Here is a 128,522-nt window from a genome sequence, read left to right on the forward strand (position 1 = left end):
CAGGAATTTACCTTCCACACACCCCATGAGCCTCCTACACTGCTTCCTGTCTGCTGTGCTGTCTTTCCAGCAGACACCTGACAAGGACAAAACTGAAAGTACTTTCCCAAATTAGAAATGGGCACGCTAAAAGGGTCCTTCTGTCAAAGCTGAGGGGAAAATTCATCTGACTTCCTTGAGATCTGCTTGCACTTCTGGGATGGCAAAGGGGCTTGTACTTTAGGATGGGAGATCTAATGCAGCCCCTCCTTGCTGATCCTTGATGTTGGGAAAACAGAAACCACTGACATAGACAAACCTGATCAAAAAACCCTAATGAAGTAGGTACTCAAAATCATGGGATGGAGTGGGGCTGTAGGAGAGGTGGGTGAGGAGGAGAAAAATGTATTCAAGTGCCTTAAGTAACACCAAAAAAAATATTTAGTTTTAGTGGCACAGTTTCAATTACAATTGTATGATGCCAGGCACAGATCTTGTATTAGTATGTTACAAAAAGTGTCAGTGCTTCTCTTCCTCTTATTTCTCCTGTCTTTCCAATCTGTTTCTGGTCAGGACACTGCAAATCCCACTCTTGTGGAGTCCATAGGGAAGGTGGACCTGTGTTTGTGTTGTTTGAAATGCAGTGAAAAAGGAATAGCTTCTTTTACCATCAGCTGTACTGTAAAATATTTCTCTTCTTTCTAGACTGTCTCCATTTTGTCAAGCTCTTGTCTGGCCTGGTTGGAGTTGTAGTCTCATGTTTTATCCCTAATTATGGGATAAACTCTTATCATGAAGTTACTTACTCATGCAAAAGTTGGGTTTTATTTTTTTACTCTGCTTTACTGCATAAGTAATTTGGTAAAAATGGTGCAGGAAGGGTGTTTGGGATTTTGTTCACAAGGTGGCACTAGTCACTAACCAGTGCTACCTTCCTTTAAGTCCCAGCACTGAATTGTCTCAGTCTTTAACAGCGTGGTAGGAAGAGCTGGAAATGATTAACTGCAGACCAGACAACTAAGGGTGTTTTCTTACAATCAGTCAAGTCCTCTTTTTTGTCTACTTAAATAGCACTTGGATATCAAAGAAATGGAATCCTTTTTAATTTTTTTTAAAGAAAAAATATTTGCATCTCAGAGATACTTATTATTTAGAGGGAATGTTCTTAGCATAATGTGAGGGAGGGTACAGTGAAATACTATTATTGTTAATGGCAGCTTGGATTCTAATTGTCTCTACCCATGAGGCAATAATTTGTTGCATTGACAGCTTGCTGTTTGTTTCTGTTTCATTTGTGTCCCACTATATTGATACCTTAAGAACTGCGGTGCTTTATACAGATTTCAAAATGCAGTGCCTTAATACAACATTTATTTAATTCCACCAAAATATTAGACAAATTTCTGTTTATATTAACTGCTCTCATTTTTTCCCATTTCTTCTGTTTTAGAGACAAGCTGCTCTCCAGCTGAGCAGCCATTCAAGCAGAGATGCATAGGATGCACATGACCAGAGAGGCAGTATCTCTCTCATTAATTACTGTGTGAAGTCAGCTGCAGTTTAGTTTGCCATTTTACAGTTTCTCCTACTTTAGTAATCCCCATTTTGTCTCTGGCAAGCCCTTCTCATTTCATGGGAAAGAGGAAGAATAGAATAAAATTACATTTACATATTGCTGGCTTTATATCTCACTTTAAGCATGGTGTGTTCAGTATAATCCATTACTGCTAATAAGCTACATGTAAAATTGCCTCAACTGCATTTTATGAACAGTAATTCTTCTTCAATTCTTCATTTTAAGAACAGTAATTCTTTTGGATATTAAATATTTGAAGTAGTGTAAATGCTAATTAGCTTCCAGAGCAGAAACTGATTTGTAACAACATAGCTCCTCTCTTTGCCTTTCTTACACCTTCCCTTCTCTTTATTTAGAGCTGGCTTCTCCTTGCCTTTTGCACAAGTGAGTGGGATCTGCCAACCCCAAAATAAGTGACTTCATGGAAAGGCTTCTATGAATGAAACCTATCACCAAGCAAAGTGCAGAGGCTGTATCCAAATGGCTCCTTCCCAGCAACTGGATGATAGGCAGAAACAGACTGAGAGCTGCTTTTTCCTGCTTCCCAAGGCAGCGGTGAGTGGCACTGGCAGGTATGTTCAGCCCAGGAGAAGTGCCACAAAGGACCTGCTTCCCACAGGCAGCCTCTTCAGGCACAGTTTTCTTTCCTGGCCCCTCTCCAGGACTCAGAGAGGACAGGCACTATGCCTCTACAAATGCATCTGGTGGGGTCTTTTGCTCAGAGCCCTCTTACTTGTTATCAAGGGCCTGATCTTACAAAATGCTGCATTGTGCCATCAGTTTCTACTGACTTTGGTGGGGGTACCACACCACACCACAGACTTAGGCCTTGAGACATTCCAAGGAAAGGCTACTTTGATTGGGAACTACAGTAGGGTTAACAAGTGAGTATTAATACTGTGGTATTAGACTCCTGGTACATTAAGTTATTCTTCCTTCCCTTTCCACCAGACTTGTTCTGATTTCCACCATGTAGAAGTAGCATCTGGCCTAAATACCCATCTCTAAATACCCAGTGATCAAAAAGAAAATGTGTCATTGGCATATCAAACATTCCTTTGTCTGTACAGGCTGAGAGAGCAGCAGACCCAGAGAGAGCAGCAGCTCAGATTGTGCAGGTGTATTTGGGCAGGACAAGAAGTCTTCCCTCCTTGGGTAACACAGGCTGATGGGGTGTCACAGCTGTGGGACTGTGAGGTTTCCCTAGTTTTGTCAGGATTGTGTTCAGCCTTGGCATCTTTTTTCACTGCACACTGGAACAGAGGTGGAGCAAGGGTGTTGAATGTTACTTTGTGGTGTTTCTCTTGGCAGGTTGGTCTCTGTCACTGCCTGTGGATTTGAGGAGCCGTGGCCAGCTCGCAGGGGAAAAGGATGAAACTGGATGCTTACACTCTACAGTGCTGGCACCAAGGTGTTCAGAGCCAATAACTGTACAACCTGAAAGGGAGATACTAAAACTGGCACCTGCCCTTTGTTCAACAGGTTAGATGGTCCTGGCTCACATTACTGAGGCTGCATCCAATACAAAGCTAGAGACAGCACTACAACCCCAGCCTTCCTGTTCCCCACCCCTCCAGCACTCTTTAGCACCAGTCAGGACAGCAGAATCACTTGGACAATTTGCATCCAGGATGTGCAGTGCCTTGCTTGGCTCCCAGTCTCACAGCCTCTTCCTGCCTGCCATGTTCCCAACGTGACACTGGGAACAAAGGGCATCTGGGGGCCTGCAGGGTGGCTGTTCCCTCCTGTGCTCCCAGCAGGTGCACGGAAGCACGGACGCAGTGTGTTGGAACGAATGGGTGGTCACAGCTGTCTGCCGGGCTGGGCTGCGTTGTGGTACCCCAGAGAAGCTGGAATGGGATGCTGTGCTGTGGGCAGGCTCATATTGTGCCAGGCTAAGCAATTAGGGCTCATCCACTGAATAAAGCAGACTGTGACCAGGCTTCTTGGCACTGTGTGGCTATTGTACGGCAGATGGTACACGGGGTATAATGGACTAAGAAAATATTCTGAGTGGGGAAAATGTCACAGCTAAAAATGGCACCACAGCTGACGTGGTGCTGGAGAAGCAGAGGCCAACTGAAAAAGCCTTTTATGCAGACAGTGGGTACCAGCAAAAGATGAAGACAGTCATAAGACTTCTTGTTTCCTCCCATTCTGAATCAGTTGATATGTCTCAGACTTTTGAATTGTGACCAAGTAAAGAGAGGAGGTGAAGAGTGCATTTTCTTGTTCTGTTTTTCATATGTGAATACAAATTGAAAATGCAAACTGAGACACCAGCTTTTTCCATCAAGGGAGTTCACATGGTCCCTGATGAATTGCCGTGCACAGAGTGGGGTCAGAGAACATTATTAACTAGACGACACAAAACTGACCAATTATATCGATTGATTATAATTTGCAAGGCAGAGGAAAGCCCCAGGCTGGTTTAGGAAATTTAAGAAGGTTGAACAACTGTCCAGTACTGTGGAGGCACTAGAAAATGAAATCTAAAAACTAGAAGAAATGCAGAAAGACATGTCAGAACTCAAAATGTGCTGATGTAGAGACTTTGGCAAACATTGTTAGCCAAGGCAATGCAGCATTTGAAAGAAGGATGCAAAATCACCCACGGGTTGTATTACTTGCTAGTGGAATGCAAAGAGTATAGGTTGGACTGGAGGATAGTGAGATTCAGGAAGAAAGAAAAAGTGAATACTGCTCCAGCTGAAGCAAATCTCTCTTAAACCACATAGTTGTGTTAGCAGAGTTAGCCAGTGGGTCACAAGCTGATATGATCCACAAATATAAAAATATCAACATACACACAGTGCTGATATGACTGAAGAGAGTCATAAAATACACACAGATAAAGCCTAAGTCGTGGTGGTAAGGGATGCAAATTGACAGTCTTGGTAAGTTGTGAGTGGGCTCTATTAGTTTGCTGGGTGCAGACATGGGGAGGATTCTAATTGTTATGGGAATCTGGGATTTACCTACTCGCTGACCTCCTAAGGTGAATGTGCCATTAGAGAGGAAGGAGGCCGAAAAAAAAGAAAAGAAAATTGAGAGTGTGTGCACAGATCAGCAGTATTTGTAACAGCCGCAAACAGAGACAGCCCCACTGTCCCATACCATTAGTACAGCTCTCCTTGCCCTGAGGCAGAAGTCTGGGGAGAGACGGGCAAATTGATTACACTGTGAATCACAAAATCAATAGGGGAGTTAACAGCATAGATACCCATTTGCTCATTGTTCTGAGAGAAGGCAGAAATCCAGAATTATCCACTTCATATATGAAACCAAAGAAAGGTAATAAGCATTTAGAAAGGGAGCATTTTTCCATGACCTGGAAGATAAGTGCTTGAAGAATTCAAACATTTTTTTTTAAGCTTGGTGCACCATCAAAGTCCTGAAAGCCTAAAAAGAGTGCATACATGCATTTAAACCTTGTGCATTGCTAGGGCACTGCTTTCTCAGATAAACTGTGGGACTTGGACTTGCAGCATGGCCCCCAAATGACTGAATGTTGGGATAGTCTTGTTTGTGCACCATTTCCCCTTCTCTCTCTTGAAGTCCTTGTTTTCATTAAAAAAGAGAATAGCTTTGCAGGCAGGGAGAAGGCCAGAAGGGTCTCCATGGGTACTCCCTTGTATTACGGAGTATACTCATCCTGATAGCTTTAAGATGCTACTTGGGATTTTTTGGCTCCTGAGAAATTTCACCAGAAAATGCAAAAAGCAGTAAATGGTAAGGAGAGCAAATGTTTCTACGGAGCATTGTTTTGGCAGCCTGGGTCACTGCCTGGGTCTCCTTCTCTCAGAGACAGTGGTGAGACAGATGCTCCACTGAGTGATGCAGGCTGGGGGTGATCAGGCCTGTGCAGTGTGTGGATGCTGAGGAGCACTGGCTGTGCTCCCTGGGAAGGGAGCAGTGCTGCACTTTTTGGGAGGCTCCTCTGCAGAGTCGCACATTGCACAGGGGTTCATGGTTGCAGCCAGCAGACTGCACAAGGCAGACCTCTGTGCCTGCTTGGCTCAGGGTGAGTTCTGAACCAGGAAATCAAGCCCACCAACCAGTCATCTCCTATCCAGCCCGTTTCCCCATTTTCCATAATGTCCTTCTTTATTATCCTCCTACCTTTAAGTATATTGACTTGCCTGGCTTCCTCCCTTCAGTGATGCAAGCTACCATGTGGCTTGTTATCTGTATGTGATAAACATTCCTTCCTTCTCTAGCTTATTGTCTTTAGACTGCAGATATTTGAGGGCAGGTTTGATTTTCTGTATGTTTACATGGTACTTACAACAGCAGAATCCAAATTTGGGCTGAAACTATCAGGATTTAGTCATCCTTATTCTTAATTATCATTTATAAAAGATAAGTTCCACAGGTAAACGCTCTGTAAAAAGCACTGCTTCCTCCACTGACCTTGGTTCCTGCTGTGCCTCATTTGCATTGAGGATGTGTTGGAGGAAATTGCTCTACACACAATATGGAGTTAATTGTACTTTATTATACCCTTATTCAACATCTCTCTTTTTTTTTCCTTTTAATTTCTCCTTTTTCTGTTAAGCTCTCAGAAAAATGTAGACAATTCACATTGTTTTTCTTATATGAGCAGCTTCACTGTCATCATGTTCTGCTGACTGGTGAGTTCAAAGAGTTTCACATCACTCTTCACATACAGCTCAGCGGAGTATGTCATCCAGCCTCTTCCCTTCAGCCATTTGCTCTCATCTCAGCAAGTTCTTAGTCTAAAAAAGATCCTAAATTTCATTAATTGGTCTGTGAGCCGACATATAATGCAGCCTGGTTTGTGAGGCTGCACAGAAAGAGGGGAAACCTCATTCACTGTAAACTAATGTTCTAATTTCTTTTAACCAAGTGGTTCTTACAGATATTTGTGCAAAGAAAGCACCTGTGCTCTGTAGATCCACTCCCAGTGTTTATTTTCCAATTTTAGGTCATGTTCCCTTCAGAAAATAGGTGTGAGAGGAAGAGCAGTCCATCTGAAGCAAAGAAGTGAGAGATTTGAGGAGAGGAGAATTATGTTTGAATTACAAATCCACTTCCCACACGTGGCATGTGTGAGAAAAAACACAGAGGTTGATGGACTTCTGCTTTGGTTCCAAAAAACAAAAAACCATGGAATCTTTAACCAGCAGAGAAGCACAGGTAGAGTAAATCATTGCTTAGACAGTTGATTTGCTTGAAGATCCTTACTATGACATGAATACAAAGGTCAAGTGGTGCACGACAGCACAAGTGCTTCTGCTGTCTGCTCTCCAAACACTTTGCTTTGTTCCTTAGAGTTACCTGGACAGTACAGGATTTTCATAAAGTTGGCTAGGAAATGCATGGTAGTGTCTTATACACAGAAAATCTGTTTGGAGAAACTTAAGCTGCAGGTCCCACCCTCAGTCTCTTGAGGCAGAGGAGGATTAAGCAGTAGAGAGTGATGGACAGGCTCACCAAGGGATTTGTATCACTGAGCTGAGATACTGAGAGTAGCTAGGGCTAAATGGCTGCAAGGGCATAGACAAAGAAGAAAATGCTGGGTTAAGCAGCTCTGGATGTGTTTTGGCCACTCTTGCAGTCTGTTTAGGATATGAAAAGAGGACCAGAGGGGGAGGTAGGCTCTGGTTTTTCTTGGTGCTGGAGTTTCTTGTCTGTGCTTGCTTGCTTTCAGCTCTGTTATCTCAGGCAGAGCGTAGAGGGAGACTGTGTGTGAGACCTGGCTGAGAGCTTCAGGCAGGCAGAGGTGACTCCCTTCTTGTTCTTCCCAAGCATCTCTATCTGACTCAGGGCTCTTGATACAACATACCATACAGTAGTGTGAGGCTCACACTCCTAATCAGTATAAATAGTAAGGTTTGCTCACTTTGCATGACTTGGCTTTAGCTCTCAAGAAAGCTTTCATTGTCTTGCTTCGAGTTCCTCAAGTGAACTTGAAAGGAAAAGTGCTTAGTTGGCCCTAAAGTAGGGAACAAATGCAGTAGAAGAAAGATAAAAACTCAATTTGGAAGAGAAGAGAAAGTAAGCAAGAAGTGTGGAAATAAGGCTTTGTGTGCAATGTCAAATCTCTATGCTGTCTTCCCAATATGCAGCCCACTTCCATTATTTTGTTTTTCTTCTTGGAGTTCTGGTTCAGACTGTTGTATTACAGACTCAGTTCCCATTATCAGAAATACAACCTCAGTTCCCAATACTCTGAATTGCAGAGCTTGAAACAATGGCATGATAGTAAGAACCCCCAAATGGAGAGTCTACTGTGAATCTATTTTAAGCCATTTTGGGAGGAGGAGGAGGATGATATTTGGTTATATTATGCAGAAGCTGCAGAATTCTCTTCCTTCTCTTCCCCAACTTACAGTTCTTGTAAATGAAGTGCAGAGAAATGTACCAGATTAACTGGAGTTGAAGTGGGAAATCTATCTAGGATTTCTTGATTTAAAAACTGGTGGACTTTTTGTATTGTGACAGAAATACTTTACAAAGCTCTGTTGTGTTTCATGTCTTGGAATTTTTAAAGATGTCCTAGATATAATACATAGTAGATAGATAAAATAGATATAAAATACATTTTGGATGCTGCAGACAAGAATTGCATGCATGTAATGACTGTTAGGATCTGCAGGATAGGAATCTAAGTCAATAGGTGTGTTAGAAATACTTAGAAGAGAGGTCTGCTCATCTGAGAAACCCCACAGAACTGCAGGCTCAAAAGCAAAATGTGTGGCAGATAAAAGCAACCAGTGTCTTTTGAACTTCTCAATGATTTTTTTATTGCTTCTACGTCTGTGTGCAAGATAGCTGTGAGACCATTTTAATGCATCTTTTGGAAGGAAGGTCAGTTTTAAACCGGAAGTTTTCTTTCTTGCTTGCATTTATTTTTTCCTTTCAGGGCATACAGATGTTCCTTTGCTGTCTCTGGACCTGTTCATATTGCAATCTTCCATGGCAGTGCTTGGGGCAGGGGTGGCAGCAGCAGCAGCAGCCTGGCTGTGGCTCAGGCTGTGGCAAGCCCACAAGGAGGAACCTGGCAGATCATAGACTTGCTCTCCTCCTCTGCTTTGAAACAGGCAGTGGCATGGCTCTAGCCAGCATCTCTTCAGTTAAACCACGTGGATTTGTGAAAATAGCAATTTAAAGTGCCTGGCTGAAAACCATAATTTAGTAGAGAAGTATTTCAGTGTTCTTATTGCGTTATGACAGTGTAAAGAATTCTGGCAGTTCTAATAATAACCTTCCTTTATATAGCTCAAAAAAACCCTCTAGTCTTTCTTTTCTACTTTTTTTTTTTTTTTTTTTTTTTTTTTTTTTTTTTTTTTTTTTTTTTTTTTTTTTTTTTTTTTTTTTTTTTTTTTTTTTCCCCAGGCAGTTCCTAGTTGTAAACTATGTTTTCAAGAGGAACTGTTTCTATTTTTCTACTGACTAGGAGAATAAATGTTCTTTATTGTGAGACCAGACTCTAAACATGTAACTCCTGAAAGCTTAAAGTTTACTTCTTACATGAAAAAATCTATTTAGATCAAGAGTCCAAATTTCAAAGCTTTCTTTATCCTAAGTTTTAAAGATAGGATTGTGGAGAAGTAGGAGGATATGAACTAACAACAGAGCTGTTAGAGTTGTTTCAGAGGAGACTTTTGAACTCTGAATTAGGCATTCATTGCCACTGTCCAAATTCCTAAAGTTTTCCTTATTTTAAACTATTTATTTATTTATTCACTAGTTGGATTATCATAACATTAGGAAACACATTAGCCACACATCTGCTATCAGAGTGGTTCTATCAAAGTCTGATTAGAGTAATTTTTAAAATCAGAGCTTGTAAGTGAAGTCTGTAGTATCTGTTTTCATCTGGATAAAAAGCAGCACTCTTTTTTGAAGAGAAATTGATCTGACTGCACACTTGGATACCAATTAGGAAGAAATTCTCACTGCAAAAGCACAAGAAAGAGTGGGCGGAAGGTTTTACATCTCTTTAAAAAGAAACTGTAATGATACCCTTTTTACAGTCACGTTAATCTTGCCATTTGAATCAGGGAATAAATGAAGAGAGATGTCTGAACACAGGCTTTTGGGTGTGGGGAAGGTGCACCAGAAAACAAGCCTAAATTGATGAAAGGGTGCTCTGCTCTGCTCTAGTAGTGAGATACTGTTAAATGTTAATGCAATACATTTGTTACAGGTGAGGGTGTGATATGCAGAGGTTTTGTACTCATTTATGTATTTTTGATAGAGAGCCTGTTTCCTTCTGAAAGAGCTGCAGCTACTGTAACCCTGTGTAAAAGGTATCATTAGCTTAAACGGAACTTAGAATGATGCTGCTGCTTCCTCTGTGTGCATAAAATCAGATCCATCTTACACATCCTGCATGAGACTGAGGTATTTGAGTCTCAGGCGTGCTCTGCTGTGCTGCCTTCATCTCCAGCCTTGTGTGTGACTGCAGTGGAGGAGAGCTCACAGTGTTATGGTGCATCAGTGTTAGGTTTTGGAGCCAAGGGATCTCTTGATAGAAAGTGATTTTCTCTCATTAACTTCATACCATGACCTTTCCTCCCTTCTGCACTTGGGAGTCAACTTTGTGCCTTGCCATGTGGTGCAACTGGTGAAGTCTCATGTGCTGGACTGAAAGAAGATAGGAAAGGTGTCCGTGGGCTCAGACAGACCAGCTTTAATGTGTGGGTGGGTGGGTTTTTTTTTTTTTTTTTTTTTTTTTTTTTTTTTTTTGGGTTTTTTTTTTTTTTTTTTGTTTTTTTTTTTTTTTTGTACAAAGAGAATTGTACTACATTACATCATGATTTTTGCATGTATGCAAGTCATGACTAAACCCCTTGCTTCTGTATCACAAACTTGTCCTTTGCTGCTGACAAGGCAATGGGCAAGTCTTCTTTGCCAGAAGTGACCTGAAGGAGGTTGCTCTGCACTCTCACTCTTGGGGGCTCTGGGGCTCTTCCAGCTTCGGTTTCCCCAGCTCTGGGATGTTGGACTGGCTCTTTGGCTAGGAATGGGTTACAGCTCCCTTGAACTCAGGGGAGCTCTACTAACCTGTGCCAATGGCAGATATGATCCATTATTGTTAGTGTTCCCAGATGGTGAAATGTCCAGATGCTGTGACTGTAGGCAAGGAAGAAGCCACAGTTGTGTCCTTAATCTGTATCTTTGTCATGCTATGGAGGGGGAAAAGGTGAAGAAGCATTTTGCCTCCTCTCACTTCTGCTAGTATTTACTCATGGATGTGACAAGCTGTCATTTTCTAGTTTGTGTGAAAAGTGACACTTATTTCCCTTCCCCCTTTGCAACCATGCCAATGTATTTGCTGCATGCAGATATAGATTTGTGTTCATTTCCCTAGCAGATGTCACAGTGATTCAGAGCAAAATCTGCTTGGGGACATGATGATAATTGAACTGTCCTCCAGGAAGGGGAGATGAATGTGTGGGCATTTTCTGCTTCCGTTACAATAGTAGAGCTTTATATTTCAGATTCTCGATTCAGAGCTTTAATTTTCCATTTTTCCCAAGCAGGCTGGGTGAGATGTAGTGACATCCAAAATGATGTTTGAATTGTGCACTACCTAAACTGTTTAAGAACTGACTTTATATGCAATGCCATTGTGAAGTGACAGTTGTTTGATATTTAGATGCAAGAAAGCATCTATTAGTGGAATGTAAATACTACTGTTATTTAAAGTAAAGTTTAAATAAGTGCTGGCTCCTGATACTCAAAATTTACTGAGAAAGCTTATCCTGTTTTTCACTTCTGCATCCAATTTACATGTAAAAATCATTCACTGCCAAGGTAGTGGCTCAAGAAGGTTTGGTGTTCTTGTTATGACAACCCAGGGCCACCACTTCCCTCTTCAGAGTTCAAGTTGATTATATAGCTGCAGCAAAATAATACAGGAGCCAAATTAAAAAAGAATAAAAAGCAGTAACTACCTGCTCATATTGCTGCTGCTATGCAATTGTTTGATAGCTGTATAATTCATGTGTGTGGCTGTGATATGCAGTCTCCAGTTTGTGTGCATGCTTGGTGCCTGTATATCCTTCCAGGAATTCCTGACTGCCTGCTATTTTCTGTTGTTAGGAGTAGATGTTTACATGCAGTGCATCTCCAGCTGGCTCTTGACCAAGCCTTCTCAGAGCTCATGGAAATACCCCTATTTTAATAAAGTTAATGTCAGTGGAGATTGCCATCTTCAACCATTTTGATATCCTTGGCACAAAGGAAATGCTGCTTCCTCCCTCTGGAGGATTAGACAGCATTAAAGCTGCTCCATCTGTGAAGATTAACACACTGCTGGGTGGCTGCTTTTTCTCCCCTTCCCCTCTTGAAAGAGTTACTGCTCCAAAGGGGTGCCTGCAAGAGGAGAGCTGTACTGCAGACCGCCTGACATCTGCTTTGTTCCTTTTGCTCTGTCTGCAGAATGCCTGACCTGAAAATCACTTTCATCTCCTGCTGTTTGGAGAGGGTGTTCCAGTGCTGGTATCCCACTGCTCATCCCAGCACTGTGCAGTGGCAGTGGGAATGCTGAGTCTGCCCTGCTGGGCTGCCCTCCCACTCCTGTTTGCTGGGACTGGGGAGCAGTGTGGATGCCAGACTGCATTCGAGCAGCTTTTGTCCCTGTGTGTCAGCATTTCATTTGCATTATTGACAATTTTCCCAGTTTGTCTGGGAACTCTGACAGATGCCTTCTGGGTCCCCAGGGTGTTGAGAGCACCAAACCTTCTTGTGACCAAGGAGGCAGATCCCTCTCCTTTCTGGTAGGTTGGCTGTTGAGAGATTGATATGCCAAACATCTTCTCAGCTTATTTTGCAATGTGTGTATTCTTCTCCAAACAAGGGCTGGATGATCATCACACACCCATCAAATGCAAATCCCTTCAACTACCTTCCTCCACGTTGATTTCCTAAGTCCATTTGCTGAAATGGTCCTGACAGCAAATCACCTAGGCAGCTTTTTCTTTTCAAGACCTGAACACCTTTCCCACAAAAAGTAATATGAAAAACTCAGAGAAATGAAGGTACTATTTTTTTTTTGGACATACGAAATAATATTTTTGACACATAAAATCCCACTGTCCTACTCAGAATCTCCCCCAGGTATTCAGCATACCTACCACTTCCAGGGAATTCAGATGCTTTGCATCACAGGAGATTTGTTTGTGCCTTGGTGACTCGACAGAGGTGTGGGTGCAGGGGTGTATGTGTGGCTTCTGGTGTGAACAGCTCACTGGAAAGGAGTTACCCTGTGGGAGAGTAGGAAAAAAAGGCATGGGAGGAAATTGGAGGAAAGGCCAAGGAGCTAAAAAGGAGGCTCAGGGGTCACATTTTTGATCAGAAGAACACAGTCCTCAGTGTGGAGTGATTTGTGTTAATCTGCATTTTAATAAAGGACAGTTTGTCAGGCTCAACACGATCCTTTTGGGCAGGATTTTCCAATGAGCTGATGTGTGTTCCCTTATCTCTTCCTGCTGCTGTGGAACTTGCTCCTGAGATACGTAGTGGCTGTTACATCTAGGTACTATACCTGCAGATTGAGGAGGAAAAGTGCTGTTCTGATATATGTTGTGATACGGCACAAAATGATGACACAGACACTGCTGCTCTCGAGGGGAACAAAAAGGAAGAAGAAGAAAAACTTTATTTTCTGACTCCAACATTTATAGTTTTCCAAAAGTGACAGTGGATTGGAGGGTGACAGTGCCACCTCTCCAATGCCACTGGACAGACCAAGGGTCCATCAATTCTCTCCACCTCCATGAAAGAATGCAAAACATAAGTTATTTACAGAACTGTGTGTGAGAAAGTTTGTTGAAAGAATGCAAACATCAGAAGGCTTAACAAAGTCTTACAAAATCAAGGCGACAGATATAGTCACTAGAAGAGAATAAAGGAATTGTCATCTTACCTTCTTGTGTCAACAGAACAAGGAAAACCAAAGAATGAATGCCCTTTTGGACAAAAGGGAGTACTTTTTAATCCAGTTATCTGCACAAAGTGAATCCCACTCTGGAGGTCGACAGGGCATCTAAAAAAAATTTCTAAGCGCTGGGGGAGTTGCAGGGACTTTCAAAGTAAAATGTTTCATTTCTGTCCATATGACCTCTTATTCACTGGAATTGCAAAATTCCCCTCATCTTGGAGAGACTTCAGTGGAGAGGAATTTGCAGCTAGGGTTGAATATGTTTCCTGTGGCAAAAGAGACTGCTCTGCTCTGCTCTGGGGGAGATCAGCATATTCAAAATGGTACTGTAAAAGTTTTTCAGTCTCTGCAACAGATGAGCAAACCTAGCCCCAAAGTGGGAGGTGAAATGATGAAGCTGCATCATTTTGACAAATGGTGGTGTTGAACCATTAGCATTGCTAATGGCAATTGCTATGAAAGAGTTCATACATGAAAGAAGGGGAAAAGAGAAATGAAGGATAAAGACAAATTGAAGAAGGAAGGAAACAATGGGTTAAATGATACTTGCAGTGGTAGAAATAAGGGGAAGATATTGAGACTGGGAATAAACAGGGCTGAGCTGGATGATGAGGGAGAAGTAGAGATGACAGACTTGAGGAGTGGGGAGCAGAGGTAAGATCTCCATTGCAATCCAAAGCATTCATTAAGCTCTAGGAGACATGAGGCATTTGGTCAGGTACTGCTGCAGCATGGTTGTGCCAGGGAGGCTTCAAAACCTGCCCTGTGTGATTGACTTTGGTTTCACAGCCTTGGTGCTGCTGCTGCTGCAGGCTGCTCTTGGGCACCAAGATGGAAATGCAGGGATGTGGCTCTGCAGCAGCATGCTCCTGCAGGTTATGGCATGGGAGAAGGCAGGAGAGGGATCACAGTTAATCACTACTTCTCCTGACATACAAAGTTGGATGCTAAAACAGACTCTGCTTCACTCCTACACACAATGTGCTCAATCATTCCATTTTTAATGCAACAGGAAGCACTGAAATGTCTGACTCTGCCAGAGCAGAAAATCTAGCTATTAATGCTGGGAGAGGGAAAAAAGGGGTTTTGTACGCAGGAAGCATTTCACTGGTACAAATCTAAGACAGATATTTTTAATTCAAGCATTTTAAAGGTTTGAATTTCATATATATATAGGTATATGGAAGGGCACACTTGAAGTGTAGACACTTAGGATTTTGCAGACATCAAACTGACAAATTTTTCTGTATCTAGATATTTTAGATATTTCATAAGCTTCTTATTTTCTGGCAACAAGGTAAAATAGGGCATAACCAGCCTGGAAAGGAAACTGTAGAGGAGGGTATAAAAACATTTCGTATTTTTCCTGTCACTGCTTATAGGCAGTCAAATGTGGTTAGGAAGCAAATAGACAGTGCAAAGACCTTTCTTAATATCTTGCTAATGAGACTTGGCTGTGGAAGGGCCTGTCCCTATCTCTGGGCTTCCCAGCTGTCTCCCTCTTGGCTGGCAGTCTGCCTTCACAACTCACAGGCAGGAGTTACCCTTTGGTTGCCCATCCCTATATATTTTTTTTTTCCTCTAGATATAGACCATGATTCTGCCTTTTCTTTTTGCACTTGAGCTGTTCATGATGATAATGAGATCCCAAATCTTCCTGTAGCTACCTGGTCTACTCAGGAAGCTAGTTTTGAATAGGTATTTGTTTCCATCATCCTCTGGGCCATGCTTTTACTTGAAATGTCTATGCTGTTTCCCTCTATTAATCAATTGGCACTTACAAGAAACAGGATTTGTTTTGCTGGAAACCAAAGGGAAAGGTTCTCTGGATAGCTGATGCTTGAAGGAATGCTCTGAGATCTCTGACAGAAGCTCAAGATTTTGATGTTGTGTATTCAGCAGCTTAAAATAGGATATGAGTGAATTTCCTGCCTGATAACAAGATTAGTAGGAAGCAAAGTCTGTGGTCAGAGAGCCTTCAGCAGTCACCTGGCTGCCTTTGCACAGAGCCGTGCTCCAGCCCGCACACGCCAGGTACCTTTGCTGCGTCGGAGATGGCTCACGGCAGAGAGCGGGTGTCACAAGGCATCTGTCAGGGGCATTGCCTGGGACCAGGAGGCACATGGAGACCCTTCCCTGGTGAGATGGACTGTGCCAAGCATGTGGAGTAGCCATGCTGTATGAGGGAAGGGCTGTGGAAATTGCCAGCTTTAAGCAGCCCTTCCTGGCTCTCTCACAGAAAGTGCACCAGACACACGAGTACCCTGAAACAGACCCACAGGAGCTTCACCGCTTGAAGTTTTTAATTTGTCCTTACATTTTCATAGGAGCTCCTGCCTTCTTCTGTCAGTGTTGCATTCGGTATCAGGAGCAGCATGGGCTGATGGCAAGAAACCTGTGAATGGATTTTATCCTTTAATTTATCAGTGAGAAATCTACTGATACAGTTAAATAGCCACAAATATGGAACTGGTCTGAACATTAAGAACACTACTGAAAAAATGAGATGTATCCTTGCACGTGGCTGACGTCATTTGAGCAACAGAGGTGGTTCTTTAAATAAATGCTTTAGATGTGGTTTGCATAGATGTCTAAGTATAAAGAATAAAAGAGGAGGGTGGGTGTTTTTGTACTGAATAGCAATGATGTATCCACACCGCTGCAAAGCCTTAGTGAACTGCCAGGCTGGGTAGAGGAGAATGGTACTTGAATTTCATTTTGGCTCTCACAAGCCAATACCTCTTGTCTAAGGCCTCATTTTGAGTACAGACTAACACCTTTGCATTTGATCCTGCTTCCATTGAAACTGATGTGAGGCAGCTTATCAAGGAAAGCAGACAGCAGGATTGGGTACCTAGGTGAATATATTTGACTTAAAAGGGTGCAGTATAGGGTTTTTCCCTGTTCAAGTATGAAGCATTGTGAAAGGGATCTTCCTTATCATTCAGCAGCAGATCTGAGGAAGAGGCTCCTGTTACTCTGTTATTTTCTAAATCTGCAAGAGCAGCACACTCTGCATTGTGGCCAGAGGAGCAGCAGGACGGCTGCAAGTGTACTGTCATTGCACGCATGGTTTTTTCCAGTGGGAAATTCCACCACCACCAGCCTTGCCAAAAGACAGCTTGGAGGAGGAGAAAATTTCCTGTGATGATGGTGGTTCTTTCCCAATGAAATAAGAACAAGCAGGGAAATCCATCTAGCTGTTAGTCACGCATTTTTTACACATGTATATATAGCATAGTGCATGTGAGTGTGTCTATGTGTGTGTATAAAAAACTATACTGCACTCACACTCTCTATATGAAGCATCATCAATTTCAGTCTTCAAAATAATAAGAAGAGTAGCTCATGATATGGTGGGAGATAAATGTATATACAATAGAAAATGGCCCAGCAGATAATTTTGCTAAAAATCTTTGTATTTAGTTTTTATGGAAGATACTAAGATTAGTGTGGCTTGAAAATAGATTGTACCTCTTTAAAATGAGCCTCCTTTCTTTGTAGCCCTGCGAAGCCTGGAGGTTATTTTTAATTTTAAATGGTGCTTGTTAAAGAGAAGTGAAATCAAAGGATATTTTGGAATGTAGCCTTTTCTTTAAATACATTCCTTGTAGGTGGGGAAATCTACAAGTTTTTTTGTACCACAGATGCTCAAGCGCCATTAATATTTCTTTGTGTGCAAGTTCATAAGGCGATACCATCTTACAAACTGGTGTAGGAGAGAGAATTGATTTTTACTGCTTTCTAAAATGCAGAGCACAAACATGCCACAACCACTGTGAGTATGGAAGCGTGAAAATTTGCTTGAGAAATAAGCTGGGGGAAGTTTTGATTCTGACCACTTTGTGTTTAATACCCTGCATATGCATCCAAGAAATTTAAAATCTTCAATAAATGCGGTGCATATCTTCCATAAAAATTCTGTACTTAGCCTCCTATCAAAGATTAAGTGATAGAGGCCCAGATCTTCAAATGTACTATAACTGTGGGTGAGATCCCACTTAATGTTTAAAAATACTTCCAACACGTGCAGTAGACTTCTGAAAACCAGGGAAGTATATGGGATTTGAACACTGGCAGAGCAATGTCTTTGCTGCAGCTTGGAAGACAGAGGTGGTGGCTCTGTGTTTAAATGAGACATTCCCTGGGTTAAACTAATTTCTGGTGTAACATTACAAAAGTCAGTGCAGTAAACTGGTCTTCAGGGTTAATTCAGCTAAGAACCTACATGGTAGATTTTATGCTCATAAATGTATTTTGGGGACTGTGTTTGTTACTCTAGACTGTTTTTACTTCTGTGTTCGTTTCTTGGTAAATTATTTAAAACCAAATTGCAACAGCACTTCAACATTTGAAGCCAATTGAAAGTTAGCTTCTAGCACCATCATCAAGGGAAGCAGAAGAATTTTTCAGAGCAGAACTGTCTCTCCAGTCCCTGTGAGGAGAGGGGCAGTATTCTGTAAGCAGGGTTCCGTCTCTTAGGCTGTTTTCTCCTTGAACATTTCCATGAGCTGAAATGTGTCTTCAGTAATCAAATGTGTATTAATTAGTCCTGAACTCTGCTTAGTTTGCTATCAATGTTCAGAAAGAGAAGATACGTGTTTATGAGGAAGGAAATGCAACTTTTGATTTGTGTTTTAGGCTCTTGCCTCTAGTGCTGGGGCAGAAGCAGGCTTTGAGAGCAAGTATGAGCAGAAATTTGAATGTAAGATGAGATTTGGGAAAAAAATATTCCTTAAAAATCCATTCAGAATCAACCATTATCAAATATATGTAAAATTACACTATCCATTCCCTTTGAATTTTATCCCTAAATTAACTATAGTCATTAGGATGTTTCCTCAGGCAATTCTTTACTGATGCATACTTCTTCCCAGCTGATTTTATTTAAAATGCAACTTCTAGTTCCCCAATGGCTATTCAGCAATGTAATACCGAATCTACAAACCATCCTCCAGAATGAGGAAGAGAATTATTCTCTGTATTCCTTCCTCAAAGCACAGACATTTCAATCTTTCCCTTGCCAAATCTTTCCCTTGCCTGTACACTGAGGATTTCTGTGGGACCAGATAATGTGGTTATGTAGCAACTTCCCCCAAAAGTAGAGCTGTAGCTGTACCCTCAGCCAGAACATCACCCTTGCCTAGGGATTTCTGTGCTCCAGGGCATGCTGTTAACGATAAAGCATGCACCCTAAATGCCTGCTGTAATGCCACAAGGCAGAGGTGTTGCCTGATACACTGCTGAAGCAGCTTGGATGGTGGCTTTTCCTGCACCAGAACCTCTCTTTGTGCTTTTTAGTTGAGCTGTACCCTCTTCAGCACGGCTCATGTTAAGTTGCAGCCCAGCCTGACAAGTCTGGACTAATTCTCTGCTGTGGCCACTCTGGAATCCCATTAGTGAAAGAGCAAGCGGTTTCCTCCTGCCTTGACTTCAGAGTGCTTTGTTCAAATATTGAATACTTGGGACTGGGGTTTTGAAATATTGATACAGGAGGAAGTACAGACAGTCTCGGTCAGGCCTCGTGCAAGCTTTGCTCAGACGCCTTGGCGCATGTAGGGCCTGTGGGGGAAGGAAAAGGTCAGCATGACTGCATTTCTGGGGCTGGGGTGGGGCTGGGGAGCAGTCTGGCCTTTAACAGATCATGTAGGAGGGATTTGCTGGGATGAGATCACTCATGGTTTGGCAAAAGTAACACCCAAATGCCATCTACCGCACTTCTTGCACAGGATTGACCTAAGCAGAGCACAGAACCATAGAATGGTTTGGGCAGGAAGGGACCTGAAAGATATCTAGCTCCATCCCCCTGCCATGGGCAACCATGGCTTCCAATAGACCAGGTTGCTCAAAGCCCCATCCAACTTGGCCTTGAACTCTGCCAGGGATGGGGCATCCATAACTTCTCTGGGCAACCTGTGCCAGTGCCTCACTAGCCCCGCAGCAAAGAACATCTGCTACGCCGTTCCAGGTGGGCTCTCACCAGAGTGGGTCAGAGCGGGGAATCACCTCCCTCGCCTGCTGCTCGTGCTTCTCTTGATGCAGCCCGGGATGTGGTTGGCTTTTTAGGCTGCAAGCACACATTCCTCAGTCATGTTGAGCTTCTTGTCAACCAACACTCTCATGTCCTTCTCTTCAGGGCTGCTCTCAGTACATTCTCCACCCAGCCTGTATTTTTGCTTGGGATGCCCCAACCCAGGTGCTGCAGCTTGCACTTGGCCTTGTTGAACTCCAAGAGGTTGGCCCAGACCCACCTCTCACACCTGTCAAGGTCCCTCTAGATGATGTTCCTTCCCTCCAAGCTGTCAATCTCACCACACAGCTTGATGTCACCAACAAACCTGTGGAGAGCGTGCCCGTGTGTGAGGCCTGCCTATGTTATGCACAGGTTTGTTCCTTGGCTATTTCTTGGGTCCTGCTGCCCTTTGCATGGGACAGCAGTTTCAGCAAAAGCCATTCCATGGCGAAGAGAAGAAAATGAACATGTAAATAATAGTCTTGAGTCTTTTATTGATCTTTATTGTACTGAATAGTCTCCCTTTCCCTGTTCTGTCAAATCTTTTCCTTCAGGCCACTTTACTGTTAATGCCTCAGTGATGTCTGCAATAATGACAGATGTGCATTCTTCACTGATTTTATTATATCCAGATCTTCCCACTGTATTGGTTTGATATAAAATTATGTTGATGGCCTCAGGGCTCTATGAGAGATTTCAGATCCATGGGAAAAGGGGCTTGTGTATCCATTCCATCTCTTGCACAGTGCTAAGCTCTGAAGGCAGCTCTCCGAACTTTCTGAATCTAAAGAGAGAGACAGCTCGCCCTGCCTTGATGATAGTAGATTGAAGAGTTTGGCTGGAGGTTTTCAAGCTGCAACAATCACGGGGATTGTCACAGTGGTAATGGAAGAAGAGGGTCCTTTGTGCAAACATAGCAAATCTCTTTGGGAGAGCATGTGTGTGCAGGAGCACTTCTGTACCCCAAGCAGTGGGCAGTGCCTTTTGTGACATGACCATGGGTCAGCCTGCGCAGGTTCGGAGGAACAGGGCATAGCTGCAGTGAATCTTTCATTTAGAAATCGAAGTGATACCAGCAGGACTGTCCACGTTAAGTCTTCCATGTGCAGCTTTGTGTTTTCTGTGCTGTTTTAGGATGATGGGAGTGTTGAATATTCTACAGTCTTGGCATGAGACACAGCACATCAGGGAAGAGAAACGCCAAGGCCCTGGGAACCTCTGGCTGTGTGTACACATTGGAATCCTTAACAGACACCAGTAAGAGTAAACACTTGGCTTTGGCTAATTTGGTTTTTGGTTTGTTTTTATTCCCCCCCCCCCCATTTTTTTTTTTTCCCCCCCCCCCCCCCCCCCGCCCCTTAACATGATTTTTCCTGCTGTGAGCAGTGAAGATGTTGCAAACAACCCATCTGCGTTTTTGCAACACCTCCTCTGTTCCTTGATTATTTTAGTTTGTTGGTGTCACTTTGCATGTTTATACTATTTTCAAATGTTTATGTCACTCTCTTCCCATATTTTGTTTTTTTCCTCCTGGTTGCTTTATAGCATTTGGAAGAGCTCGACTGTTTTTCTTTTGCCTCCTTTTTTACCTTAGTTACCTTAGCAATGTTAATTTTTATCTTCTTATTTTACCTCCCTCTTATTTTTATCTTATAAAGAGATATGAGATTCTTTTTCACCTCCAGTCTCACAAAGGATGCTCCTTTCTTCACCACATCTAAACCTTCCATTTTTTTACTATCTTTTGAGGATTTGTCAAACAAAAAAAATGGGGCTAAATTAACAGTGATACTTTATAGGTTGGAAATATATTCCTCATCTGTTCAAAATTACTTGTCATCCACCCTTGTGATTAGGGAGGCATTAATCTGAAGTGCTCTGCTACACATGGGCCATGTATGGACATGCTTCTTGTACGAAGTTCCTTTTTACTGACAGCAAAAGGATGTGTCTTCAGTATGTCTTTTTCTGCTGTACGCAGTAGGTAAAATAGTTGCCTGCTTAGCTGCCACACAATAGAAATCTGGGTTTCATTTGAATTCTCAAGGTTGTAGAAAGTGACTTTAGTATTTTTCTCTTCTATCTTCCTTTTTATTTTTTTTTTCTCTCCATGGGGATGTCAGCCTCCAGCAGAGCTTTTAAAAGAGGAAAGAAGAAAAGAAGGGGGGGGGGGGGTTTGAAATAAATTTAAAAAGCCAGCAAGGTGTCCGCGTTTCCCCGCACCTGGAACTACTCATCCCGGTTTCACGCAGCGCCGTTGCGGGGGGGACCCAGGAATTAGCACGCCAGAAATACGGGGCGTGAGGGAGGGTTAAAAAAAAAAAAAAAAAAAAAAAAAAAAAGAAAAAGGGGGGGAAAAAAAAAAGGAAACCCCGCAATTTCGCGCTGCTCTCCTCCCTGCGCTGCGAAGGCACAAAGAGACGGGGGCGCTGTGGGCAGGGAGGGGTTCCCCCGGAGGCGGGGCCGGGCCGCGGAGCCGCGCCGGGAGCGGCGGAGCGGGAGGCAGCGGCAGCGGAGCCGCCATGGAGCCGGGGGGCCGGCGGGGCCGCCCCGCCGAGGAACCGCCGCGGCCCGAGGACGAGGAGGTGGACCCCCGCATCCAGGTGAGGGCCTGCCTTCCGAGGGCCGGCTGCGCTTTATAGAGTTCGTTTGAGTATGTATGCTGTGGCTGTACGGAGTAATGTATGTAATAATGGTTGCCTTTTATTTCATTGCTTCTGCTGCGTATGTGCATACATACATATATATATGTACACATACATATATATATGTACACATACATATACACGCGTATACCTGTATACATACACATATATGTGTGTATATATATCTATCTATCTCTATCTCTATATATTTTTTTTTTAATTTTTTTTTTTTTTTCCCCGGAGCAGCCCCGGGTGTCTCGGCGCCCGCCGGGAGCTGGGAAGCGCCCCCGGAGCGCCCCAGCCCTTTGTTACCCCGGGCATCGCTCCGCGCCCGGCTCCGTTGGGCGTCCCTCCTTCTCCTCCTCCTTCTGCTGAAATCCCCCCCTTTCCTTTTTAGTTTTGACCATGACAGCGTGACCTTGCTCCTGGAGCGGGGCTGGTGCTTAGAAATGCATAAATGCGGGAAAACGTAGGTTTTAAATTTTTATTTCATTATTTTTGTCTTTTTTTTTTTTTTTTTTTTTTGTTTCTTGTAAAAAGGAGCTTTAGTGGAATATGGTGCTTCCTCTCAGTGAATGCCTTCTGCAATGCTTTTTATTCTTGCATGGTTTCTAAACGAAGCTTTTCTCCAGCTTTTCTCCCCAAAATCATGTCTCGACCAATAGCACGGTGCAAACTTGAAGCACGCTGTGGTCCCCAAAATGAGATGTATTTTTAGGTCTCTGCAGATTTATGGCTTTTGCCTCCAGCATTACTGGTACTGTTTGTCATGAATGAATATAACACGTGTGTACATAGCTGAGAGGATCCTTGGCGTAGGTCCCTGCTCGCTGTAATTGTCATTCTTTTCTCCATCATGAGCATTTTGTTTTCCAGGGCTGTGCAGAGCCATTGCAAAATTCTCAAAGCATGGTTACACAGAGCGAGGCCCTCAGCCAAAAGCTAGCCTGCTACTGCCCTGATTTTACGAGGCTGAGCTTGGTTGGTGTCTATTGATCTAATTTTGTCCTTAGGTTCTTCAGCTTGCAACACGTTTCCACATATACGATTTGTGAATTGTTGGCAAAACAATTGGTTTTGTTCAGTTTTCTGTTTGGTTTGAAAAACAGGCTGCTGTGTCTGCTTCCGCAAGAGCCGTGAGGTTTTGAGCCTTACAGTAAGAGACAATTAGGTAATTTTTGGATAAGTGTTTGTTTCAGACAACATGGATACCCAAATAGGTGTTTTCCAAGTCCTAGGAGGAGGAAACGAAATCTGACCGCTGAGGATAAGAGAGCTAAACTGTTGTAATGAATTCCTTTCTGGTTGTAACCAGAGTCGTTCTTGTAGTCTAGTGGGAAACTGCTCAAGTGACAATCAATTTACAGCGTTTGGTTTGTACAGCAAAACATTTCCAGGTGTGTTCTGTTACACGGGTTGACAATTAAATAACGTTTAAATTGGAGAACATTCCTGTTAAAAATCTTATAATCTTGTTGCCCAGATAAAGAAAGCTATCAGATCTCCTCCTCGGGGTTGCTTTTCGAGGTAAGAAAGTCAGTAAGAATGAGCTTTATTTTTACAGTAACTTCATTCATGCCAACACCACTTCTACTGCATATTTATTCAAGGGATTTAACACCTTTGTTTCTGCTGTTAAGGGATCAAAATGTTGGCAGGAAGGCAAATTATGTAAACATAATTGTATGTCACATGGACTGGTTGGGTTAAGAAATGGTTTGCCAAAATCCAAAATAAAATGCCTCTCGTGAGGCAAGATGTGTTTCTTATCAGTTCTGTCCTTTCACTGCGTGTCTCCTGTGATAGTACAAACTTTGCTAATCTTCTGGGGTGGGTGTGTCTGTCTCCCCAGGACCTCACTGATATTGACTATTTTGATTAGTGAGACAGAGCTTGTGTTTATTTGTAATAGTGAAGAAGTAGCCAGAATAGGAAATGTGTTGCCTTAACATAAAACTATGGAGCTTCTCTGATTGTTTTTTAAGTAGCAAAGTGGAAGACCAGTGGCAAAGTTAAGCTGAACATCTCAAGGCTTCCTCTTTTCACTGAATTCATTAGCTGCAGCCCTTGTGAGCTTTCAGTGGGGATGCTGAATGAGCCTTCTCAGACATGTTTTTTTTCCTGATTTCTTACTATGCATCTGACTTTCTTTCCTTCTAGGGGGAGCTAGAAAAACTGAATCAATCTACAGATGTTATCAATCGCAGAGAGACGGAGCTGGAGGTACAGAATTTGTCCTTGCATTTTCCTTTTGTGCATGTTGGATTTTTGTGAACAAAAGGACAGTGTTTTTGAGTAGGTTGCCGCCTCAATTTGTGCATCCTGAATGGTAATTTTGCAGCAAGAGCCTGGTGATAATGTTTTTAAAGGTATGAATTGACCTAACAGCTGAAAATAAAGGGAAAAGGTAGAGATATGCTGACAGTGTAAAAACCCTGTGTGGAGAACCTCACACACAACCACTGCCAGAACTTATTTTTAGGTTTTGACACTAAGCTTAGACAAGTTTTATTTTTACAAGTCACTGTTTTGTGTATGTGATTATGGACAGGGAAAGTTATTTGGTTAAGGGGTTTTTGCCATACAACGGTCTGCCAAGATCTTCTCTTTGGTGTCTGTTTGGGGTTTTTTTAGATTGTTATCTTTGCCTTTTTTCTCATCACTTCCTGCAAGAAAGGTGATGAAGGAAAGTTGGAATAAAAGACTTCCTGGTTATACAGAGAGGTTTTTGGGGATACTTAAAAATCTAAAGCAAGTTCTGAAGAAATTGTTTCTAAATCTCCAAACTTGAGCTTCATCTACTTGGTAGTTATTCTGGAAGGCTCAGCATTATTGATCTAATAGTGAGGCAAAACAAACTATCCTATGTGTGTGTCTGAATTTTCTTTTGTTTGCAAAACAAAGAAGATGAATACAGTGGAAGTATATGATAAATATGCTGCTTAAGAAAAACTGGCATAAAATATGACTTTACATCCTAAATAATTTTGATATCATTACAAAGTCTTGAATACTGTATTAAAACATTCTGAGATTGCATTGAGGAACAAACATGCTATAAAAGTACATCTGTAGATTTCTGTCTGTACCTTCAAAATATCGAAGTATGGTTTGTCCATTTTAAAATTTTTTTTCCTCTTGTGTGTCTTTTCATGAGATGGATACCCCAAGCATGGGGAGATTCTTGGTAGAATTTTTAAATACTGGAATATCCACTAAAAGCACTGAACAGAAAATGGGGTTATGATCTTTGGACAGGCCTTGCAGCTTTTTTCTTATCCCCACTTCTTTGCAAATTCTGTCATGTGTGGCATGTAGATCATTAATTTATTGGTTAATAAACTTAGTTAAATGGGGCACTCTTTGCTATGCATAACGAAACAGTATTTTTGCTGTGAGAACTGCTCAGTGTCACTAGCATGATTAAAATGTTGAGTGAACTTTAAAAATCAGTATTCTAGTCTGCACCAGTAGCAATTAAATGGACTTCAGGAATCTTTATATAGATATATTGAAAAAAATCATTATATGTATCTTTTCAGTCTCCTTATTTCATGCTGAGGTACTGAAATTGAAAGATGGTGTTATGGATAGTTGCCTGGATTTCATTAATTTTGTCATAACCTTGCACTGAGGACATATTATGAAGCAGATGGAATAGTAATAATAATAATGCAAAGACATTCTCATGAAATAAATCCCAGTGACTTTAAGATGGGATTTTGCTGCTTGATTAAAATTATTCATGTGATCAAGTGTTTGTAGAGCCTGCAGATTTGTAGCTACTGTGTGTGTGGCACATGCTGAGCTGTAGAGGCTGAAAGGCTCCTGGAAATATAACTGTAAATAAAAGAGCAGAATTTCCACATTATCTTGGTCTTACATTGTTGCTTACTCAGCCTGGTAAATACCAGGTGTTAGGTAGAAAATCATATCATCATTCTCTGCACTTTGCCATTAAGTGTTCACTGCAGATCTGTCTGTAATACTTACTGTAAGCAGCTTTTGATGGAATTAAGGTGAAATACCACCAAGAGTATGCTTTCTTGAATATTTCCTCTTCACTTTTCATCCAAAAATCTTGTTAATGGATGGAAGCTAGTTTGTGGTATCATGCAACTGCATAGTTTTTAATCTGTGAAGATTTTCATTGCATTTGATCTGCTTAAATATTGAGGACAAATGCAGTTGGATGATGTAAGCAAGGCTTGATTTATATACAGGTTGATAAATGCATTTTAAATGGACTTAAACCCTTTCTAGGGGAAAGGAATAAAAAAAAAAATCCCACAACACCCAACACTTGTGGTTAGCAGTGTTGAATCTCTGCATTCATACTCTGCACAAGAAAAGAAAGATTTGCCAAGCAGCCTTACAGGAAAATTTGGAAGGAGGAGTTTGGAATTGGGATCATTCTGCTTCAGAGGTTTCCAGAATCCATGAATGCTGTTTTAAACGTGGGCTTCTGGGAGAGCCGTGCTGAGTTTCCCTTTGAAGATTTGCACTTTTGGCTCTTATTAGCAGCTTTGGGTCCCTCTTGCTACCCCTTCCTAGTTTGTGATGTTCCTGCTATATTTCATTGGAAGAAAGATGTGTGTGAGTGTTTTCTAACCAGACAATGGAGTTATATTTATCCTCTTTTGCTAGTATAATTTTCTTCATCTTTTCCATATCTTTAATGGGAACATAGATGTATCATGACATTATTTAGAGCACAAGTTGCTGACTACCAGCTTCCTGTAATATTACTTTGTGGTCCATAGACTCCCATTGTTGATTTTTTCCCCAGAATAATCTGGAAAATCAATAGGAGTGTTTGAGTAGAAGGTATATTTCTCTGTAGGAAGTTCAGAAAAAGGCACCCATGTTTTTGTGGCTTGATGTACTCTCTGATAAGCAGGAAGGGTAACCTTGTGGCATCTGAATTCTGCAAGACTGTTCTGGACTTCCTGTATGTAGCTTTGTGTGAGTTGCTCTAAGTGAGAATGCTGGCTGTCTCCAGTTCCCATTAACTGGAAAAAAAAAGCTGTTAAATCCTTCTAAACCCATGCTTCTGTTCTTGCTGTGCCTCAGGTCTGCATCTGCAGAATGGAAGTAATGATGCTGCTTTACCCAGTGGAAACTGTTATGGGGCTGAATTCAGTAGAGGCTTCTAGGATTTTGAGACTGCACTGGCTTGGTGTAGCCACAGGAGTGTCAGTGTTTGAGCAGTGTAGAAAATACTGGTGTCTGCTGCTTACAGAGGTGATAAAATGGGGAATTCTGATTTAAGTTGACCATCCTGCCACTTCTTTAAGTTCTGCTCTGAAACTGCCATATGATCTGTCTTTAAGTCGAACAGCATGGGTTTTTTAATCTTTTGAAATAAGTTGTGCACCCATACTGCCTGTGAGAGCGCTGGAGATATGTGCGTGGCATGACTTGAACAGATATGTTGAAGCTGGATGCATATATTCTTTTACTTTGAAGAATTACTCATTTTTTGCTCTTTTGACCTATCCTGTTAAGCCCTGAAGAAACATCCTGACCTGCTGACACTTGCTGCCTGTTCAGGAGCTGCAGAGCTGCTGAAGGGCACTGAGTGGCTTGTAGTTATAAGTTGCGTTAATGTATTGCCTGTTAATGAATCTTTGATTAGACTTGATTTAAAATCCATAATGCTGCTCATCCTAAGTGCAACACTGAGCATTACTGACACAGCAGAAGGATGATAAGGGTTCTCTGAGGGATTTAACACTTGGCTTCACTAATGTCCCTGTTTATGTTTGAAGTGTCTGTGAAGGGCCAGGGGAAATGTCTTGCAGGGGAGATAGAAGTGTGTTTTGGCCAAATGCAGGAGGTTTTTTCCTGTTTATTGGAAGTGCATCTCCATCTGAACTCACTCCAGGAGCTGTGAATGTCCTTAACAAATGTGCAGGATTTGCCTGTCCAGCCAGCTCACACAGGACTTGGAGTGGCTCTGAAAGTACAGCTCAGATGTAACAAATTAACCCGGGGACCCTCTGGCAGCATTGCGGGGAGGGGAAATGCAGCACATACCATTAAAGTTACCACTGGAATCCCAGCTATCCCAAATGTGGTTTTTGTTAGAGAGAGTTTTTTGTGTTGCTGCAACTACAAGCTCGCCAATGTTTGTTCATGGGAGATACTGCACAGGAAAACTGGAGCTGAACAGTGCTGCTTTCAGCCATGCTCCTTATCAGAGGGCCTGGTTGGGATCCTTCTTGTGTGCTTGCCTAGGTCCTCTAGTCCTGATCCGCAAGACTTTGTGTTACTTTTAGTCCTGGATTTATCATAAAGGTCACCCTGGGTTGTTGTTGGATATAAAGAAAGGGGTTTATTAGCTGTGGTGCTCTTTCGCTGGTGAGCCTTGTCAGCATTTGAACCTCTCTCAGAAGGGGAAGGACTTTCTGTCGTGGTTTAACCCCAGCTGGCTGCTAAGCATGACACAGCCCCTTGCTCCCTCCCTGTCAGTGGGACTGGAGGGAGAACCAGAAGAGTAGAAGTGAGAAAACCCATGGGTTGAGATAAAGGCAGTTAAGTAAAGCAAAAGCTGCACACACAAGCAAAGCAAAACAAGGAATTAATTCTCTGCTTCCCACTGGCAGGCAGATATTCACCAGTTATTTTAGAATTGCTTCTTACTTCTTCACTAAAATACTTGGTTTTGGGAAAAAGACTTGAGCTGTTGACCCTGTCACACATAAAGCATGTAAGTACATTAAAAAAAGAAAAACCCTCTGGCTTTCAGTTTTTAGAAAAATGACCTTTCAGCGTCTGGAATCTCATTCTGAGCATGCCTCCTTGGCTTGAGGAAACATCTATCTGTGGAAACATCCGCCACCTTATCAGTATCCCCATGCAGCATTTTCCAGTGTCTGCAAAAGAATGCAGAGATAAGGGCAAAGCAGCTCACTGGTTGGTGTTCCTGCTGGCTTTTGGGGGCGGATGTACATGTGTGATGGATTCATCCAGCACTATCAGGACAAATCTTTCCACATTTCTTTATGATCTACTTGCTTCCATAGGAAATGGCTTCTGTGTGTGAATTCCTTGTTGTTTTTGCCTTCTGCTTTCATCCAAGGATGAGTAAGGGAAGGCTTCTTCCTCTGCTGTGGCTCTGGAAATATTTTGTCAACCAAGTGAGTCAAAGGGCTTTACTTGATTCATGCTCTTGACGTAAAGATGGGTTTCCAGCCTCAGAAAGGAAGGGTTAGGTGGAGAAATCTTGCTTTGGAAGGAGCACCCCGCACCCTCCCATGTCTGCTTTCTTCTCTTTTCTTCTGAGAGAATTAAAAACATTTGTAGTAAAAAGTATTGATAGTCTCAGTTTGTATATGTCTGCAATCAGGAGGTTAGAGCAACTTTCAGGTACTGATTTTTCAATTTTTGTTAGATGGCAAATTAGTAGAAAAAAAACCCAAACAAATGGAAGGCTTTCCTTATCCCTTAAATATTGAGGTACTACTTTTCTCCTTCCTTGCACTTTGTTTTTAAGATTTGGTTGCCAGTCTGGCTTACTTTAACTGCTCAGGTACCAAAGAGACATTAAAAGTGTCTTTAGCTGGTTTGATGCTTGAAGGTCGATTTCTGAGCACACCTTGTGCATCTGTTTGGTGTGGATGTATGATACTGATGCTGGCTTAGCTTGGAGATGAGCTTTTGCAGCTGGTAGGTCTTTGTAGCAGAGAAGATGGGTATGGATCCTGTCAGCCTCTTGGAAATAGATGAAGCCTGTCTCAGCCAGCAATTCCATTTCCATGCACCTGCCATGCTTGCCAGACGTTCTGCACACCAGACTGGCAGAACGGTCACGAGACAACCTTTGTAAATGAAATTTAGATGTGCTTGGTACTAAGATGATTCAGACATGGTTGATATGTAAAGTTCATTTTAAAAATAAAATTGTTTGAAAATACATGTTTCATTTGATGGGCAGAAATAGTTATTTACTTGTCATCTGGCATCTAACACTAGCTCATCACCATCACTCATGAGTGAGGAAAACAGGCATGCTTTTTTCCTCTGACAGATGCAGTATAGATTGAAAATTGTATTTTAGTTTTTCCCCCACATTTGAGAATGGATCTTCAAATGCTGCTGTAAGGATGATGTGTCCTTAAGTGTGGTCCCTCTTTCTGGTGCAGTATCAAAAAGCTGCCCAGCAGCAAGTCCCTGGAAACAAAGTCTGCTTTTAATAATGAACTGTTGCAGCAAAACCATATAAAGTGCTAAGGATTTTCCGGAAGAAAGCTGATGAGTGTGGAGCTCTTGCAGCCGTAGAACAAGATGTTGAAACATAAACTGCAGCTGTCCACGTGCTACACGGAGTGCTCTGCCTGCTAGAGTGTGTGTATGACAAACACCTAGCTAGAGAGAGCCTACTTGTTAAGGCTGTAATTTAAGTGAGAACCTTCTCCTGCTACCTTTTTTTTTTTTTTTACCTTGTGCACACATTGAGGATAAATGGATAAATGCCTTAATCGGCTTTTGTCCAACTTGGGAAAGGTTTATCATCATCTCATTTGAACAAATAGGAGGGGAAAAAAACATTGAAAGCTGACTGGCTAACATCTTCAATGTCACCTTTCTATTTCCAAAATCAGAAACAAGGTGTTCTTGAAAATGATCACAAAAGATTAGGAGTGAGCAGAGTGGAAAACACGCTTTAAAAATGTCAGGGTGTTTGAGATGTTTCATGTCAGTTGCATTGCTTCTGTTAGAGTTCAGTGCAGTGGTGAGAAAAACAAAAAGTGTTTTTAAAAACCAAAAAAACCAAAACATAAGAACTCACCCAGAAATGGTGTGACTCACATGTTACCTAAGGCTGCTGTTATCAATGAATACCATTTCTGCTGGAATAAGTTCTCTTTCAAGAAACTGAAATACAGAAACCAGAGCTTGAGGACTGTGCTAGAAAATTTCTGTGGCATATGCTGCACTGTCTTGGTTTTGCTCACGACAGCAAGTTGCAGGAATTGACATATTTTCCATTCTCTGTTATCCGTGTGTGCAACATGAAGGTCTAAATGAAGCAGGAGTTTGGCAGTTAAATAGTAGCACTTTTGTGTGGAGGGGCAAGTCACACCAGAATATTTGATAAGTAGCCTGAAAATGTTGTGGTTATCTTTCTAGCATGGATGTAGGACTTACCCTGTGCTGGGCACCACGAGTGAGCTGCAGTGTTGTGCTGTTCTGAGCCTCTACGATTTTGATATGAGCATCCTTACAGAAAACAGCCTTAGGAGGATTTATAGCTTTGACCCACTTCACATGCGGGTTGAAGTGTCTCACTGACAGTAACATGGGAAGCCAGACATAAAAAGTAGTGAATTAAATCAGCTTCTAAGTTGAGCATATGCCCATTCATTTCCCTGAGCAGCAGATGTGTTTCTTATGTCCCATAAGGAGTAAGCGCACCAAGCCAGTCCTACTGACTGGTGCAATTGCCTTGGTGCTTCTGACCTCCCCGTTTCCACACAAAGTGTAAAAATAGCTGCTGCACCTGAAGTTCTTACTCAGACTTCCCCAGGCTTACCTGCCAGGGGAGATTTGTGCTGTCCCAAGGGTGATGTCTTTTGCAGGTGCTCTGCCAGCCCGTGGCAGGGCGCACAGCCTGGACCCAGGAGCGTGGCTGGGTATGTGCAGGAGGGAGCTGCGACCCCGCTCTCAGGAGGGCTTGCCATAGCTCCAGGTCAGAGGCATGGCCGGGAGAGCTGGGTCAGCTCGGGTGGAGGAGGCTGGGTGGTGTGAAGGCACTGGGATCCCACAGAAGCACACACACAGTGTGGGATCATTCCCTTTTGGCGTGTAGTTGGGGCTGGTGGAGAGTTCAAGTGGTGTGTGTAGGGCTGCAGAAGGCGTGGGTTTGGCATCCCACCTCCGAGACCACGGCATCCTGCTGCTGGGTCTGAAGGGAATGGCTGGAAACCTTTGGTAGGGGGACTAAACCCAGCAGAGAATTGAGCATCTGCTTGCTCTGTCATGCAGAAGGTGTTGCAGCCTGCAGGCTTGTGTTCCTGACAGTCAGGAGCCTGAGAATAAATGTCACTTAAAATAAGTTGTGATCGATGATACAAAATTCCAGGGTGTTTTGGTTTTCGTTATTGCTCTTTGCTGCAAGAATGAAGGTGGTCAGGCCTAAATTAAGCCTTAAAGGAAGAACCAGTCATCTTTGGAGGAAAATGATAAACTGGGATTTCACACCAGTGTGTTCTTCAGCTGAAGCTTCCTATTCTGTGTAACTAACTACTTTGTGGAGTGGAGTTTGCTCTTGGGCAAATGTCTGTTTCACCATTTGTAAGACCTGTGCTTCAGGCACCAGTTAGAGGAGCACTTGGAGTTCAGTAATTTGTATCTGTTTCAGAGTTAAAGGGAGATGAATGCGTACAGAAGTTGCTGTTAATTTGACTGCTTTGTTCTTAGTGTCCTTTGTTTTCTTTTGTTTTGTTTTTCTAAACTCCACGTGGGGACTAGTCATCTTTTTCCTATGGGATAAGACTGTATATAATTGCTACATGAGTAAATTTGGGGTAGGTCTCCAAGTACAGATTTGTAGTGATGATTTCTTTGTTCCAAGTGATCTTACAAATGTGGGAACTGAACTTTTGGATGAATCACTGCGTAGGGATTTTTTTACTTAAACTATTTATTTGCCTAACTAATATCCTTAAATGCAGCTTTCACAAAGAGAGTGAAAAGAAATCTTCCGGCTCATTCATTTAGAAATGAGCTTTTAATTCCGTTCCTACACCTGCAAAGAATTTTTCTCTTTGTTAAATATACTTCAGTACTTAATATTTTTCTTGCAATATAGTCATCATGCTTGGAGTCTTTTTTCAGTTACTTATGAAACTCATTTTGAGCAGTGAACCATGTATGGTCCAGTAATTTAATTGGAAATATTCAAATTCTTCTCACTGAGAAAATCGTTGACTCGATAAATATTGTTTAAATGATACATTTCAGGCTTTCACTGAGAAATGAGATTATTGACTGGATTTGAGTTAATGAAATAATAAGTTAATGTCCATTTAATTCTTCATTTTTGACCTTGTTACCCATTTGAATAATTCCTTAGAATAAATTGGAGTACCTTAAGAATCCAAAGCTATTTGGCCTGGACTAAGATAATGCTGATGCTGGTTCAGGTTTTACATGACACTAAAAAGGAAGCAAAGAAGCTTTTACAGAAGTATGTTGCTTTTTCTGTAAAAACTGAGGTATTGTTGCATTTTTTTTTTCACTTCTGAGAGCATAGTGGCAGCTTGCAATGTATTTTAAATCTTCCAGTGAATAAGCAGTTTTGCATTCTAGAAATCATCAACAATAATGACAAAACCCTCCTGAATCGGGGCACTTCTTGAAGCCAGCTGCTTCCTGATTATTAACATGTCACTCCAGCAGTCTGCATAAATGTTGCACTCTAATTAGACTTACAAACCTTGTTGAGAGCTCACATGGCTTTTCCTCTTTATCTCCTTGAATCCTGGGCCTGAATTTGCATCAGTCTGCAATAATTTCATATATTTAGAGTCTGTGGTGGATTCTGAGATTGAAATCAGAATCATTTTGCTTACATGTGTGGAAATTTCAGTGGAGCAGAGAAATATTTTAATTGCTTTAGCTAATCATGTAAGGAACACAATTCATCCTGTTTGGAAGTAGCTAGGTTTTTTAAATACAGAAAATATTAACAGAGAAGTGGAATGTAGGTGCCCTTCTCCATTGATAGAAACCACAGCTGAAAAAATGGGCTTTCTGTGACAATTCCCGCTGATTTTCCAGCCTGCTGTGGGAGTTTGGCTTGCCTGCTAGCACCATTCTAGCATTATGTATGTGAGATGGCTTTGCCATTGAAGTCCCTCTCAGAGCTTGTTACACTGCTGTTTGCCTCCTCACCGAGTGAGTAATTTACAAACAGTTCCTCTCTGAGAAACCCTGCCAGAGGTAACATCTAGAACAGGCTGTTGTAGGCTTTATATAAAAGCTGTCACTGAAAGACAAAGATTTGGTGTCCAGGATGCCGGGCTTTAGGATTTGGCTCTGGGTTCCAGGGTTCCTCTGCTGAAAAATTCTTAGTCCAAATGCCAGTAACTCTTTTGAATGTGTCAGCTCCTGTGTAAATCTAAAGAGGAACCTGGAGTAGGAGCAAACAGGTAGAAATAATTTTTGAAGATCTAATCTGCCTTTTGTCCTTTCTTTCCTTCCTGCCACGTTTTGAAGGACGCACGCCAGAAGTTCCGCTCTGTGCTGGTCGAGGCGACAGTAAAACTGGATGAGCTGGTCAAGAAGATTGGAAAAGCTGTAGAAGACTCTAAACCTTACTGGGAAGCTCGGAGGGTGGCCAGGCAGGTAAGAGCTTTCTGCCTTGTAAACTTGTGGTGGTAGCTGGAGGGCACACACCGATGGTGTTGCTTCCCTGCTATTAATAACATCCTCAGCATGTGCACTTGGCTGACACTGGGCTGTGTCTTAAGTTGCATGTCAGCCATGGGAATTGATGGCAGAATGGATTTCTTCACAGCCACAGCTGCACATGCCCTTCAAACCCAGAACAGCTACAGCAGACACAATAGCAAAAGACTAGCTCTCTTCTCTCATTATAAATGGCCTTTCAGAGCTGTCTCCTATCAGGAGTTGTAGTTGTTTGAAAATACAGTGTAGACTTTGTGTGCGTGGTTTTGCTTCTTAAAGCAAAATGCTCAGCAGCTAAATGGCTGCAGCTGGAAGCTGCAGGGAAAAAGGCTAGAGTGGGGCAGGGTTTGGTGCTGATTGGGTTGTGCTGAAGTAGGAATGTGCTAAACGTGTCTCTGAAGTGTTTTGGTTTGGGGACAAGCTGAGCTCGGCTTTCTCTGTCATCAGGGTCTTACTTCCCATGCCCCAACTACTGCGTGGTTACTGATAGGCCTGCGTAGCTCAGGGAGGGATGAGGTGTGGAGGGAAGAGTGTGACCTGCTGGATGAAGAGAAAGCCAGAAAGCTTGTGACATGTCAGGCAGCATCTCATTTTAGGGAAGAAGCTGCTGAGAGTTGAGTGTGTGGTGGCTTAGACAGTGCTTCTGCTGGGTGTTTGTGGTGGTGGGGCTTGCTGGTGAGTGAGGCTTTTTGTTTTTTTCCCCAAGGACAGCATGTTCCTGGTTGCTATTTCTGTTTTCTCTTGAGGCAGGAAGAGTCAGGAAGAACTGCCTAGAGTTGCTTCTGTGCTTGGCTGGAAGGATGTGTGGGGTGCTATCTGTGGCTGGGCAGCTGGGATGTGATTGTGTTCAAGAGGAAGAATGAGAGATAGGGGTGGCATGTGTGAAATATGTGAAAACTGCAGAAGGATTTCGTTCATAAAAGTAGGTAGAGGGATGAGAAAAGTAGAGTAGGTGTGTGCCAGGAGGCAGGGAGTAAACTCTCAGGGGAAGGGAAGGGGAGGGAAGAGAATGTGTCCTCAGAACAGCACACAGGAAAGGTAGGAATGAACAAGCTTCATTCCCTTGAAAGCTGGTGAAGCAGGAACTGGGTTGATGGGATGTGGCATACAAGATAACATGTGACTATGCTGATGCTTTAAATTGCAGAGCATTGTTTTGGAGGCATTGTCTCAGGTGATGGGGATGAGGTGTAGGGACTATTAGGCTTAATTCTGCAGACTTGGAGCAGTGTGACAAACAGGTAAACTCTGCCCTGCTTGCTGTGCTTTGAAGTGTCTGCCTCTCATCTCTAAGTGCTGTGAAACCCTGTTCTTGAGGTCTATGGTGTGTGCTGGAGATAAAGCAGTGATGAGCTACAGAAATTAGTAATTGTGTGAACTAGTATGTGCAATCTGGAAAAACAATCCCTGCGATGCTGCCTTGAGCATGATCTTATACTTCTGTTACTATAAATATCTGGGTAAGGCACAGCATGCATAGGGCTTCAAGAGTTACACTTGGAAGAGTTAATGGTGGAAGCACACACTTTGCAGTACGAAAAAACCCCCAAAACCATCAGAAGATCAATTGACTTTGAGGTTTGTAACATCACAAACTCACAGCAGCGAACTTTGGCCTCTGTCCCGAAGCTGGCAGCAGTTTATGTTCTGGAAATGGAATTTTATATTGTTATGTCTCTGTTACCCCTCAAATCCATTCAGTCATTCTGGTTCAAAGGTACTTTGGAAGACCACTAAGAAACCCAAGCTCCTGAAGGTCCTTAAATTAGTAGAATCACTGCTCCAGCAGTAGGCTTGTTAGAGGGAGCAGTATTTTTTTTTCCCCAATCCATTCTGTCACTAGCTAGATTTAAATGCTGTTTATCCCAGATCTGTTTATTTGCTTCACATTAATTTGTGTTTTAATTCCTTGATAGCATTTTATTTTAAAGCAGGGGTTGCCCTTCTAACCACTCATTTCACTTTTTTTTTGTTTTGTTTAATGAATCTGGTCATGAAACAGAGTTCCGTCTTTGTATCTGTTTGGCAGACAGACATAGAAGATGGTCTCTGGTTTCCCTTTTGCCCTTTGTCTAATAACGTCTTAAAATGGAAAATGTGAGGGCCAAAAGGAATGCAAGCTTTGAATCTGATGAATGATTCACAATGGTGAATCTGTCTGGAAGGTGGGAGATTGGAAAGATTGGTGCCAATCATCAGTAAAGCATCTGCCTAAAGAGTTTTTCTAGTTTTAATTTAATCTAGAAAAGTTCCACTTAACTGGGAGCAAATCCACTATGATAAAGCATGGAGGAGGGGTAAGTAGGTAGGGGAATACGAAACTGGAGGAATGTACCAGAGTACTAACATGGTTAGGTGCCAGTTTGCATTTCTCTTTTTACTTTGATTTGCAAAACTGTAGAGAAATCATGGGAAGAGCTTGTTATTCTTATTTTTTTTAAAATATAAATTAATAATAACATCTAGCCTTCGAAGAATTGTCTTCCTCCTCCTTTCTTTACACTTATTTTAGAGCCATTAGGCTGCCTCCAAAAATATAGGAACAAGGTTCTTGAGGGCTGAAACAGCTTTAATTAAACAATAAGGGAAAAATGAGTGACTCTACTGGTAAGAGAAAGGGAAGTGTAAATTCCTGTTTGTTGTTCTCACTAAAGGGAAGTAAAACTATGACCTTGTAAATTTTAAGCCTTTTGGAAATACAGAATTGCATAATTAATGACTCTTAGTTTGGCAGAAATGCAGTTGTCCAGAGTTACTTGGGTTTAAGATGTCAGCTGCAGGGTAAGTTACCTAATGCAAGCTGTAGTAAGTCACATTCAGGAATTTGCTTTCACATGGCACCAGCACGAGTCTCTTTTGGAAATACGTGTTTCATCTATTAAAATAAAACCCACTAAAAAGGCATGAGGGGAGTGATATGGGGTCACCAAAAACCAGGTTACCAACTGAAGTATAACACTGGAGAAGCTTTAGGATCTTGAGCCCTTTTGTCTACTCACCCTTATCCCCATCTTGTGCAATCCTGTGTTGGCAGAAGATGGGGAATTCAAAGCAAATTAACACTCCTATGCAAAAGTCCTGTAGGATCTTGTTTGTGGAATGTTTGCCAAGAGAGCCATGGCTTGGCAGGGTGAAACTTTGCTTCACCAGAACATTGGCCCCTTAGTGTTAGGATCTGAGTACTTTGCCCTCTGAAATGGCAGCACAGGGAGTCAGGATGTTGTCTGTTGGTACCAAAGCAGTACAATTTGGCTTTTGCTGAGACTCAAGTGAGTTCTAGGTAATACTCTTGTTCAAGGAGATTTAATGTTGCTTCTGCCAAGACAGAACTGTTCTGATTCCTCCTGTGGTACAGCAGTGGGCCTTTTGTGTTGATTGCAGACAGCACCTTACTGTTTTGGAGCATTTTGATTCCAATTTGTTGTTTAGTCAAATTTTGAAGTACTTGTGCTGTGAGAACACTTTTTTTGTTTGGCATATTGTCTTTTCATGTTGGTCTTTAACTTATGCAGTAATGCCCATGTTCAGTGGAAGAACCTTGGCATGTAGAGGATTGTGCATGTGCACAAGCAATGGCCACATTGCAGCAATATGAAATTCCTGTAATCCAGAAGCTGGCCCAGGTTCTAAATGTTCAGAAAATCAAATTTCCCATGTTTGTTTGGTTTGGGTGGTGGTTTATTCTTTTATTCACACCCCGCCCCCTCCCCCTCTCCCTAGTTGTCTAATCAAAGAATGAGACTTTTCTTGCCCAAAGTTAATGGGGAAGAAGGGTGAAGTTGCCAGGAAACACTGATAATGTAAACAGAAGTCCTGAGCCTCCTGAGGTAAGGAGTGTCTTAAGCCACTGTTGACTTCACTTCCAGGGCTGGGGCTGGAAAGTGCCTATGCAATGGCGCTCACAGTAGTGCCTGAGCACTACTGTGACAGGGCTGGGAAGTGTGTTACCTCCCTGGTGACAGGATGCTGTGCAAAAGCAAGTGTGGTCTGATGCATAAATCACTGTGCTGGCAGGAGCTGATTTTGTGCTGCTGCATGGCACAGATGAATGACTTCATGTCTCTCCCAGTTCCCATGTAAAACGAAGCTGTCAAGCTGCTCTGGAGCTGAGTTCATTAAGGGAAGTAAAAGCACTTTGGGGTCATGGGGTGAGAGGTGCCTTTAAAACACTGCTATCCATACATCATCACTTGTGAACCCATAGACAAATTGAACAGGAGATGTGCCTTTCTGCTTTGCTGCTGCTGGAAAAAGAATCTGATAAAAGTGCATTCCCACCCCCACAAATAAAACAATCCATGTATTTTTAGTGACCCTAACCTGACAAAAAACCCTGGGAGTATTGATTTTAATTAAGTTTCAGCATTGCTTTGGTTCTGGTTCTTTTTTGTTGGTTGGTTTTTGTTTGGTGATGGGCTGGTTTAGTTTGGTTTTGTGGCAGGGTGAGGGGTTACATTTTATTGGCTCAGATTGGGAGTGAGGATGCTTTGCTGAACTTTAGTGCTCAGCCTATTTGGGAGAGACATGGTTTTGCTTTGTGATATTCCCCTCACCCCTCTGCCCCCCTGCCTCATTTAGCTTTTACAAAAAAGTGTCAGAAAACTTGCTTCAGGCAAAAATAGGTGAAAGATCTATGCTGGGTTATACCTGTCAGTACATCTCAGTAAAGGACCCACCTGTACCATGTGTTCATACAGCAGTATGTCGGAGGATATGCATGTTCTGCTTCTTCTTGGGTCAGATTTCCTAGGTTTTACAACTATTTCTCTTTTTCATGTTGTTGATATACTTAAGCAGCACTTTTTTATCTGAAAAGGCTTGGAAAAACCTGCTGGAATGAGTATTTACAGTGGTTCTTCTCCAATGAGGTCAGGCATACCTGTGAGGAAATGCAGTTGATAGACAAGTAGGGACAGCTGTCCCATCCTGTTCCCTGCAACTTTTTATGTTGTAGAGCTCCTTTCTCTCACCTCACTAATAACCTTTCAGTCATGTAATATTTTATAACTGCATTGCCACATCTGTGTGAAGAAATCAGCTGAGAGAATAAAGAATTATTAGAGGTGAGCTTTCAGATATTCAGATCCTGCACCTCCATTCTGTTTGTCTTCACAAAACTTAGGGGAGCCCAGTTACCACTGGGAAATTATTTCTTCTCTCAAATGTGAGTTTTCATGTGATTCAATGAATTTTTTATTCAAAGTGAATCAGGATGAGAAGTAGCTGCTGTAATCTTGCAGAACAGGAATGGAGGAGGAACTGAGCCATTTTGTGGTGAAGGTGGGAGGGGTGTAAGCAGATAAGAGCACACCTACCCAGCTGGAAGAGTCTTCCTCAGCAGGTGAGACTGATACCCTTCTTTGTAGAGATCAAGCCAGTAAATGAACAAAACTTTCCAAGGTGGCGATTGCGTCTCAGCTTCTAAGTGTACAGCTTGAGATGTCTGGAAGTAGTGTGGCAAGTGGGGAAAGTTGCAGATGGTAACTGCCTTCGCTCGAGAAACAAAAGCTTTTAAAATTCTTGTAACTTGGAGGTTCAAAACTGCCGAACATCCTTAAAGAGTAATTAGAAACTGGAAACTGTGGTCTTGCCAGTGTCAATTCACTCAGCACCTGAGTTTTGTATCCAAATTCGCTCAGTGAGTGAGAGCTAACGGGATCACAGCACCAGCTGGCTCTGCTGGGAGAAGGAGGGCAGCATTGGGTGTGGATTACAGCTCCTGGGTGCAGTTCCAACAGTGGTAGATATCTAGGTCTTTCCCTCTGGTTCCTAGACACTAAATGTGTTATCCGTCAGTATATTGACTTCCCATGTCATAAGGAATCTCCTTCTCCATCCTACTTTTAGGAGCTGAAGTCCTGATGCTCATGTTCAGGACAACAAGGAGTTAAGACTGATTTGTCTAATCTGGTAAGCTTATCTTGGCAAAAAAAAAAAAAAAGGTGGAGGGAGAAGGAACTTGAGAAGCAAAAATTAAATGTCAGCAGAACTGTGACAGACTTGCATTCCTGTTTGGAGACTTGCCATGGAGCTAGTAAAAATCGAAATTATTGGCACAGTTACAGTGGAACAACCAGCTGACCTTTCCTGGCTGAAGGAGTGTTTCTGGTTAACTGTTCGTAAACCAAATAACTATTGTGTGGATTCACATTTTGAAAGGAAGAAGTACAGAAACTTGAAAATAAACCTTGGTAAACCTTCTGCAAATTCTCCCAACTGTTTCAGGAAAAAAACAAATGCCCAGAGTGCTTGACTGCTTTCTGTGGCTATAGTTCAGGGCTGTTATTGTTGTTAAGTAATCATACAGTCATAAAATGGTTTGGGTTAGAAGGGACCTTAAATATCAACAAGTTCCAGCCCACCTGCCATGGGCATAGGTGCCACCCACTAGACCAGCTTGCTCAATGCCCAAGCCATCCTGTCCTTGCATACTTCCAGGGATGGGGCATCCACAGCTGCTCTGGGCAATCTGTTACAGTGCCTCAATACTCTCTGAGTAAATAATTTCTTCCTAGTCTAAATCTCTCCCCTTTTAGTTTAAAACTGCTTCCCTTGTCTGATCACTAGGGCTTTTTTTTTTTTTTTCATTTTTTATTATTTGTATTTTGGATGGATATTGCTTCTCTGGCCTTTTGCAATAACCAGTCTAGGCTGGCAGTGTAGGTTGTGTTGTTTGTGCCCTGCCTGTGCTGTTTGCCCTTTTAGCTGATGGTGCTGTGTTGCAGCTGCCCTGGTGGGTCTTGGGGAGCCTCTTGGCAGTGGGAGATGGGAGGGAATGATGCCTGGATTGGGAAGGTGGGGTGAATGGGGTGAGAAATGACTCACTCCCTGGGTCTGTAAATCAACCATGTGGAAATAGCTGTGATTTTTAGATTACTTGGTGGGGAGGCAGGGGAGCAGCTCCCTTCCTGAGCTGGGGCTTTGTGCTTGAGGAACATGTGTGTGGGATGGAGGCTGATGTGATGGCTTCAGCTGGCGCTGCGGCAGGCCAGGCACGGGAGGGAGGCAGGCAGCACAGGCCTTGCCTGGGAACGGATGACTGGTGTGCTCTGAAGGGAAAAGAGACATGGAACTTGCTGGGTGAGCAGTCAGGAAGCTCAGTGCTGTGAAGAAATGGTAAGGGAAGGAAACACAGGTGAGCTGTGCAAGAAGTGCCTGAAAGTATGAAGCATTGAGGCTGTGTGTTGTACCTGTTTGCCTGTGAAGTTTTGTGCATCCTTTTTACCTTTTTGCTCCCTATGGGCCTGCTCTGGGTCTGAACCCCTTCTTCCCACCAATGTTTTTTGGTTTTTTTATTACAAAACACATCATTAAATCTCGGGGAAACCGTGTCGATGTGACGTCAGTCCTGTGGTGAAATGTGGAGTTCCCACTGCTGTGATCCCAAAGGGCATTCTTACTACAATAATCTCCCTTCCCACACAAAGCATGGCTGGAGAGGGCATAAGCCAAGCAAGCGAATCTGTAACTTTATTATTGAGGGTGAGGAGTCACTTCCTGGACTTTCTACCAGGGAATCCACTGAATTTTGTAAACTTTTTCTAAAGCAGGATGTACTTTGAATTCAGTCAAGCAAATGTTTTGCCATGCTCAAAGTTAGGTGGAGTGTCTCCTGTCATGTTTGCACAGTTGGGATGTGAAACCCTGTGAGCAGCGTGTGGGGAGGCACTGCCCTGCCATCAGCGCTCAGTGTCTCACTGCTGCTGCACAGAGCCTGTGCTTGGTGTGCTCTCTTTGTTCCTCCTGAATGCTTAGAACTTGAAAACTGTATTTTAAGTCTTGAATCACGGTTCTGTTGCATTTTCCTTCGGGCCAAAGTAGCAACAAAGCCTAGGAAGCAGAGAACTCAGGGTCACTTACCTGGGTCAACAAGCTAGGTTTTGCCTGGCTGATTTATTAACCTTACTTATTTACGTAAAGCCTGACTTAATGTGGCTTTTGTGTTCTGGTTCTGTCACCTGGTTGAACAGTGTGATATTGCACTGTGTCAGACTGGGTGTCCTTAAACTGTCAAAAAGATGACAGATGTTGCCTGGTTGGCTTGGGAAAGTTATGCCAAGGATCTGAAGGAAAGCTCCTTAATGTGTTTGTCTTCCCATCAACCTTACTAATAGGACAGTAGGTCAGTATGGCTGGTAGGTTTTTACCATCTTAATCTGTCCCATGTTTGGGAGCGCTGACAACTGCTTCTTCTCAGAGGAACGGAAAAAAAATCCTTACCTGATTCAAATGTACTGCTCTGTTGCTTTTATTTCCTGCAGAAGAGGTGGCACCTATAACAATGTCATCTGCAAGTACAATCTTCCTGGCACATTTGGGTAGTGGGAACTAATTTTAACCACTTGCTTGTTGAAATAGCTGTGTCAGTAAGTTCTGTGTGTGTGCATGTCCCTCTCTAAACGTCAGATCACCTGTATCTCTCTGAGCTGCTGTGCCTCAGTGAATGAGTCTGGTTGTTCTGGGTTGGTATTCATACACCCTGCATTTCTGGTTTGTGTGAGCACTATCCTGTTGAAGGATAGTTGTATGAGCTATTGATACAAAAACTGTTTTCCTATGGTTATTTGCTGACGTGCTTTGGAGGCCTTCATCGTGTAAATTTGTTGACTGTGCTCTGTAAATTAGATGTTCTTCCCTCTTCTGCTTTTCTTTGCAGAAGTAGAAGAAAATACAGTTTAATCTGTTTTGAAGAATTTATCTAGGAGAGATGAAAAAAATTACTCTTTTGGTGTCTCTCCCACTTTCTCCAACCCTACAAAGCCTCCATCAATTCTCAGCCATAGTGGATGGCAGTAGCTCAAAGCCAGATATTCAACCTCCTCTCCATTAGTTGTTGGGAATCAAATGACCTACTTACTTTTTCTACCTTCAAGAATGTTGTTTTGTTTTTTTTTTTGTTTCTGTTGTGAAATACTTGAAGTATTGTGCAAGTAGATCTGAAGTAATGGAATACTGTGTTAAGTTGGTGTGGAAATACCCTCAGTTCTTTGGAGTAACAAGGTGAGGGCTGGTACAGAAAAAAAAATGTTTTTTTTTGATAGATGTCAGCTGATTTAGGCAGAAAGAAGTTATATAGGTGGTCTGGCTATTACGTTTAGCCACAGATACAATAACAGATGTTGGAACTGGCAGGAAGGTATAAGCAGCTCTCAAAGGGTGCTGGAACATGCAAATAGAACAGAATCCCTTTTTTCCTCTGCTGTTGTATGAAGATTTGAGTGACATCATTTTGCATCCTCTTCAGTTTGGAAAAATCTGAGAGATTAGGTTGTGCATTCCTTTGTGTGACTGTAGCACTTCCACAGCTATTGCCAGAACACCAATCTACAGGAAAAAAGCCCAAAACAATTTAAAGGAAAGGTTTGCTTTGCTTTGTTGTCTGTCACCATTTTCTCCCCTGATTTTTTTTTTTTTTGGTCTGGAATCTAGTAAAGTCTATTTCAAGAGATTGTAAACCACAGACAGGATAATCTGTTAAAAATAGTAGTTGGCATTTGAGCCTGGGTGGCTTGAGGTCAGGGTGATATCCTGTCTACCTGTTTTGTGTGATAATTGTTCAGGGATGACTGCTGAAGGCAGCACAAGTCTTGCAACTTTGGGGAATTTTTTCAGCCAACCAAGTGTTTATTGTGTACAGTGGTCTAAATAGGTGGGAGTTTATTTTGGAGTGATAAATGCTTATGCTTAGGTATGCTGCCAAAAGAGATGTGATATGGATTTTGGTTACTGGATGTGCTTTGTTATGACTTCTAGTAAAACAGAACGAATTGTGGAGCTTTTGTCCTTGCTAGAAAAGATTATCTGAAGACTTTAATTTCTGTATTAGGAAATTAGCGTGTGGGAATGGCTCTGCATTGACTTAGTTTCTGTAAGAAATACATCTCAATTGTAGCAAACAAAAAGTTGTACTGTTCAACAAGAAACTTTGCTGCCAGGATGTGGAAGAAATGTTCACCTCTTTTAGCTGTGTCTGCTTCTGGTGGTTGTTTGGTTTTTGTTTCCTTGCTGTAGTTTGGTTTGTCTTGGTAGGTTCTTTTAATTTGGTGAAGTGTGCTAATGGCTTGTTCTCAAAGGAGGATTTTATTGCTGTGAAGTGGGACTGACATATTCCCTATTCCTGCTGCTACCTAGACTATTTCCTTTGAGGAATGGACTTAGCCCTTCATTAGTCTAGGACACCACCTGCAACTTCTTTGGTTAAGTGAAGCAAGCCTGTTATTCACCTGTGCTATGGAGTTGTGTAATTTGACTAGAAAAAATGTTGAAGGGTCAATAGTTATCTTCAACATGTCCCTTAGGAGGATGACTGTCTAAAAATTATCTGTGAGCATGCAAAGGTGGACAAGGTCAGCACAGAACTTTCTTCCAGAGTGTATTCCTGGTATTGAGGACAGGCTGGTGGGTGTGGAGCTTTCTGGGAACTGGGAGAACATGTCCAGAACAGCCCATCAGCCAGGTGAAACTCCTACCCACATGCCTGGTCTTTGCTTATGCCAGTATGAATGCACAAGATGTGCTTTCAGAACCAGGCTGCCAATCCCTTACCAGCACTGTAGAAACTTCTATTTAAAAAACATTTGCTGCTTTGGTGGTGATTACATGAGACAAGGGTCCAGTGTTTCTCCTGAACATACCTGTTGCATCTGTATGTGCTGAATGTTGATTATCTTGGATGATTAAAAAAAGCCACTGATGCAGGCGGTGTACCTCTTCCTGGGTGTATTCATGGGAGTTGTTCCTTGCTGCTATATTTAATTCCAGCAAAGCAGGCTGCTGCCAGGTGCAGATGAGCATGTAGAGCCTCTGTAAACCTGGAAACCAGCTGTAAGCCCTAGACTCGCTGACTCACTGCCTAAGCTCTCAGAATGCAGGTGCATAGAGCAGGGAGGATTATCTTGGTGTTTTTCTCTCTTAATAAGATCTTTCACCTTTGAGATCAAAACCTGGATGTATTCTATCGGCCCCTCTTCCAGAAAGCAACAGCTTAATAATTTTGGCCACAAACAATTGCACAACTAACAAGCAGATGGCAGTGAATGCCCAAGAAGGCTGTGCCTGGATGGTATTAGACAGCCATGTGTCATGCTCTGGTGCCACAGACTTGTTAATTAGTGTGAGTAACTCCAAGGCACACCAGCATCTCTCAACAACCACATGAAAAACAAAGGAGGGGCAAAAGGCTTGGGGTAGTGTCTCCCATGCAATCTCTGCACCCAAGTGAGCATCACCTCCCTGTTCCTGTAAGGCAAGAAGCTACATTGATTAAAACCGGCGAGGAGACCAGCAGGTTTCAGATGACTGCACATGGCAGTGATCAGCTCAGAGGGGATATCCTTGCCCTGTTTCACAAGATCCTGGTTACAGCCTGGATGGGAGCTGCCAGAGAACAGAGAAGGGCTGGCAGCTGATTGTTCAGTCCAGTTCAGGACTGGTCTTAACAGTGTTTAAGGGAACTGTGTGTTCAGATGTTTTCTTTCTCATTTCCTTCCACAGCTCCCAAAGAAGGGAGGTGGGATTCTGCCTTTGAGGAGTCCAGATGTCTGCATGCTGGCAAAAGAAGCAGCTAATGAATGAGCTCTTGGTTGTGCCCTGAACCTTCTGGGTCTTTGAACACACTCGTGATCCTGTCTTAAAGGAGTTACACATACCACCTAACTTTAGCACAGAGCTAGATGTCTCTTGAAGCATGCTCTGTAGGTCTGCTCTTATTTCCTGAGCCTTTTTATAGACTACATAGGAATGTAACACACAACCAGGAGTCAGGTCAGTTCTGCAACAATTTGGCTGTTAGAAGAGAAGGGGTGGATGCACTTAGGGGACCAAAAGCCCAGAACAAGAATAAGACACCTAATCAAAAGCAGAGACTAAGGGACACATGGTTTTAGTGTTCCACAGGCATTTCTCTAGTTATGCAGCAGGGAGGAAATGGTTTGTATTTCACAAAACTCCAGCAAGGTTTGTTTTCACCTTTTCCTCCCCTCTGCCTTCTCCATCCAGTTAAAAATCTTTCAATCTGCTTTTGAAAAAACAAATTCTAACCCATGCTCAATTATATAGCTTTATAATAAACTGCTTAAAAAGTATTTCAGACTCTTGAGAGACTGTATTTTTTTATGCAGTCATCATGGATCATATAGCTCAGGCCTCGTAGATGTGTCAAAATGAGGTCACTCCCAAGGTCTTGGATTTTAGAAGTTGTTTAGAAAAGTACAGCTAGAAGGGGTTTCTGGAGTGTTTTTACTATTTTTCAGTTCTGGTTTGGATCAGTTTTTAGGCTGTTGGGAGAGGGGAAAGAAAGGTCATGGTCCTTAAAAATAGCAAACAGAATCCTTACACCCCCCTCCCCCCGAATTGCACCACTAGTCTGTTTATTCAGGAAAATAAATGCATCTGAGTATCTAGGAGAATATTCAGCATCACTGCAAAGTTTTTGCAGAAATGTTCTTCAGATTTTGAGAAACTAGGAAAAATATGATGGTATTTGATAGAAACACTGGTTGTTCAGGAGGACCTTTGGAGGTCATCAGATCCCAACTTTCTGCTCAAAGCAGAACTGTCACATTGCTGGATTGCATCAGCAATGGCTTTGCCAGGTCTTGAAGACTGCCAGAGATGGGATTTGAAACCTCTCTGTGTAACCTGTCTGCAGGATTGGCCAGCCATGGCCCTCTTAGTTTAGCCTAGGACATGGTTTGCATTGCTCCCAGTGAGACTGCACCTTCTCAGCTTTCTCAGCCTGACACCTGTTGTAATGTGCAGGTCCTTTTCGACAGGGCTGACCGTGGGATTGTTCCACCCCAAGTGCAGGACTCCACAGGTCTCCTTGTAAAGTGTCTCTTGGCCCAGTCAGGTTTCCCGAGCTCCATCTAGGCTGAAGTTCTGCCTTTTCAACCACCTCCTCTGACGCAGTGTCACTTGCAGATTTGCCGTGGATGGAGCTGCGCCAGTGCCAAGGTTGTTGTTATTTGTTTGGATGTTGAGCATGATGAGCCCTTGTGCTGACATCTGGGCTGCTGCTCTTGTTCCTGCCTGCCAGCTGAATTAAAACAGCTTGAGGAAAACTGAAGCTGAAATAGCAGCACTCAGTGGCTGGTTGCTGTGAGCAGTGCAAGGAGCACTCAAGTGCCTTCACCTTGGGGGCTTCTGAATCACTGAATCTGCTGCAGGGCTGGGTAAGGTGGGGATGCTCTGGTCAATGAGTGGTGATCCTGCTGTCCCCATTCCTGCCAGAAGCTTGTGCAGAGTGCCCTGGTGCAGTCCCTGCAGTCAGAGGGATCCCTGAAGACAGGCAGTGCTGCAGCAGCTCTGGTGGGCGATTGATGGAGTAAAGTTCCTGTTGCAAAACATGCTCCCTGTTGTACTTTGCACAGCAAATTAACGTGGGATGTTGATACAAGAAGGAAAGGGGGCCAGAATGAAAACATCTGAAACTTGAGTCCTTCTGAAGAGTGGGACTGGAACACAGTTAATCATTATCTATTTGCTAGTAAGCAAGTACATGTTTGCTGGTGGCAATTAAACTATTGTTTTAAAGATTAATGGGTGGGAGAGACAGTGGTTTCACAGTAACAAACAAGTGCTTTCTAGAGCAAAGGCCTCAGGCCAGCACGTGGTGTGCTGGTGCCTTGTTCTGACCAGCAGCTGTGTGTTCCATTCACGTTCCAGCTTATGGTGATTTCATAAACAGAAATTGTTCATGTCTTTCATTGGCAATAACTCAGAGATGCTGAAATAAAATGGATGTCAAGGCCTTGGCAGTGCAGGACGGGATAGATTCACTTGGATAAATGAGAAGCCAATTTTGAAAATATCTGATCTTTGCTGACTGATGTTTCTAATGGGAAAATTTCTGTTTGTGTTGTGATGTCCTTTTCATTAAATACCAATACTTGGGGTCTGGTCCTCTGGTGGGGCTGGCCAAGGGGAGAAGTTCTGCCTAGGCTTGTCTACACAAAATGAGCCCTCTGCATCTGTTTGGGGAAGCCTGGCTGGTCTGTGAGCTGTGTGCAGGTGTGTTCACATGTCAGAGGATGAGCAGTGCCTACCAGGGTACATTAGATGTTGGCTAACCTCACAGGAATGCTATAGCTGTGTTGTACCACATTTCAGTGTCATTGATACTGTGCAGAAACAAAAACAAAAATCAGAGATGAGATGAAATATGAGATGAGATATGTCATAGGTTCAAGATATATATAGGAAGGTGGGGAAAAATCCTCTATTAGCAGCTGGGCAAGAGCTTGACTACAAAGAGGGTTTGGGTCAATAGAAGCTAATGTGGACTAATCAAAAAATTGTATTTCATAATTAAAGAATACACAGTTTTCTGCTCTGAATGTGGACAAGCAGATGTCTGTATGGTGCTGCCAGTTCCAGGAGGACTAAAATTAAAAAGTGCCTGGTTTTGTTATCTGTTAGCTTGCCGTGGCCTAGTGCTTTTTTAATTTCTAGCTGACAGCATAATCTGTCTGTTGTGCTTGGTTCCCTTCTGTGCAAGGCCCTGTGTAGGCTAAGCAGAGGACTGCTCATGGTGGTGCAGCTTTTATCCCCCAAAAGGGATTTGTCAGGACTGAGCATCTTTCAGCAATATATTAATAGCTTGCAGTTATTAATCCTGCCAGTACCCCTTTAATTTTACATAATTTATTTTCTAAGCTGACACTTTTGATACCACAGTGTATGATTTGCTTCTGTGAGTGCTGCATGTCACTTCTGAGTCTGTGGGAGCTGCCTGGGAAGTTCAGGGCTGTGCCCGTCAGAGCCAGGGAGATTAGGGAGGTGGATGAGCCTGGTGAGAGGAGGTCACACGTGCAGAACAGCACAGGGTGGACAGCGGTGCAAAGAGAGCTCTTGGCCATGAGGAAGGGGCTGAGTGGGCAGAGCAGGACTTCTGGATATGCTGCTGGTTGTATGGAAGGGACTTACTCTTATGGGAGATGTGTTTGTAGCTGGTTGCTTGTAGAAGACTGAGTTTCAGAGGAGGGACAAACAGAATGGCAGGAAGAGTTGATGCTGTGTGTGGACAGCATGTGACAGATGTGCTGTGACACTGGGATTCTCCTCAGCTTCATTCTCTGTGGCTGCCTAATTGTGTTTCTTTAGGACTCCTGTTTTATATTTTACACTGATGCAGGAAGAGTCTGCACTGGTGAAGACACTCAGTTGAGTTTCCTGGCAGAAAGCACTGATCATGAACCGCAATGAACGCTGTCATCCTGGCAGTGGGAGCTGGAGCACAGGTCCCCCAGTTCCCATGGTGTCAGGACTTCCTCATTTTCAAAAAGAGGCTTCACTGGACTGTCTCTTGTGACCATAATGAAAGAAATCCTCACTTCTGTGTTGGGTAAGCTCACTCCATCAAGCACCAGCGATAAGGATGACAGGCAGAAAGTTGACATCCTACTTGCCTCCAACCGCCCTCGGCAATTTATGTCCTCATCCCTAATACATTTTCTCTCATTCTACCCCAAGGCTAAACCCCTCTCAACTCAAACATGAGTTTGTGATGAAAGACAGCCTAGTTTTCAGTCATTCATTTGAATTTTGGATTTTAGTCTTGAGAGAAACAGCCACTGTCTGAACTGGTAAAGTTTACGTGCAATATAAGGAGGCTGGATGGAGAGGTGAGCTCCTGCTGATTTCTCTGTGGTTTTAAAAGCACATGAAGAACATGGATGCTCTGTTTTCTATCAAATGGAGTGACCTGTAGGCTTAGGACTGAGAGCAGGCTGTTCGTGATGGTGCAGAACAGCTTGTACATGCTGGAGGGAGTTTTAAATGAAGGCTAATTATTGGGTAACTGTACTAAAACACAAAAGAAAGTGTTTGAGTATTATTCTTCACATTGGCAAAGCCACAAACCTGTTGATGTTTTCCTAATGACAAATGTATCAGTCTTTACCCTAGCTTATGTTTTTTCTTTCTCAGACTTTTCAGTAAGCTGCTTAAAGTACAGACTGTAGACTGACTTCAGATAAATGTTGGAGCTAAATTTCTATTTGGACTATGTTGCTCAGAAACAAAGCAGTGTTTCCAAATTGTCACTGTAGACAGTATTCAACAAATGCAGCTGGGAGGGAGTGTTTAGGTATGGTTTTGTTTCAGTTTTCCATTTACCTACACAGTTAGAGGGCATGAATCTGAATGGATTATGGGCCTAGAGTTGTGGGCCTGCCTGTTAACAGCTCCAGCTGTCACTGTCCTACAGGTCCAGGTGCAAGCAGAAATCTAACTGAATTGTAAATTTGGCTTCTGGTTTTTTTTATCATAAAGAAATGTTCCTTTTTTAGAGTTGATTGGTCATTAAGGCCTTCATCAGAAGGGCTACTAGTACTGCAAACTACCACTAAATGTTGTTTTCCGTGGGGATCTCAGCTCCTGATGCTCTGCAGGCTTTTTGCTGGCTTAGATGTCTTGATCCCTGACCCAGGTACGTGTGCCAACAGAAACTTTCAAGTGCTGATGCATTATGGTGAGAAAACTGTACTTCTGTTCTTGCAGTGCCCCTGGGATCTGTTTGTACTGAATTTGGAAACCAGTTGCTTGCTGAGGAGGTTTTGGCCGTGCTAGGAATGGGTCTGCTGTCTGGTTTTGTGTGTTTTTAACTCATTTCTCACGTGGGCAGGCCTGCTCATGCAGCAGGGCAGCCAAGGAGCTGAAGCTGCCTTCACAACCTTATTGCTGGACCTGGTTCCCTCTTGTAGAGTCTTCCATGAAAGTTGGTCTTGCTCTTCCTTCAGGCATCCTCAGCATTGTTCTGCAGTACTTGGTGCAGGCTCTTACTGGAGTCTTGCATTTTATTTGCATCCCATCTTAAAATCCCATCTCAAACTACTTTTATGGGAACGTTTGGCCTTAATTTCTATTTGATTCCTCTACTAGCATAGGTCAAACTTACTGGACAGAAAAAACCAAAAAAAGTTGTGAGTTTTTAGAAAATTTAGTTGATATATAGGGACTAGATTGAGGCTTTTTGCTGTATTCAGGCTTTTTGATGTATTCTTTGTTGGAAGCCCAGGTTGAGCCTTGTTTAAAGACCCTCAGATGGCTTTTTTGTGTTGGTGAATTTTTGTGCTTGCTGGGTGTCATAGTTTAGGTTAGTTAGTGGCTAAATAAAAATATTCCGTAGTCAGGCTTATTCTGAATTTCTAAAATGTATTAATATATTTGAAGCAGGCAGCTGGTGACTGGGGTGATGAGGAGATGTAACATGTGGGGGTATTTTTCAGAGAGGAGATCATGTTGGCATTGAACTTGAACCAGGATGCTGTGCATCCAGTAACTTTGGCCCAAAGGATCTGTGCTGCCTTGGAATGTGCAGTTCTGCATGGAAATTAACACTTGAGTGCCCTGGCTCTTCACAAAGGCTGTAGGCAGGGTGATCTGGTGTGAACTGCCTGAAAACAACAAAGGGCATGGTTAGGTGAACTTCTCTGTGGAAAACGTCGCCAGCCGCTTCAGAAGGAAATGCATCAGGGACCTTGGTTGGAAGGAAATTACTGCTCTGATTGTGATGACTTTGATTTCCCTCTTTAGCTAGTAAGTGAAGGACCTCTGACACATAATTCCTATTTTTGCATGGTTACCTTGGGGTGAAGTACCTCCATGTGAGAGAGGAAAGGAAGTAAGAAGAGCTTGCTGCTATTTCAGGACACGGAGAGGGAAACTTTGTGCACTTTATTTCCTTTTGAGACTTGTGTTTAAATTAGGAGTCCATCTCTCCCCTGCTATGGGGCAGGGAGGGAGGGTTTTTTCCATTACCTTTACAAATAACTGTGGTGTCTCAAGTGTGGAGGTATTTGCAGCTGGTGTTGAGGGGGTGTAGCCAGCTGTTTGCTGAAGAATGCACTGCTGTTCCACCTTTATATCAGGAATTTTTAGCCACTTTCCAAATGGCCACCATTTCTTTATGTTAAAACCTCTTCCTTTGTTCATAAGACTTTATCTTCCTCAGTGTGTATTCTGTATGTCAGAGTCCTTTCTCATGTTTGATTCTCAGACTCCTTCTGTGTATATCATGATACGTGAAGTTTTACTCATTATTTTGTTCTGACAAATGTCTGGTCAAAGACATTTTCCATAGGTATGGACTAGGTAATTCCAGTTTATTTTTGAAAAATCATTGAAGTGTAAATGAAAACTCTTCACAGTGCTGGATGTTCAATTAATTGAAGATGAGGCTTACATTGAAAGGGTTGTATTTCTGAGCAAAACAGCTCAAAAATACTCCTTTAAATAAAAATCTGTGAAATATACAATGTAGAAAAATTCAGGTAAAGATTTTTTTTTAAAATTCCCTTGGTTATTCTTGTGTCTCTGTGCTGGGGACTTACTGTACCAGTTGTGTACCAGTGATAGCAAAATAAAAAAACACTCAAAGAATTAAGGGGTCACCATCTCAGAGAACTTGTTTATTCTTTATAGCAAGGTAATAATTCCAAAATTTTTCCTCATTGTGATTAATGGTGTATCAGATAAAAATCCACCCTGACTAAACTCAGGGAGTGCCATTCTCAGTGTATTCTTGACATGCCACTAGTTTGCTATTTCACTTTCTTCTGGTTTGTTCATCAGTGATTAAACCTGCATCATTTGGTATTATCTCTCAGCCAGCTTATTTGTAGGCCATCAGCTACAAATTCAACTTCTTGGCCAATGACCTCTCTGGGTGGGAACTGCTGCTTTGGCAGGACTTTCTGCAGTGAAAAATACGTCATTTCAAGTAAAAGTTTGGGAAACAGTGATGCCAGTGTGGCTCTTTGTAAAAGTCTTGGGATTAGTGTCATAAATCTTCTAAATGTGACTGTGAGGGTTCCTTTGTCTCTAATCCCAGCGGGTTTTTTTCCCCCTTTAGGCGCAGCTGGAGGCTCAGAGGGCGACTCAGGACTTCCAGAGGGCCACGGAAGTGCTGCGTGCTGCAAAGGAGACCATTTCTCTTGCAGAGCAGAGGCTGCTGGAAGATGACAAGCGCCAGTTTGACTCTGCCTGGCAGGAGATGCTCAACCACGCTACTCAGAGGGTAATACAAACTGCCCCAGCATCTGCCTTTTCCATATTTTGTGTTCCCCTATGGTGTATGAGGCCCAGTTTCTGAAAGACCAGATTTTCCTTTTGGTCCAGATACATGACATGTAGGAAGTGAAGCTATGGAAATGGTGAAGCGTAAGGTTGAATGGTCTGGGTCTTGGCTGCTTCTGGGACAACTCTAGTCGTGCTACAGTAGTGCAGTAGCTCTCTACAGGAAAAAAAAGTTATTACCATTTCTTTTACAGGGATAAACAATGTCATAAGGCATGTCTGCATTTGGAATTGTGCCAGAATAATTGCATGGGGATGCCTGTTCCTGAGTGTGTGTGTTATGGGTGTGTTTACCCTGGCAAAAGAGGGACATGTTCCAGTTTTAATATAACCTGTCCTTAGTGTGGACTAAATTGAACAGGTCACTTTGCTTCAGAAATGTGTGTTTGAATGTGGAATTACTCAAAATCGTGTGTTGCATTTTAAGCTTGCATGCTGCTTTACCCTGAATTCACTTTGGAATTTAGACAAGGTCCTACCTCCTTTGTAAAGTCTTTTTAAACCTACAGATGCACTAACAAAGAAAGACAGGATTCTTTCTAGCAGATGTCAGGAAGAATTTTCCTGTCATTTGTCTTCTCTCTGTTAAAATAAACCTTTCTGCCTTTTTTTAACATAAAAGAACCAAAAACCCAAGTTAAAAACTTTTGTTCTGTCATATGCCAGTGAAGCTGAGCTTACTATTCCAAACATGCTATCATGCCATACAATGCTCATATTGTCTTGCAGTCCTCAGTGCAACCGTTGCTCCGTTCTATTGCAGAAGCTTCTCAGTTATAAGAAAGCCTCTATTTCAGAGTGAATTTTAAAATCCAGCTGCCTAATGAAGAAACAGGCAACAGAAAGGATGTTTGCTGTGTGTAGGGGAGAGATAGAAAACCTGGTATACATTAATGAGAAAATGAACTCCAGGGTACTGTTTGTGTTATTGTCTCTATTACAATTTGGTATTTGCAGACGTGGTGACCTCTGTGTTTATGAGGGGAGCCCCACCTTTGCTCTGTGTGTGTGTGTGCCAGCTGTCATTTTTCCTAGCTGTAATCCCTGCTCAATATGAATGAAGTCCAGAAATAGATAATTTTGGATTCTCAGAATTGATAGATGAGAAAACCAGAAGTGTCTAAGGACTTGCTTAGAGCTCCTGACTGCTAAACTGCTGAGTTTTGGTGGACAGTGACAGCAATCACATCTACCACCTACCTTTCTCTAGCTGGCAGAACAAAAACTTGTCTTGGGCTGGGTGACGAAAGAAGTGAGAGGTGTGCGAACCTGAGATGAGCCAACCCAGTGATTCAGAGCAGCAGCTGGCTGGCTGCTGGCAGTGTTTGGTGGGGTCATGCTGGTGGTGTCAATAGGTGCTGTCAGTGATTGCAGGACAGCTGCTTGTTGGGGGGCTGGTTCAAGCCCTAATGTCGCTGATTTGTTACAGCTGAACAGTAAATGGGGTGCTTAGGTGTACCCACCGCAGCTATAAAATCTCCTAGGCACAGACTGGACTGTATAGAGCAGCTGAGGGCTCCATGAATGGAAAACTTGTTGTCCAACAACTCCCAGAGCTTAAAATAGTTTGGGTGAACTCAGTTCCTAGGAAGCCCATCTGCACCTTTCCATGGTGCAGCAGGTTTTGGGAGAGTTCCATGGAAGTTTGTCTTGTGATTTTCATTGGCTGTGGTGGAGGTCTTAAGGCTAAGGCCAGAGCCAAGGAGGGTGAAAATGCTGTTGGAAGTCCTGACTGATCACACCCAGCATTAGTTTGTTTGGAGTGCTTGACTGAGTTTTGTGTCTTCTCTAAGAGTGGGGTGAAAGCTTCACTTGGCTTCAGTGCATGCAGTTAATGAAGTGCTCAGTGTTCAGTGAGGCAAACAGAATGATTGGGATCTCAGGGAGGAAGAAACATTGGCATTGCCTACCAAGCAATGGATGAAAAGAGGTTAGGGGATGGGATCTTTTAGAACAAAAGTTCTCCTTCACTGCCACAGTGTTGCTGACAACTCAGATCATTAACTATGAATTACATTAGAAATCACTGGTGGGAAAAAAACTGTTTCTGTGGGTGAAGGCTGAGGGTTAAGAAATAGACATCTTCTACTGGCACATATGAAATTGCTCTTGGAGAAAGCTTTTACACTCTGTTTATTTGAATTTTATAGCTTTTTTTTTCCTGCATTTATAGACAGTTGTAGTGGGCAGAGAATAATCTTGCACCAGACCTTTTACAGCAAGGACTCAAGTGCAGAAAAGCACCTCTGAGCTAAATGTTAGAAGTGGGCTACTGATTCATGTTTCTCTTCTGATAGAAATGTCAGGCCAGAATCAAGTGTTTTTTATTTGCTGTTCTTAGGCAGAGGGAGCAAGCTTTACTGAATGAATCTGAAACTTGGAACCAAACCTGAGCCCTGTAGCTTGGTAGCTGACAAACACTGTGAACTGGAAAAAGAAAGCATAAAGAAAAAGTGTTGGTGAGAGAACAAACTAGAAACTGATGTTTTATGCAGCTGTGTGGAAATGCTGCCAGGTTACTTTTGCACTTGACCTGATGGATATAGGCAAGGACTTGGGTTCCAGGGTACCAAACAGGAAATGCAGTTTCCAGACGCTCATTGGGAGGAAATAGAGATAAGGGTTGTATGTTGTAATTGCTTTTTGATGTCTTGATAGTCTGAAAAGCTATTAACACTATTTTTAATGTGACGAGCTATTGTGCTTCTGCAAACAAGACTTTTGTAGCCACTGATCTAGAAAATCATACAATTCAATTGATGCAAAATGGGACAGTTACTGAAATTTTGTTTTTCCTGGGTGAGCTGGGAGCATAATGTGTGGAACATCTTTCTATTCATGGCACAGACAGAACCAGCATGAACATGTACATGGAGTATAGGCTAGCACTCAGAAATTTCTTTGCACCTTGCAGTTTGAGCTGTGATTCCAAAGGAGGCTGGGAGCATAAATCGGAGCTGGATTCCTGCCTACCTGCTTGTGAAGATGCAACTAATGCCTGCAAATGTCTGTGCTTGAGCTAAGTGTTCACAACAGAGAAGCACTGGACTGTGGTGCAATCCTGGAAGTCAGGCAGCTGCTTTGCCCACTTCTACTCTTAACTTGATGTGTGTTTTGGGGTAAAGTCCTGTGGTTTTTTTTCTAAATGTCCATTTTTCCACAGATCTGAGAAGTGTAATGACACTTAGATTGGAATTTAGCTCATGGTGTCATGTCTAGAACCTGACTGTGTATCACCATTACTTGCCAAAGTTCCATTATGATGAAAGGCGATCTGATCAGTAAGTGGTGTCTGGAGAGCAATTCATGTGGCCAGAGGGGCAAGTTCATTGTAAGATAAATTCTCTGTTGATTATAATGGAAATGTAGACAGGCTTGATGAGCTCTTAAGCAGCCTGGAGAGGAAGAGTACTGTTTGCTCTTAGCTATTGGCTTACCAGGATTTTGGTAACTGTCTCTTTAAAATTTGGAGGTTGTTTTTGCTAGTGAGTACCAGCTTGTTCATACCTTGAATTGTAATGCTGCAGTTTGGGGTGCAGAGAGCAGGGCTGTGAAAGACAGTCCAGTGAAAGGACCACAGGATATTGAATTTTGGAGGGATGGAGGAAAAAGATCTTCACATTTATGCTCCTATTGAAAATAATTCATAAAGATGTATAAAAGGAAAGTATTGACAGATGTGTTACATTTAGTTTGACACAAGCTGGAGCAGAAAGGAAGACGCTTCATGAATTTCAAGAGAAATTGCTAATTTCTAATTGCTGATGCAATCTGCAGTCTTAAAAAGGTTCTGCTTTTACAGTCTTTCCTGAGATATGTTGAGTTCATAAATTCTGGCAGGGAGAAGAAATGTTTTGGCTCTTGATCATGAGACATTTTAAAAAGGAGAGGATGAGGGGAGAGTAACGAGGGAGGAGGCATGCTCCCTCTTGGATTAATTTGGCTTGTGAAGCTCCCTTTGATATTACACAGTGAAGTACCATCTGTCAGTGTAAAATGTGTGGGTGCTTTCATGATGTAGAGAGGAGAGATACTTCCTGCAGCTAGAAAAACTTAGAGGAAAAACGGGGAGAAGCAAATTCTGTGAAAGAAGCAACGAACTACATCTTGCCTTGTCCTGATCCCTCTGTCACTTTATCCTGGAAATGCAGTGATTTTTTTTTTTTTTGTGATTCCTCGTATTGTTGATTCTCTCCTCCTGGTTTTTTTCTTTCCTGTCTTATTTTTATTCTTCCCCTAGAAGAATAATCAATTTAATGTTTTGTGAAAGAAACAGTCTTTCAGAGTAATTCTCTGGCTTAGATGGTCAGCTTTTCTCAACTCCTGATAAAATTGTTGATATTGTCCTTTCGATAAAATTGTTGTTTTGCATCTATTTTTATTACTGAAATTTTGCCTGTAATCCATTTTTACTTCTGATTATGGAAACATTTTGGGTGGAATAAAGCTACTGGTACAGACTTGTTGATGGTAAATATATGCTCTACACTGACCTTCCTTTTCCAGACAAGTGGGTAGGAAATAGAAGGTAAGGGAAGAGAGAAGAGGAATTGATCAATCCCTGTGTTGAGGGTTTTTGCCTGCTTTGTTTCCCATTACTTCTATCTTACAGCCTGTGCTACCTGGGAGAGTGATTTCTGCCTGGGGTAGGTGATCCAGTAGTTAGGGACAGGCAAGGGCTACAGGAATGTCTGGTGGTTGTGTGGGTGTCGTGGAAGTTCATCCATCCTGCTGTTTTTGTCCAAGACGATGTCCCCTGCTCACCCCAAGGGTGAGCTGAAAGGCAGGTACAATGTCAGGAGGTGAGATGTGTCTTGAGCAGCCTTTGTTTGAAGAGGTGTCATCCTCACTTCTTTTTCTGCCTTTTTCTAAGTGATGCTGCTGCATCTGTGATGGCTTAGGAGCATTTCCAAGGCAAGGTGGGTGGTAGAAGCACTTGGGTTAGACAAACCAGCTTATTTGGGAACTGTGACCAAGAGCTTGTTTACAAGTCCATATGACACTGCAATTTTTTCACCAAATGTATTATTAGCTCTAATAAAAAGTACTTCTTTCGTATACAAGCCTGTCTGTCTTTCTGAGCCTTCCTTAGAAGGTGAGGAGTTAGGCTGGCTGGTCTCACATTGAACTTCCCAGCTGCAGAGGTGGCAGCATCATTTGCAATTTGTTTCTGTCTGCCAGCCCTGATGGACAGCTTCCCCATTTAAAGGCTGTTTGACTTTTGTGGAGGAGTGGATGATCTCTTGTTTCTTCTTGTTTGAATGAAGTGCTTAAATGCATTTTGGCAGGTGATGGACCTCGGCAGAGGTACCTTACAATCCCCCAGGTAATATCCTCAGCCTTGGGCAGGCACCTTGAGCTGCTGTCCTAGGAAAAGGGGACAGGCTGTCTCTGCAGACTTGCATGGATAACGTGGGCATGAACACAGAATTCCCACAGGAAAACAAGACTGTAGGGGGAGAGAGAGATTTTCTTACATCACTGATTCCTCAAAAGGATGAAGTATGTAGCCCTTTTACCCCTTTCTTTCTGGACAAGGTAATGAGCGTGGGTATATATGGCTGGTAGCAAATTCCACATTTTGTCAGATATTTTGAGGTGTTTGCAATGTGTCATCCTCAAATCCCAGTTCTGCAGGGTTCAGCATTTCTGTTATGTTTGATATGAGACATTGGAAAAAATCAGCACAGTACTGGACACCTAACCTGCTTTATGAGCCTGGTGTTGGTCATACTTATCATGTGATCTATCCCAGATATCAAAGTTTGTGCTAATTTTGCCCTAAGAATGGATGTGAGGGACTGACATGTAACTGAACATTGGCAGATTCCTGTTGCTCCATTATTTTGTAGCTTACGGTGTTTTTAAATTGCAGTTTCCTTGCCACACTAGAAAGAAGATGAGCCACCTTCTGTGCAGTCTTTGGAGACTGCAGTTTGATTTAAGAGACTTGCTTGTTAAAACCAGCCTTGTCTGACATGTTTCACTAAGGCAAGTTGTTGCACCAACTGACTTTAAAGCAGTTGTTTGAGATAAGAGGCTCCAGTTTATTTTTCAGGATGCAGGAGAGAATATGTTATGAGCCTGATAGATTTTTTTTTTTTTTTTACTTTTCCCTTTCTTTGAAAATGGATGCCTTATATATATGAGAAAGTTGAAGGGTGTTGGGGTTGAGTGTATTTTTTTTATATCTGATCAGAAGATCTTTTGAAAATCTTTGTTTCTCATAGTTTAAAGTTCTCTAGCAATTCCTTTCTTTAATAATGAGTGGTGTGTGCAGAGGAGCGAAAAGTGGCCTCCAGTTGTGGCAACAGGAGCTCCAAGTTGATGCTGATTGCTTTGGCAGTTTCACTCTTTCATTGAGGCATCAGAAAGGACAATATGACAGTTTTCCTGAGAGGAGCAGTGATCCGAGTGAGTCAGTGCTGACCATCTCTTTCCCTTGCTCAGTTCAGCCTGAGGGTTGGGAGGATTAGCACACCTTTTCAAAAAAAATTAAGGCTTTGTGGGTGAGGTTATTTAAAATCAAGATATTTTGAATATTCTCTCTGCATATATGAGCTCAGATGTAGTCTGGTGGTGGGAGCCATGTGGAGCAAATTTATGTTAAGTTGTGGAGTAGCTGGTATCACAGCTGAGGCATTTCAAAATCCAGTACTGGAGAGAATCAAGTCCTGCCATTTTTTGTGTGAATACCTTCATAGCTGCAAAGCAGGAAGCTTAAAGAAAACACCTGCTTTCCCCTCATTGCCAGACCAACAAAGAGGTGTCACCACTTTTCTGACTTTTAAAAAAATCAGTCACCTCCCTGTCTGGATCTTGATAGCTAGTGCACCAAATAAAACACATTTTCTGACTTACACCTCTGACATCTCAAATTTGGACAATAAAAGTACCCTGGATAAAATTACTGGCAAAGCGTGGCTGTGGGATACTGGCAGTGCAGCTAATGCAGAGACATTTACTGTCCCTCTCCCAATGCTTGTGACAACCCTTCCAGTAAAAAAAAAAAAATTCTAATATTCTATCTAAACCTCCCCTGGAGCAACTTGTAGCCCCTTCCCCACTGCGGGGGAAGAGGCTTATTCCCACCTGGCTACACCCTCCTTTCAGGAGGTTTTAGAGAGCAGTGAGGTCTCCCTGAGCCTCCTTTTCTCCAGGCTGAACACCCCCAGCTCCCTCAGCTGCTCCTTATCAGACTTGTGTTCTAGATGTCTTGATACATGAGGATAAGGGGTTGGTCATCAGCATAACTCTCCTTCTCTGCGTAGTGGGAGTGTCAGCTCAGGGCTTGAACCTTTGCATATTCGGTGATTTCAGGCATGTCAGCTGTTTTTAAGGGAAGAGCCATCTTGGACTCAGTTTTCTAGTGGTTGGTTATTCAGGCCAGACTGTGTTTGAGTCCTCCCTCTGCTGTGGTTGGTGTCCAGCCCTTTCCAGAGTGATGGGGCTGCGGCTGGGAGCTGAGCAACCAGCAAGCTCTCTGCTGGGAAAGTCAGGTTCCCAGGAGAGAAGCAGGAGGAAACCGAAACATTGCTGTTGAATATAACTGGGTGACTTCTGCTAGTCTTGCTCCACTTGTGAATATCTAACTGGATTAAAAAATGGATGTTCCCAAAAGCTGAGGGTCTTCTAAACTTCCTGTAAGAGAGATTCTGTGAAAAGCTGTAACACCTTTGTCATAATTTACATAGTGTTTGAAGAGCTGCTGCTCTTTTCAGGTAAGACTTTTAAATAGGTTCACTGGAAGTAACTTTTTCTATACCCTCACTTTCCTGACATGAGCTGATTGGAGAGATTATGAAGTTGCTGTTAATTGAAATGATAAGAAGTGGATCACTGTGTCTTGCTGCTCAACCTGTTTTTTTCCCCCTCTTGAAGGTCATGGAGGCGGAACAGACCAAAACGAGAAGCGAGTTGGTTCACAAGGAGACTGCAGCCAAATACAATGCTGCCATGGGGAGGATGAAACAACTGGAGAAGAAGCTGAAAAGAGCCATCAATAAATCAAAGTATGTTTTATGTTCGGAGAGAGGTTTCGTGGTGAAAAGTCTTTGGGGGAAGTACCTATTTGATGGGGTTTTTGGGCTTGTGGAAGTGTATTGCTCTTTGGGTTCCTCTCTGTGTGTAGCAGCCTCACAGCACAACTGGTACTGGTGTTTGTCTTTGCTGTCCTTCTGAGTCTTTTGAAGTACCTGACTCGATGGACTGGTGAACTGGGATAAGAAACCTTTTCTGAGCAGCCTCTTGGTCTTGTTCTAGTGCACTGAACTCCTTGGTGGTGTGTGATTTGAGGAACAGGCACATGCGATACACACAAGTGCTGTCTGCAGAGCTCTGTGTGGATGTTTCACAGCCTAGGATTGTTCACAGCTCTTATTTTTAGTTAGGAGAGCAACAAAGCAAGTGACAGAAAGCTGAAAGGTGCGAGACTGCACGGGTGTAAGGTGCTGTACACGAGGCTTGTTTACTTCCTCCTGCTGCCATGGCAAAGCTGTGTGATATGGATTGACACTGGCACAATGCCAGTGCCCCCCATGAGAGGTGTATTTTTCAAAATGGTTATTGTGAGATGTGATTTGGGAATAGAACAAAGTAGGCTTTAACTTGGGAATGGAGGGAAAAGATAACACTTTATTAATTTATACAGACATGAAAAGGAAGGGGAAAACTACATATATACAACAATCTACAATAGAATACTTTTAAAACACTCTTCTTCTTCTTCTTTTTAGTTTTCTAACATTTAAATCTCCTCTAATACATTAATTCTTAATCTAATACTCTTCTTTTACACAAGTACTTTCTAGTCTATTAGGGGAGAGAGAAGTCTTCTTCTTTCGCTATCGGCTTCCCCCTGGAAATACAGTAGAACTTCTGTGCTTTTATGTTATACACAGTAGCTGCTTGAAGAGAAATCTGCTATGGTGACCGTCTCCCCTTCTATGTTTAGTGCTCTTACTACTGTTTATGGATTTAAACTACTTTTTAGGTTTTTTAAGAATGCTTTCTGCTTAGTTCTAAGACGTGGCCGCCTCTCACTATTTGGGACTCCTGTCCCTCCCATATTCACTCCCCTGGGGCTTGGGGCTTAGGAACGGAGATTTTTTGCTGAAGGCTGAGGGTTCACTACACCCTCCCCCTCAGTCTTTGTTCCTTCGACTTCTCCTCGCGGCTTTATCATTCCTGGCGCCTGGCCAGCCGCCTCCCCCAAGGAGCAGTTTTTATATTAATGGAAGAAACTGGCTTCACTCGTGGCTATGTAAGAGAAAAGTCTGGCTTAAAGCTACTCCAATTATCTCTTCTATCTCGGGTGCTCATCTGCTGGCATTCTTTTTTTTACTCAAACTTTCTTTATCTTTCCCCTCCTCCATCCCTTCTCAGTTTCTAGTTGAAGAGGATTAGTGTTTTTATAGCTTCTATTGTTTTAACACTAAAAGGGTTAAAAGCACAGCCTGTCCTGGCAGCGGCTGGGCACTTTGCCCACCCCTTCTCCTCCCGACCGCTTATCCTTTTCTCTGGGGGGCTGCCTAAACTATCTTAGGAACTTCTTTACTTTTGCATTTCGTAGCGGTTTCGGCTTCCTTTCCTCAAGCCGCAGGCCTTCCCCCTCCCCCACCCATTCAAAATGGTTATTGTGAGATGTGATTTGGGAATAGAACAAAGTAGGCTTTAACTTGGGAATGGAGGGAAAAGATAACACTTTATTAATTTATACAGACATGAAAAGGAAGGGGAAAACTACACTGTTCTTGGGGAAGGAAACACCCTTCAGAAGGCATAGCTAAGCAGCTCGTGTCATTAATAATTGTGTCTGCATTTACTGTGCAGTTTGGCTCTGTTGCAGAGAAGTGAAACAGCTTTTTTGTTCAGAACCTGTTTAAAATTTTGGCCCTGTTTACAACCAATTCTTAATCCTCTTTATATTTCACAGTCTTTTTCTTTTCTTTTTTTTTTTTTTAATATTTCCAGACTGGTATACAACAATCTACAATAGAATACTTTTAAAACACTCTTCTTCTTCTTCTTTTTAGTTTTCTAACATTTAAATCTCCTCTAATACATTAATTCTTAATCTAATACTCTTCTTTTACACAAGTACTTGTGGCTTGTCTAAACAATCTGCTTGCTGTTTTAGCTTTTAATCCCCTTCATCTAAAAATGACTTTTTGGTGAAATCGGTCGACTAAAAATCTATTTTGATTGGTGTTTGCTCAATTCAAGAAAGGATTAGCACTTCTCAAGCAAGATTCGAGCATGTTTGCTGAAACAGTGTAGTGGTGTGACTTCCTAGAATGAGCTGCATGCTGTTTGTCTAGCACTGCACAAGGGCTGTGAAAACCATCATCAGATCCCTAAATGACAGATCCCTCTGGATAAGGGCAATAGCTGAGAACAGTTTTGACTGCCGGGAGTTCCTTCCTTGCAATAAGATTTAAAATAAAGACCATGATTAAGTTGTCAGTGGGGTCCTACATAGCTTTTTATGATGGTGTGGAGCCTGGTTTCCCAGCTGCCTCTTGTGTGACGTGCCTCTGAGTTTTCATTTCTTTGCTGGAGCTACCCTCATAGGTGTGTCTTGTGTCATTCGCCTTGGGCCAAGCTGGTTTCCACTTCTTGGAAGGATCCCAGTGTATTCTTTTGTCTCACAGCAGGGCTGATTGCAGCATAAACCATCTAGGTAGGGTGTTTTGCAGATTCTTTAATAAAGGGTGTACAGAAATGCCACTTCTAACCTAGTACTGATGTGAAACATGCCTGGTGGCACAAATAGTCGTGGATGTCTTTGAAGTTATGCTACATAGGGATGTTGGAAAGGTCAGCTGTCTCCCAGCATTGCAATTTCACATAAAGGAAAATTGCAACTGAGCTGAAAACATCAGTGGTGTCAAGTGGCTACTGAAACTGGGAAATGAGGCTGCTGAATTTGCAGCTGTTTGTATTGTAGGGTGTAGCTGGCCTCTAGCTGCTCTTCAGGAAGGATTTAACACCAGCATCCTGTTCTGACCTCCTCCCTGGGTGGTGTGGCAGCACTGACTGTAACACTTAGGCCTTTCTGGCCTATTGTTCATATTCTCTTTAAACTTGTGGATAGACACACTGAATGAGTTGCTCTCTTTTGGGCAGAAAATGCTTTGCATTTGCTCCTTGCTTCACTTGGGATTAAGATGCTTAAAGCATTACTGTTTTGAAAGCAAGACCGAGGCATCCTGGAGGAAAGTCATTTAGATTATTTGCTGGGTAAAGTTGATGAGCAAAGGATTACTGGATAGTTTTGTTTTGGTTTTGCTTTTAATTTGGTTTTTGGGTGCTTACTTGCTTGTGATCTATGAATGTGCATACGGCTGCATGTTCTTAACAGTTACCAGATCTTCTGGCTCAGTGCCTCTGAGCTGTAGGGTAGTGAACTCATCTGTGTTAGCTGGTTTTTGGAAGTCACTTTCTGCTCTGGTGACTTGGGCAAAGTGCCTTTCACTCTTCCTGTCACTGACTTGCAGAGCACTTTGTGCAGTGCCCTGGGCTCAGCTGTAGGACACCAGTGAGCGGCTCTCCCGCCCTGCTGAGTTACAGACCAGCCCCCAATGGTTACAGGGCCATGGATGTCAGGGAATGAAGGGACCCTGGGACGTGGGAGTGCCTCCTCTGCCAGTGCCCTGGTTCCTGCTGGCACCAGGTGCCCAGCTGTGTGTGAGCTGTGGGTGACAGGAGTGTTCATGTGTGAGCTCCTGTGTGTCAGGCTCGTGGCCTCCTTCCTGCTGCTGAGGTGTTTTTCTCACCTGTTGCAGTGAAACATTCCTGCTCCTATGTGCACATGTATGTGTTTGTGTATACACACACGTGTGTGTGCATGTGTGGATTGTTTTTTCACACCATGCAAACACACTTGTGCTTGTCACTGATAGAGAGGTGACTTTTCCCAGGGCTTGTGGAAGCTGGTGGGAGGTTGGGACTTGAGCCTGGTTGTTCCCTCCCAACTGGCACCATGGTAAGGAAGGTTGAGAATCAGGTCATTTGAGGTGAGTGGGTTTCACTGCTTTCCCTGTATGTATTTCCTGCCACACCATTCTGTCAGGATCTGTGTGCTACCATTGCTTTGGGATAGGGCTGTAGGAGTCCTTTATCTGTTGGATCAAAATTCTCAAGTGAAGTGTTTTATTTGGCCTAGCAGGTGCATCTATGTAGCCTTTGGCGGGGTGATGTCCCACTAAGGGAAGGCAGAGATGCATTTTGGCTGGATTGGTGTCACTGGGAGTATTGAGACTTGGCTGGGTGCTCTCGTGGTGGTGGGAGTGTGCTTAAAAGTATCAGAGCTGGAAATAACCTGCTCTAATGGAAACACAACTCAGTTATTTTGTCTGTGACCGCGTGGTGAATTCAACCCTTCAAAGAATATAGGATCAGAAAGCCACAGTTTCACACTCCTGAATTCTAGTGCAGAGACCAAAATGCAGCTGCAATAGGGCTTAGAGCTCAGAAGAGTCTTACTGTCAGGGTAGAAACACAGGAGTAGTTCATGTTCTATTTCATGTAAAGGCATATCTGATTGTTTATCTCTCCCCTCCTTTCCAGCAGAGCTTCTGATAGGGGAGGAGGGTAATGAGCCCTGCTAAATAATAGATAATGGGCTATTTTTTTTTTCCTGCTCAGAGTTGTATCAGACGATATTGGCTTGTGAGCTTCAAAACTTTGAGGGTGGAAAGTGGTTTCTAGGCTTTGTGCTGCGCCTCTTGTACCCCTGTCCTCTTGCAACCTTATAAGCAAGTTTAGGGAAGTGCCTGGTGGGGCCACTGTTGGGAGGTGCTGTGCCCTTGTGTGTGGTGCTCTGACCTCTCTTCACACCCTCTCCTTCACTGGAAAACCCAAGAACTGCCCCTCGACCCCCCACACCTGAACACAGAGAAGGTTCACCTTCTGTAGGAATTTACGTGTGCCGAGGGCTCAGAAAGTAGCTGGGTAGAGAGAGGATGCCTATGCCTGAAGTTGGATGTTACGTTTAAATATCTTGCAGAATCTAGGCCTGGAGGAATTATGCTGTCAACTCCAAAAACTGGAATTTTGCAATTTGTATTTAGGTCAAAGGACCCATGAGAAACAGATGCATTAGGGAGTAAGAGAGAGACACTGAGAGCATGTGTAGGTGTTCCATCAGCTGGATAGTGGTCTCCTGGGATTGCAGTGATACACAAAATAGCTGTGTTAATGCTACAAAGAGAGCAACTCCCACACCAGTACATGGCATTCAGTCCCAGTGATTGTAAACAACTGTTCTTTGTTTTTCCACAGACCTTATTTTGAACTCAAGGCAAAGTACTATGTCCAGCTAGAGGTACGTATGTAATTCAGATCCATCTGAAACTCTTTACTGCTTACAGTAAATACTGAAATTACATCTAAAGTGCTCTGACAACTATGTTGTGTTTCTATACAAAACCAATTCAAAACCTCTTAGCAATTTGCTAAGCACATTTTAAAGATAAAAGACTAAGAGAGTCTTTGTTTCCTTGTGTGAAATAAGAGTGTTTGAACTCTGTCAGAACCAAAAGAGTACTGTTTGACTATCTTTGCCTCTTGTAGCTTAATGTGTCTGGGATTTGTTTGTTGTAGGTTTCATTTTTTCCCCGCCCCCCTGTTTTATGCTTCACACTGTTTAACTGTACTTGAGGTGCTCTTTTATGTTCACTGGCTGGATCAATTAACAGAATAAGTAACCTGCTTACAGTGCTCAAATGTCATGCAGATGTGAGTTTCTGATTTGGGGTTTGGCATAAGAGGGATTTGGGATTTGGCTGGCTAGGCTTCCAGGGCTTTTTGGCATCTCTGCACTGCATTCTGTGTGGTGTGGCGATGTCTGGCCAGTGCTCGGGCACAGCACATGCCCTGCAGGGCACAGTGGCCCCGGGCCGGGCATGGCATCCGTGTGGGATGGTGATCACTGCTGTGACAGCCAGTCTTGGAACTGCTAGGGATGGGAGGGCAGAGCAGCCCTACAAATTCAAGTGCAAGAATCACTCTCTTTCTACTTGAGTGACTTTTGCTGCATGTGGCCCCGAAATTGGGGAGCCTGGCTCCTCAGTTGCAAGGTAGTGGCCGGTGCTGTTGTTGTGTGGGTGGGCACAGGGTTTAAGTGGAGCACATTGCCTTGGACTGCTGGCCACGGGTGCAGGAAGGCTCCAGTGGGGTGCTGGGTCAGTAGGACCCTAGCTAGAAAAGGATTCCTATTCCTTGTCTGGGGTGCAAGGCATATCCCACAAAGGTTTTGTGAGCCCTTTTTTGCCTGAGATTCGTCAGCCTTTTGTAAGCCTCAGAGACTCTGGTGTGCACCTTTTTCCTTGCCAGGTTCCAGGCTCGGGTGCGATCTCCTCCTCTGCCTTGCCTGCCTGCAGCCGCTGCTGCATCAAGCTGAGCCCTTGCCTGCCCTGGGCTGGCTGCCAGGCCAATAATCCCTGCTGCCTACAAGCATCTTTTGAGAAATTCCCCTTTTTCCACGGGCAAAGACTCACTGTTTGTGGGCCTGTTGCTTCTCCATGGCAGCTGCTCCTTGCCTTCCTGAAGCAAGGTGATTGTGTAAACCGTATGAAAAAAGCACAGATGGTTTTTTGTGCATTAAAAGCAAGCATTGAGAGAACTACAGACACACAAGCAGTGTTTCCCCTTTGGGAAATAGGATACACAGCACTTCTGCCCTTGCTCTAGGGTGGTGTTCCTGCCTGGGGACGCAGGAACTGCTGTATTACAGCTGTCAGGGTTTGAGGTTTGCTGCTTTCTGCTCTGCAGGTTTAGTGAGCAGAAGTGATAGGTTTGGTGCTCAGCAGAGAGTGAGGCTCAGCCCCCTCAGGGGTGACCCCCAGCCCTGCTGTGCCCTGCAGACCGGGGCTGCCAGCAAGCCTTAGGGGTGGTTCTGGGTTAAGCAGTGACATAGCTGAGAGCTGCATTCCTGCTAAGGAGAGATCCTGCGTGCTCACATCTTAATGGGACCTCTGCTCTGTGCTTAGCTGGGGGCAATGACCACACTCCAGAGGCAGTCCAGCCCCTGGCTCCCATGGCTTGCTTTGCTGTTGTCTCCTTCACAAGTGGCACTGCTTGGGCCAGGGTGCTTCCGAGTTCTGAACTCTGCCATCCCTAGATACCAGCCCCGGTTTGTGCTTGCCTGTGCGGAGCCAAGGCACCTGCATGTGTAACAGGGAGCTGTGTGCTGTGCCTTGTTTGTAGTGAAGGTCCATCTAATAGCTGTCTCCCTTGTTAGCAACTGAAGAAAACAGTGGATGACCTGCAGGCCAAACTGGCCCTGGCAAAGGGAGAGTATAAGACAGCCTTGAAAAATCTGGAGATGATCTCAGATGAGATTCATGAGAGGAGAAGGTCCACTGCCATGGGCCCCCGAGGATGTGGCGTGGGTGCTGAGGGGAGCAACACCTCTGTGGAAGACCTGTCAGCGACTAAACCGGAGCCAGACACCGTCTCCAGTGAGTACAGAGCACTCTCGTGCTTGGGAACATCCCATGGGCATTGTAAGAAATGCTGACGTTAGGGCTGCTCTGTGTATTCTGCAGTTTTGAAATTTGCTGGCTGTTGTGGGACTGTGGCTAAGTTGTGATGCTTGTTGTTATTGCAGGAGTTGATTACATTCTTTAATAGCCAATTTTCAAGGGAAAGGGTAATGAGTTAAAGTGCACCAGCCATTCCCTTAACACCCCTGTAGTTTTTTGCACAGTGCTGTATGAAAGGAGCAAAATGAACACACTCCAAAGCATTAGACACTGGTCTAATTTTACACCAGTGGTGCTGCTGGCAGTGACTCGCCTGGGGAGGCTGCAGGCTGGGGCAGAGCATTCAGCCAGTCTGGGAACAGACCTTCTGGATCAAGGGCTTGTCTTACAGTGCTGAGCCTGTGGCACAGGGAGCTAAACTTGTGGCTGCAGTGGTAGAGAAGGGTGTGATGCTCGCAGGGAAGCATGTAAGGAAAAACTCCTTTGTGCTGCAAAGTCTTTTGCCAAGGTGTGATTTCAGCAGAGCATGTGTGCTGAGAGCAAAGGAAGTGAAGAAGCAGCAATATGCTGCTGCAGTGTGCTGAGGGGCTCTGTAGGAGAAGTGTGTGACAGCAACAACCTCCATGGAAGCTCCAAACAACCTCTGGTGGCACATGGGGACCTTGTGTTGCAAAGTTGTATGGTGAGTTTGCATTTGTCCTGGCTCTGGGTGAAAGTGGATAGATGGACATTACATGTGGCCCACTTTTGCCTCCTTCCTGGACACTTTCCCCCTTCTTGATGCAGAAAGTCTTTTTCTTGCTGCCCAGTCCACAAATTCCAGTTTAATTTGTATTTCAGCTTCGTTTCTGCAGGGCAAAGTCTAGGTCAGGATTGCAGGGGTTCATGATTGCACAACACTGGTGCCTAAAGGCAGAACATGCAATTTCCCCATAGGCACCAGTGCGTCCTGGCACTTGTACAGTGCGTACAGGAGGCCTTGTAGGTCCATGGTACAGCCTTGTGGGAGCTGGGAAGCAGGCCTGGGCTGGCCTTCACCCTCTGCAATGGCAGGAATTTCTGCATGGTGTGTTGGAGCTCTCACTCAGTACTGTGCAGCTGGGACCTGAGTTGCAGCAGCAAGGGAATGCTGTGTCTGGACAGCTGATGCAGCCAGGTTTTGGTATGGCTGCTTATCTTCTGCCACCCTTAATTCCTGAGGTGGATCCTCTCCAACCTAGGCAGGAATTGCCTCTTTTAGATACCTGCAAGTCCACCTCCTCATGAAGAAGGCCTCCTGAAAGCCCTGGGTATAACGGAATTTTCGGGTATTTTGTGCTGAAGGAATTCAGGGACCTGGGACATAGGGGCAGAAAGAGCCAGGAAAGTTAATGTTAATTTATATTAGTTGCTGGCTCCCCTGGCTGCTGCTGAGGCTGAGGCAAGGACCAGCAGAGTGGGCTCATCCCTCTCTTTGAATTGCGCAGTCTGACAAGAGTGGAAGGACATCAGCTTGTGTCTGGTGCCAGCACAGAACTGGGTTATGACAGGGCAGGACAAGCAGCCTGGATTAAATAATAAAATAGCCTGGATTAAGTTCTCATTGTAATGTGGGGGGAGCTTTCCACCAAGGTCCTTTTATATTTTGATTTCTGTCTGCTGGTGTCGGATAAAACATCTCGTCATCAGCAGGAGTTTCTTGGCCCTTGCAGATGCTCCTCTGCATTACGGTGAATTTAGACAGTGAAAAGGAAGCTACAGTTTAAGCTGTGCCATGTGTAGACTGCCTGATGTCAGTGCTTCTTGCCAAGCAGAGGACTCTAATTGGAAACATCTTTTTTGCCAAACCTTTTACTGCTTTTGCCCCCACAAAGTTATCTGTACTGGTCACCATATATTGATGAAACACAGCAAGTGAGAAGGAAGGCTCCTCTGCAGTCTTAGATTTGACTTCATTAAAAACCAAACAACAAAACCCAAACCACAAGAAAAGTTGTCCCTGAGTATGAAGTGCCCTGGAGAGGACTCAGGAAGGTGAATAATGTTGTTATCCATTTCATGCTTGAAGCCTTTTGGGTCAATGTTGCAATGTGTAAGTGCAGTTCTGCAATCTGCAAGTCCAGCAGAAAGAGGCTGAGCGTCTCTGCCATAAAAGGAGGCAGTAGCAGCCTCTGTTGGCACCTTCGTGTCCGAGGGGTGCCTGCAAGCCCCAGGCTGCCAAGGTGACAGGAGAACTTCTTTGAAGCTTCTCCTTTGAGCCCTTTTGTTAACGCTGCTGCTTTGCCCTTGCTGCTCTTCCAAGGCAATTCTGAGCCTCGCTAACAATGGCAGGAATTGCCAGGAGGAGGAACTGAAGATAACCTCAGGTCACTGTGGATATCTTGCTGTGTCTGGGACTTCTTCAGGCCAGTGTGATTCCAGCACACTCTTGGTGGTGTAGAGGCTGATGTGTGTAGAGAACCTTCTGATCCCGGTGGGACTGCTTGTGTGCAGAAGTCTCTGGTCCCCAGCCTGCAATGAGCCTCTGAAGTGTGTTGAATTTCAGCAAAATCTACACCCTTGTGTTGCACAAAATGGAGCCTTCTTTAATGGGTTTCTCCTCTGGTTATTCATAAGGACGCTGCAGCTTAATCCAGTTTGGAGCGGGTTTGCTTTAATTAGAATTGAGATCTGAGCAAACGCAAGCAGGGAACAGAATATATGTTTTTTTGTTTTGTTTTGTTTTGGTTTTTTTTGGTTTTTTTTTTTTTTTTTTTTTTTAAATTTTTTTTTTTATTTTGGTGTTGTTTGGTGATCCTCATTCAAAAAGAAATCTTGGGACCTGTGTCTTTCTAATTAGCACCGTAAATAACCAGGAGGCTGCACAGGGATCAAGATAGTGCTGGGGGAGGCAGACACAGGGAATCAGGCTCTAACCTAAGTTGTCTACTGAAGACCACAAATGAAGAAGGCCAGCAGGACCAGTAAAAATCCAAGAGCTTCTTGGCACGAGGAGCAGTAGCTACTGCAGAGCTGGCCTTGCATGGCCTGGCTGGCAAGTGTGCTGCTGTCTGGGGCAGAACCAGGCTAAGGCTTTGCACAGGGGACACAGAACCAGAAGGGGCAGCCCATGGGCTAGAAGTGTGTCTGTGTGTGGAAGATGCAAACCTGAAAAAATGCCTTTGCCTGGGAAGGTGCCGGAGGGGAGGCTGAATTACTAACTGGAATATTGTTTGAACATTGCAGTGGCTTCAGAAGTGTTTGAGGATGACAACGGCAGCAGCTTTGTGTCCGAAGAAGATTCGGAAACTCAGTCGGTGTCCAGCTTCAGCTCTGGTCCCACGAGTCCCTGTGAGGTGCCCACTCAGTTTCCTCCTGTGACACGACCTGGAAGCTTGGATCTGCCCAGCCCTGTCTCCCTCTCTGAGTTTGGGATGATCTTCCCTGTCCTGGGCCCCCGGAGTGAATGCAGTGGGGCCTCCTCCCCCGAGTGTGAAGCTGAAAGAGGTATGCACAGCTGGATACGCCCTGGGCCAGTGTTCTTCAGCTTCATAAAGGGAGCAGGAAAACCTTCGCAGCTCCCCTAGGCACATGCCAGGGAATGCTCAGAGCTGCTGGCTGCTTCTATGGGGAAGGCAACTGTAGAAGGCCCGGTGTCTCAGAGTTAACAGCGATGTCTGTAATGCATTAATTACTGTTCTCCTGGCTGGCAATGTTCCCCAGTTCTGTCTTAGTGCAGGGGTTTGAGATTTCTCACTAAATAAGTGATCAGTGAGATTCTCATGGTACATTTATTTGGAGGAAAATCTGAGTTCATTTATTTAAATTACTGTCCTGTTTTTTGAAAATCTTGCTTTCCAGGAGAAAAAAACCAAACCAAAATCCCCACAAAAAAATAACATGCCAGAAGGAGCTTGTTGCAGGCTCTGCCAGCCCTGGCTGACTAATTCAGACTGGAGGATTACCACTGCCCTTGTCTGCTCCATTTTAAGGCTGTTCTCACTAATTTGCTGATGCAGTGCACAAGATGAGCATGGTTTGGAAGGCCAACTTGGTTTTGTTGAAGCATCTTGCTCCTGCTCCTGTAGTTTCTGTGTGCTTTGGCAAAGGAAGCTGCAGAGGCACCTGCTTGAAGCTTAACTTGCAGAATGAAATCCGGGTTTAACATCCAGTTTAATCCTTTCTTTGCAGGGGATAGGGCAGAAGGGGCTGAGAACAAGACAAGCGACAGAGTGAACAAGAATAGGAGCAGCACCAGGAGCAGCTCCACTGAAGGGCTGGCTCTGGATAACCGAATGAAGCAGCTCTCCCTGCAGTGCATGAAAATCAAAGAGGGAATTTGTGCGGGCAGGAAAGCTGCCCAGATTGGCTGAGGCCTTCTCATGCCCCGTCCTGAATAATGGGAATCTAAATATTTATACATGAACTTCTAAGTGTTTGAAGAACGTTGTGCCAATAATAGATGCCAAATCTTAAGCGTTTACTCTGAGAATTTAAAAATGCACTAAGAAGTTAAATTGATGTGGAGGGCTGAAGTTTTTATTCAGTAAATCCTTTGTAGGCCGGACGAGTTATCAAATGTTTAAGCTGTGCTCATATTTCACAGACTTTGTAAATTGTTTTGTAGCAGCCTGGCTGAAGCAATAACTAGTAATGTTCCCGTGTAAATTCATGCCAGTCGGGGGTCTGAAATTCAAGCCAGACTTTTGCAGAGAGTGGTTTGGCTTCGGTTTTGTAGAATGAAATGCTCTTTAGATACAACCAATCTCTTGAGTACAAGTGGCATAATCTTTAAACATCTGTATTGGTCTTTATAATGCTGAAACTGTAGAAATATTTTGTATACAGGAAAGCTGTTGCATGTGGGGGGTCTGAAAGCCTTCACTCTTCCCTTGGTGCTCACAGAAAATAAAATGAGTCATGCCTCTAAGAGCCTATAAAACAGATGGATGACAGGAAGGGGATGGTAAAGCCCAGCAGTGGGAGGCCCTTTCTAGACACCTTCCCGAGTCTGGCTTGGACTCTGCAGGCGATTCCAGTGACCAAAAAGAGTTGATTGGCCCCTTGCCCTTCTGCTTCCCTGAGAAGTGAAGAATTATTTTTCAGCACTTTAAGTGTTTTTTGGGTTTTTTTCTTCCCCTCAAAAATGGGAGTCATAGATGTTTTCAGGATGATGATGATGATAAGGGGTTTGCCCTTGAAATATGCATGAAGAAAAGGAATTGCCAGTGTAGATTGACAATGTGTTCTTAAGCTTCTCTGTAGGTTGTACTGTGTGGGGGTTTATAACTGTTAAAGGGACTTGGGATTTTAGTATGCCCTAGACAAACTGTTCAATAAAACTAGAAAGGGCACGGGGCATGTTTTGCCAGCAGCTGTTAGGCAGTAGTAGTGTCTGATAATTATGCTAATAAGTGGTAGTAAAAATCCTAGGACTCTTCAGTTTTGGTGACTAAGCATTTCTGAAAGCACCATTTTCTCTAAAATGTCAGTTTATATTGTTGATTTGATGGGAATCTTAGTATTGCCCAAAGTATTTTCTATTCTGTTTTTGCAGTCCTGTTGTATTTCATCCTTGCCACAGCTTGTGTATCTATTCTCAAAGTTAATGTAAAATTCTTCACACTACAGTAAACATTTTTGTTTTCCACATTTTGAGTCTGTGCAAGTGAAGTTTATCTTAAGTGCTAGGAACCAATCTTCTCCCACAGTGAGTTTAGCCTCCAAATACCCACTTCCAGCTGAAGACTGCAGGCTGAGGTCACACTGGTGTTAGAATCCATTGAGGTATATGGGCAACTGGTGTCTCTTTCCAGCTTCCCAAATCCTGCATATGTGGCTCACATTTTATCCTGAACTGTGCCACAAGACCAGAGCTTCAGTTAGGCTCTCCAAAACCTCCTTAGTGTGCAGGAGGGAGGGTATTCTGTTACGTAAGACCTCTGTACCTAATGCTGCTGAAATTGGCTGTAAAGCCGTGCAGAATTGGAGGCAAAGAATCCTATTTTCACAGAAAAATAGATTCATCACATTATAGCTGTTAAGCTGTAACTGTGTTAGACATTTATATGTTTACATCTTCTGAAGACTTTAAGGCTGAAACCTTTCACTGCCAGCAGTTCCCAGGCACAGAAAATGCTTAGGAAAGAAGTCTGTGGTTCCAACTTCTGATGTGATCATTACTTAAGAAAAAGCTGGGATAGACAATATTAAATATGAAAAGCAGTTACAGGAGTGCCACATTGTATCAGGTGTTTTTATTTAAACTTTCATAGCTGAGCTGTTGTCTCTGCTGCATTCAGCTAGAAAACTAGCAGAGCTCTTTGTGGCTGAATCTCACTTTTGCAGACCTCCCAGTCAACACCTGTTACATGTTCCTGGGCTCTTTGAATGGTTGTTTTGGTAGTGATTTTTTTCCCTTTTTATTTTTTTAATCTCTCTTGTTATCAAATTTCTTCTCATCTTGCCAGTTTGGACTGGAAACCCAAACTTCCTACACTTGGGCACAATGGATTAACTTTGTGTGCTGCCTTGCCTATGTCCTGATTGGGTTGAGCTCCCAGCTGGGTAAACCCATTGATTTGGAAGTTTGAAAGGGTGTGGAACCCACTCTGCCCTTCCTTTTCTATCACCCTGCTTCAAGAGTTGGTGAAAGATCATGATGCAGCCTTCCTCCTTTGGTGAGCCCTGGACTTGGCAGGGAAACCACCCTTCAAACATGCAAGCAAAAAGGTACAACTGTGTGGCTAATAAATTAATGGAAAACTCATTTTATTTTAAACTTCATAAAAGCCATAATTATAAATATGACATACTTAAATGAGCATACATTGCTATGGAGTACAAGCAAATGAAAAAGTTTTCTCCCGTTACTTTTTACTTAAGCTCTTCATGGATTCTGAAGTGTAACATAATGGTAGCTGCCTTCATGGGTATAAAAATAAGCCTCTGGTGTATCAAAGTATACATGATTGCTTCATCTGCCCTGATGTGAGAATGTATAAAGCAAATGTTAACCTAGGAGTTCTACTTCTCTTTGGTATTATCAAACAAATTCAGTGTCCTTTTAGATGAAGTGATGAAAACCTCTACTGTATGTACACAAACTTAGTTCTAAATAGGTGGCTGTTCAAAGGCTGCAGAGATTGTGTGGTTAAATGCATAAATACTGTACAAAACAGTTACATGAAGCTTGCAGCAGGAGACTAGGACTGAACTCAGACTCAGTCTGGGGCAGTTGGGATGGAAGATGTTGATGCCATTCATCCTCTCACTGAGTCTTTGAGAACTGAGGGATTGGATCAACCAAGGGCTAACCTGTGTCTTCCTAACACAACAAATTGTGTTCTCTGTCATATGGCTCAAAAAATGCTAAACAGTACAAGGGAAAGAAAAGCTTAACTTAGTGGCCTGAGGTCATGTTAAAATCTAAGGATCAGTTCACTTTGCAATAATTTTTCCAGACTTACATGTGGAAAATATATGAAAGTATATATTTGACAGAAAATACTAAAGCAAGTCCTAAATGCTTACATCAATGGTTTTTCTTAAGAAAAAAGGACAAGAAAATTTTATTGTAAAATTCATTTTCCATAACCAGAATCCCTAGGCTGCAATTTATAAGGATATTTTGTAGTACCTCTTAAATACTTCACCTGAGTGTTCTGTCCTATGTCTGAAGGGAAATACACAGTGATGCCATTCTGCACCATGTGCAGGTGCAATATTTGATTAGACTTTGCTTTATATATATAAGACTGACACTAAACTCAAGTCCTGTGCATTAATGGGGATAAGCACAATCCACTGACTGTTCCAAATGTGTAAGAGATACTGGCGTATCCTGGTGGGGACAGGATCCTTTGGCCTCAATGTGTTTGCCTGGTGAGTACATTTCTTACTTTTTAATTCAGTTCAGTTTAAGGTCTGCACAGTATGGAAGCTGAGCCTTATGCTTGTTTCATGCAGCATAAGCTTTGGCACTAACTTGTGCTCAGGGGAAAAGAGAAAGAAAAACTCCTTCCTGCCGAGTAGAAACCAACTACGGAAGAACAACAACAGATTTTCCTGTAGGCAAGTCTACCAGCTTGATCTCCAACAGCAGAGAAGGTGCAAGAACTTGGTGCTGAAAGCTGGCACTTCTGGCATCTGCCTTTTCTACTGCCAAAAAGATACTCAGTTGAGATTTCCTCACTACCTCCAACTTTAGAGATGATAAGATAGCTGGAGGACTCCACTGCTACTCTGGGTTTAGCCTCGGCTAAAAACGTAACAGAAACCTGTAGGGAAAATGGGAGTTGAATGAAGCTTCCATATCGCAGGGATGAAGCAGTCCTTGGCACATACTCCAAAAGCCAAGCATAACCACAAAGAACCTAATCTGTTTTATTCTCAGCTTGTGCCCATGCTCTTCCTTCTGTTGATTTATTGCAGTAAACATCAGAAACTCTCCTGCAGAAGAAGGTAAGTCAGTCTGTGACAAACTTGTCACGAATTCCCTAGCCCAGATGGTCTCTGAGAGAATTACAGTCAGCAAGGCATGTTTTCCAAGGCAGGAGTTATCCCTGCCCTTTCAGTGCCAGACACTTGTTAAGCAGCTGTCTGATGAAATGAAACAAAAGGTTCTTCTACTTTCTGGAGAGGACTAATAGCAGATTTCTGTGGGAATAATTTTAGCCCACAGCTATTTCTGGTGCTATTGTAGAATGTGTATTCAGTTTCCCAATGGCCAAGTGACACCTGTAACCTAAAGCAAGATTTAAATGCTACCTTTTTGCTTGGAAAACTGCCAAACCAGTGTGAATGGCAGCAAAATTCCCATGGCTGTTTTCAAAATACCCTCTCCCCCAGTTGTGAAATATTGTAAATTTTGTAAAAATTACAAAATTTAATCAATTTCAGGATCTGTGAGGCAGCTGGTATTAAATAAAAAACTTTCCATCTTGAATCCTCTTCAGATCCAATGTGTACAGATCTAGAGGAAGAACACATGGTGGGGGGTCTTCTAAAAAAAATAACTTGTTCTGCATTAATTCCACCTCCACTATTTTCTTAAGAACTCTGATCCTACTTCTATTGATGACACTGGGCATGTGCTCAATTCCTTCACTGGTTTCAACTTAAAAGGAAAAAAGTATCTTTTCAAAGATGTCTTGCATAATGGCATCAGCAAGTGCATTCCTTGCAGCTGTGGCTCATTGGGAGAGAGGTTTAAATGATCCTTCCCCACATGATGCATACTTACAGAAGTGATGAAAATAAAACATTTCTTTGCTGAGTTGCTGATGGTGGGCACTTCCCCATCTCTCTGCACCATCAGCTGAGACTACTCTCAGTAGATACAGTGAATCTTACAGGAGATCTTCAGATGAAAACCTTTCACAGCTGCTCATGGCAGGCTGTGCTGCACTGCCTGGTCACTAGTGCTGGATAACCTCCTGTCCTTCCTGCTTATCAGGATCAACCTAGGTCTGGCAGATGGCAGGGAGAAAGCCACAGAACCTCATGCTGTATTATGTACTGAAGTAATTCAGATATGAAGTAACAGCTCTCAAGGTACACATAACATGAGCAAAGTGCTTTGCTTTTAGAATAGCTAAAGCTGGAACCTTCTTTTTCCTGTACTCCTATATACATATTCCAGAGAAGATGACACATGGAATACTACTGGCTCAGCAGCAGTACACTTACATTTAGATGGGAGAATCAGTTCAGTGCTGAAAACATAGATAGCAGCACAAATGTGTAATAAAAGCTATTTGGTCCTGAGACTGAATAAGCAGAATACACAAGAATATTTTTTTCTTACATGTTTACTTTTAAGAATAGAATCTTTAGCCCATATACCCTGTATGTTGGGAGGAGGGAATTTCAATGTTAGTTCTTCTTGTAACTCACTAGACTTTGATTCAAAGTGTGGAAAAACTGCAATAAATTGAGTTCTGCTGGTTCATTTGAACATATGCATTTTAGCCTATTCCCAAGCCTGTTGAACAGTGCTCACTCCTGGACCACAGCAGCAAGCCCACAGCTAACTGCCTGCCACAATTAACTGGCAATCTGTCATTCCATGCTTTTGGCTATAAGTCAGGATGTAATTCTCTTTTGTGCAATGTGTAGTAAGGGTTCTTCACCTGTTCTCAGGACAGATCAAAACCATCTCCTTAAACAGTACTGCACAGTTCTGTCTCCTCACTGCAGCTGTGACACCTTAAGAGGAGTAGTACTGTTAAAATCTAAGAAAAAAGGCCCCTCTTGTTGAGGCAGGAATGTGGTGGGGATAATGTTGTAAACTCCAGCAAATGTGTTCTCCACCTCCAAGTAGCAAAATCCACACCTATGATAAAGAAAACTACCTGTTAGAAATGGGATCTAAAGTATGTTTCAAACCTCTGTACAGACTTCATTAAGTGTTACCTGTAGTCACCACTGCTTTTTTTCTGAAAGCCATAGGAACCAGGATCTCCCACTGTTGAGACGGTGACAAGTTCAAAACCAACGCTGTATTGCCTGCAAGTGACATGACAAATTTGCTTTAGATACTTGGGTCATCAGGATTACCACAAAGAGGGCTAGTTATTAAAAACTATACAGTATAACTGAAAGACATCTAAAAGTTTTGCCATATTTTGTGACAAAAACGTTAAGTCAAATTTAGCATGACATGAATATAGTATTTGGAGGAAGAGAGAACTCAGTTCAGGTTTAGAACTAGACTGTAGGGAAAATGCCTGCTAGAAGCCTGCCTGTGCACTCAAGCAGAATTCAAGTAGTTAAGCTTGTGACACACTCCTGTGCCACATGGCAGAGATCCTGGGGTGTGATCAGATTGCTATCAGAGGACTCAGTGTCAGTGATCTCAGCAGAATTTCTCATGTTGCAATGCAACTTGGGACACTTTGTCTGCTCCTGTTAATGCATGTGACAGGCACCATTGCCTCTGTCCTTCAAACTGCCCAAATGACGTGCAAGTGCAGGAAAAAATGCAAAGAACTGCTCAATTCACGGAACCATGCAGCCACACCTCTGCCTTCACCTTCATTTCATGAGAGAAGGAGTTTCCTCAAAGAGGGGAGGAGAGATAGAAAAGTTCTGCCATTTTGTACGGCCCACTGTACAGCTTTGCAAAGGATAAACAGTTTGACTGCAGGTCAGGAGATGTTGCTATTCAGAAGTACTGAATACTGGTGTTTTGAGGTAATCATTAATTGTGCCAAAGGAATTTGTCCTACATAAGTCTACTTTATAGGACATTGACATCCAGCACTTCTCCTGGCCTGCCAGTAGCAGAGTAAATGCACTTTCAGAGGTGTTTGAGAGCTGTAAGGGTTTAGTATCTGGTATACTCGCTCTACTACAAAATAAAAGTAATTATGATCATAATTAGTTTTAAGACAAAGTCCTTTATACCTTCTTCCCTAACTCAGACCCCAAAACTTAAGAGAAAGGAAGGCTGCTGCTTTCCTTATAAGTCAAGGATTTCCCTCAGTAGTTAATGTGTAGATTTAAAACACTATGGATGGTAAAGATAGAAACAAATAGTACTAAATCTGAGTCAACTCCCACACCTTGTTTTCTGGATTTTCCATGAGCTTCCCACCCTCCCCAAAGGGATACTGACAAAGCTTTATCTTTGGCATGCAATGCTTTCACTGTATTGATGCACAATTATTTTCTACAAACCTTGGCCCCCGTAGTTCAATTAGCAATGGTCCATTCTTGTCTAGCTGGAATTGATAAATGGGGTTATTTTTGTAGGTGTCTCTGAAGTTACCACATCCTCCAGCACTGTGACCTTTCCACTGTCCATTAACCTGAAAGAAGTCAAAAGTACAGAAAACAAATCCTGAGGATTTCTATTGCTTATGTATGTATACACACATACAAGACTAGATGGTCCTCTCACTTTAGAGATTATTGACTTCCGTGACCTCTCCTAATTTTTAAAGTGAAGTGAAAGATGGTGTTAAGCATTCATGAAGTCTTGTGCAGTTCCCCCTCCCCCTCAATCAAAGCCTTACATCCCATCCCTGAGACATGTACTGTATTTTTGCAGCTTACATTAAACAAGCACTGAGTGACTGTTTCTGACTGTGACAAACTGCAGCTAACAGAAGACTCACATTCCCATCTATCCCATGCCTACAAGACTACACAAGGTTTGTTTTTTTTTGTCCTCAGACACTCCTTTATTGGGTTAAATGAGAAACAGCAGCAATACAGGCAGTACAACACTAATAGTGTTGAAACCTTTTCTTTTAAAGATTTTTTACTCCAGCCCTGTCCATCACCTCTGTGCACTGAGAACCAGCACTGCAGTGACAAGATAACCATAAGGACAGATTCTGCAAGGATAAAGACATTCAAGAGGAAAAATGCTGCTCAGACTTTGAGAACAGGCCATCTGTTTCCAAGTTCCTCTTGCTAAGTCATTAAACTGAAAGGTTAGACTCATAAGGCATGCCAGGCCTTGTGGGAATCCACAGATTTATAGCTCAGATCCATCTATCCTGTTACTTCTCTCCTGTCTCTGTCAAATCAGCAAGGGGCAGCATTTTCCCTTCTGATTTAATTTCTAAAATCAGTGCCCAAACCACCCAAACATAGTAAGTACAGAACCAAGGGGAATTTCTCTCCCTACCATGCCACTACCCAGCAACCTAAAACTGCTGTGTGCTGTGGAGCTTTCCAGCCCTTTCCCACTTCTGCTACACTTAATTCTGGGAATCCCATCAGGGCTTGGTGAGCTCCAGAGGTGACCACTTGACTCCAGTATAGGACATCTAACAGAAGTTGGTTTTAGTGCTAAATTGTGATTTATTTCTCTGCTTGATTGTGAGTGTGATGACTGCTAAGCAATCTCCAAACAGGCATTAAATACAGGCAACTAAGCTTTTGTATTCCATCCTAAAGACAGAACTGACATTGGATAGATAGAACATACCTTATTTTTTTTTAATACTAGACAGACATGTTCAAATAATCAACCGTATTTTTCTACATACTTAATTCTCTTTTAAACCATATTACAACATAAAATGGATGACTCTCCTCAAACAGCCTTTTCACCTTGAATATGTTTTTGTCCTCTTAAAACACTTCCTCAAGGTAAGCCCAGTTTTTAATAGGACAGTGGCTTCCAGAAGAAGCAAACAAATCATCTTGCTGTTCCCAGGAATCTCTCTATTCACTCACCATTCTCTAGAACAGCCTTCAAGGGACTGTTCCAGAAATAACGGCTGGTATGGAACATTGTCCGAACCCAAGAGCCAAGCTGCAAGCCAGCATGTCCCCCTGACCACACAAAGTAATGCAATCCTGGGCTTCAGGCACAAGTGTCCTAGAAAATGGATTGTTCCATTGTGGTTCAAACTCCCTTGTTTCTCTCTTCCTGAACAAGTTACTGTTTGGACAGAAGACTTCTGACTACAATAGGATTCCCCAGGGTATGCATGATAGGTACAGAGGTAAAGCTGCTGGTTTATTCTTTCCTGAGGATAAAACTGCTAAAACATGAAAATACATACAAGTTACTTTATCCTGTGAGCCCTTGGCTATATTTATACTTCAGCTGAAGGTGTAACTGCAGCTCATGTTGACCGCTGAAATATGAATGGCAGCTGGCCCCAAAACTGCCCGAGCTTCTGACCTAGTTTCAGTCAAGTTTTTCACTCTCCCAGCTGTTCCTATACTCTCAGGGAGCATTTCTACAGGAAATGTACAATGGATATACCTCCTTGATCCTTGTCTGGCAACAGGAGTGCTTGTTCCAATTGTTACAGACCCTTGAGGTACCTTTGCAAAATTTTGGAACAGTAATGTGTTGTGATATTGCCATCCTAAGTTTGTTTCTTATGGTCTTGCTACTGGTGCCTTTGGTTTGGCATTGCTGATTTGGTCCCATCATGCCAGGAGTTTTCCCAACAAAATCCTGCAATTCTCCCAAGGGGAAATGAGCAACAATTCTGGGGGGTTTTCTCTCTGCACTATTCCTAGCACAACCTGATTTCTGCAGAGTGAGGACTTATTAGGGTATGGGTTGTTGTTCCAAAGGCCAGGCTGTTCTATGAAGGCTTTGCAGCACATCTGCAATGGCACAGCTGCAACAACACACTCTGTGGTGGAGGTGGGGCAGTAGTATCAAAATATATTTAAAAACCTTGTACATCTCAAATATGGAAAAGCCAAACCAGTGATGCATAAAAGAAAATGTTTCTTTACCCGTTTGGAAATGGTGTAAGGTGTAGGAATCTTGGAAAAGGTGAACTTGCACAAGGAATACACCTGTGTTGTAAAAAGAAGCAGCAGGTCACACATTCATCTTGCACTTTTCAAATGCAATCATGACAAATTAAAAGAAAGCAGAATTGCCTATACAACATTTTTAGATACTTGTTCACTATATGCCTGTATTACCCATCAGATGACCCTGTGTCAAACTCAAAATTCAGAATAGTGCTGGGACTAAGACTTAGACTTAGTTCTACTTAATTTTCTTAACAACCCTGCCCCCTCATCCCCCCCCCCCAAAAAAAAAGCCAACCAACCAAAGAAAACCCAACCAAAAAAAACAGCCAACCAAAGAAAACCCAACCAAAAAAAACCAACCAACAAAAACAGCAAAATGGAAACAATCTGCATTTTACTCTTTTTTCAGTGAAAAAAAAATCTAGCATTGATCATTATGTGACTCAGCAGCTAAGGGAAAAACCCAAATCCTAAGTCAAGACCTAGAAAAGTCAAAAATCTTTAAATCTTAACCAGGATCTAAAATAGGTTTATTTTGGATACATAGAGAACCAATGATCTGCCTGTACACACCTTTTTATTCTAGAAAGTAATAATATTTTTCAGCTGATTTTGTTACTAAAATTTTGTTACTACAAATGGAGAACATTATCAAACATGTCATTCAGTGGTTCTGCTCCATCCCTCATAGCTTCCCTCCCCAAGATAGCAATATTAATTCAGAAATACCCTTTTATCAAATTTAAAAGCAAAGGACACTTTGCAGTCTAATTGCTTACATTCATTATGAAACAACAGCACATACCCTGATGGTGTAATGGATGGTGTTTTGTTTCTCATACTGGGACACCACTAAGGTGAATGTATGGGAACCTGGAGAGGTCAGCTTTATCTTGGTTAGATAATGAGGACTGTTGATCCTAATACCATCAATATAAGGAGGAGGATCAGCTGAAAAAGAAAAGGATGAACATTTTTTTCCTGACCAAAAAAATCCCCAGCTTGGTAAACTTCTAAGATAAGACTGAACAGACCCAAGTGCTCTGAACAGATGAGAGCCTCAAGATTTACCCACAGAAAGGACAGTCTTAACATCAACTGCTGTTTTCAGGAGAGGTACATCACACATGACAAGACACAAACTCTGTGCTTGAAAGCACAGCTTAAATCCCACGACATGCAAGGATTGTTTATCCACCTCCCACCAATGTCACTACTCAAAGAAGACTGCTGTAATTATGTTAAAATTTCAAGAGAAAGACAATGAATGTTTAAGCACTCTTTGAAAAATCTCTGGAGTGTCTGCTCTTTCTCCATTGGCTGGACAGTTCCAGAATGCCAGCTGCCAAAACTTTGGCTACCTTGTAAACAATACTTCAAAACATGTTAATTCCTTTAACTAAATCACACACCCTTTCTGTCCCTCTCTCTTCAAATCCCTGTGATCATTACACAGATGTAGCTGCATCCCAATACCAATGCACATGTGGTACTTCCAAAGATCCCAAGTGTTTGCTTTTATAATAAGACAGTGTAATTTGTTATTTGGCCTCTAATTGGTTCTTTCCAGACTTCTTTTAATTTCAGTGAAGCAGGACCAAGTCTAGCCAATTAATTCAATAGGCCCAGGATCAGGTCCTTTTATTTTCTTCCACAAAGCAACATGGGAGAGGGAAAAGGATTAATATAAAACAATAAGAAGCTTAGGAATGGGAAATCTCGGCCTTGCTGCCAAAGGATTAAGTTGCTTTGTTCTCATCTCATTTGAACAGATGGTTAAAAATAATACTGCAGCTTGACCAATCTATTTCCATGGAAAAAGGTTTTAAACAAGTTTGAGCTCGTGAGATCAGAAGTTTTTAAAAGAGTTTGTGTAGCAAGACAAAACAAATGAATTGTTCATTTTTCGCTACTGGTCTTGCTAGGCTGTCTCTTTCAAGCACAACTGAACAATTCCCTCTGCTATACAATTGTGTTTGGGTTTGCTCACTTAAGAACATTTTCAGTGAGACACATGTGTAAAATAAGCACTGCTAGAACCACCAGGAACACCAGAAGCAACCTGGGCATTTAGTTCTCCTCATAAAGGAGCTCTTACAAAACCAGATGATGTCAGGTGTCAACAGATCTTTCCACAGAAAGCCTTGGGTTCTCAGAGAAGCTTGGATTCTGCTGGAATTGGTCAGCAGAGTTCACTGAACAAGATCAGATGCAAACAATGCAACGCTTATTAGCCATTCCAATAGATAAAAGTCCCACAAGTTCCACTCTTTGGTGAAAAAAAGCTTTAAAATCTACTAAGGGAGTTGTTGCATGAGCAGCTACCTGAATGCAAACCTGGTTCTACAGAGGTTCCTATCTGTAAAAGCAACCGGCCAAATCCCACTTGTTTTAGGATGCACCTTCACTGAGTAATTCCAAGGAATATTTCTAGCAATCTCTAACTTAACAGAAAGAATAAATAAAAAGATGATCTTACTGGCTCTACCTTAAAGTTTCAGTCTATCCATTCCACCTGGGCATTACCTTTACACTCAGTGTCTCAGATCTGCCATCTCTCTTGAAATAAAGCATACTTGGCTACTTCACAGCTACAGCAAACCACTTCTCCTCAAGGTGAAAAGAATCTGACATATAATGACCAAGAGTGAGATTTTGATAAAACTTGACCATTTTTAACATTCTATACCTGATACTTGGAACTACGCTGAAGTATTCACCTATATCTCATAAGTTTGCTTAGGTACTTTACTAAGCCAAATCCATGGGACAATTAACCCTGATTATTTTCATTTTTTGGAAGCAGTAGACCTTTAAATAATTTCACAAATATAAGAAATAATTGTGCTATCAGAGAAACTAACACACAACATCTGTTCCCTCTAAGCATTAACGACTGGCACTGAAAAATAACCAGAAAAAATAAAGAAAATGTTGCATCAAAATAAGTGTCAGCAGGAGTGTGTAGACCTCTTAAGAGTGCTTACAGCACTCTGTAGCATCTGTAGAATGGCCTATTCCTTCTGTGTAGACTTTAAGTAGGATCAAACAGAGCAAAGCAATGATTTCAGAAGACTGACCTCTTAACTAGGCATCTAGTTTTAAAGAAAAAAGTGCCTTTCCTCTCCACAAAATTTTGTCTGCTTCTTCATTTATTTATAACATCAGCTTCTTGACAATTAAGGTACACTAACCTGGATAGTAAACCTTTTTGCCATCAGTCTTGTACACAACCATTGTAATGAATTCCCGATTGTGTGCAAAGTCATCCTATAAAAACAAAACAAAAAAAAACCCCACAAATCAGAATTGTGCAATTCTGTGAAACATTATGAATGCTTAATCAGAGTCAAGTACACCTTCTATCATCCCTTTTGATTCGCACACAATATGATGTGATATTTGTATTTATTGGGATATCCAGCAGAGTCGTTTTTCAAATGCCTGAAGTAAACAAACATTCACTAATTTAATTTAGTCAGGCCCCAGGATTCAACATTACTTCAGAACCTTTACAGTGGAATAGAATCACTTAGCTCAAATTTTACTCACTTTCAATTGGAGGTACATGAATGAAAAAATTCCACATGTACACAGGCATACACACCTGAACACAGGCAGTAACATACTGCCTATGTTATAATAAGAGAAATAATAAGAGAAAGCCATACAGAAAGATTTAGAGAAGCTGTGGCAGAGCTCACAGTGCAGAACCAGCACCTTGTCAGTGATGTGCCTGCTGAGCAGGACCCAGACAGCAGCACCACCCTGTGGACACTGCACCTCCAGCTTGTACTGAGGGTTGTTGGCCAGGCTGTAGGCATCCTTCACCGGGCCCTGCTTTGCATCCCACGTGCTGAAAGTGATACAGACACGTTATTAGACCAATAAGAAACTAATTTGTGCTTTGAAATGAACTCCAAACCCTACACATATGCAGAGTGTGATATTATCAGTAACAAGTTACCAAAGCCTAGTTTTCTACTGGAATCTACGGCAGTGGTTACATAACACAGTCACATCAGAAGCATTGTCTTAGAACCTTGTTTTATAAATGAGTTCATCACAATACATGTATGATAATAAAAAATGCTAAATACAAACAGCCTGGCTGGTTGACTGCAGCCACACAAAGCACAGAAAAAGCTGAACCATTTAAGCAGCCTGGGCTACAGAACCATAGCCATGACTGACACACCAATATTAAATGAAAAACACCTACACTTTTGTAACTGTAGAAACCTATCTATCTATCTACCTGCTATGGTTGGTTTCAAAAAATTGCCAAATTTTTTCCTCCTTTTTTTTTTTTCCTGATGCAACTCAATTTTAAACTGTGCCTTGTTTCATTCTTGGAAGGGTGCCTGCAGGAAGTGTTAAAGATCTTTGAGGTGTCCTATTGCAGAATCTTCCTGCTGCCTTGTGAAGTGTCTAGTCAAGAAAAATACAGTGAGAAAAAAACAAAAAGTGCTGATGACTGAACAAAAAGTGTGGCGCACTGGAAACAGAAGTGTACAGTTAGCTATTCCTAAGTCTCCTTGTCCCTCTCACACTTGTAAAACTGAACAGCATGTGTGGAAGGCTGCATTAAAAAAGCTTCAAATTATCACTGTTGTTACTCTGCATTTTATGGCAATTGCCACTGTGCTAAAGCTTTCCCGACACAGAGGGAAGACAATCACTGATAACATAAGGACAGACAGACCAGTAGGTGAGCTCTGACATTAGCATACACGTTATCTCATCTTGCTGCATCACCACAGTGTATTTTAGAAACAACTGGAGTGCAAAGATGGAAGGAGCCTTTACAGATAAGCTCAGGACTCACACTGTGGATGAAGGAGCTTGTACAGAGCTAACACAAGCAGGGACAGTGTGGAAGCAGCGGCAAAGTACAGTCTAGTGCAGTGGAAAAGTATAGAAACCCTTGCTTTCCAAAACCAAGACACATATTCACACACTTATCCCCAAACTGGGAGACAAACCCCCTGAATGTAATGGATATTTGGTAAGAGACACTCACACTCAGAAAACAAATCAGCAGGCAAGGAAGATTATTTATGGTAACTACAAGTGCTAAAACCCAGAACTGGTTAAACTACCCTGATGTCAGTGAACACACCCTATAAAGACAACAGATGCTGCACAGCTCACATGCAAGTGGCCAGAAAAAATAATTTCAAATAATAACTAGGTCACTTAAGCACTGTCTGGGCACTGCTTAGAGATGGACTGCACAAAAATCTGATTTTTATTCTGATAGGGAGATGTGGGAATGAGGTCAGAATCTGGTTACACAGCTGTAGTTCCACAGAAACATCACAAGGGCCACTGAGCTCCACTGATGTTACAGAAGTAGTCAAAAACAAAGCCTGGGCTGAGAAAGTGTAAAGTCAGGCTCAAAAGAACATGGCTGGAATTCAAGCCTCTAGCTGTAACCTGGAAGAATTGAAGGAAGGAAACATCACAACAGAACCTTATTGAGATTTTGAAACAAAAATTTTATCTTTTGGACCAACCTGTGAATACATGTAGATTCTTTAAAAAGACTTGGGTTCCAACTCAAATAAATAACATCATAGTACTGGCACAGGTCCTCCCAGGAAATCCAGAAAATGCCTGAAAAGGAAATGTTGTTGTTATTTTCTTACCAGATACCTTGATTTTACTTGTTTCTCAAAAGTCTCTTTCTGAACAAATGGTACAGCTTATATAAGTATACATTACTGCAAAATGTAGCAGTAATGTCTGCACTGCCTAAATTGCTAAATATAAACTTGCCCCCCAAACCAAGTTAAAGCAAGAAAAAACAAATTAGTCTCTGCTTATTATCAGGGACTTTCTGAAGCTGTCAGAATGCTTTTCCCTTCTCAGGCATTAAGCAGAACATATGAGAAAATCTGCTATTTTGAAAGAGACATCATTTGGTGATTCTGACCCGATTTCCTCTTTCCTAGGTTTCTAAAACCAAAAAAATAAAATACACAGTCAAACAGGTTCCTGCAATTCAACAACCTCCTTCAGCAGTCAGCCAGCACAATCAAGTATTCAACCAACATGCAAGTATGTTCAAATGTATTTCTAAGGTACTTCATCCAACACCTATGTCACTTGTTTTTGCACCCTAAATTTGTGTTCTCTTTGCAAAATTCTCATGCATTTATTCTAGTTCTCCATAGCTCTCTTAATTGCAACTCCAGCCAACAACAGTGCCTTCAAGCCAACAAATTCCTAGTGGAATGAACTTTTAAAATGGTAGGAGCCTTATAAATCATGTCTCTTACATAGGCAATTGCAGATCTTGCAGCACCAAAAACCAGTAATAATAACTACACATAATAACTACCATGAAGGCCAAAGTGTAAATCCAAATTAGAAGGAATAATTCCATTAGAATTACTAAGGTAATTGCATATAAAATTTTAACAACCAGATGCTACAAATTACTTACTAAATGAATTGGTAAATAAATAACATCTCATAACTGTCACAAATCCAGGGCTGCTATTTTTATGTTTGAATCAGAAGTTTTCATCAGGCATTTGCACAAGGCTTATCAATAAATGCTATCATCTAATGGATTTGGAAGAATAATGTTGTAAAAACAGTGGCACTGAACAAAAGGGCTCCCTCAGAGATTTGCAGGCAGCAATGAGGACACAGTAAAATGCAGAAAGATCTTTCTGAAAGTAAAATGCAGCTGATGCACCAGAAATACTGATTTAAATACTGATTACAGTAAGCATGTTGATATACATTTGAAAATTTTGGAGAGGGGAAAAAACCCTACAGAAAGTCCATTCACGTTTTAAAAAGCAGCATTACACAGCTTATTGTCAGAATGTTCTCTTTGCACTGAACTCCCACATACTGAGACAGCACACTTAACCAAGGAGGTACTTTTTTGTCAATGAATTTGAGGCATATATTTAACAGTCTAGATTACTTAAAGCCTAGACAAAACTGAAATGACAGACTTAAATATACAAATACTTCCTAACTTTTGGACTATTTAATTTCTAGTAATTTTTTTTACTCTCCTTGTGCTTAAGCAATCACTTCCACCTTCCTTCAAGGATTCACCACAAAGAGCTATACTATTTGAAAAGATAATGACTTTTAAAACCTTATTACCATTGTCTATTTTCTGAGCTGTTCTGGGATCAAAGTTCAAGTATTTTTGTAAATCAGGGGTCCAGTTTCTTGTGTCATTTTCACTGTATCGTCCCTTCCAACGTAAGTGGCTCCAGGGATTTTTTAGCTGAAGAAATCGAAGTCCCTAATAAAAACACAAAGTAAAATTGTCAATTCAGCTTGTCATGGTAATTTTTACATATTGAAAGTGCTTTTACATGGATCACGAGAACACAGAATCATTAAGTTTTCTGAAATTTCCCAGTGGAGTCCAAATCAAAGACAAAATAAAATATATTAGCCATTAGAGCAAAAAAAACAGTAGCTACCCATCTAGGGTAAACCTAGAAACACAGGTAGGTTTCAAACAGGAGTTTTAAAACACTTTCAGCTTCATTTGATACCTTATATTCCCTTATATCCAAGACTGCATATGCATGGGTTGGAACTAAACCCCACTTTTCTCCCTCCTCTTCAGACATCACTCCTGTTGCTGTTGTGATAAGGACATCTCCCTTGTGAAATCTGTTCAAAAAGAGGTGAAAAAATAGCTTAATTAAATCCCACAAGTTGCAATCTAATGTTTGCCAGACACCACAATAGCATGTTTGTACACTGCCCATCAGCATGACCCTGCTTTATAAAAACTGGGATATAGGGGTTTTTGTCAATAGAAATCACTCCTGAAAAAAATTTGAGAAAGTGGAACCATTTTTCTTTCACAATTAAGCATACAGTTTAAATGAAAAATGATTATCTTAATATAACTTCATATCTTTATAAACAAAATTCAGCATTTATCAACCTCAAGCTCAGCCTGTGACACTTTTAAGGTGCTCTTCACAGATCCACAGCTGAGCACAAATGTAGTTTCATCACCACTAAGTCAATGGCTGCATATAGCAAATTATTAGGTCTGTCACACTCCCAGGATTCTGCAGATGTTCATGCTTCTATACTTTTGCAGGTGTTCATACTCAAGTTTAGTGTTCTGAATAGCAATTGTTAATTTTGGAACAATTACTGTTGTGAAAACACACTAACACGTTTCCAGCCTATGCAAAAAATCCAAGTATGTACTCAGTGTTCCTAGACAAGATTACAGGATCACTGGACTGCATGGATCAACACATTTTCACTCTAGCACAGGTGAGCAGTAGCAACGTTCCAATGGCTAGATCCCAACCTAACTTTAGTCATACCTTCCAATTACAACACCAGAATATCAGAAAAGTTGTTGACAGCTCTGAGAACTCCTAAGCAACTGAAAAAATTCTGTGGAAAGACTCTTTAATTGTGGATACAGATGTTTCAGTCAACAGAATAACCCCCTTCTACTGCATTGAAATACATAAGACACTGGCTGCACAAAACCATTTTGAAAGAAATCAAAGTACTTGGTATACCTGGCATTTATAATTTACAGCTGTAACTCTGACTATAAGCAAAATAATAGAATTATTTACTTTGGACCTTTAAGACCATCAAATACAACTGTGATGGTAGGTCTGAGGTTTTGCAGTTTTGATAGATTTTTGCTGCTCCTCCAGGAGATTTACTGATGGAGCATAACGGTGTGATACAATTACAAACACTGTAATATACCTGCTTACCAAGGACAGCAGATGTGTGGAAACACAGAACACATTTCCTTCTTATTTTTAAACACTTAACTGGTATATATTATAACGGTACCAGATATAATATAATTGGTATATTGGTTCCAAACTGCTCTTCTTTGACTTTATATTCTGTTTTCTTTATCAAGGAAAGGGTTACTTATTTTTTTTTTTCATACATATAGAAGAAGAATTCCATCACACAAAATTCCCAAGTATTTTAATCTTCTGTTCTAACAAAGCCAATAATACCTCAATTTTTCTTCTTCCAGAAAGCACATGGAGGTTTTATAAAGCACTATTTGCAGCAGTACCAAAGTGCTGTTGAAGTATCTGTGGTGACTGTATTGCTTTTACAGTGGTAACACAACTACTACACAGCAAGCATTTTAATTACTTAGGAAAGAACAAATGTCTACCTCTGATAAAGCATTCTGAAAGTGCTATCTTTATTGAAGGCTTGATTGTCAGAGTGCATGGCAATTCTTTCAGGTATCCAACCTGTCAGTGCATGGAGATCAATATTCTGAAATGCAAGTATTCAAAAGGAATCAGAACAGATAATCCATATATAAACATATGATGTCTGTACACAACTTATAAAACACTGAAAGAAATCAAGAACACGTAAGTTACAATAGAGCTCTACACATAAAAGGGTCAAGATTAAGACTAACAAACAAAAAAATTATTTGAATAGACAAGGACAACATTTCCAAGTAGCTTAAAAAAAAAAGCTGGAAAGTGAACTGATGAAATAAACTGGAATTTCAGAGCAATGGAAGCATATCAGAATCATCAGTCATGCTCAGTTGTGTGATGTGTTCTATTTATTTCATTGATTTGCAGATTTTTAAAGCATATCTCAGAAGCACTATTTGGTACCTTGCTATTATATATGCATTTTAAATAATTTATGTTTTATTTCTAAAGCTCAGAGTTTGGGTTTTTTATTCTTTTTGGTAAAGCTGACACAGACATGTATTTCCATAAAAAGATGCTTTAATCTCCCAACTCATTGAAATATTGCTTAATTCCTATTCTTTTGCTTTGCACTCCTCAAAGCAAAAGCAGAGACTGTAAATGCTTGAAGTGTCAATAATCAGCACTGGAGGGTGGGAACTTGAGGAATTACAAGTACAAGGCAGCCTGACTGAAAGTAACCCTGATTACAGAAGGAAGCTGGAATACAGTGGAAAGTGGAGGGGGTAGGAAGGGTGGAGATTAAATATCACCAGGCAAGCTGTTTTTCCAGATAGCAAGTTAGAGGATGACAATGGGAATAAAACACTGTTATTCTCACCAGCTTTTGTCCTTCAAAACAAAGTACCCTGACACCTAAAAATATGTGTTACATTTACCCCTTACACAAAGCCACATTTGTCTCCATAACAATTTTTCAAGAGGTGATGATTACTAAGTATATCCACCAAGAACGCGATTGTCAAGACATCAATTAGCACCATGAACTTAAAAAAAAAAAATCTTTAAAATTTTAGTAGTATGAAGTTAAAATCAGAAAGGCTTCCTAAGTAAGAAATTATGTGGACTACTCATTTCAGCAAACAATTCCTCTTTAAAGAATAACTTGCATGTCACTTGTATGACGTATGTTTACTGTTTCTTTAGTAACCACATTATAGAAACCCAATGCATATTTATGGAGACGAGTGGAACAATCTGATAAACAAACTCGCACAGATCAAAGTACTTGCTGCCTTTATACAGATCTTCTAAATGTCTAGACTGTTCCTTTCCTAGCTGACTCCCTTACCTAATGAGGGAGAACTGCCCTATTTATTGAAAGAGTTAGAAACCAAAATCAGCAGTACTGATACAGGCAAAAGAGAATTTGACTTCACCCAGCATGTCCATCTAGACTCTACATAAACACTTCCTACCCACAAGCATCAATACTGAAATCTGAGAACTGAGATTAACTTTGACCATCAAGATGTCTTGCTCATTCTATTTTGATGGAATAATTTCGTTAAGTACAGCTAAAAATATCTGTGAAAGAAAGAAACAGAAAAAAAATTTCAGAAAATGTCAAACCAAACACTTGTCTCCTAAGCTGTTCACTTTGATTTCACTAGAATGAAATTTTTTTACCCATTATTATTTAAGTGGATTTTTTTCCTCTTAGAAATAATATCATACTTACAGAATTTGATCCAGGAAAATCATATCCTCCCATGACCTTCATGTAAGCCTTTTCTATTAATGACACCCATAATTCATTCTTATTATTGGAATAAGAGCAGAGAAGTTCCCCACTATGATCAACAGGTAACTGGTCATCTATGATTACCTGTGTGAAATGAAGGAAAAATCATCATCAATCTAAAAAAGTATTTTGAAAGTCATCAGAAAATAAAACAAAACCCTCATTAATACAAAGCTTTTCAGAGACAGCCAGACCTGACCATTATTCTCACATATGGAACCTCTATCAATCCTGCAGTGGTTTGCCCAGGTGAACAAGAAATTCCACTGCCAGCTCTTGATTGCACAGTGACACGTGAGTGGCTGCCTTTGACTGATGGTGACAGTACACTCCTATAAAATGTGCAATAGCTACAAAAGGCATTTGCAGAAAGGTTCCATGCAATTACAAGCATAAAAAGTAAAGAAAAGCCTAACAATATTCCTCATGTAATTAGGAATCAGAGCATGGATGATGCTTGGTAGCCAGCAGAGAAATAAATAAATATTTATCTTTAAGGAAACAAATTGTGTCATCTCACTTGGATATGACACAAATGGTAGCCTCCAGTTCCAGATTTAAGTTTCTTCTCTCTGAAAAGGAAAAACACCTCAAAGCAGCAGCTCTGACAGTATTAACATTTTTTCTTTAAATTATGTACTATATATTCATCATCACTACAGATTCTTACTGCACATTTGCAGAAATCTGAAACAGTCTCTGTGAATAGATGTTTCAGTTTCCTGTTGGCACTGCTCCATTACACATACAGGCTACCAACACAGCAGATTCTCTGGTTAAATCCTATCTGTGCAGGAATGAATAGACCTTTTCATAGGAGAGCAAATGGCCATTCATCCTAACAAAAGACAGCCTTTAGCAGATATTTTGGAAAGAATATTAAGAGCAAGGCAGATACAAAAATTATACTTTCCAGGAACATTCAGATTTCAGAATTTTGCAGCTCAAGGACTTCCTGACCCCGAGGTTCTATTTTAACAATTAAGAGCCTTTGGGGAGTTTCCCCTACTTTCACATTATGAATACGACCACTCAACTTCTGAACTCTCATAAGCACTCATCAGTCACTATGATCTGTGCTACAGTTAAGTATGATATAGAGAAATACATTATTTTATGTTCTTGTTTATTGCACAGAAAAGAAAATAAAGTTGTTTGTGAGTTTGCAAAGTTTTATCTTCAGGCATTTCCTCTTCTTAATAAAAATCTTTAGTTGAGCAAAGCCTTGCTTGAATTATCAGTCGAGTTATTCCTCTATGGCCATTCCATATCTATACTCTTCCTAATATCCTCCTTTATAATTTTTAATTCTTTCTAAGATGGAGTGGAAGAGTGCACATCTAATTCTTAAACAGGGGATACATAGCTTTGCTCCTGTTTGGTTTTCACAATTCTGTTAAGTAATGTAAGGCATTTTTTAGATGAATTTAATGCAAGACTGTTTTTGTTAATGTCTATAGATAAAGTACAGACAGAAGAAGTATGTGGTTGCATACTTCAAAACCAAAAATGAATCTCAAAAAGATTTAACCATTAAAAACTACTTTCAAAAACACCTGCCTAAAGTTTTTGCTATGCAAGCACTTCATAGTGAAGCTGATCAAGCCTTTAAAACACATGACACATGTAGTAACAGTAGTAAGCACCCCCAAAAAAGTTACCTTTCTAGGAACACCATTGATATGAAGCTTCACCATGTATTTACCACATGGATTATATTCTGGTTCTCCTTTCTTATTCTGAGGGTAAATTATACTGTTAACAGGAAACAAAAGAGGAAAATATGACATAAATGACTTGGCTGTACCTACACTTATAATGATAAAAGTGGGATTAACACAGTCTGTTTATGGAATTTAAACTGAACCAAAATATGGCATTTTTAATGAAGAGCAACTCAAATTTAGTAAAAATAGTCATGCTGAAATAGGTTTTATTTTTTCAGGCTCTGCTCTTGCTACAGCTTTTTATTTAATACAGTAGCAAAAAGAAACAGGTTACTTATGTTCTCAAACAGAAGCAAAGCAAATAAATTTATCTTATGATTAAACAAGCAATATTTACAAATCTATAATATAAATACAGTATTTGCCTGAATGACAAGCCAAACTTTTGAAGGAAAAGGCAGTGCAGAACTTTGAAAAGAATACAAATTCAGTTCCAAAAAGAATAGGTTAAAACAAAACAATCCGAAAACATTCACACACTGGTCTGGCAAGAGCATCCTAGCAAAGTCCAGAAAATCCATGGAAAATTTATTACAGGATGCCAATTGAGTGGAGCTGAGATAGTGTCGTTAACATTAATTCTACAATGGGTTGCAAAATTGACCACCTGTTGCACAGCAGTGAACAAAGTAGAAAAATGAAAGCAGAAGGCATTATAAATAAAGTTTATATTTAAAAAGTCCCAAACAAATACAAAATCCTTCCAAACTATTTCTTACTCCTCAAAGCACAGTGTCTGTATACATACCTATATTGACAGCGAGTTACATCTTATCTTAGCCAGGAGTTTTGTGATTTTTAAAAAAATTTGTAATGAAGTATGCTTAATTAGTTAAGGAATGATTGACTGTGATTTTAGCTGGCTTTGATTTAAATCTGTGTGACTGAGTGTCAGTAGAAAATCCTGAGAAATTATCTCTCAGCACTGCAGAAAGGAACTCCATGAACCCATACCCCTTAGAGAACTTAATCAACAGTTGAAGAACAAAATTCAATAAAGCATTATTTCATGGTTATCATATAACTATAGATGAATAAGATGTCATGGAAAAAGAAAGCTATCATGAGCAAGTTAAGGCATCAAAGGCCTATATACCCCAGAAAACCTGATTAGTACACTGCAGGTACAGTAAGGGAGCCACTTCATAGGCTTGTTACACCCCAGAAAACTTAATCAATGGTAATTGTCTCACCAGGACAGAACATTTAATAAAGTGCTGCTTGGCTGGATAAAAATTGGGTTATCCATTAAACAAAGATAGATGAGATGCTCTGGTAGTAATAAAACAAACAAAATACCTATACCATGACGCAACAAATTGTGCAGACTTTTGCGAGTATCTATAAAAAATCTTGGCTATTAGAGCATATATAAATGTCTGAAAACTGCTGGTTCTTTGAACATGTCTATGGTGACTAATTCACGATCTGTTCTCAAGTTTGACTCAAAATTTTTGTTAGGAATGTTTGTCTAACAGCTTTTTGCTGCTAGACTCAAAACCCTTTGTTTCAATATAAAGTTGGCTTCCAGCTTAGAAGTGCTGAAACCACAAGTCCAAGGGAGAGGAAGGTGAAACAAATGCTGTTTTGACTGTGTACAGCTGTCACAGAACACACTGCAAAAGCCTGGCAGTATTAAGTCTGAAAAGATCTTACAAAGCAACAGCTACTTACCTCGTGATCAATTTTTTGTTGTATCTTCTTTCATATGCTGCACTGATAGCCAGTGATGCCACAAAAGAACAATCTGACACGATTGTCTACAAAGAGAAAAAAGGCAGTGAGGACATTTGCTAATAAGTCAGATACTGAGAGGTTAATGAAGTGTGTGGAGGGAATGAAAAGTCAGTTAATAATTCCCTTCAAAAGAGATGGATTTAAACCAAAAGAAGCAAAGCCACTATTAAAGAGGCAAAATATGTATGCTTGCTCAACATAAGGCCCCTACAGAGCAAAATTTTTTCCAATTATTTAACCTCACAAGAGACAAGGAAAGCTCTCTCATATTTGGGGGTTCCTTTTTGAACAACGAAGTCCCCCATGCTAAACCACTAGCAGCACACATTTTTCCTTGGGAAGAATTTACCTGCTTTATGCTGAAACTTGATACGGTATAGATCATCGTAGGGTTATTTGTAATGTCATCTGGTCTCACCCACTTGGCAAACATTGCTTTCTGTTTGGGGGATAATGGTAGCTTCCCACATTTATCACTAGATTTAAGAGAGAAAAAAAGTAGAAATAAATCAATAGAAGTTTAGAAGAGCTTTTTATGGTATGTGCCGTCTTAAATATGCCAGATAGATGGTGCAAAATATGCACAGAACAATTACAAAGCTGTAAAACAATTTCAAGGAACACTGCTTCTAAGTTGTGATTTTTAAGGGGGAAAAAAGCAAAAATGTTAAAAAAAAAATCAACCAACCCCAGATGTCTTGTCTATTATGGCTGTGTAATCTTAATTTATTATTATTGCTTATGAATGAAAATCTAGCTGTTACATATCACACTCTTCCTTGGAATAGCCCTTTACAGAGGAAACAGCTATCACCTGCATTTTACAGGCAACAGAGCTAAACTCATTTGCATGGAGCAGCATCAGAAAACAGACTCAAGCTGCCAGCCCAGCCCAATAATCCAAAAAGCCAAATGTAATATTATCCTCATAGGCTTGAAGACACAAGTGCAAAAGTACTACACAGCAGGATCAGCTTACAGTAAAGTTTTAAGTTCAGAGTGGAAAAAGGAAGTGGTAGTATTTAAATATCTCTGCCTGAATTATGCTTAAAAGCCTATGTAAATTATTTTAAACCCTGAAAAAAAAAAACAGAAATACCAAATACGGAAAAGTTTTGAAAACAAAAACAAAACTGAAGTTCAGTAGCTGAAGCATTACTTACGAAAAAGGCATAGGGAAGGCAAAACGTTCCCTCAGATCAACACTCATGAAAGGTACATATTCAATGCCATTAATCTTGGAAGTCTTCCTGCAAGTCGGAAGAAAAACAACAAAAAAGAAAAGTTACAAACCTGTCAATCATCTTCTGAAGATTAACTTGCAGAAGGAAACAATAAAATAAGTTTTCAAAAATTAGTAATACACAGTGCTTCTGAAAACAAGACAACTACCTCTTGAACATTATACATTTTATAGTTTTCAAAAGTCACAATTTAGGTTAATGGTTTTACGGATTATTTGTAGATTATTTCATTTACAACAAAAATCAAAGTAAAAGGAACTGGATGTAACAGAAGGCAGAGTCATATAAAATGTTATGCTCCTTTGATTTCCAGTGAAGTAGCAGTTGTATAATCTATAAAAACAACTTTGCACTTTGGCTTCTCAGAGTCAGACCTTCCACGAACTCATTCTGGAAAATCTTAGACTTACCTGAGTACTTCAATCTCCTCTGCAGTGTATCTCTGACCTTGAGATTCACTAGCTTGTACTGCTCTGATTGTCTGTGGTTTATCATTTAAAGAAAAATCAGGTCCCAATGGAAAGAACGTTCTGACTGGCTGATTTGGTTTGGCTGCAGTTGACTTTTCTTTCTGAGATGACTTTGACATAGATTCCTTCAGTGCTTCTGCTCTAAAGCAAATAAATAATGCATTTTCTTTACAACAGTGATAAAAATACAATTACAGTTCAGTTATTGATTTTCTTGGTTCATGTTCCCACATATGTTAAATGGAATGAGAAAATGCCCAAGTTGACCAACACTACTTTTTCTGAAAAACAAAAATCATTTTCTGATGCTGGTGCTTCTTTATTTTTCTGTTCTTGAATCAATTAAAATACAGCATTTCCAACTCTTACAAGCTACTTTTGACAGAACTCATTAGACTTTTATTGCCTCTAAATTATGCTAATAGGAGAATTTGTCTAAGTGTTAATTATGTGGGATCTCAGAACAAGATCACTGAAACACAGAGAAAAAACTGATCTGCATCCTCTCATACCTTCCAGATTTATTTTGTCTAGCAGGTACAATAGTAATAAAACCCATGGACATTCTCACAACCCAGACTTTCAACTGCCTGAACACTGTGTATGCAGGAACCATATTTTGTTACTACTGCATTAAGCTTCTGGATGGTCACACATATGCAAAATATTGGGATTTTTTTGTGAACACAGAGTGAGAAGTGCTAAACCCAGCTTATACTGAAAATTAGCCCAACACAGCCTGGGATTCATCATCATAGAGCTGATTTAAAAAGAGGCACATTGACCTTATACTTTTGCAAATTGTTTCAGAGATTTCACTACACATATCCTATGTAATTAGATTGCTATTTTAGAGAAAAATGTTTCCCAGTTTCCAAGCTGTCTTCCTTATGGAGGGACACTGACACTTTGACTTCATGCTAGCCTGAATTCAGCATCTTTTAGAGAGGCCAATGATTATAGCACTCTGGATTATATCTCTGAAGTACTGCACTTGTTCTAACAAGCACACAGTCCTTTCCTAATTCTGCATGGCCCAAGATTCCCAGAGGGCTGGCACAACAGCTGCCACATTCAGCAGTGAAGCAGCTGGCAACTGGCTCCAAGGTGAACTCTGCAGGAGCTTAGTCTACACAGAATCCACAGAGATGTGTTAGACTGAGAATCCAACTCAGAGGGTGCACTTGGAGCTGACAGCAAGCATGCTTACTGACATTAGCAGCACTCACCTATCCAGTGCTTGTCGAGCCAGTTGTTTCAGCTTGGACTGGAGGCCTGCTTCTGAGGTTTCAGTAGCCTAAAGTGCAAAATTAAAGAAAAATCTACACATCCAAAAGCCACCAACATGTTTTATAAGCTCAGCTGTCATACTTCTAGATTACAGCAAAGAGTAACTAGCTATTTCTTCCAATTATCTTTTTGAAATGAGCAAATATTTTGCTTTGTTTGTTGTTGTTTCTTTTTTTAAACTCAGCATTAAAAAAATACTATGTAAGCAAATATCATTTTGCTGTTCTAGTGAAATTTTGATAGAATGGAAGTCATGTCTAAAATTCTTCAGCATGGAAAACAGTCCATACACAAGAAGAACTGCCAGAAGAATTAATTGTATTAAAACACTATTGGCAGAAAGAAGACACAACTAAATGTTGCATATACTGCTGAGTTTGGATGCACTCCGATTCTTTTCCCCAAAGTGTTAAAATGGTCATGATAACTTAGGAAAATGATTTAAAATGTTTACTTTCGTAAAATAAGTTTGTTTTCAAACAAACAGCATAGAGGTGCAAGAACAACATTTTTAACTTGCAATCAAAAGCATAAAATAACCTAGGACAGGGTGACAAAGATGTGAAGAGTGTTAACTTCTGTTCCAGTTTGGGAGGTTATCTATGACAGTTTACACTTTTGTTTTCCTTACAGATGAGTAAGGTTTCTGCAGCCAAACAATCTGCAGGAGGCACAACATGAGGCATGGCTTCTCCTGTGGAACCCACAAGCAGGTTTCAGGTTCTAGCTTTGTGCCTTGACCAATTATTCCAGGTCAGGGATGTCAACTGAAGATAGAAAAAGCAAGCTACTTTCACCCCAAGAAACAAAACTAGAAACACCCTCTGTAAGCAACTAATTTAACAAATAATACTCTGGGGTTCCTGGTTGGAAAAGACTTTTAAGGATTTATGAAGGTAAGTATGAGATGGAACACCAGCCTACACTCATCTAGGAATCAGCCACAGAAGAGGAGTAATGGCTGCTCTCTGAGTACTTCAAAGGTAAGGAAGAAACAAATCTCTTCCTCTGAATATACTGAGTAGAAAGACAGGACTAAAGCTTCAAGACAGCAGAGTCCCTTAAATCTCCTTTCATCCTGGGAAAAAGAAAGTACTTTTGGGTGACCCCAAGGGACAAACCTTACCATCACGTCAACAAAAGAATATGCTAGTCAAGATTAAAAGAAACTTCAGCAGCATCTTGTACCTAATGAAATATCCAATAAATGCAGCTGTTAATATGAGGTGTTTTCAGACTAACTTCAGTAATATTTGCATGCACTGACACAATAGAAGGAGGAATATAGCAGAGAAAAAGGAGCATGTTGCCGCAGTAAATGTTATGTAATAGACTGAAAATGTTCTGCTCCAACAGCTGAAGTGGAAAAACTAGAGCAGCTCTACTAACTCTTGATCTGGTTACACTGTACCACCAGGGGTTTTAGCCTGGGTAAAACCTGTTAACATAATTCAGAGGAAAGGATTTACTCAAGCAACAGTAATACAACACCCTCACCAACCCACAAATACATTTACATTATAACATTGAAGAGAAGAGAAAAAGAAAAACAGACTTGGTGGAGTTACATTATGATGGTGAGCTCTTCTTGTAATGAGTTAGTTAAGGCAACTGGACTTAAGGGAGAAAAGCAGTACCTGTAGTTATATTCTTCATTGTTTATGTAATGGCCAATTCATCCTTATGAATTTCAGTGTGAATTGAATTCACTCATAACAGCTTTAGTGTTAAACACTTGAGTAATCAAGCAGTATTTTTAATAGTTTTGGCATCAGGAGACTGTTATGTCTTCAGAAAATGTTACACACACAAATTTCCCGTAAATGACTCCTTTTAATATAGTCAGAAATTAATAGAGCTGACACACTGGCAAGTCATCTTCATTTTTAACAGTTTTTAATTTCTGGTTTTGTGGTATTTGCTCCAGGGCAAAAATCAACACGAAAAATATTCCAGAATATTTCTAGCTTTTAGTATAATCCAGTTCAGAAGAAAAAACCACATAAATGACAAGTCCCCATAAATTTACAGTGTTGTATAGCAACATAACAAAGACTGGAAGAAACACTAAAAAAAAAAATCCCAAAAAAAAATGAAACAAACAAAAAAAATTAAAAGGTAGTTTTTACAAATACAGGTACTCCATTTTCAAGCCAGCCTTTAAGGGTCAGTCATTTGTGAGAGTGGAAGAATTTCTTACCATCACATAATTCCACCAAGTTAACCTGTAGCTTAACATACTGTTTTCAAACAGAGTTCCACTGCTTCTGTGTACAACTCTATAGCTTCTTCTGCATTGCCTTTATCATCTTCATCAAAAGCCTGTGTAACTAGGAAGTGAGCACGCTCCAAGTCCAACTGTTGTTTTGACTTCAGAGGGTCTGTCTTCTGTGATTGAACTAAATGAAAAAACAAGTATTTAGCTTTCTACAGCAGCAGACATGTAAAAACATCCTGAACATGTCACCAAAACACCAGCAGCTCTAATCAGATGGGTAATGTCTATTTCTTGTCTGGCAACAAAATCTTTCTAAACTTTGCTGAAAACATCTGTGCAAGGGCAAGGAAACACCATCACACTCCCCTGAAGCAGAGGTTAGCTCTCAGGATATTTCTGATTTGAAATAAGTAAAATCTCTTTCATACTACACGGAGAACAAGGATGTTTAATTATGCAAAATATCGCATCATTTGTGAAAATACATCACCTTATGACAATATATTTAGGTGTCCATGTCACTTAATACCTTTATTAATGACCTTTCTCACATTTGCTCTACAGATGTGGCTCCTCAGAATATTTAAAAGCAAAGAATACTAACACCAAAGTCCTTAGAAAGTCACACTCCGCTTAATTTATGATGTATTAGAATTCAAAGCACTGATGTGCTCATTGTATTTGTGGTTCTTCACAAAGGACAAGAAAATCAGAATAATAAAAACAGAGCAAACACCATTATTTCACAGCAGCAAACAACTTTCCACTCAATTAATTTAAGCAGAGGTTTAATTAGAAAGCTCCTTACCCACCTGCTGAATGGAGAGCTTGAACTCTCTCCAAGTACTCATTTATTTTTTCTTGAATATTTTCCAAGTTGGACCCAGCCATCCCAGCATAAATCAAGGCTTGTGCAGCTTCCTGCAGGGAGAAGAATTGGAGACCAAGTTAATGTTTGCTGCCTAGAAAATTACTTACCATAAACAGAGGGCCTACAGCAGCCATGAGTTGCATGAAAGCAAGCCCTTACATCTGCAGGCTGCAGGGAAATTCAGCTCAAAAGAAAAAGTTTCAAGTTATAAGCTAGATCATGTTTAATTTCTCACATCTGCGACAACCTATAAGACTATAAAAACATTCAGAATTTCTGTAAGATCAGATCTTAGGCCTGTTTATATAGTAATGTATGAAATTAGGAGATTTTAAGTAAAACTCTTCATGCGTGCACTGAAATCAGTTTGGTTTTAAAGTTGAGGATTTAAGGTTAGGAGAAAAAAGTAGCTATTCCAGTTATTTGCATTTACTCTGGTAATAATGAAAGTAAACAAACATAAAAGCTTTTTAAAATCAAATGCCAAGATTTTTTGTTTAGTAAGCATTTTTTAAAATTATTATTACTCAGATAAAGCTATCCAATCTGGAACATCTACAAATGTGAGGCTTCCTATCTTCTCAAACTTATTTTTTTAAACGTTTGTATGTACACAAAACACTGGATGGAAGTCTGCTTTCAGGAGGGAGCGTAGGCCTCTGGCTCAGAAGCACAGCACATCACCCACATTAAGGCTTTTTCCATCCTGTACAAATCTATTAAGAAAAAACACCTTCCGTTGCATAAGCTGTCTATCCCTTCAATGAATTGATGAAAAACACGTAAGGTTTGACAGGGTTGCAATAAATAACCAGAGCTGACACAGTCTCTGAACCATATGGAGACTCAATATTTGTCACCCCACAGAAATGAGGACAGAAACCTTGTTTTGTCCCCATTATTGACATGGGAAACACCCCCCCAGTTTTGTGGCAGCACTCGCCTTCCCAGCAGCAGCAGAGGAGAGGAGGTGGTCGGGGAGCAGGCAGGCTGGGAAGGCAGAAAGCAGAGGAGTAACTAGAGAGCTGCTTCACAGAGATGGTGCTCACAGAGGCTGCCCTGCACAGAGCAAGCACAGATCCATGGCCAGGGCTCCCTTGTGTGTTTTATGGCCATTATTTTGGTCCAGCTTAGAAGTTTGCTCCCATACCCATCTGTTTAGTTTGCCCAAAGTTAAAACTGATCCTGACACAGCCTGTATTTGTTATCAGGATAAATTTTCTCTGAGAAACATCACAGAACCAAGTACTGCATGCTCCTTGCCAGCATCCATCTCCATACTACATCACACAAAACATCCACAACCACTGAAGGATAAGCATAAGTACCATTTACATGTAGCAATTAACTACCATTAAGGTCTAGCACACAACTATTTTTTGCAGGGGAAAGAAGTGCACTACAGCTAAGTGCTCAAGGGATGGGTATATTTGTCTGTGACATACTGCAAGTACAGACTGACAAAACAGGTGCTGGATCACAAAGGAATGTCATCTACACATGGTGCAAAAAACAAATGTGGATTTCCAAACCAGCGCTACAAAACCAGTATACAATTCATGTTGCTTCTGTGATTTCAAGCACAATTGTTTTTGCTTGGTTTTAAGATGTAAACATAATGGAAACAAATCTTTTATAAACCAAACCTGCAAAGGACTGAAGCAGTTGACAGAGTGCTTGTGGAGGCATCAAGCCAGCTGTTTCCAGTGACCAGGTGGATGTGCAAGTCAGACTTAGCATTTATCATCTCTCCAATGTCACTACTGTTTGCCATGAGTAGTGTGCCACAGTCACACTAAGCTAACTACAGATCATCAGTCTGCAAGCTGCTAACAGCTGGTCAACAGCCAGACTTAGCAACAGCCTTCAGCAGTTTTGGCTGAAGTCATCGGTGTCCAAATATGATCCTGACATTTCTGCAGAGCACCATTAATTAGCAAGCTGCCCGAAGCTGGCTCACATGCAGCACTCCTCTAGGCATCTATCAAAGCTACATGGTAGCAGGAAGCCAAGCACACTTGCCAACCATAGGAACTCCATTCACACATTTTGGTGTTGTCTATGGCAACAACTGTAGCATTTTCCGTATTTCATCCTTAAGGTCGAGTTCCTGCAGAAGCCAGCTCAGTACCCAAGCTTTCCCACATGCTTAGTAATTGCACCAGTGGGCTCTGAACTTCTCAGAGCAGTTGATAAGAAAGTTGGTGACAGGCCAGAGCTTACTTCTACTGTGCTGGAATAAATAAATAAATAAATAAATAAAGTATCCCTGAAATAATAAATTATATTTTTAAACTATTTTGTATAATCTATCATGGCAGTGATTCTTCAGGCAACATCTGGAAAGCCAAACATACCTAGGTTACCCTCTTGTCTTGTGTAACTTCAAGTGCACCAAGACTGCCAGGGGTGCATTTTTCCACTCAGCAAAAATATCACCTGTACACAGTACGTTAAAATGATTTTCCACACACACGTATGTTCAAAAGCATACAAGGATGACTATTTGCACAAAAAGATACTTTGATTCTGAATAGCACTGAGTAATTTCTTCCAGATAAAAGGAGAAATACACAGTGCTAAAGCAGTACTGCACATGGTTATCAGATCATGCACACACGCTGCTGCTGATGAACACAGAGCTTATTAGCATAATATCCGTGTTATTATGGGCAACTAAAACTTTTGCATATATAAGGTTTACATAAATAAATTTAGCCCTCAAAAAATTAACAACTGGGTTAAAAAAAAAAAAAAAAAGAAAAAAAAAGAAAAAAAAGACTCTTCCTCCTATTCTTTCACACTTACATGCACAGGACACCAGGATATTAACACTATGTTTTTTAAACATTTCACAGACACCTTGTACTCATGAAATAAAAGGCCAACTACAGATCCCTTAACAAGTTATTGGAAGAGAATGTCTTTGTCAGGGTAATGGAATCTGTGGAATGATTACTGTGATAAGGATGAACAGAGGTTTCAGAGATCCCTTCTTGCAGGTGAGAAGTCAACGGGATAGGAAACTTTAATGTAACTTTATGACACATAAAACAACGAGACAATTTACATATGTGAAAAATGGTTAATGGTTACACAAAAATTACTACATACTAGTAGTAAGCCTACAGATATCGAGCCAGACACTGAATCAACCTCATTATACCCTTAGCTACACCAACGTGAAACTCTACTGAAACAATAAAATCTGGTCCCTAACGGAAAGAATATTCACACGAGGTTAAAAATCTGTCACTGATAGCTTGTGATCTGAAGCTGGCTTATTGCTGAGCATCTTGTATGTCACCACAGACCTCTTTTTTGGTGACTGTACAATAGAGTTGGTCCCAGCTGCACACCCAGGAGCGGCAGCCCACTTGTAGTTCTCCAAAATGCCCAGTGCCAGCATAAAAATGATCAGTCTTTCTGGCCTGGCAGGGCTTGGGGATGAACGTCCTGGCAGGGCTGGGGATGGGCAGGGCCAGGAATGAACGTGTAAAACCAGCGAGGCAGAGACGCTTTTAGGTTAGGATGAATCTTCCCAGAAGCACTGAAGGGGCTGTGTCTCCAGCAGCTGGAAGAAGCGCCCGTTCCCGTTTTTTAAGCCGAGCACCTGCAGTGCTTCCCCTGAGCCTGTCGGTAACATCAGCGCACGGGCAGCGCTCGTTCCCACCTAAAAGCAGGACGCAGGGAAAAGGCATTTCGCAACCCGCCCTGAAGGACGCGGCTCCTGCGAAGACCGAGAAACTTTCGACGCTCACGCACGGCCTTCCGCTCTCGTCTCGGCGGGCACCGCCTCGTCCTCCCCGGGCCGAGCAGCTCGCTGCCGGGGCACACCCGCCGGGGGAGGGCGGGGGCGGCCGCGCTGACCCAGCGTCTGTCCCCGCCCGCAGGGCCGTGCCGGGCCGCGGGGGTGCCCAACACTCCTCTGCGGCCCTCGGGGGGCCAAGGGGGGAGCGCGAACCCTCCGGCGGCTCAAGAGCATCACGCGGCCCGCGCTGAGGGGAAGGAGACGGCGGCGTCCCGAGGGAACCGGCGCGTCCCCGCCGTACCTTGTAGTAGAAGACCGCTTCCTGGTAGCGCCCGCTCTGGTCCCGCTGCACCGCCAGCTTCGCGAACTTCACCGCGTCCAGCTCCAGCGTGGTGGCGTCCATGGTCGGCGCCCTCCCGGTGCCGGCGGCAGCAGCGACAGCTCCCGTGGAAGCCCACCGTGCCTCTGTCCCCGCGCCCGCCCGGCCGCTTCCCCCGCCTCCCTGACCCCGCCGCGCCCGTCGGCCGCGCCCCCATGTCTGGCCACGCCCCCATGTCTGACCACGCCCTCCCACCCGCACAGCCGCGTACATGGCCACGCCCACCGGCTCCCAAAGCGGCCGCTCCGCCTCGCTTGACCACGCCCACCGCGCGCCCACGCCCGCGCGCCTTGGCAGCGCTGCGCATGCTCGGGCGCGCGGGGCCGCGGGGGCGGTGAGGCGGCGGGCGGGGCAGCGCGCGCCTGCCTGCCTGAGGCGCTGGAGCGGCGAGCGCGTGCAGGGCGGTGATTACAGAGTTACAAAATCACAGAATCAGTTAGGTTGGAAAAGATCTCTGAGATCATCGAATCCAACCCATGACCGAACACTACCGTGTCAACCAGACTGTGACACTAAGTGCCACGTCCAGCCTTAAACACCTCCGGGGGTGGTGACTCCGCCACCTCTCTGGGCAGCCCGTTCCAATGTCTAATCACTCCTTCGGTGAAGAAATTCCTTCTAATGTCCAACCTGGACCTCTCCTGGAACAAGTTAAGACTATATTTTCTTGTCCTGTCGCTGACAGACCCCGCCGGGTACACTCTCCTTTCAGGCAGTTGTAGGGAGCAGTGAGGTCTCCCCGGAGGGAGGAGAGGCTCCCCTCCTTTTCTCCAGGTGGAACACCCGCAGCTCCCTCAGCTGCTCCTCACGGGATCTGTGTGCCAGACCCTTCACCAGCTCCATTGCTCCATTGTCTGTCTGGACTCACTCCAGCGCCTCAATGTCCTTCCTGAACTGAGGGGCCCAGAACTGGACGCAGCACTCAAGGTGTGGCCTGACTAGTGCCGAGTACAGGGGAAGAATAATTTTCCTGGATTCTCTTCCATCCCTTCTCTCCCATAGTTGTCAGCCACGGGCGAAGGAAGCAGGTGGAGCCCAGGGGTTGCAGAGCGGGGTTGTTCTTTTTTTTCCATTTCTCAATTTTTAATAGAGGTGGACATGGCTAATCCCCTTGAGGCTGGTTCTCTAGCCTTTAAAGGAAAGTGTTTTCAGTGTGCATCTGTCATATAGGTGTAAAGTGGAAAGCAAACAAAAACCCCCGGTTTATTGTACTGATCCTCATTAAAACAAACAAACAAAAAATCAGGCTAGCACTTTTGTAACCTAGATTGCTTAGCTAGGATATTCAAGATTTTAATTTTTTTTCCTACCATAAGAGGCAGTTAGGGGAAATCTGAGGGGTGGGTTCTTGAGGAGTAGGATCCCTCCACAAGGAGCCACATGGCAAGGGGTAATGGGAACAGGATGCACTGGGAGAGGTTTCACCTTGTGATAAGAAAGAAAATTTTTATAGAAGCATCAACCATTTGTTGGAACAGCCTCCCTGGGGACATTGCTGGAGCTTTTCAAGAGGACATAGGCAAGGTGCTAGTCTCATCTATGCTCCCCTTCCCACAGAAGGTTGGATGAGGTTCCTTCTCACCTGGACAATTCTGTGATTCCACAGGCTTTTATTTCTGCCTGAAAATACAGCTTATTGCAAGGCATTGTTTTCATGAGATATAAAAATACTGTCTGGCAAGTTGTTCTGCAGCTCTCCTTTGTGTGTGTCTTTTCAGCCTGTTTTCTGATTATAGATTTAGTTGGAGGTGCAGCTAAATGCAGGAGTACTAGGTACTGAAATACTGAAATCTTTTATTTTCCCTATGATTTTCTTAAGTGCAGAATTGCGTGTTCCCAATCCATCTTCTTCTTATCTTTATCCCTTTTGTGCTTTACCGACTGCGTTTATATAAATACAGTAATGTTTAGTGCAAAAAGGAACTTTGTTTTTGTGATCTGCCATGTAGGGGGAAGTTCTTGTGCTCTTCATAGCTTTTCTTTTTGGCTGTGCTCCTTAGAAAGCTACTTTTTTATTTCAAAGTATATTTTATGGGTTTTGTCTGAGCACAGGAAAGATTTACATTACACTAAAGGGTTTTTCTGAATAAAGCTCTATTTGTTCCATTTCCCTAATGACACCATGAAAAGGAAGAAGGAGTTTCAGTCAGGGTCTGCTTCAATTTGACGTTGAGACATAGTAATGTAACTTGCATAGCCTAAAATTAATTTGTGTATCGTGGCTTCAGACTAAGCCATTTATGGACCAAATGCAACTCTGCAGTGTTTGGAGTGACATGCATGATGAAAAGGAGGCTGAACTGGGCAGAACCACAGATCATGCTGTTCCTTACTGAAATCTACATGCCAAAACCACTTAATTCTGTAACATGAACTAGGCCCCTTCCAGCTAACTGGGATTCAAAAATGTCGCTTTGAAGAATTATTTTTTCACTATTTGATGGTGGCTCTGATTGGCCCTTTTCAGATAATAAATGGCTTGTGTGTTTCTTACTAATCCTCTCTAAAATTCTATAAAAGGCTTTTAAATGTACAGAAAGTACAGTAAGTTATTAAGGTCATGACTGCAGCTAAGGAACAGGAACAAGATAAAGTCAATATAAATTTTTTGCCTTTTGCATGTAGTGATGTTTTACTTTTGGAGCCAGATATTAAAATTGGCCTGTTTTATTTCTAGATGAAGAAGAATAATTTCTTTCAATTGATGTAGACATTTAAATTTTTGTATGGTTAACTCTTGCCTTCCAAGATACTGTGCAGAAAACCACTTCCACTAACTAAGATTGTTAAACCCCTTTTTCCACTGTCACAAATCCCAATTCCACATCCAGGTCCTCTTCTGCCTCAGTTTTTCTTCCCTTTGGTGATATTTGCTCTGAGCATCCTTACTTCCCACCTTTTACTTGCCTTATGTGCCTTCCTTCCTTCCTAATCTCATCTAATGCTTGCTTTCTTTCCTTCCTGCCTGCCTTTTGCAGTCAACATTGTCTGGGAAGATCATAGCTCTGTATGTTATCTTAATATTACTCCATCCAGCCCATGCCTTTTTGCAGAGGCAGTATCAGATGAAGAAATTCAGGTCTCTGTTCCTGTGCCAGTTTTTCATTGCTAACAATGAAAACATTGCTAACATTGCTAACAAGACAGAATCAGTTCATTCTCATTTGTCCTTCCTCTGAAGATACTTTCATCCCTCTTTTCCTTTTGTCTCACATAATGCTGTAATTTTCTGTCTCCCAGCTCCTCTTCCTGCCTCCTGATTTTGATTCTTGCTTCTCTGCCTCTTCTTCTCCTCATTTTTTCAAACATATGTTGTAAGGATAGATGTTTGCATGATGGTGATGCTTCTTACCTAAATTTTGCTTACTGCCATACCTATTTTCATTTGACTGCAGCCAAAGCTTTTTAACGTTTTATAATGCTTTTAGTGCTTCCTCTGCCCCTGCCACTGAAAACCCCAAAGACAGAAATCTTCAATATGTGAATTCCTCCACCGTTACTTTCACTATGTTGAGGCAATACAGAGTAAAAACAGGAGTTACTCTGGTCCTTTATTCCTCTGACTAGAGTGCAGTTGGTGCCTGTTTAAAGAGTTCAGGAACAAGATAAAGTCAAAGTAGTGTTTTGTCTCAGCTTCCCGTAGGCTGTGGGTTGAACTCACATTATTGCCTCTGATACTGCTTGCTGGGCTTATTTTCAATTAATTAGTCTAATTGTTGCTTTAGCACATTTTGATTTTGGCATTCAAAATATTTTGTGGGAATGTTCAAATTTGTTGTATAACATTCCACTAAAAAAAATACAAACCAAAAACCAAAATAATAAATCAACTTCCATGCTGTTTCTCAGTGCATTTTTCCACCCTTTCTCCCCTTTTTATTAAAAATTATGATCCTATCACTCCCTTTTTTTTTTTTTTTGCCCATAAATTTGTGTTCTTCACTTTATCTTTCTACCATTATTTTTTTTGTCACGCATTTAATCTCTTTTTAGTCTCACAGTGTTTCCTTTGACATGGAGTGACCAGAATAGTGTGCAGTATTAGAGTTGTCTTATTAATTTTGTACCCTTGTGCATTGTTTTCTTCTGTTTCATAATGATTCCTAACACTCTATTTGCACTTTTAACCACTGCTTAGCATTGACCCAGGTTCTGAGCACTCCAGAATGACTCAGCTTTTCAAGAAAGGACTGGTGGTTTAGCATCTGTCATTATGTACATAATGTGGTGTTTTTTTCCCCTGTGATTTAACAGCATTTAATTTCACAGGTTGTTTACTACATACACAGGAGAAATCCTTGCACAACTTTCTGTAGCTGACTTTCACAAACCAGATTATTTGTATCACTGGTTGTGGAAAATTGCCAGGCTTGCTGTGGAGAATTATTGAGGCTGGTTGAGCCAGCGTGAGCTGAGACACTTGACTTGCACCTGGATAGAGCAAGACTTTCCAACATAATGTGTGGGGTGAAGCAGAGGCCTCCCAGCCCAATGTTGTCTCAGGGAAGCACAGAAAAGCACTGACACCTCTGTACAGGGGTGTGACCCTGAGATGTGAATCCTCCTCGGCCAGGTCTAACAGGCCTTGTTAGAAGTGGGTATCTGGTCCTTTGAGGAGACAATGATGTATGGTTTTAACATGCTGATGAAAGCAGACTACTGGGCCTTTACTGCTGCTTTGACTCTTTGGAGAGGAAGAAATGCTGAAGTGTCAAGGTTCTAGTATGCCTTTGATTCATCTGTAAGTCCTATAGCTCAGCTTGACCAAAGGTCAAAAAAGCCCCTCATCATCCTTCCTTTGCATGTGAAGAAATACACCCATCAATATGAAAACGAGAAAGGGGCTGCCCCCCACCTATGACAGCAGAAACATTTGACCAGTGTTATGTTTGCCCAATTATCTAATCACAAATAAAAGGCCAAACAAAATTAAATATAACAATAATTTTAATAACATTTAAATGAAATAGTTACATTCAATAAATGGGCAGTATAATTTGGTTATAATAAAATATAGTCTGGTTCGGGTAATGACGTGTAAGCAAAATTACCGCGGGGTACGGAGCGCGAGGGCCTTGGGACCCCTGCCACCTCACGGACAAGTTTGTCAAGCTCAAAATTCTCCCTTTATACTGTCTATTATCAGCATCCCCTCCTATTTTCAATTCATCACTCCGGTGTCTCTACCTTCATCTTCATCTTTACCGCGCGTGCGCCACCATCTTTTAGGGGGTCGCACTACTTTTTGGGGGTCATCCAGATGAAGGCCGCTCCTCTTCCTCAGGTATCTTTTATTTCACCCTTGGGTTACACATGCGCACCAAGCTAATATCATATATGCTAAAACCAAAATGATATAAGCCAATATAATAAATCTCGTAAATTAACGTATTTCTGATTTCCACCCAAGTTTTCTTTCTTTCAGTTAATTTTAGCAAACTTTATCTGACTCCTTTTCCTGCCTTGAACATCTGCAGAAGATAAAGGGGGGGGTGGACCCTTCCTCTCCGCTTTCTTAGCTTTTTACCTTTTTAACCATTTTGTTATTTCCAAATATTATTACTATATCCATATTGATTACTGTTTTAATTTTATCAGCACGAATCACACCTATTTATCACACCAGTTATATTTGACTACAGTCCCACCCCCATTTACCCAAAAATATAACACTGGCATTTGGAATCCTCCATGGAGAGGATGAAAATATGACCCCAGTTCACGGACAAGTTGTTGGGCTTGTTCCTTTCTCCTCCCCAAAACAGGTAGGCCTTTTTTTGGTAAGATTTGTGATTCTGACTGTGTCAGGGTATACTCTGGTGAAACCAAACTAATTGGCAGTGAAGTTAAGCTTAGTGAAAAGCTGAATTTGTTGCTTTAGCTTGAATTGTTAATTTAGCTCAATTAATTGCCAGATAACCTTGACATATTTATCACTAATGCAATAAGTGCATTTATCAATGGCTGTTCCAAGTCTTTATTTCTGTTGCTCCAATAAACTGCCCCAGTCAGGAATTTGTGATTGTGGAAGTTCTTATTGAACGTGACTGGACTTACAGGGCCAAATTGGTTATAATCAGAAATTCAGCCTACCTACACCCAGCATCTCTGATCTCTGAGGACTAGAGATCAAGGTGAAATGCAATGGGGGTTTATTTTCTCCCAGGCTGCATACTCTAATGCACCACTGGCTCTTCTCCTTATTATTTCTTGCCGTTTTTAGGTAACTTGTGCATTTTTGCAATAGGTGAACCCTTGTTTGGAAATAGAAATTGGATATGCTGTGTTCAGGCTCCACAGGGGCTTCCCCCTTCACCATTTTAAGAATCAACATCCCTTATATTTTACCAATGGTTACTTTTCCCTCTGCTTGTTAAAGAAGAGCACTGTGTGGAAAGCTTTTAAGTGCCCCTGCATGGAACTGCCTTCCAGATTTCTACTCTCTTATGAGTGACATCCTTTCCCAAGTGCTCTCCTTTTACAAGTCACTTTCCAAACCTTCTACCTGAGATGCTGTTCATATTTTGACACTGCTACTTAGCCAGGACAGTGTTCTTTCATTGCTTCCATGGACTGTAATGTTTCATGTCTAGTTAGGCTATAGGTAATCTCTCCCTTTTTTTAGTTCCATGTACAGCACGATTATGGTAGTTGTCACTACTATAAAATAAATAGGACTAATCACTCTATTGGTCCATTCCCCCTTCATGTAATTTGTAGTATTTTAGTCATTGAAGTATGTTGAATAATCTCTTCATCCTACATTGAAAGATTGTAGGTTTCTGTTTTCCAGTTTGATTCAATACAGTAAATGTCAGGTTAATTTATTTTAGACATATGATGGTTTATATTTTAAAGACTTGGGGAGATCTAGGACTGTGAGGTACGGAGAAAAGTGACAAGAAGCTAAGGAAGGTAAAATATCTCACTAAAGAATGGTTGCTGTTTGTTCAGAACATCTTTGAATATCAATACCTGTTTCATCAATAACTTGTTGAATGTGTATACACAAGTGTTAAATGCATTCTGCAATAATTTAAGAAAACTTTGCCCATATTTTTCAGCTATGTAGGAGCAACTCCTTGTATGTATATTTGTGGGCCCGGTTTGCTAGGCTGTTCCAGAGCAAGTCTGTTTATATTCTGCAGTGCATAAAATGTTTTCTTAAACGGACTAACTGATCTTGGTTTATTTTTGTGCAAAGTACCACAAATTTATTGTTGCATAGACTATCTAAGTGTTGTATTTTAAGGACTGAACCTCTACCTATTGATTATATTAAAGACTTTTTGCTACAAAATTAAATTTTCCTTAATTGAAGGCTTCTGAATATGAACCCAGACCTCTGATTGCTGCAGATGGTACTTTTATGAATAGTCAGGGAAACATAGGTGAAAATAAAGCCTTTGAGATTGTATATGATATTTTAATTTTTAATATGCTAGAAATCTCTTCTATTCATAGGGCTTTGGATTTATGAGACTATTTGAATAAAGGAATCAATTATATTATACCACTAGGTGTCCATCTATGATTAGATTGAAGCTAGAATTTTTTACATGGTTAAAGGAACAGAAATGAAAAAAATGCATTTTTAGTTTGACTCTGATTTACTTATGAGTGTGGTTAAAGTTTCTTGAGTTAATTTTGGTTTTGATGTTTTCTTGATTCCCTCACAGAGAATTAGATTTGGTTTTTATAGTAAAATATCCAGTATTCAGACTGGTCAGAAATATTGGGTCCCCCAAACAGTAGAGAAATAACAGTATGAAATTCAAAATCATGTCACTATAGATTCTGTAGATTTTTTTTTTAGTAAGTAACACAGTTTCAGCAGAGATCATTGCAGTCCTCCAAAATTTATTTGTTAGTTTATTGCACAAAGTAATACAACTTTCTAAAAGCAAAATATTCCTCCTTACACTTTCCAAACACTGGTTCTCAGCTTTCAGGGCTGTAATTTGTGGCATCTGTTTCAAAACAGTCATGATGACATGGACTGTGATCCTTCTAATAGAAAGAAGGAAGAAAAGAGAGAAATATGTCTTGATAATAATATATCAAAATATTTAACATAGCCCTAGTTAGTTTTCTCAATTTCAAGGACAGAAAAGTTATAAAATAGATGCTCAAATGGGTCTCTGTCATCTGTTGAAAAACATTTCTATAAAGAAAGCCTTATTCTTCATAGGATATCAAATTTTTTACCAGAGGCAACTCCTAAAGGGTTAGTATTGGCTGATATTTTATTTCCTTTTTGAAGAAAAATTAAAATTCAGACTCTATGCGTTGGGCGAGGTGGGCCTTTTTTAAAGGTTCCTTTGGCGCTATTTATTTTCTCATTTCCGATGAAGGCATTTTAATTAGCGTGAATAATGTTATTTGCAAAAAACTTGAATTTAATCAAGTCCTTTGCTGAAACATCTTGTTATACTGTCAAATTTGTACTCCCAGGTAATTAAAAATTTAAAACTCTAGACACATTCCTCATCGTGATGGGTTCGCTTCAGCTGGCAGCCCAGCTCTCACATTTCTACCTCCACAACAGGACAGGGCTGGGGGAGGAACAGAGAAAACAGAACAGGAGTGAGAAAACTCGTGAGTCAAGATAAAGACAAGGAAATCATTCACCAGTTACTGTTGACAAAACAGAATCCAGCTGGGGATTAAATTAATTTATGGCCCATTAACATAAACATTTAGTTAGTGATTTGGGCATTGGGAAACAAAGATAACAAACATTTAAACACCTTGTGAAAACACTTTTCCTCCCCCTTTTCCCGGCTTAGCTTCACTCCAGACACCTCCCCTCCCCTCTTGTTCCTGGTACAAGTTATATGTAGAACTTTAAGAGAGAGTGATGTATGATGCAGGAGTTAGAGGTCAGGATGTAACAGTTTCTCTTTGCTGCTCCTTGTTTTTCTATTCTGCATTGTTTCCTTGTGTGCTTTGCTCAGACGTGGGCTCTCCACTGACTGTAGTCCCTTTGGGGTTATCCCTGCTCCAGCATGGAGTGCCTCCTACTGCAACCTTGTTGCTCACCATACACTGGTCCTCTCAGTCTTAGTTTTTTTCTGCCTTTTCTTAAAATATTTTTCAGAGAGATGTGACAAACTTTGGCTGGCTCTGCTTCAGTGTGCAGTGGGTCCATTGCTGGCTCAGCTGTTTTTGACACAAGGCAGCCCCATACCTCTTTTCACTGAGACCACTTCTGCAACCCCACCACCACTACCAAACCCCAGTTCTTTATACCCCAGTCTATTCAAAAAGGGATCAGCTTGAAGAGAAAGAAGAGATTATTACAAATAAGGATTTTTCCTCCTCAGGTCTGTTAACAGGCAACTTGGTAAAACTAAAGCAGTCTGTTGGACTGAATTATTTACTGCTTGATATTACATATGTAAGGCACAACTGAAAACCTGTTGGAGGGTAACAAGATCCATATAGAGGATAGATGGATTTCAAGCTCCCTTTCTAGGGTTATCCTCTTCTATCTGCAGAGGGTGTACCCTGGGCTAAACTAAATCCACAGCTGTAGAAGGAAACAATCCTTGCTGCCTCAGCTGGTAATTGCTGAATCTGGAAGGGAAGACCCTTGTTGAAGATCCTTGTGGGTGTTCAAGAAGACATAGGTCAGAAACCACTGATGTCTCCTGTGGGTTGTCCTTCATATATAGTTTGTGTGTTTCTGTGGCTGCTGCTCTCATGAAGGTTTGGGTATTAAGAGTGTTGTCTTCTCCTGTTGAAAGCAGGTTCATGTAAGAACATATTTTTGCTATTTTACCAGCAAAGTAAAATTTCTGAACTTGATGTATATCAGCTGTGCTGTGCTAAGTACTGTGTGAAAGTAATACTAAATAGTTAGATCAGTGGGAAGGTAAAACTTTTGTCTTTTATAGAGTAATGTACATGGAGCAACTGTTCATTGGCTTTGCACTTGACCTTCCTGAACAGTAATTTTGTTTGCTCAAACTCACACTCTTATTTGAGACTGTGTCTTTCAGGTGCATGACTGGTCTCTCTTGGCTACATTCTTCACACCCCCATCCACCCCACTCACTAAATTCACATTGTACTCAGGTTCTAATTGCTCTCTCTGATTTGTTAGTAATTTTAACGGTTCTAATAAATATAGATATCAAAACAGGTTAAATTTCAGCTTTCATCCAAGTATGGAAATGCCCAACAATGGTGAAAGTTTTAAAAACATTCACATCCATTGGACTTGATTAAGAAGGTCAGCTCAGTGGACTGTGGGGAGGCTGATTATTTGGAGAAATCCTTGGGATAACAGTAATGCTTTCTGTGGCTTTTAAGTAAGGTGGTTTGGTAGAGGACTGGGTATTTTATCTTCCTGCTAATACTGCTAATGAAGTTGGTCTGTAAAAATTTGATTATTTTGCCTTACTTTAATTAAAAACTAAAATTTTGCTTTAATTAAAGTAATGCTTCTCCATTAAAGTACATTCTTGCAGGATTTCATCAAATAACGATATTCTTTATAACTGTCTTCCAGGGTGAGCAAGATATTGGATGCTTGAAGAAACCTTTTCCTTCATGAATGAATTTCATTACTGTACTAAGGACATCTGACTGAATTTTGGAGATAGCTTTGTGATAAAAACGTTTTCATGTCCTTAAGCCACACAATCTAGGTGAAAAGAACAAATGTGTATGAAGGAATGGGGAAATGCGTATGTAGGAATGAGGAAAAACTGCTCAGAATAATTGTAATGGGAGGATGGAGTACAATTGCATCGAGACAATTTTGACCCATCTTGGTAATTGTCACTTTTGTGAGAAAACTTTTCCTCATTAATTGATGCATAGAAATAATCTGATAACATTTGGAGTAGATACCAAGTAGATACCAAGCTTTCTCCATTCTTTCCCTGTGTGCATAAATACACTTGTGCTCAGTCAAGCCAGTTTTTACTACAGATTTTTTCCAATTTTAAGTCAAATTACATGATTTAATCAATTATCAAATTATATTATTTGTTTGAGTTTGTATTTTTGAAGGAGATCAGACACATTGTTCTAAGCAGTTATTAGGCAGGCAGCAGGCAGATTCCATGATGAGTGCTAAAATAATGCCATTTATATTGCATAGGAATGCAGCAGAAAAAAATAATGACATTGAAGTCCTGCGGACACCAATGTGTATGTAATGGTGGACCTCATTCAGTTATTGCATATCCTAAACTTTTACTTTACCCTTGAAAAGTTCACTAGGTTTAAGTTGTTCATGGGGTAAGTGTTTGTACAGCTGGAACAAGAGAAATGATAGGTACACTGCATGTGAATCTCTTAATCTAACCATAGCTCTCCAGATATTAATAAAAAAATAACATGCCAAAAAATCTAGTCCATCTTTCAAATAAAAACTCAATTTTTAAATTTTTTTTCCTTCCGCACAGTTTTCCTTTAGTCCTGTGGGACCATGGTACAGGATTTAACTGTGTGATAAAACAACACTGAATAAAGTCTAGCATGTAGTGGGTTTTATAATCTGCATTATTGCAGCATGTCTGCTCTGAGCTAACAAAATAAAATGGCTGAGTACGATCAGAAGGAGTTAAGGAGAGAAAACCATGACCTGGAAATGTCACTTCTGATCTGGCTGTCATATCCTACAACCTTTCCACATGGCAGTGGCTTTGAATGTGACAGTCTCATTTTTGTTATGTTTTTACTTATACACTGAATTTTTCAAGGTTAAAGGGCAATAAGGTATTTGGTTTTTTAACAAAATTATGTCTGCCTCAGACAAGTGAACAGCATAATGATATGAAAATGTCCCTCAGAACTAAGACAATTCCTGTGCTTTATTTCTTTTTAAAGTATTGCAGGCAAGGAAGTTGGCAGTGAGCACTGTCTGGAAAACAGAACTAGACCTCCAACAGTATTGGTGGATGAACATTTCTTTGACTGTTTTGCTGCCTAGGAACAAAGAAGCAGCTTAGAACTGGAACTGGAGCAGCCTGGAAGTTATAGCTGTTTTGGGCAAAAAAAATCCCCAGTGTATCTTGCAGGAAATTGTCTTTCTGCTGTGTTTTACAAGTGACGTGTGTGTACACATTTTTTTAAATGGATCCTGTTATTAGAGCTTAACTTCAGGCTCTCTGCAATGATCTTTAACTTGAGTCCCAAGAGGAATCCTTGTGTTCTGCACGAAGATAAATTTTTCAACAAAAATTAAACCAATACTTGGTTCATCAAATTTTTTTTCAAATAATTTTTCCACTCTCCCTGAAAGCCTGTGTGAGAGAAGAGTAAAAGAACCCAGCAGAAATGCAGTAATGCTCTAGGATCAGAAGCTTCTAGAGAGAAAAGGTGGATTTTTAATGCCCTCTGATTCATTTATTTTCAATTCATTGGCTCTTTGTGCATATCTGATGTTTTAGCAATCCCAACACCCTGCTGCAAAGCATTCCACAACTTAAGCACTCAATACTTGAGCCTTCATTTTGCTTGCTGTGAATCTGCCATCATCTAGCTTCAGTTGATATCCCATCCTTTTGTTGAAGAGCCACTGTCTCCAAGTGGCTCTATAAACACCATGGCTTTATAAACACCTATAGTGTCTTTACTCAGTCGTCTATTTTTTTTCAGTAGTCTGCATAGTCACTTTATGCTTGCATGTCTTTCCTTACTTTTCATTTATCCTTTTTACCCGGCTTTGTGCTTGGATGAATCTGCAGTTATTGCTGATCTCTGAAAACACCGTTACTTTACTTCAATGGAGACATGGTTGTTTGATCATATGAGAGAAAAAAAGAACAGGAAAAGAAATACATGGGCTTGAAGGGTCTGTGTTGTTCAGTCAAATGCAAACATTGCTGCTTCTTTCTGTGTCTCATATGACACCCTGCAATGAAGTTAGGCTCTTCAATAGATCAAAATCTTCAAAACCAAACAGTATGTCACAAGAACAGAAGTAAAACCCAAACAAAACAAATGTTTAGTGGAGAATGATATGTGTTATGAAGTAATAAAGGGAAATCAAGAGAAGTAGTAAAGGTGTGCAATTCTGCACATTGTATTGACCTGATCTCGTCTCATATTTATGTACCAGCCAAGTCACAAGTATTCCAGTTAAACAGATCTCAATGAACTCTCCATTCTTAGGAGCATAGCAGAGTTCACTTTGCCAGATGTTCTAATTTCCTTTCTTTTGTATGAAAACTGGTGTTTGCCAGAGGAGGAAAACATATTTCCGTAGAAGGTGGGGGTGTCTTTGAGGATTTTCTTCATGTGTTCTCTGATGGAAATCCAAGTAATTGTCACTAAATACCAAAACTGTCACAGCATGGTTTGACATCAGTAATGACCTGTGTCAAAAGCCAGGAGTGTAGAGATCATGCAGAATCTATAGCCTTAAAGTTTATATTATTTCCTTTGAGTGTTAAAGCTTTAGAGGTTTTACTTTTTTTGCATTTCCTGTTTTGAAATACTCAGAATTTTCAATATCTGTAATAGGTCACAAAACGAATGAAATTGAAGTAGACCCTATTTAGAGCTCACTGTGTGTTCTTCTAGACAGTGCAAACACATTCAGAACAAGCCCCTGAAGACATGATGAAGATTTAAGCCACTGAAGTAAAGAATGAATGATGCAAGGGTGGCATGCTGGGACAGCGGAGTTTTCACCATAAGCCTGAGTCTGATCCCTTTAAAAATAATTACACAAAAATTGTATTGTGCTCAAAAACTACCCTCAGCTACAATGAGGTAAGCCTACCTATTGCTTTCCCTTCATCTCCCCTGTTTGTTTCCATTGATGGTGTACCTTAATGTTCCTAGCACTGCAAAAAAACGCCAAAACAGGTTCCCAGGAGACCTAGTTAAAAGCTCTGCTATTCATCATGAGAGAATAAATTATATAGTAGTTTCTTTTGACCTGGAAAATGATACTGTGCTTTGAGTTTATTAAGGAATAAAGACTGATCTTGCATTAAATTTTGAAAAGGTATACAGACGCAGTGATTGGTTAGACTGGAATATGTTTAGTCCTCAGTTTTAATAGTTTTCCTTTGTAAGAAAATGTCAACTTTATTAATACATGGAATTAATTCACCTCTTGCTGGCTTCTGCAATGCAAGTAAGAAGCTCCCTGTAATGATATTCATGTGATGGCTCCAGGCTCCTTAAACTAAGAGACTGTCTTTTTTTTTTTTTTTTCTTAAAACAGGTGGCTACCTAAGGCATTGACCTCTTGGCATGGTAGCTTGTCTGTGTTATGAAGGGTAGGAATCAGTTTTTCCAGCAGCTACTGCTGCTCGTCTGACCCTGCTCCTTAACTTCACTAATCCCTGCCTAGTTTCTTATAATTTTATTTTCCAAATCCATTCCATCCTTTTATTTAAAAGTGGCATCCTTGACATGGGATGAAAACATTGTATACAAACAGACGTAAGTACCCTGTAACAGGCAGTATTGTGTATTAAGCTTATTTGGGAGGATAAATGAGTCTGGTGTTACCAACGAATGGGGTTAGATCATCCCATAGCAATGGCAGCTACCCAGTTTTCTACATATAGATATTTGTGTTCCTCGGTTTTGTCTGTGTTCTTTGCCAGCATGTGTTCATTGCTGGAACTATTATGGAGCCATGAGATGTCACTGCAGGGTTCTAAACTAAGCCTGAGATATTTTTAAGAAGTTTTGAAAGTCAGGTTTTTAAAATTTGTTTTTATTAAGAATTCTTGTCTTCCTAGGAAGTGAGGATTTTTTATCTGTACAGGATTAAGTACACGACCTGTGTACTGTCATCCTGTGAATGTGCTACAGGATCAGAACAATCCAGAAACTTTTACAGATATTCTGCAAATAAGTTTAGTTTGAATAATGAATCAGGCAAATATTCAGCAATGTCTGTCTCATATTCTGACCAGTGGGCTCCCTACCCCCAAATGTAGGAGAGACTAGCAAAACATTACAGTATTTGATACCAGAAATCAGTTTTTCAGTAAAAGGTTAAAAAAAAATAGCATTAAAGCCACTACATCCCTAAAAGCACCCCAAACGGTGCAATTGCCCCGTTAGTTGGTGTGATGTAGTCCATACTGCGTAGATCTCCTTGTGATTGGAGCAGGGATAGATTTGCAGGAATCGTTACTCAAGTGATCTCTGTTCTAGCATTAGCCTTGCTTACCGTGGCATTATTATCTCATCCTTCTTTTAGCTTTTGCACCTTTTCCAGTTACTGTGTTCAGAAGGGATGGACTTTCCTACTAAATCTGTCTTTCACTGGAAGTAAAGCAAAAGATCTCTCTTGTATCTTGAAGCACTGTGACCTAATAGAGTCACTCTTACAATAGCTGCCTGGAGACTGCCTACTCCGGGCAGTCTAAGCGCATTAGCTTTTCCTTTTCCTTCTAAGGAAAGACATTACTGGAGAGGTTGGAATGAAAGTCCCATCTGTACACCAGATCCTTATGTACTGTAAACTGTGCTCATGAAGTCCATGGTTCTTTGCTGATTTGTATCCCAAGGGATATGTAGAATAGGAAATAAATTGGGAAAAAAAAGCAAAGTTGCTCCCTGTCTTTCCTGAGACACCTGATTGCTATAAAACAGAACAAAATTGTAAGGGTTTTGAGACTGTATGATACATAGAAGATGTTTCCTAGGGAAACAACAACAAAATGGATGATGCAGCTGAAGGTTAAAACAAATTGAAAATAAAATTAAATACTGAAGAGGAAAAGGGTACATGGAGGGAATCAGGCAAGCCAAGACACAGCTGGAACTGAACCTGGCTAGGGAAATGAAAAATAACAAGCAGTTTTTCTTCAGGTACTTAGAATAAAAACTGAAGAGAAAGGAATTGCACCTTTGTAGGTACGCAGTTTGTGGTAATTAGGGATGCGGCTCGGCAGCAACCCCACTCCCAAATACCAGAAACTGTGTACCTACACACCCTGCCTGATCAGTGGGACACGGGACCTGTCTATGAATGTCAAAAGTGACAAAAGTACAAAACTGACAAGTACAAAACTGAGATACTCAACATTTTTTGCTTTGGTCTTCACTAGCAAGTACTCCAGTCATGTCTCCGAATTCCAGAGTCCAAAGGTAGGGACTGGGAAAATGCCCATTTAAATGTCCCTTAAGAGAAGATCAGGTTTGATACCAGCTAAGGAATCTGAATGTGCACAAAACCCATCTTTTCCAGGTGTCCTTGCCTTTTGTCCCCCCTTTCCAGATGCCCTTGCACAATAGGTGTAAGGCTCTACAAGTGGAAGTGAACAATTACAAACATAATCATTCATCTTGAGCGGGGGTGTCGCTGAGGTTAAGTTGCTCTACTCCCTGCATCAAAACTGCTTCCATAAAGAAAAAAAGATGGGTGAGACTCCCTTCTGAAGGGAAGAGAAAACCCAATGTCTCTGATGTGGGCAATTGAGCTTTCACCAGTTCTTTTACCATTTAAGTTTGAGACATCTCAAACATTTCTGTAACATGAAGAAGCATTTTTCATACCTACAACTACTCCATTGGTAACATAGTAGTTCTGTCTCCCTTTCATTGAAGGGAACTTTACTGTCTGTTGAGGCCAGTGTCTCTGGGTGGTATTTTGACCCACTTCTGAATTTTCAGAGGATCCCAGGAGCTCTGGTTGCAGTGTTTGGAAGTATTTAGCATGTTCTAATAAAGGGATTGAACTGCAGCTAAATTATCTGTATGCCACTATGTTGTGCAGGACAGTGTGCAAGATTCCACTTTCTTTTTAGCTTTCCTGACACCAGAGAAAGTAAAAGCATTTGTTTAGAAGCCCTTTTACATCTGAACTGAACCTACAACCTTTCAAAGCAAAATTAGAATGTAGAAACACAATGGCTCATGCAAGAATTCTAATCAGTAAATAATTAGAGGCATATGGTAGTCGTGAACTGAAACATTGTCCAGGAAATGTTAGTAGTGCTCAGGGAAAAAACATTGATGCTATGCTTGTTTTCTTTTGTGTGGTCCTAGGGAAACAGAGGGTTCTTTTTGTAGATGATACTGTAGAGGCCAAATTCCATGACTATTATTAATTGTATGTATGTTATCTCAAAATACATTTTCTACATAGGTTATTCAGTGTGCATGAAGTGAATTTCAGTGGACATTGTCAATATAAAAAAATGTGGTGAAAGAATTTATGTGCACATGAAATGAATTGTTCTTGCTGGATTGGAAGATCAGAGACAAGACTTTGAAGGAAGAGAACCCAAAACCTTCAGCAGTAGTTTGGAGATTCAAGTGATATTCTTTCATCTGCCAAGACAGTCCTGTGTAGAACTGACTAATCATGTATGACAAACACTCATTTTGCAAGTGTGATGTAGCTCATTTCAGCATTTAAAAGCTCAGTATTATAGCATTAAATAAATAAAAAATCAGAGAACACTGGTTTTTGAGAAAATGCAAAACTTCAGAGGTGCCAAATTGTATTTAAATTTATTTGCCTTCAGGGAAAAATTGGAATTTTGGTCTTATTTTGATTCTGTATGAAGCTACATTTTAAAGTTTCTTAGCTCCTCACAAAACTGTTTTTCAAGAGCTGCTATAGTAACATAGCATTTCTGAGGATTATTAATGAATGCATATGGATGAGCTTACATTTTATTTGATGCATTGTGACTTTAGTGCATGGCAAGTGTCACAAAATGCATTTTCTAAATTACCTGTATAGGCATGCAGACACCTGGGAAAGTGTCAGATTTCCACACTTGCTTTCCAGAATTTATTATGGATTCTTCTCTTGACGTGGCAATATATAAAACATGCTGTTTAATTTTTCATTGGTTTCACAACAGCTGCAGTTTTAAAGATGACTGCCACAAAGTTACTCATCTCTAATTGGCCTGCATACAATCATTTACATAATTCTTCCAAATACAGTATCATTCAGCCAAACAAATCTCTTTCATGTCAATGAATAAGAAAAGAACCCTTGGATAAACAAAATTTATTCCAAATGATTCAAAGTAAAATATGCACCTAGTAATAATATCAGGATGGTTCAGAAATGTGCGTGTCTCTTTGCTTTGTTCATTTTACAAAGATGTTTCATTTGACAAGACAACATGACCCTTGAACTAATTATGGGTGATATTGTAGTCTTGTGAAGATATTCACAAGCAAAAGTCTTGATTCTTCCTAGCTTCATATTTTCCTGCCATCAAAAGGGATAGATTCTGGTAAAAATGAGTGATTTTCAGCACTAGAAATGAGAGGATATTTAAGTGGGGTTTTTAAGCAAGTATGTTGGCAGAAGTTTTACTTCTATTGACTATTGCAAGGCAAGATTTTTCTAAGATTAAGTTTTTATAAAGCAAGAATCTGCATCTTGCCACCACCAGTAAGCTCCTATTTTTAGAATCCTATCTCAAAGGTACATCTAGCATATGTTAGTGAATAATTGATGGTTTAAAAATTGTGTAATGCTGCATACAAACTGTTGTCCTCAATTTTAAATTCCCCACTTTGTAGTAGTTCAGCATGAGGGGACTTATACTATTTTTATTCTAAAACAAGAATTATTATAAAATTAATTTTTTCCAGATGAGTTTGAGTACTTACTCCTGTGGATAGGAGGCTTTCCCACTCAATATTCCTGGAAGCAGGAGGGTCACATCTGCTAGTTTTCTTAAGAACTTTTGGCTTTGAGAAGCTGCTTTCATGAATGAAATGTTTGTGTTTAGTTCACTTAATATCCTTTACTAAATGACTGAGTGAAGCACATGTGGGTAAGGTTTTGCCTTTATGCTGTTGACATTTGTCTACTTTCCAGTCAAAGGGACTGGCAAGGATATGAAAAATTACTTGCATCATCCTCCAGGTTTAGCTGGCCCATTTTACAAGGTCTGTGAAATGGTTTTGGTTTCCTGCTTTAATGCTTTTTATTGATCGCTTTTATACTCTTTTCTGTATGTAAACAAACTTGATCTGTGGCACTGCCATGATATTTGATACTGACATGATACTACAACAAAGTAAGTCTAAGGCCAGAACAGATAGGAAAGAGAGAGAGAAACAATAACAAATGCATCTCTAGTTCCATAAGAACTTTCTGATGTGGGAAAATACTCATCCATACGAAGGAGCTGTTTTGGCCTCCTTTACCCCTTTTAACAAATCCCTTAGTAGGAGATACATTCACCTCACTGTGAAATATGTATATACACGTTACTGGTTACAGTCCCAAATTGTCGTAGGAGGTCCCCTTCTGCTCTTCTTTTATTGAGGCCAAAGAACAGAGTGTTTAGGATATTGAAAGTGAACCAGTTCTGGGTCAAAATAAGTAATTGCTAGGTAAGAACTCATTTAACTCAAGGTTTAAAGACTCTTATGTTTCACAGCTCCATTTACTGGGTTTGGTTTTAAAATTCTTTCCCTTATCTGGGATTAAAGGTGAAATGTAACCTTCATCTTGACTTCTTTCTTGAGGAAACTAAAACATGAGTGTCTAAAGCCGTAGTAATGTACATACTCATGTTCATTACTGACAACTTGGGATGGTCTAGTTGAATTCATACACTTAGAGGCAAGCTTTAATTAATTTCAACTGAGTATAGCAGTTTAAATTAGGGTGTGATTAGTAAATAGTTAATTACAGAGTGTTCAAAATGAGGAAGTGAAAGATTATCAGGCTCTCAGAATAGCTAACTGTGGTCTTAGGTAGATGTTGTAAGTATTCTGGTTAGATTTAATTTTCAACTAATGAGGTTTTCAGCCATTTGTTTTATTTTATTCTGTGTTAAAAATAGCTTTATGAGTAGAAAATACAGACTTTTCAGTGAAGATTTCCCTGAAGCAAAGTATTGGGAGTTGGGGCAGGCAACATAGCAGTGTCAGAAAATTTGTTATCTGAGTCTTACAGAATTTTTACTTCTGACACCTGGCAGGCAGCAAGGACAGCTCTGCTTGTCTCGTTATTGGGCACTGTGGGAGTTACAGGTTGCTCATGCTGAGCAAAGGAAAGGTGTAAACTAGAGGAAGGTTTTTTAGAGGATGCTCAGGACTTCTGAGGGAATTGTCTTGATCCTAAGGGAATATACGTATCAACTTGATACACATTTTACTTCAGGGGACACTGTGGCTATGGTTATATATATGGCATATGTTATGGTTATTTCAGATATGGAGATGTAAAAAATAGCTGGGCTGTCTGACAGAAGATTTGTTTTTGAGGGATCTTCTGGACTGAAGAGAGAAACTGTAATTTTATTTTTAATTTCATGGTAGGTTAAGAACTGTTTGAGACTGCCAGGATACCAGGGTCTACTTAAAATATTTTGTTAATGTGTACTTGTTGCAATTTGTTCTGTTAAAACCATCAGGGATATAGAAGTATGAAAGATAAGGAATGTTTACTTACAGGATCATAACATGCTAATTACTAAGCTCTACACAGAGATGGAAAAATATGCAATAGGCTTATAAAAGGTGCACCAAATACTGAAATGGAAAATAATTTTGTCTCTTCATTCTTTAAAATGAAGTTGGCAAGTAAACATCCATCCCATTTGCTCACAGACAGGCAGA

At 41.3% G+C, this 128,522-nt stretch overlaps 2 protein-coding genes across 4 annotated transcripts; one reads left to right on the plus strand and one right to left on the minus strand.

Moving 5' to 3' along the window:
• Positions 1 to 21,944: 21,944 nt before the first annotated feature.
• Positions 21,945 to 74,722, plus strand: SH3BP5 (SH3 domain binding protein 5). The gene is made up of 9 exons (XM_041407862.1): positions 21,945 to 22,088; positions 24,291 to 24,353; positions 34,356 to 34,484; positions 53,401 to 53,565; positions 61,506 to 61,636; positions 66,909 to 66,951; positions 68,869 to 69,088; positions 72,317 to 72,577; positions 73,262 to 74,722. The coding sequence occupies exons 1-9, from the start codon at positions 22,008 to 22,010 to the stop codon at positions 73,441 to 73,443; spliced, it is 1,275 nt and encodes a 424-aa protein (XP_041263796.1). The 5' UTR covers positions 21,945 to 22,007; the 3' UTR covers positions 73,444 to 74,722.
• Positions 74,723 to 75,824: 1,102 nt separating this feature from the next.
• CAPN7 (calpain 7) lies at positions 75,825 to 108,152 on the minus strand. Of its 3 annotated transcripts, XM_041407859.1 has the most exons (21): positions 107,907 to 108,151; positions 103,796 to 103,904; positions 103,007 to 103,164; positions 100,705 to 100,772; positions 99,416 to 99,616; positions 98,925 to 99,011; positions 98,111 to 98,237; positions 97,699 to 97,784; positions 95,959 to 96,052; positions 94,235 to 94,381; positions 92,490 to 92,596; positions 90,856 to 90,976; positions 90,452 to 90,596; positions 88,837 to 88,936; positions 87,038 to 87,173; positions 86,512 to 86,587; positions 84,123 to 84,268; positions 83,291 to 83,353; positions 80,753 to 80,883; positions 79,487 to 79,579; positions 75,825 to 79,406 (listed from the first exon to the last, which is right to left on the minus strand). In XM_041407859.1, exons 1-21 carry the CDS (start codon positions 108,006 to 108,008, stop codon positions 79,262 to 79,264), a joined length of 2,442 nt encoding a protein of 813 aa, XP_041263793.1. In that variant the 5' UTR covers positions 108,009 to 108,151; the 3' UTR covers positions 75,825 to 79,261. The 3 variants fall into 3 exon arrangements, with proteins under 3 accessions (XP_041263793.1, XP_041263795.1, XP_041263794.1); XM_041407861.1 differs by lacking the exons at positions 84,123 to 84,268; positions 87,038 to 87,173 and having other exon boundaries at positions 107,907 to 108,152; XM_041407860.1 differs by lacking the exons at positions 103,796 to 103,904; positions 107,907 to 108,151 and having other exon boundaries at positions 102,966 to 103,139.
• Between the last annotated feature and the right edge of the window lie 20,370 nt (positions 108,153 to 128,522).

Source organism: Onychostruthus taczanowskii, unplaced genomic scaffold (assembly GCF_017590055.1).
Source record: "Onychostruthus taczanowskii isolate IOZ18803 unplaced genomic scaffold, ASM1759005v1 scaffold28, whole genome shotgun sequence".
In the NCBI taxonomy this organism is placed as follows: Eukaryota; Metazoa; Chordata; class Aves; order Passeriformes; family Passeridae; genus Onychostruthus; species Onychostruthus taczanowskii.

Bases quoted from the DNA above. Each gene is read 5' to 3' on its own strand.
- SH3BP5 (XM_041407862.1), top strand. From the start codon at position 22,008: ATGGAGCCGGGGGGCCGGCGGGGCCGCCCCGCCGAGGAACCGCCGCGG. The intron at 34,485-53,400 runs GTAAGAGCTTTC...TTCCCCCTTTAG, and splicing joins CTCGGAGGGTGGCCAGGCAG to GCGCAGCTGGAGGCTCAGAG. The intron at 72,578-73,261 runs GTATGCACAGCT...CTTTCTTTGCAG, and splicing joins CGAGTGTGAAGCTGAAAGAG to GGGATAGGGCAGAAGGGGCT.
- CAPN7 (XM_041407859.1), bottom strand. From the start codon at position 108,008: ATGGACGCCACCACGCTGGAGCTGGACGCGGTGAAGTTCGCGAAGCTG. The intron at 86,588-87,037 runs GTGCTGGTTCTG...TTGTTTTTATAG, and splicing joins GCAGGCACATCACTGACAAG to GATGACTTTGCACACAATCG. The intron at 84,269-86,511 runs GTTAGTGTACCT...TTTCTTTTTCAG, and splicing joins CAAAAAGGTTTACTATCCAG to CTGATCCTCCTCCTTATATT.